The 144179-nt window shown below is 30.8% G+C and overlaps 7 protein-coding genes, 1 long non-coding RNA gene and 3 pseudogenes across 8 annotated transcripts; 5 read left to right on the forward strand and 6 right to left on the reverse strand.

Annotated features, from left to right (window-relative positions):
• Positions 1 to 16662: 16662 nt before the first annotated feature.
• Positions 16663 to 19999, reverse strand: LOC111302432 (protein NRT1/ PTR FAMILY 2.7-like). Its single transcript, XM_022898349.2, has 4 exons — positions 19843 to 19999; positions 19509 to 19726; positions 18746 to 19284; positions 16663 to 17631 (listed from the first exon to the last, which is right to left on the reverse strand). Exons 1-4 carry the CDS (start codon positions 19922 to 19924, stop codon positions 16800 to 16802), a joined length of 1671 nt encoding a protein of 556 aa, XP_022754084.2. The 5' UTR covers positions 19925 to 19999; the 3' UTR covers positions 16663 to 16799.
• A 31404-nt stretch (positions 20000 to 51403) lies between these two features.
• LOC149514747 (short-chain dehydrogenase/reductase 1-like) lies at positions 51404 to 52347 on the reverse strand (annotated as a pseudogene).
• A 2264-nt stretch (positions 52348 to 54611) lies between these two features.
• On the forward strand, positions 54612 to 59593 carry LOC111302045 (non-specific lipid transfer protein GPI-anchored 2-like). Its single transcript, XM_022897982.2, has 3 exons — positions 54612 to 55213; positions 58133 to 58180; positions 59231 to 59593. The coding sequence occupies exons 1-3, from the start codon at positions 54826 to 54828 to the stop codon at positions 59362 to 59364; spliced, it is 570 nt and encodes a 189-aa protein (XP_022753717.1). The 5' UTR covers positions 54612 to 54825; the 3' UTR covers positions 59365 to 59593.
• A 335-nt stretch (positions 59594 to 59928) lies between these two features.
• On the reverse strand, positions 59929 to 61304 carry LOC111302435 (hyccin). The gene has a single exon (XM_022898350.2). It carries the CDS (start codon positions 61174 to 61176, stop codon positions 59992 to 59994), a length of 1185 nt encoding a protein of 394 aa, XP_022754085.2. The 5' UTR covers positions 61177 to 61304; the 3' UTR covers positions 59929 to 59991.
• Positions 61305 to 63975: 2671 nt separating this feature from the next.
• On the forward strand, positions 63976 to 66702 carry LOC111302046 (F-box/WD-40 repeat-containing protein At5g21040 pseudogene; annotated as a pseudogene).
• A 266-nt stretch (positions 66703 to 66968) lies between these two features.
• On the reverse strand, positions 66969 to 68537 carry LOC111302436 (uncharacterized). Its single transcript, XM_089744711.1, has 4 exons — positions 68396 to 68537; positions 68235 to 68295; positions 67865 to 68069; positions 66969 to 67711 (listed from the first exon to the last, which is right to left on the reverse strand). The coding sequence occupies exons 1-3, from the start codon at positions 68420 to 68422 to the stop codon at positions 67882 to 67884; spliced, it is 276 nt and encodes a 91-aa protein (XP_089600837.1). The 5' UTR covers positions 68423 to 68537; the 3' UTR covers positions 66969 to 67711; positions 67865 to 67881.
• A 749-nt stretch (positions 68538 to 69286) lies between these two features.
• Positions 69287 to 70898, forward strand: LOC149514748 (uncharacterized). Its single transcript, XR_016328265.1, has 2 exons — positions 69287 to 70422; positions 70596 to 70898. It is a non-coding gene; the product is annotated as an uncharacterized LOC149514748 (long non-coding RNA).
• A 1936-nt stretch (positions 70899 to 72834) lies between these two features.
• LOC111302047 (xyloglucan endotransglucosylase/hydrolase protein 9-like) lies at positions 72835 to 74934 on the reverse strand. The gene is made up of 4 exons (XM_022897984.2): positions 74532 to 74934; positions 74305 to 74405; positions 73729 to 73922; positions 72835 to 73365 (listed from the first exon to the last, which is right to left on the reverse strand). Exons 1-4 carry the CDS (start codon positions 74803 to 74805, stop codon positions 72966 to 72968), a joined length of 969 nt encoding a protein of 322 aa, XP_022753719.2. The 5' UTR covers positions 74806 to 74934; the 3' UTR covers positions 72835 to 72965.
• Positions 74935 to 79966: 5032 nt separating this feature from the next.
• Positions 79967 to 82875, reverse strand: LOC149514749 (large ribosomal subunit protein uL30y-like; annotated as a pseudogene).
• A 28148-nt stretch (positions 82876 to 111023) lies between these two features.
• On the forward strand, positions 111024 to 112246 carry LOC149514750 (putative nucleobase-ascorbate transporter 9). The gene is made up of 4 exons (XM_089744712.1): positions 111024 to 111299; positions 111576 to 111673; positions 111789 to 111965; positions 112142 to 112246. Exons 1-4 carry the CDS (start codon positions 111110 to 111112, stop codon positions 112244 to 112246), a joined length of 570 nt encoding a protein of 189 aa, XP_089600838.1. The 5' UTR covers positions 111024 to 111109.
• Positions 112247 to 112283: 37 nt separating this feature from the next.
• LOC111302048 (putative nucleobase-ascorbate transporter 10) lies at positions 112284 to 114139 on the forward strand. The gene is made up of 4 exons (XM_089744713.1): positions 112284 to 113200; positions 113551 to 113640; positions 113742 to 113800; positions 113894 to 114139. Exons 1-4 carry the CDS (start codon positions 113063 to 113065, stop codon positions 113901 to 113903), a joined length of 297 nt encoding a protein of 98 aa, XP_089600839.1. The 5' UTR covers positions 112284 to 113062; the 3' UTR covers positions 113904 to 114139.
• Positions 114140 to 144179: the final 30040 nt, after the last annotated feature.

Here is a 144179-nt window from a genome sequence, read left to right on the forward strand (position 1 = left end):
TCGAAAGTTCACCAAAAAGTTAGTTGGTTTCTGGAAATGGTCGCTGGAAACTGGGTAGCTGATTGAAAAATTCAAACTTCGTCGAAAAATTCAACTGGAATGTGGAAATTTTTCAGAAATTTTTAGAAAAAAAATTCCCCAAAATTTTAAAAAAATTTATGAAATTGCTTCTTGCCCTTTTGAACGCCTTTTTCTTTCTGTTTTTGTTCTTTTTCTCAGTGGGTGTCTGTGTTTCTATGTTTTGGTCTTTGTGATTTGTGGATCTATTTATAAGGATTGATCAGAAGAGTTTCTGATCAATCCCAACTCCTCATTGGATTGGGATTCAATCCTTAAATCCAATATGGACTCTGATTGAATCCCAAATTCACGGTATAATTCCCAAATTTCCATCCTAATCCCATTCGAATAAGAAAAAAAAGAAAATAAAATCAAATAAAAAATGTTAATAGATAGTTAAAAGGAAATAATTAGATAAATAAAAATATTAATAGATAAATAATAATATATAAATAGATAAATAATAATAAATACATATATATAATAATATATAAATATATATTAACAGATAAATAATAAAAATAAATAAATAAATATTAATAAATAGTAATAGTAAATAAATAATAAATACATAAGATACACAAAACAAAAAAGAAAAAATATAAAATATAAAATACAAAATAAAAAATAAAATAGGCCTACCTATTTGGACCAAGCCTAATTGATCCGGGCCTGAACCAAATTGGATGTCTATAGCTGCCCTTCTTTGCACATTTCTATGAAATAGAAATTGTACAAAGACGTAGACATCCATTCAAGACTCCACTCGACCCTTTCCTTTTGTTTGCTTTTTTTTTTTCGTTAAAATTTTGATCAAAGCTCTTCTAAGTAGAGGCTCAATGACTTTAAAAAACATAAACAAAGCTCCTCTAATAAAATGTTCAACGACTTTGAAAAACATAAACAAAGCTCCTCTAATCAGAGGCTCAACGAATTTGAAAATAAATAAACAAAGCTCCTCTAATTAAAGGCTCAACGACTTTGAAAATAAACAAACAAAGCTCCTCTAATCAGAGGCTCAACGACTTTGAAAATAAACGATTCCTCTAATCAGAGGCTCAATGACTTTTAGGAAGTAAATTGCTCCTCTAATAAGAGGTTCTACGACTTTGAAAAATAAACAAAGCTCCTCTAATCAGAGGCTCAATGACTTTTGAAAATAAATTACTTCTCTAAACAAAGGTATCATGACTTTGAAAAATAGATTGCTCCTCTAATAAGAGGCATCACAACTTTAAAGAATAGATTGCTCTTCTAAACAGAGGCATCATAATTTTGAAAAATAAATTGCTCCTTGACAATCATGTCCAAAGGAGTTGAAAATTGTGTTTGAAGGAATTTTAGGAGATTATGCCCAAAGGTCTTACAAATCAACCCTAATACCGAGAGACATCTTATTTCAAGGATTAGAAACTTACTTGACAAGCTTTTTCTCAAATTTGAAAATGTCTTCACATCCGTTTTCTCTATGTGGGATGTTGGAATACCCCTGCTTCTTGAATTTATGCACTATATTTTCTTGAATGTAGTATATGCTATGCAATGCATGTGAAATTCAATGCATGCTATGCAAATGTTGGCTAATTAATTCCTATTCAATTGTGGTACTCAAGTTTTTCAAGCTCTTTTCTTGGACATCACCCTTTATTCTTCAAAGACCAAATTATGCTACTCTTTTAAGATTGAGCCAGTATAGCTCTCAATCATCTCTTCCACTCACATTCTTCTTGTAAAAAATCTCTTTCCAAATTCAATGTCTTTATCCGAAACTGAACATCTCGATTCTACCTGTTTCACTATTGATTTCTTTAATGTAATGTAAAAATCTTTCATGCCATTATTCATTTATCAATCATTATTTCAAACTCAACAAGTAAAAATGTATTTACACATTTCTTCGATTGTAGAGTATTAATAAGAAAAGAATAAGAATGATTGAGAAACCGTCAATAGAAGAAGGACACAAAGAGTGAAATAGAATGCCTTTTATTAACAAAATGTTGGCAAACTTTGGCAAAAAAAAAATACAAGGATAAGTATGGGGAGATAATGCACAAAAATGAACAATCGGATAATCATGATAACACATTTTAAAGTTTTTCTGAAAGCCCAATCATCTGATGCATTTAACAACTTAGAGCTTTTTCAAATTTGCTAGTCTTCGTACCGATGAATTTTTAAATTTGATGCTGTATTCTTCTTATCTAAGCTACCTTTTCAGGTTTTCAACTTAGATAAACCCCCTAGACTCAAACCGCCCTTTTTGAGTTTTCGCATTGAGTCATCCTTTTTCATTTACTTTTTTTCTTTTTTTTGTCTTTTCATTTTTTCATTTTATTTTTCTTTTTTTTTCAAGCATAATATTTCTTCACAGCATTAGAATTTATAGGATGGGGTAAATCATTTCCATTAATCTCAGTCAGCATTAGCGCTTCACCCGAGAAAGCCTGTTTCACCACATACAGTCCTTCCCAATTCGGAGTCTATTTTTCTCTATTATCGTGCTGAATTAGGAGGGTTCTCTTCAAGACTAATTCTTCTTCTCGAAAGCGATGGGGTCGAATCTTTTTATCATGAGCCCTCATCATTTTTTTTTGCTATAGCTGACCATGGCACAATGCAGTCAATATCTTTTCTTCTATGAAATTTAATTATTCATAGCGTTCTCGAATCCATTTAGCTTTTTTCAACTCAACTTTTTTTAGAACCCTCAAGGATGGAATCTCTACTTCCACTGGTAGTACAACTTCCATCTCATAAATCAAAGAAAATGAGGTTACGCACTGATGTTTGATACGCAAGTAGTGCAAATGGTAACTTTTCATGCCAATCTTTATAAGTCTCGATCATCTTATCAAGAATCTTTTTTATGTTCTTGTTGGCTGCCTCAACTGTCTCATTCATTTTCGGATGATATGGTGTCGAGTTATGATGCTTGATCTTGTATTAAGCACATATTTATTGCATCATCTTACTATTTAAATTTTTGGCATTATCTGAAATAATTCATTCTGAAAGTCCATATTTACAGATGATCTCTTTCTTTATGAACTTACAAACCACAGATCGTGTTACATTTACATATGATGCTGCCTCCACCAATTTTATGAAGTAATCTATCATCACAAAAATAAATCTATGCCCATTAGAAGCCTTTGAGGTGATAAGACCAATGACATCTATGCCCCATATTGAAAATGACCAAGGTGGTGCCATAACATGTAAAGCAGATGGCAAAGCATGGATTTTATCAGCATATATCTGACATTTATGGTATTTATAAGCATAGTCAATGTAATCACTCTCCATTGTCAACTAGTAGTATCTTGCTCTCATGATCTGTTTCACCATCATATGTTCACTGGCATGTGCCTCACATATTCCATTATGTACCTCTTCAATGATTTTTTTTACTTCAGCCTTACTTACGCATCTTAGTAATACTTGATCATATTTTTTTTGTATAGAACATCCCCATCTAGGAAAAAACTCATAGCCAATATTCGGATGATCCTTTTATCATTTTTTATTGTTTGAACTTGGTATTACTGATCGTTAATATACTGTAAGATCTCATAATACCAAGGTTTCCCATCTTTTTCCTCTTCTACATTGGAGCAATGAGCTGGCATATCCGTAACATCTAGCCTGATGGGCTAAAAGTTAGTATTGTCATTAATTTGAATCATTACGACCAAAGTAGCCAAGGCATCGATAATAAGATTCTCTTTTCGAGGTAAATGATCAAACTGGATATCTTCAAATTGCTTTATCAGCTCTAAAATAGACTTATGATATGGAACGAGTTTTGAATCTCTCGTCTTCTATTCTCCTTTCAACTGATATATAACTAGAGCTGAGTCTCCAAACACTTTTAATGCTTTCACTATTCTATCTATAATAGCTTGTAAACCCATGATACATACCTCATATTTAGTGATGTTATTTGTGTAATTGAAATTTAACTTCACTGTTACAAGACAGTATTGTTCTTCTGGAGATATCAGAATTGCCCTAATTCCATACCCCAAGGCATTGGCAGCTCTATCAAAATACATTCTCCAACATTTTTCTTCATGCTTCCCCTTCTCTGGTTGGAAAATAGTCATTAGATCTTCATCAAGGAATTTCAACCTCATTGGTTCATATTTTTTAGTAGCACGATTTGCAAAGAATTTCGCTATAGCACCCATTTTATTACCTTTTGGCTTACATATATAATATCATATTTCGAGAGCATTACTTGTCATCTAGCAATTCTTTTAGACAAAGAAGGCTTCTCGAAGATGTATTTAATTGGATCTAGTTTTGCTATGAGCCATGTGATATGATAGAACATATACTGTCAAAGTTTTTTGGCAGTCCATGCTAATGCACAACATATTTTCTCCAATGAGGTTTATTTGGATTCATACTCTATGAACTTTTACTCAAATAGTAAATAACTCTCTTCTTTTGGCTAGACTCATCTTGTTTCCTTAGTACACATCCTATTGAATTTTCACACACTGTCAAGTATAGAATTAAAGGTTTCCCTGAAACAAGTGGCACCGATATTGAAGGGTTTGACAAGTATTGTTTAATTTTATCAAAAGCCATTTGACATTTCTTATTCTATTTTTCAAGATTATTCTTGCAGAGAAGCTTAAATGTGGGATCACATTTGTGGGTAAACTGAGAGATAAATCGAGAAATGTAGTTTAATCTTTCCAGAAAACTTCAAACTTCTTTTGGTGTACTCGAAGGTGACAAATTTTGAATAGCCCGTATCTTGTCTGGATCGACTTCAATTCCTCTTTCACTGACCATAAAGCCTAGTAGCTTCCCTGACTTTACCCCAAAGGTGTACTTGGCTAGGTTTAACTTGATCTGAAACTTTCTCAATCTCTTAAATAACTTTTTAAGGCTGATAACATGATCTTTATTCTCACAAGATTTTGCAATCATATCATCTACATACACTTCAATCTCTTTGTGCATCATATCATGGAAAAGTGTTACCATGGCCCTATGATATGTTGCCTCAGCATTCTTTAACCCAAAAGGCATAACGTTATAATAAAAAATTTTCCACATAGTCACGAAAGTGGTCTTTTTCATATCATCTGCAACTATTTTTATCTGATTATACCCTGAGAAACCATCCATAAAAGAAAAAATTGAATGTCTAGCCATGTTATCTACTAGTGTGTCAATATAAGGTAAATGAAAGTTATCCTTTGGACTAGCCCTATTCAAATCATGATAGTCTACACACATTCATACCTTTTCATCTTTTTTAAGAACTGGTACTATATTGACCACCCACTCTGGATAATTAGCCATTTGTAGAAAACCTACATCAAACTATTTTTTTACCTCTTTTTTGATCTTTAGTAACATTTCAGGATTCATTCGCCTTAGTTTCTGTTAGACTAGCTTACATTTTGATTTTAGGGGCAATCTATGCTTTACTATCTCCATGCTCAACCTTGACATATCTTGATAAGACCAAGCAAATACATCTATGAATTCTCAAAGCAAATCTGTCAAACGTTGCCTATCTCCAGATGAAAGTGAAGTACCAATTCTGACATCTTTCTTATTCTCTTCATCTCTCAAATTCACTAAGTCAACTATCTTCTGATGAGGCTCAATTGACTTATTTTTTTGTTCAATCAATCTCATTAGGTCTGGAGGCATAACATATTCCTCAAAATTCTTTTCATTATCGAGTTCATCTTCAAAACTAACCTCTTGATTGTTATCATAATTATCTTTATGTTCATTTAAGGGCCTGAAATTAGATGAAATGGGATATGTTGGCAAGATGTGTTTGTAAAAATGACGATAATGAAGACACAAGAAAAAATGAATAAAAATGCATCATTCTTAATTTTTATTAAAATAATAAAAGATAAATGGCTCAAACAAGAAAGGTCACCCCAATGCCTTGGGCAATAGCTATTGGGATGTTACAATTACATTGTATTAGTTTCAAAAGTCGCAGGCACTTCAATGACACTTCAATTGCTCAGCTCATAATTTGGCGGACAAAAGCAGACCCACCCCTCTTCGTTAAGTCCCACTTTATCTTCAATAGCATTAATGGTTAACTGAGTAAATACTTTTTTCATGCTTTTTCCTGTATCTGGGTACATGAATCCTCCAAGTCTGAAAGTCTCATACAGGTGTGAGATAACCATTAGTCTTGCTGTTTTTCCTGTTGGCCTTTTCTTGATCTCCTATTCTGTTACCTCATAGTCTAGGCCTAACCTTTCATTATTGTCTATCACTTTAGGGAGTTCTTTTATTCCCTGTAAGTTTTTGCCCAACCCTAATCCTGGATACCAATCCTTATTGATGACTTGGCTTATCACTATCCTTGAAAAAGATTGATTTTTAAATCTTTCACCTACAAAATTAACCAATTTAAAAGATCGATAAGAGTATTCTACTGCTACTTCGGTAGCCTCTACATACGAAACATTCAACGGTTGGGTCACTAGCATGTCTTTCTTTCCAATTACCACTACCAATTGACCTTCTACATTAAACTTGATATTTTAGTGCAAGGTAGAGGGCACAGCACTTGCCATATGAATCCATGACCTTTTTAGTAGACAGATGTAGGAGGAAGAGATATTCATCACTTGAAACTTTATTTTAAAAGTGCACGGCCTAATTTGTAAGGGCATCTTGATATCCCCTAAGACTTCTCTTTTGGTCCCATCAAAAGCTCTCACAATGATTTGACTGTCTTTCATATGAGGGTAGTCAATGGGTAAGCTTGTCAAAGTTGACATAGGCATGACGTTGATAGCAGAGCCGTTATCAATAAAATTTTTGGCTATGATATGGCTCTTGCACTTGATCATGATATGTAAAGTCTTGGCATTTTCCTTTATCTTCGAAGGAATCTCATCATCGCTAAATGAAATGTAATTCAACATGACTAGATTTCCTACCAGGTGGTTTACATATTCGACAGATACATTATGTGCCACATATGCCTGGTTCAATACTTTCAGTAAGGCATTTTAGTGTGGCTCTGAATTTAATAGCAGTGATAGTAATGAGATTCACGTTGGTATTTTGTTCAACTATTCAACAACTGAATACTCACTATGTTTTACCAATTTTAAGAATTCACAAGCCTCTTTTTTTAACACTGACTTCGAGTGATCTTCTTCAGGTTCTACTTCAGGGTTATTTCATCCTTCTCTTTTCTTGGCTTTCTCTATTCTAGCCTTCTTAAATATTTTTGGAGTGTAGCACCTTCTACTTCGGGTAATGTCTCTTACACCAGTTATATTGGAGGTGTCAGCTTTAGAGACATCTCCTTCTTACCTCTGAACTACTGTATTGCAGTCATATTTCTAGGGTATAGCTTTATCATCCTTATATGGAAAGGGAGTCAAAAACTCTAAAAGTAATCAGCTTGGGAATGAGTTTGTCTATGATTGACTTTGGCTTGTTCCCACAATGAATTGTCACTGACTTTGAAAATAGCTTTACAGGCTTATCAGTCATAAACATTTCAACACTTTTTAAGTCTTCTATTTTTTCATAGACTTTTATTTGGTATGAATCCAAAAGCTTTTACACCTCTTGGTGAAACTGCTCACAAGTTTCGATAAGGTGACCCATTGCCCCACTATGGTATTTACAACTAGTGCCTACTATATATACTTTATGATAGCTATGTGGACTCATTGGTTGTATCATGTCGACTTTCCATAGAACATCAAATAGTTGACTGAAAGGTGTTTTAATGTGTCACTTTTTTCTTCAAATGGCGCTCCTGTACTTCACTTAAAACATTCACATTATGGTTAGGCAAAGGATTGCCACTAACATTTGGTGTAGTCACACCTTGTATCAAAGTTAATCATTCCATCTTTGATCGACTGTTGTACTTTATGTTTCAAGGTGATGTAATTTTCAGTGGAGTGACCAGTGATCCCATAATGATAGTCACAATAGGCTGTGGGATCGTACCATTTAGGGTAAGGTGGCTTGAGAAGCTTTAACTTACTAAGAGCAATCAGATGATGTTGTAAAGCTCACGATATAATTTTGTACAGTTCATTGGGATTAGGTTAAATACAAGTTTTTCGTGAGTAGTTTGTTACTCTCGTGAACCATCCATAGGGCTAGCTGAACGAGTTTGGGGTCTTGGGATAGGTTGAGTGTTAAGACTATATGTGGTATTCGAAGACCTAAGAGGAGGTTGATATGTTTGAGGATAAAATGACTGTACAAATGGTTGGTATGGGTAACGGGAAGTGTTATTTATAGTAGGATAATATAGAAGGTATCATTGTGGTGAGTAAGGTTGATAACCCTCAAATTGCTGTCTATCAAAGCTCACAGCTTGAGCTTCAGTCTTTTTTTTCTTTGGGACTCTTTTGCTAGATGCTTCACTTCTTTTCAACTTGCCATTCTTGATGGCATTCTCGATAATTTCTTTCGAAATTACCATATCAGTAAAATTTTTGGTTGTATTTCCTATCATCTTTTCATAATAGGGAGGCTTCAAAGTGCTAACAAACAGCACTGTAATCTTTTTTTCAGTCAGAAGAGGTTGTACTTGAGAAGCTACATCCTTCATTTCTGGGCGTATTCTTTAAAAGACTCATTTGCCTTTTTCTTCAGGTTCTGTAAAGGTAAACGATCAGGAGCCAAATCGATAATATGTCGATATTGACTGATGAAGTCATGAGCCATATCACTCCAAGAATGAATACGAGTTCTGTCTAGCTAGACAAACTGCCTAGCAGTAGAGCCTGTAAGGCTATCTTGAAAAATATGCATTAATAGTTTTTCATTATGGGCATGGGCTATCATCTTTCGGTAATATATGGTGATATGAGTTTTAGGGCATTTTGTACTATCATATTTCTTAAATTCTGGTACTTTAAACTTTGATGGAATGACTACATCCGGGACTAAGCACAGCTTAGCAGCATCAATAGAACCATAAAATTCAATCCTTTCTACGGTCCGTAATCTTTGTTCAAGCATATTAATCTTTGAATCTTCCTGAAACTCTACCACTTTTACTTTCTCTTTATTTTTCAAGTCATCTAGATCAGAAATAAGTTCTACTGCCTTTTCAGTAAAGATAGGATTTACATAGCTATGATAATGCCCTGGATTGGAGGCTGATGGCATTCTAAGATATATAGGATATACGAAGTGTTGTGGTGGAACCTCTTGTGTAGACTGGGCTTAAGGTGGATCAAAACTTAAAGGATACAAAGGGTCAGCCACTTCTTGTAATGGGGGAACTTGTTGGCTTGTATTTTCTTTTACTTCTTTTCCCTTGTTTAGCTTATTGAGAGCATCTAGAATCTTGCTCAACTCATTTTCAATCTTTTCCTGTGCTTTTTCTAGCTTTTCAAATCTGTGAGAGTTTTCTTGCTCTATTTGTCTGGCTCTAGCTTTTATGTTGTATCGATGGATAAGGTTCTCACTAGATGGAGTTATCCTTGAACTTTGAGTACCATATCTTAGAATTAGTAAATTTGCATGACTATCTCATGGTTACTTTGTTAAGTGTAATGAGTGAGAATACAATGAATGAAAATACATGTATGCAAAGAACATTTGGCTTAAAACGGTATTTAACTAAAAGATTTCATTTATTCCAAAAAACTTTTATTTACATTGAGTTTATCATCCTAAAATTATAACCATAAAATTGCTTGATCTGTTTATGCTGGGCCTTGGCTTCTTCGATGAAGTTTAATAAACGCTACCCATGCTCTCCTACTAGGGTCACTACTTGTTTCAATGCCTCTGCCTCTTCCATCATCTCTCTTGCCTTGCTACCCCTTTACAAATTTTGGTCGTTAGGTGCTCAATGTATTTTTGTCTTCTTAAGTTCTCTCTTTTATCACACCAGACTTGGTATGATAACTCTCTATGCTTTCTAACCAATGCAGTAATATGGTCTCTTTGTTCATTCAACTTTTGTCTTAACATGCTTAGATAACTATTAACATGTTATTCTCTATCTGTACTTGGGTACTTTCTTCTTTCAATTCAGCATATTCTTGTTTTAATATTACATTTTGTTCAGTCAATTCAACAATTGTTATCTCTTTGGCCCTTTCTCTCACGGATAATCTCTTATGTTCTTGGTGTAGCTTTGCTAGGTCTTCAACAGCCGTATCACATTCTCTAACAATCTTACAAACTTGGCTTCATGTCTTTTAGCTCTATCTTTGCACTAGTCTTTTTTTTCTCAAAGCTTTTGGATTTCTTGCTTTAACTTATCCTTTTCAAACTTAAACTCTTTTGTTGTAAGCTCTAATTCTGATGGTGTCTCTTCAAGTTTTCCTCCTGTTGGCAGTTGAAAGCTTTCATAAGTGAATACCATTTCTTATCTTCGTTTTGCTCTCCAAACCAAATATCTTGGAGTGACTTTATTAGTAAACAGTCCATGACTCACTTCTCAAAGATTTTTTCATGCTTTAATCATCTCATTCATCTTCTAAAATACTTTCGGCTCACTGTAAGAGAAATCTAACTGATGAAGTCATGCGTCATAGGAATGAACTATTCTACCCCAAACTACCTTCTCACTAGGAGTGGTGCATAATTTGTCATTCCTTATAAACCTAAAAGTGGGACCACTGTATTATCCCCACACCGATACAACATAAGTTCACGATTCATCCACGAGGCCAACTATCTTACTTTGGCATTAGTCAATTTTTGTAGGAAAGTTATCTATTCCTTTTTAGACTTTTGTTCTGACTACCCATTTTCATAGAATTTCTTGATCGGAGCTCGATTACGAACATAAAGCTTCGAAAAAGCACCTTTTCTCCATTCGAAATGGCTTTTCATCCATAAGTATAATAACTGTATACAACCTATAAAGCGCCCTCCATTTCGACGACAGTAACTTAAATATTTGATAGTCTCTGATAATATTACCGTTGAAGGATTACAGCCATTGATCACACTCTTGAAAAAGTCAACCACCGCTATCTCAATATAACCCAAAACCTTTGGGAAGATCACTATTCCATATATAGCTAAGGTAAATACATCTAACTCCTGTTTTTCATTGGCATGTTACAATAGAAATTCATGAAAGAACTTTCACGGTAAGCTAACCTGTTCTTATTTCTTTTTTGTATGAGAATCCATAACTTTTTTGTCTATCCCCATGAGTTGAGCCAAACCCTTACGAAATCTTGGCTTGTGTTTTTTGACATATATCTTATTGGGAGCTTTGAGGTGCAAACCCAACAAAGTTGAATATTCTTCGATGGTTGGTGTCATATCAACTTCATTGAAGATGAAACACTTGTATGCAGAATCCCAAAATTATGCTGCAGCTCTGATTAGTTGATCGTTGATAATTACTGCTAGAAGGTGTGCTATATGCCCATGTCTCTGACAAAACTGTTCTTGTCTTAACGGACTCATCTTCTTTCATATATCAACCAAATCCTCTAGATTATTTTACTTGAGGAGGATAGATGTTTCTTGAGACAAGGTAGAATCATATCCAATTGGTAAGCAATCCCTCAGCTTCAGTTGAATCTTTTTCGACTGGGCCTTTACTTCGTTGGGTGACTCACAAGGTGTTAATACAGATGAAGAACAAACTAGTTGTTCTGTGAAGTTCATGAAAATTTTTTGTTGAAGACCGTTTTTCAAGCAAATGTTCTTTATGCAACTTTATGATATGAGCATAAACCAATGCAAAAGAATGAGAGAAAATGTTAGTATACAAAAAAAAAAAAAGGAATAAATAAACAACTAAGTAAATTAAAACATCACACAGAATAAGAGGAATGAACCTTATACTTTTGGTTAATTCTAAAAGGGAAGAATGATGGCTCTATCTATAGGTTAGGCACTCTTAAGGTTCACTATATGTGGTTTGTGGTTAAAGTCTAAAGGTTCTCAAATTGCTCATTACATCATTGTCCATCACAGACTAGTAAGGTACCTTAATCCTTGCTCATTACAGGCTACAAGCGAAAAAGGTTCAATTTGAGTGGGAGTATTTCGTTAGCCACTACGGAGGCATTAAACCTCACGAAAGCAATAGGTACTTTACTCCTTCCTAGAGGGACGGAGCTCGGGTATAGAGCTCATGTTATGTCTATGCATATGAATGACATAATTAATAAAGTAAATAAACATGAATGAATAAATAAAATATATACAAAAAGGTTCGATTTTATTAGGCTTTTGGATAGCACAAATTTATTTGTTGGCCTAACTCTCAGACGTCCTTAGTGGAGTCGCCAAGCTGTCATAACGTCTAGATCTAGGGATCTATTGCTAGATAGTGACTTAAAGAGTCGCCACCAATCTTTTTTATCTAAGTGCAATTGACCACCTAAGGAATATATCATTTCAAGGAACACCAAGCTTAAAGGTCCCTAAAAGAATATGTTTGGGTCTATTAACCAGAACAGAGTTCAAAAGTTTGGTTACGTGTGAGGAAGGTTATAGCACCCTCACAACGCCTATCGAAAGATGGTACCAGCTTAATTTTTTGTTATCCAATAAGCCTTAAAAATTTACCAAGTAATTAATTATTAGAAATTATTCTCAATTGACTCTAATACTTTTAGCAGAAAATTGAAAAAATTTTCTCACCTTAAGAGTATGCAAGAAAACTATTGTTTCATTTGCAGAGGCTCCATTGTCGGATTATTTAACATTAAAGAAAATTCAAGAAAATAAAAAAAAAGAAATAAAATGAAAAAGAAGAAAAAAATGATTTAGTTTTAGATACAAATCTTTTTCTCTTCAAAAATTCATTGTTTTTGTACAAGAAAAATTGATACTTTTAACTTTTTCTCAAAATATTTTTTAAAAACTTTAATTTCGAGAAAAATTGATACTTTCAACTTTTCCTCAAAAAACTTTTTTTTAGAAAGCTTTTTTTCAAAGAAAATTGATACTTTCAACTTTTCCTCAAAAATATTTTTTAGAAAAACTTAGTTTCAAGAAAAATTGATACTTTCAACTTTTCCTCAAAAATATTTTTTTAGAAAACTTATTTTTAAGGAAAATTGATACTTTCAACTTTTTCTTAAAAATATATATATTTAATTTTATTTAAAGAAATAATAAAAAAAGAATAAGAAAAAAAAATAAAAATAAACTAAAAATATATAAAAAAAGATAAAAAGTACTAAACAATTCTAATCTAATAAATAAATAATAATAAATAAATAAATAAAATAATAATAATAATAAATAAATAAATAAATAAAAACCTGGGAACGGCTCGACTTAGCGGCTCGACTCGGCTCGGCTTAAGGAAGAAATGGCGGCTCGAAGACGCAGCTCGGGGCGTCGGTTCTGCTCGACTCGACTCCAAGGGTCAGATAGCACTCAGGTCACACTTGGGTCAGCGCTCAGGTCGGGTCGCCCGATTTCAAAATGCACGGATCCTTTGGGAATAATAACACCAAAACGACGTCGTTTTCAGCGAGTATAAAAAGCTATCCCTTCTATTTTTTCAGCAGATTTTTCCTCCCCTCTCTTTCTCTTCCCTTCCTTTTCTCTTTCCTCTCTCTAAACCAACGAAGAACTGCAGTTGAATCTCGTCAGATTCTGAAAAATATCATCAAAATCTGGGTTTTTCATCAGAAGTTCATCGAAAAGTTGATTGGTCTCTGAAAATGGTCATTGGAACTGGGTAGCTGACCGAAAAATTCAAACTTAGCCGAAAAAGTTGTCGAAAAATTTAAAATTATTCAAAAAATTCAATCGAAATCTGAAAAATTTTCAGAAATGTTAAAAAAAAATCGCCAAAATTCTAAAAAAATTCTTGAAATTGCTTCTTGCCCTTCTGAATGCATTTTTCTTTCTCTTTTCACTCTTTTTCTTAGTTAGTGTCTGCGTTTTTGTGTTTTGATCTTTGTGATTTGTGGATCTATTTATAGTGATTGATTAGAAGAGTTTCTGATCAATCCCAACTTCTCTTTGGATTGAGATTCAATTCTTGAATCCAATATGGACTTTGATTGAATCCCAAATTCACGGTATAATTCCCAAATTTTCATCCCAATCCCATCCGAATAAGAAGAAAAAGAAAATAAAATCAAATAAAAAATGTTAATAGATAATTAAAATAAAATAATTAGATAAATAAAAATATTAATAGATAAATAATAATAAATACATATAAATAATAATATATAAATAGATAAATAATAATAAATATATATATTAACAGATAAATAAAAAAATAAAATATATATTAATAAATAGTAATAATAAATAAATAATAAATACATAAGATACACAAAACAAAAAAGAAAAAAATATAAAATATAAAATAAAAAATAAAAAATAAAAAATAAAATGGGCCTACCCATTTGGACCATGCCCAATTGATCCGGATCTGGACCAAATTGGGTGTCTACAATCCAATGATGAGAATCTTAGAAATTTCAAATGTTAAATTTTTAAAAAATCTCTAAGTAAGAAATTTCTTTAAATTCGTTCCAAATGAAGAAAGAATTTAAATGAAATTTCAATAGAAAAATAATTGTCATATTATTTTCTTTCCAAAAACAAAAAAAAAAAAAGAAAAAAGAAGAAAAAAATATTTCTAAATAGACCTAAATGGTGAAACTTTTAGAAATAAAAAAAATAATAAATAAAAAGAATTTTTAAATAGGCCTAAATGGTGAAAAATTTAAAAATTCAAAAGAGAATATTTTTAATTTGGTTAAAATTGTGGAATAATTAGATATATTTTCGTCAAACAAAAAAATAATAAATAAATCTTTTTTTGATGTTGGAGCCTCTTTAAGAAAAGAAATGAGATTCTTGAATACTCTTGAAGTGAGAAAATATTTTTAAAAATTTTACCAAATTGATGGAAGAATTTTATGAATTATTTCTAATATTTCAACATAAAAAATTGAAACTATTAGAATCAATACCCTAAAATAAATTTAAAACAAAATGATACCATCATTCGGATAGGTATGTGGAGGTGCTATAACTTTTTTTACATGTAACTAAACTCTCGAATCCTGTTTTGATTGGTAGACCCAAACTTATTCTTTTAGGGATCCTTAGTCAAGCTTAGGAGTTCCTTAAGAGAATAGATTCCTTACGTGGCCAATCACACCTAATATAAAAGATTGGTGGCGACTCCATTTGTTAAGTCTAGCTATAGATTTACGGATCTATATGTTATGACAAAGACTTTGACTGATTTCAGGCATAAAAAACACATCAAAAATAGGTTTTGTACCTGAGGAAGTCTCTACTGCAACAACACTTTTTCCCTTGACCACAACATATTTCCCATTACTAATCTTCACTTTTGAGATGTAAAAGTTGTTTGTTTAAAGATTCCAGAATCATGGGTCATATGATGGGTAGAACTACTGTTTGTTAACTAAGCTTCTTTGCTACTATTAGTTGTATAACATATAGCAACAAAAAGTCTTTCCTTATCTCATTCATGGTTTTCAGCAACTTAAGCTTGTGTTCCTTGTTGGTTTGCTTTGTTCTTGCAAACCTTCTCCATATGACTGAACTAGTTGCATGCTCTACATTTCACTCTAGGGCTAAACCAATTGTAGTTCCCAGTGTGGTTCTTCTTTTTGCAATAAGGATAAGGTGGGATACCTTCTCTCTTGTCTCCTCTTTTATGGCCATCTACTTCTTTTTTTTTTTTTTTTTTTACTCTAGATTGCTTTTTGCATTCACTGTGGAATGCATGTTTTCCTTAAGCATTGCTTAAAAGGCTCCCTTTAATGCTTCTTTATGTCTGACAAATCTTCTTTACTCCAAAGCTTGAAGAGCATTCACAACTTTTGTCAAGGTAAGCTTAGATAGATATTTTGAGTATTCCAAAGAGGAAATATTTGATTCAAACCTCTCAAGAACACTTACAAGTATCTTTTCAACAATCTTTTATTTTGATAACTCTTCTCAATATAGTCTTAGTTGGTTAACCACCTTCATAAGTCTATCAGAATACTCCTTGATAATCTTAGTGTCATTTATCTTTAAAACCTCAAACTCCCTCCAAAGTTAAGCGTTTGAATTTACCTTGTTCTGTCATTCACTTGAACTCCTTCTTAAGTTTGTCCCATATTTCTTTGGCTGTTTCACAAGTCTTTATTCTTGTGAAAATCACATTTTATACAGCTGAGTGGATGTAGGACAAAGCTTTATTTTTTGGAAACCTTTTCACTGTGTTGCTTAATTTGAGCAATTGTTGGATTTGCTCTTAAGGGTGGTGGATCTTTCCTTGTTTCCATTATTTCTCACAAGTCATGCTCTCAAATATGACTTCATCTTTACTGACCAAATAAGATAATTTTCTCTTGTAAATACGTTAGGTGATGGAATTGCAAAGTTGCTAGAAGCCATGCAACAGGTTCTAAAGGGCTTAAGGTTTTGAAGAAGGAAGTTTTGCCGGTTTGCACCTTAATTTACAGCCCTTAAGATCACTTCTAAAGCTTTGATACCATGTTGTAATATTGAGAAAGAAAATGAAAAACATAGTAGAAAGCATAAGGTAGAGGAGATTTGTGCTAGGAACACCAACTTCATTTCATTATATGATATAATTTATACAAAATGCATTAAGTGTAGTAGTTAAGACATATCTACCTATTTCAAGGAGTTTCACGTATTTTTAACTAAGTTCAACTAACATCACCAATAATACAAGTAATGGACAGATTACAAAAAGATATTATCTCTAGAGTACCATAGAAAAATCTCTATATCTAACATTCTCAACCAGAACTATCAGCCACTTCCTTTCCAACATTCTGATACGTATACAACATGGCACAAGCAAGGTAATAACCAAAGTTAACCAATGCTACCACAGTTGAGGCCCAATAAACATGATCTAACCTCCCATTATTTATGTTATCAGGTAACCAGCTGGTAACCCTCCTAAGAAAATCAATTATAGCAGTGCTCAAGTAGAAACCTATCCCAATAATCATGGCAATCATAGCAGTTGCTGTGCTTCTTAGAGATGCAGGAAATTCTTGATAATAGAGTGCAACTTGTCCAGGGAAATGAAAGGCTTCTCCAATTCCAACCAAAACAAGTTGGGGAAACAGCCATAAAGCCGACATGGGCAATACGGACGTTGGTTGAGACTGGAGATGGTAGGCATGGACCATTTTGAGCCGTTTTGATTCCACCAATGCTGACGCTGCCATTCCTAGCATGTTCAACACATGGCCTATGCCTATTCGCTGGAGGGCCGATGGAGAGTTCCCAATCAGCTTCTGCCACATAGGGCAAAAGAATCGATCAATCAGGGTGAGAAAAATGGATGTGGAAATTAACACTATGACTATCATAGAGCCAGCAGGGATTTTGAAATGTTGTCCAAGGTGACGATCCATGCTCAGAGCTTGGAGTATTGTCAGGCTGAGCTGGATTCCTATTGGGGTGCTTAAAAATATACTTGAAGACCATAATGGAAAAATTCTGATCAAGGTTTTCAGATCTTCTACAAGTTGCACTGTGCAAAGACTCCACGGCTTTGCTATTGAGCCATCTGATCCAATGTCTCCTTCAGCTTTCAATGACGCACGGTTGAGGAACCTACAACAAAAGAGTGCAACTTGGCATTTAGTAACTAAATTAAAATTGATTAATCCTGATTTTGGTTCTGCTTTGCTATGATCATTTTTCCCATGTCAAACCCACATTTTTTTGCGATGTTAACCACTACGGTACGGAGTTGATGAATCTGATGTGGGGTCACTCATGAAATGGTGATCTTCCTTGTAAAATGTTTCCCTCAAATATGACTTTATCTGAGACCATGGGTCCGAAAACACTACTGTTATAAGCACACTTGGCTGATATTTATTTAGCAATCATACGCAAGTACATCACGTGCAATCAATATTTATGCGCACATTCTATGAAATCATGGATCAATGACATTGCCCACCCAAAAATATACGAAATAAAATTAGACACGAAAGCTCTCTGCCAAAGAAATCTGAAGGACCAGGAAACCCATTACATGTGCCCATTACATGTGATGGATTTGAAGTACATGGTGGGGCTCTCCACTCAGTAAATAGTAAATACCCATTTTTTTGAATGAAGAGATTGATGGAATCGTTCTAAGTTGACTATACAATGTGCAAAGTGAACATTTGGTACCTATGAAATAACGAGAGCGTGCACGATTTCCTCCCAAAACTATTACGAGAAATAGGGAAGCTGGGCATGTTAGATTGCTAATTTTAACTAATAAATTCGCATTACCGACATCAAATACGTTTCATAGAGGGAAAGAATATACATAGGGAGAGTATTTATTTATTATTAGTTTCCTGGAGCTACGAGGGAAGGAAAATCTAAAGCAAAAATGTGACATAAAGGAGAGAAAAGGACTAACAATGTATTGTTGGATCAAGTGATAAAAAGAGTAATTTTCTTTTATTGTTTCGGTTTAAATCCCACGGGAGGCAGTGAAAAAAAAATTCCCATGATTTTATTAAATTAGATGTAAATAAGTTTATGTGGATTGATTTGAAAAAGGATATACCAGTAAAATCCAAAAACTCTTTACCATAAAATAAAAAAAAAAATAAAAACCTAAGATTAGGAGCCCACATCCAAATTTTTTATGCATGAAAGTAGAGTTCGTTTATAATTATAACAGAAACTCTAAGTTTAGAGCTAGTAACATGGGTCATACCTGAAACTATTTGTAGGGCCTGCAGCCTCCAAAGTCATTGCTTGATTATGTTCATCGTAATAATCCTCGCTCAGGGGAGAGAGTAGGAGGTTTCTTTTCTTAAAAGCAGCCACCATTACACGAGCAATATTCATGAATGGACTCCCTAGAGGCTTGTCATGTAAATAGAACCAGTTTCCCAGCAAGAAAATGGCTAAGCCAATGAAATTAACAGCAACGCATATTCCGAAACCCAACCCCCAACTCAGGTTGTCCTCAATATAGACTATAGCTGTGGAACTTACAACAGAGGCAGTGTATAGAGTGAAAAAGTACCAATTGAAGAAAATCCCTTGCTGTTGGGGCTTACGGAATTGGTTTGCTCCCATTGTTGCTAAAGTAAAACGCGTGCCTCCCTGACCAATAGATGCCAGAGCTATTCCTGCATAAAGGACGAGGAATTGAACCTTTGATGGGGCTTTGCAAAAGCTGGATCCATCAATACAGAGTTGAGGCCTCAATGAATTTACTGTAGCGGTTAAGGCAAGAAAACCTGTGCCCTGCAAAGTTGAATTAACAAAAATAAAACTGATCAAAGCTTTAATGCTACTGCATGTTGTTGTTTGAGTTTAATTCACATTGTTGAGCATGATAATTAACTCGGAAATGATATAAATAGATCATTTTTCTCTTCGAAAATTCACCCTGAGGTCCTGTGTATGATCATTGAAAGTACATGCATCCAGGTAAAATTGGATATTATAAATGGAATTAAAATCATTACCAGTAAACAGATGCTGGAAAATATTGAGATCACGGAGAAACAGCCCAAGCAAGAGTCAGCTATAATAGCTCCAACAATAGGAAACAGACTTGATCCTCCATTCACTATGTTAGAAACCTGAGCAGCATCAATGCTCTTTAAATTGAATACCTGAATCAAATACACAATGAGGTTCGACATCCATCCTCCAGCAGCCAGTGTCAACCCTGCCAACGCCCCTGGATTGACATCATAGGAAAATAAGCATTATGAGCCAACATCACGCATTAGACAAAAAAATTACACAATGATCTATTGGTGCAACAGAGTTAAGGACAGGAGGTGAGAAAGAGACCGATAATGAAGGGGAAGGTGATCCAGCCGCCTTGTTTACGACCTGAATTTAGGGTTTGGATTTCTCTATCAAGGGTATCCATTTTAGCAGCTCAAGTCTTGGACTTTGCAGGGTCAGGTAAAGGAGCTTAAAACAAGGCGTTTAAGTTTTTTTTTTTTTATATGAAAAGATAATAAAGGAAGAGATTATAGACCACAATCATACTAGATATTACTTTTTAAAAGTGATTACATAAATCAACTGATCTAATCTCTAAGTCATTCCAGTCATTCTTGTAGATAATGTTGAGTGCTGTTTGCTTTGAAGTCCAAGTTTCACTCACTAGTTAAATTCGATCCCCACTTAGAGAGAGACTGAAAGCTAATAATAGTCTTCGCAAGAATCATACTTAGCTCACTATAAAATCTCAGAAACAATATTTACTTTTGCTCGATTCTTTTCCCCCCTTTTAAAAAAGGTTCAAATGCATTGTAAAGCTCCTATATTACTCTGAAAGAAAAGATATTTAGTTTTGGTAAATGAATTAAAATAGTATTTCAAAAAAGAAGAACATTGCAAAACTCAGAATTTAACACGGTTGATTGATAAAATCATTCTTAACGAATGACATCAAATAAATTTGATTTTTAAATTTTAATATCTATAATTTATTTTTTTAGTATCAAATTACAACGACTTTAATTTGTAAAAGAAAAAAAAAAGAACAATGTAGACAAAAGAATATCAACCGCACAAACCTGCCAGCGCAAGGAAACAGTATTGTTAACAAACAGAAGAAAAGTTAGCAACCGTTGCTCTTAAAAAATAATTAAAAGGCGACTTCAAGTTGCTGGTAATTGAAGAAAGATGTTGAAGTCCATGGTTGATCTTGCTGTCAAATGTCTTGGATACGATTTTGGCTAAACTTTTTGGTTATATTTTGTATTTTAAAGGATGATATTAGTTGGAACTTTAAGAGTTTATGTGATTTTTTATTTTTCAAAGGAAATTAATGGAAGAAAATCCACTTAGGAGTTGTCGGATTGGGTAATATATGTACTTTGAGTGAAAATAGCATGTGAGATTTTCAGAAAACTCTCTCCCTCTTCACATGGCACACTTATATTTTTGCTATATGAAATATTTCATTTTCATTAGTTTTGATTCAAAATTACCAAAATAAAAATATAATAGCAAAATTCAATGAAACTAAAGCACAATAAAAAAAATATTCAATCCATCCATACAATAAATTTTATTCATTTCAACCTTAACTTCTCATGAAAGCACCACATGGCATGCTGTTTCTTTTCTTGCCTCAGCCTTTTTTTTTTTTTTAATAATTTTGTACTTAAAAATGAAAAAAGATAAATGATGGGATGTGATGGAAATTTGATGAAAAAAATATAAAGGAATCATATAAATATACATATAATATTATATTGCAACATACATAATTACCAAATAAAATTTACAGATATTATATTTTACGAAAGAAAATTTCTAAAATTTTTCTTTATAATGACACATCAGATATTTACTATTTTAAATTATTTACAAAAAATATTTTAAAAATTATTGAATTATCTAAAATTTTTTGATTTATCTGTAGTTGAAAATTTTAAAATAATTTATCTTTTTTAGTTTATCTATAATTGAAAACTATAAAGTTTATCTCCACTGATTTTTTCAGTGTGACGTTTTATCCAAGGTTGAAATCTTTTGAAAAAAAAAGTTTTATAAATTTCATCTTCTTTGACAATTTGCATTTTAGAAATCTCATCTTTTATTAGGTTATGAATTCTCCTATTAGATCTCTTAAAGAAGTTATCTGTTGTGTTTCAACAAAAGGTGTTTCAGAAGATATTTCTAATACTTCTTATTGATTCGAAGTAGTATTCATCATAAAAATATATTATGTTTCACAATAAGAAGTATTTGATTCAGATTCAGAAATTAATTCATAAAAAATTTCTTCGTCAGATATGTCTTTTGTAAAATAGATTGACAAATCTTGTTTTTCAAGAGTTTTAATAACCTTTTTAGCACTTTTCCCTTTTTTAGGGCAATTGGGTGCTATATGACATTTTTCTTCACAAATAAAATATTTGCAATTTTGTTTATTAGAAGTTTTTCTTCTAATATCAAAATTTTTTGCCTCTGGTAGCCTTGTTTTTAGGTTTTCGTTTTTTTCATAATATATCTTCTTTGTTTTTTGTTTTTCGATAAAAATGATTGGTCTATTTTTTACAGCCAAATTCAAACTCATTTTCTAAAATCTTAGTGCATTTTTTATCACTAAATTTGCTTTTGACTTGCTTTGTTGCCTTTTGTTTAAAACAATATTCAATAACCTGCTTTTGAATATAATTAATTCTATTTCCTAAAATATCATAAAGAGAAATATTATTAGTACTGCTATTACTAGAAGTAGATTTTTTTATACATAATTCTAAATAAGTAGAATAATTTTGTGAAGATAGCTCATCCCATGGTGATGGAAGTTTATGAAAATATTGTTCTTTCCAAAATGTTGAATGTTCTTTATCTAGTTTTTGATATTTACTCATATTTTTTAGAGTAATCATCAAGATTTCTAATATTACAAAGTTTGAATTTTGACAGGCTATATTGAGCTTCATTGTTTGGATTAGCTTCATCCATTCTACCATAAATTTCATTTTTTAAGATTTGGATTAGACCTTTGAGTAAATATGGGATATAGTAATCTGATTTAAGAGATTCCTCTTTTAGGTTTTTCCTAGTTTAGAATTTCTCATTTTTTCAAAAATTGTAAAACATCACCATGCTAAGTGCTACAAAAATAATTAATTTTTTTTTTGTTTAATTATCTTTGTACTATGTTACTACAATAGTCATTGATTATGCCCAATCGTCTATAATTTCTTTATATTAAGTTATAAGAGATTTTGATAAATCTAGATATGTACCTCCTGTTGCTACATTTCTCTTGTTTAGAGAATCTATAGATGTAGAACTTTGGGATGTTTACCATGGTTTTGTTTGTTTTATCTCATTTTTATTTAAGAGAGATGGTTGATTTTGTTCCATTATATCTAGATTAGATATATCGAGAAATCTAAGTAAATCATCAATTTTTGGGTTAGAAACTTCACCAACTTTTCTTTTACCTCGATCCATTATTTATGGATTAGGTTTTTTTTCTTCTATTTGTTTAGAAGTTTTTGATTTTGTATCTATGTTAGATACAATAACTTCATCTTTTACTACTGGGTTAGTAGTTATGATGTTATCTTGATCATCATCATTGCTTTCATCAGTTGTATCATAATTTAGCATGTAATGATGACCAAATTTTTTGAAGATTTCTATATGTGCTAATTTTGCAATGGCAAGCGAAATACTTTCATTCAAATTGAATCTTTTTCATTTGTAGCTTGTAATAGATGAGAATTGAGGTACCTTACTAGTACAATATGGACAATAGTGAGAAACAATTTAGGAACCTCTAAACGTGTGTCAAGCTGAACTAAGCATGTAATAAGCCATAGAAAGCCAACCTTAGATAAAGCCTCACCCACCCTCTTGTAGAAAATACCTAATTTCAAAATGTGCAAAAATAAAAATCATGTGTTTAAAAAATACAAAATAAATATTTCAAACCACATGCTCACATTAACTTAATTTTGTTTTCCTTTCTTTTTCTTTTACATATATCATATCATATAGTTCTACATTAAGGTATTTGTTCTAGGACATTTTTCTTTCGAGAAATCCTTCATGGATCTCATAAAATTATAAATTTACTCATCAACCGTGAATATCCCATGCGAGTCATATAATGAAGTACATGTCTGGTCGAAGGGAGCCTAACAAAAGAATAAATATTGCTTGCCTACTGATTATATGTTTGAGTTGCCCGAAAATGTACATTTGGATATTACATAAAATAATTTAGAAGACTTAGCCATCATCTAGGGTTAGTTAAGTAAAGAAAGAAAAAAGAAGATTTTACAAAAAGTATGAGTAAATTACATTTCTTATTTTGATGGTGATCGAAGAACAGTTGATCAAGGGAGCTATAAAGTTTTGAGACCCATTCTATAGATGCTTCACTTTTAATCAAAAATATTTAGTGCCAACCATTGAAGAGTACATGATTTTGCTCGAGATAAAACTACAATGTTCAGATAAAGTTTCACCTAAAAGTCAAAATCAGGTTATCACAAAAAGTTGGCCAAGCTTACAGGAGTTAAAGTGGAAACCATAGATTTTTTTATGAAGCCTAAAAGTGAACATCTCAGTATCTACTGGGACTTTCTTTATAATTTTGTTCAAGAGCACTTAGATGACGATTAAGGCATGGCTATGTTTGCCTTGGCATTATATGGCATGGTCTCGAAGATTTTGGGCTACATCGAGATAACCGTAATGAAAATTTTCAAGCAAATTAATACCCAAACAATTAATCCCATACTAGCAATCCTAGTCGAAACCATCAAGTCATTGAATTTCTATCTATAAAATGGAAAAAAAATGCTTCAGAAGGTGTACACAGTTATTGTATGTATGGGTTAGAAGTAATTTCAAGTATGAAAATAGTGCATTCTCAAAGCCATATTTTCGAAACAAGGTACCAATCAAAGAATTTTGTAAAAACCAATAGCCAACATTGAAAACTAAAGAAGAATGTGTTTTATTCTTGCGAGAGCTTATCGAGGATGAAATAGAATGGATGACGCCATGAATGCCACATGTGCTTATGTTGTATGAAGGAGTAAATGAATCGTGCATACCACTGTTAGGACTATGGGGGTGATAAGTTATGTTTCGTTGATGGTGATTAGATAATTTAGTGCAAAGCAGTTTATTCCTAATACTTACGGCCTAACTCATGTAGAATTCACTTATAGGGAACTCAATCCACCAAAAACGTTGAAGCAATTAATCTAAGCATAGAAGAAAAGATGGAGGATAAGATTAGGGCCTCTTCTTGATAAAGTCACTCATGATTACCGGATTGAACAAGTGAAGTGACTTAGAGACATGATATTTTCTCTTGACAATGGCTCACATCAATCAACTAATCTTTTAGTAGAAGTCCAATTATCAAAAGTTAAACTTGTTAGGAAAGAATTAGAAGCTAAAAAAGAAGAAATAAGAAGAAAAAATTTGAAACTTTGTAAAAAGATGATACAATTAAGATACGAAACAAATGTATAAGAGAGTAGATTGAAAAAGGTCATAAAAGAACGAGATGTGACCAATGATGATTTAAAAGATCTGTACAAAAAAAAAGATTGCAAGTCCAATTCAAGACTGAAAAAGTTACCAAATCTTACTTTAGTTAGCAATGTGAAATGGATAAACTTCGAGAGAAAATAAACCAATGGAAGGCAAAGCTCAAGAAAAGCAAGAATAGGCCATTAAAATTTCTCAAGAATGCTAGAATTGGAAGGGATTATACTTTACAACTTTAGCAAGATTCGTGAAATGCCAGAAAGAAAAGAAAAGGTTGAAGACTAAGCTCGCAAAGAAGAGAAAAAAGCACTTTAAAGTACTGAATGAAAAAAATCACTTCACTAAGTGATCCAAGCATTTGAGCAGCAACTACAAGATCATAAGAATCATATTTCAGTAACTGTAGATGAATGATATAATAGGAAAAAAGATTAGATCTTCAAATGTGATTCAGATAGAGATGCCCTCATGAAATGAAGAACATAAAGCTTAGGGAGGCAACAATACATAAAGCACCTGATCAGTTAAGTTTGCAAGGTAGTGAAACAAGCATGGGAGATGGTTAAAAAATAAAAGGCATTAAGACTAGAAGTCAATCTTGTATGAGAATATGAACAATGCCTAGTGAACTATCTAGATGAGGCTAAGGATGAACAAGTCAAATGTTTCTATGGATATAATTCTAGAATGATAAACTTTATGTAACGAAAGTTGTTTAGAATCAATGAAAATTTTTAGTGTTGAAATTTGTCTAAGAGCAAATATCTCTCACTTGTATTCATACATCATGTGCACCATTTTTGTTTTAATAATCATATTTAAAAAAACCATAAAAAAAAGTTAAAAATAAATTTTCCAACACATGATATTCTAATTTTTTTTAAAAATTATGATAAAAAAGGTTCAAGAATAACTTGTCCATAAAAAAATTTGACTTAACTTACTCATCATTCATATAACACTAAGACTTAAACAAGAATCATAGAACAAGAATAGACTAATCGATTTGAAAAGACTGAGAAAATGCAATAAAAACTAAAAAAAGGATCTTAATAAGATAATAGACATGGTTAAAAATCTCAATAAAGAAAAAGCAATGGAAGAAAATTCTAGCATTCAAGAGCAATCACCGGATATAGTGGATCCTATATACTCTTCAGGGTTTGAGCCTTGGCAACCCCAAGTTTTTTAAGGAGTTAGAGTATAAATTTTTATTTCCGGAAGATATCTATATCCTTATCTAGGAATGACATTCACACCTATTCCAAGACAATTTCAAAATTTTACTAATCCTATCATGGTAGGAAACCACTGAGCCAATCTTGATTCCTAACTTGGATGATCCCAAAGACTGAGAAAAACTAGGGATAAAAACATATGATATATTGTAAGATACACTTGTCCCACAAAAGATGAAATTATTAGAAGAAATATCTAAGACCGTAGAAAGAATGGATTTTTATGGCTCCATGGACACAACTGAGCTCTATTTGATCCCAAATATGGTTATTTGACCTAAATTTAAAGTCTTAAAGTTTGAAAAACATAATGGCATGAAATGCCCAATGACTCATGTCACTATATATTATCATAAGATGGTGGTAGATGCTAGTGATGAAAAGTTATCGATACACATATTTTAGGATAACCTTACTAGTTTTGTAGCTAAGTGGTATATTCAATTAGACGAGACTTGTATCCATTCCCAAAAAGAGCTTACAAGAGCATTTTTTATGCAATACTAGCATGTAATAGTTCTAGCTTTAAATTATTTATCTTTATAGAGCATGAAAAAGAAAGCAATTAAAAACTTCAAGCGATATGTGCAGAGGTGGAAAGATATGGTTACACAAGTACAGCCTCTCCTCACTGAAAAAAATAACTATTTTATTTTTTAACACCTTGAAAGTACCATATTATAAAAGATTGATTGGCAATGCGACCAAGAATTTTATAGATATAGTGATCTCAAGTGAAATTATTAAAAATGCCATAAAGAATGACAAACTCGATGCAAGAGAGACAAGTGGAGCAAAAAAAGATAAAACTCTTAAAAAGAAAAAAAGTGAAGCCTAAGTAGTAAACTATGTAGGGCAATAGATCAAAGGTTTCACTCTATACCGTACACCCAGGTACCAAACCTATTACCTTCATATAAATAATGTTACATCCATCCTTCATCCATATTAATCTGTACAACAACCAACTTATCCATCCCATTTTCAACCATTTTTTAGGACATTCACCTATACATACAATTATTTTGTTGCTCCCACCAGACTAGAATGGAGACCAAACCCAACTAGTGTTCCTACTAGACTAGAATGAGCCCTAAGAAATACCTAAGAAAAAACTTCTTGCAACCTTATCCTCATGACATATATTGACTTATTCCCTCGACTTGTTGAGAAACATTTACTAGCCCTTGCTATTGTTGAACTATTGAAACTTTTGTTTTTCAAATGGTAATTCTAATGCACATTATGATTATCATTATGAAAATCTAGGCCATTCTATAGAGAACTATATTACTTTAAAGCATAAGGTGTAGGGTTAATTAATGAAAGAGTGTTAAACTTTGATACCAGCTAGTGAAGGACCACAAATATAAATGAAAACCCTCTACCAAATCATACTAGACGCACAATAAATGCTTAGGTGAGAAGATTTTTTTACAATGATATTTTACAAAATCTTAGGTGAGAAGATTTTTTTAAATGCTACAAATGTAAAAGAGTATTTATAAAAAAATTTCAATATAATAAAAATTTCTCTTTTCTTGAAAATGATAATAATAAAATTAAATAATAAAAAATTTTTTTTAAAGGAAAATAAAATGTGAGCATCAATATATTGTCATTCGCATTGCATACATGATATTGTTTTTATAAAAATAAATATGAGCCTTCAAGTATGAGATTTTAAAGTATTTTGAGAAGCGATATCTAAAAAATCTCTAGATAAAAAAAATATTCTTTTAATGTTACCAGCGTATTGTGATATTTTAAGAATTATTTTAATGAAAAGGTTCTAATTTATATTTTCCCTAACAAAAAAATAAAAGAAAAAACCAAAACTACAATAAAAAATTAGGTCAAGGAAATTATTTTTTAAAATACCGAAATTAAGATCGTTTTTGTCAAAGTTAAAGGATAATATGTAATTAATTGATATCATTTTAAACGGATGTTGTAGGGTACTAATCATTCCTCACGCTTAATCGACTCCTGAACCTAAACTGTTTTGCAGACTTTAAAATTATTTTAAATAAAGTTTAATTAATTTTAAGATTTTATTAAAATGATATGTTTTAATAGATGACCAATCATATTTAACCAAAAATTGGTGTCATTTTTTATTATTTTTTAAATTCATGAGACGATTCCAAAATTATTACGATAGTAAGTAGTTAAATGTAATATAATGTGGGGAATTTTTTAGGTAAAAGATGGATACGAGAGAGATAGGAAAAAAAAGAAATGAGATTTTGATTTGTAATGATGTAAAAATAAATATGACTGAAAAGTGGCAGGTGGAAGAAAAAAAGAGAGAAAAAGAAGATGAATAGTTAAAAAGTAAAAGTGTTTTAAATTAAAAGAAAAACAAAGTTAAAAAAAGAAAGTGGCATTTCTAATAAAGAGTGCTGTGATTTGTGCATGAGTAAAATTTAATTAATAACTAGTTTTAAAATCATGCGATGTACAGAAAATATATTCATATATCAATAAATCTTTCATAAATATAATTTTTTTTAAATGATAATATAAGCTATGAAGTTTATGAACAACTTATAAGTTATATAATCATTTTTATTTAAATTTATATATTTTAATATAATAAAATAAATTAATTTCATATTGAATACAATTATGCAATTATCATCGATTCTAAAGAAAACACAAACTATAATTTATTAAATCCAAATAATCTCTAAATAAAAGAAAATAATATTTTTTATTTCAAAAAATTAAAAATTTCATCCTTAAAATCAATCTCGTATATACAAACCTTTTTTTATGAGAGATTCTTCCATAAGTTATTGTTAAAACGAAGTGCAGTAATTGATTCTCCAGTATTTTTTGCTATCTTTGAAATATGTGTCATTTTACTTGATGAGTCACTATATTTCACAGATGGGGGCGAAAAGATAGATACAATATGTAATGTGACAACAATTGAGTTATATTTAGACTATATAACTTTATAACAAACATAGTCATTATAATAAACTTATACATACATCTTTCAATAATTTTTGACATTCAAGCTTAGGATCAAAATCATATACTTTATTCATTGTAAGTTTGATAACTTGTCTCAAGATTATACTTGGTTGCCCCCGTTTCGAACACACAAATTTTACCTTTGAGATCTTCAAATATATCTTAGATTTTATAATATCCATTTTCTTAAATCATAAGTATAAATATATCATTCAATTAATTTGAATATTAAATAATATTAAAATAATTTTGAACTAAATACCTTAATAGATGTAGACACCCAATTTGGTCTAGGCCCGGATCAATTGGGCCTAGCCCAAACAGGTAAGTATATGTTTTTTTATTTTTATTTTATTTTTGTTTTTATTTTTATTTTTATTTTATTATTATTTTTATTTTTTTATTATTATTATTATATTTTTTTCTTTTATTTTTATTTTAGCTATTTACTTATTTATTAATATGTATATATCTTTATTATTATTATTATTATTATTTTGTAATATATTTTTGGGTTTATCTTATTTTATTTTTTATTATTTTTTTAAATTATTTGTTAATTTTATCTGATTTTTTCCCAATTATCTGATTAGTATTATTATTTTTTGTTTTTTTTTTTATGGCTGTGATTGAAAGTTGAAGAATCCCATTGTGAATGAGAATTCAATCAGAAGAGTCCAGATTGGATTCAAAGATTGAATTCCCGTCCAATGAGGAATTGGGATTGATCAGAACTCCTGATCAATCCCTATAAGAGGGACTTCTGGAACAGAATGAAGAACACAGAAGAAAATAGTAAGCAAAAGCTACTGATTTAAGGGAAAAGAGGCATATAGAAGGCTAAGAAAAGGTGTAGAAGGGTTCTGGGAATTAAAAGATATTTTTTGAAGATTTTTGGTGTTTTTTTTTTTCTGGGAATTTTTGGAAAATTCTAGATTTTGGTGAAGTTTTCAGCAAAGTTTGAATTTTTTGACGAAAATTCCAGCCAACCTTGAAGTTTTCGACGACCTGCCCAGTTTCCAACAAAGAATCCCAGAAACCGGTGACCTTTCGGTGAACTTTCGGTGAAAAAACCCAGATTTCGACGATAAAACCCAGAATCTGATGAATCTTCAATCGGAGTTCTTCGACCTTTTAGAGAGAAGGGAGAGGAAAAAGAAAGAAGAGAGAGAGAGGGGAGGAGCGTTCTACCGAAAAACAGAGGGAAGTGCCTTTTATACCTTATCAAAACGACGTCGTTTTAGCCTTAAGTGACCCAGAGAATTCGCGCGTTTTGTCGTGACTCGACCCGACTCGAACGTCGACCCACTTCCTGACCTGCACGTGCCAGTCCCCCTCCGAGCTGCCCCCCGAGCCGTTTCTCTTCCTTGAGCCGAGCCGAGCTTTCCAAGCTGCCCCCCGAGCCGTTTCTCTTCCTTGAGCCGAGCCGAGCCAAGCCGCGATCCGAGCCACTCCAGGTTTTTTTTTATTTTCATTTATTTGTTTATTTGTTTTTATTTTATTTTATTAGATTAGGTTTATTTAATATTCTTTTTATCTTAATTTTATTTTTATTTTTGTTTTACTTTTCTTTATTTTTCTATTTTTATTATTCTATTTTCTTTAAATAAAAATCAAAATTTTCAAAAAAAATATTTTTAGGGAAAAGTTAAAAGTATCAATTTTTCTTAAAAATAAATTTTCAAAAAAGGGTTTTTGAGGAAAAGTTAAAAGTAACAATTTTCCTTGAAAATCAAAGTTTTAAAAAAAATATTTTTGAGGAAAAGTTGAAAGTATCAATTTTCCTTAAAAATAAATTTTCAAAAAAATATTTTTTGGAAAAAGTTGAAAGTATCAATTTTTCCTACACAAGAATAATCATTATTTCCTTCCTTTCTATTTTGATTTTGATTTTTCTTTAACTAATTCGACGATGGAGCCTCTGCAAGTAAAACAGTAGTTTTTCTTGGATACTCTTGAGGTGAGGGAATTTTTTCAATTTGTTGCTAAAAGTATTAGAGTCAATTGAGAATAATTTCCAATAATTAATTACTTGGTAAAATTTTAAGGCTTTTTAGATAACACAAATTTTAGCTGGTACCATCTTTTAATGGGCGTTGTGAGGGTGCTATAACCTTCCTCACACGTAACCGAACTCCCGAACCCTGTTCTGGTTTGTAGACCTGAACTTATTCTTTTAGGGACCCTTAAACTTAGGTGTTCCCTAAAATGACAGATTCTTTAGGTGACCAATCGCACCTAGATAAAAAAGATTGGTGGCGATTCCTTGAAAGTCAATGTCTAGCGATAGATCCCCGGATCTAGACGTTATGACAATAGATATTTCAAAAAGATTATCAATATCTCTATTAATTAAATCTTTAGCTTTTGTATTGAACTATACGAATATCGCCCTTCTAGAATTATCATATGCCTCAATATTCAACTTGTACTTATAAAAAATGTAAAATTCTAATTATTATAAATATAATATAATAATTTAAATTACTTTTATTATTATCGTGGAATAATAATTTTTTTATGTATCAAATATAAAAAATATAAATACCAATTACCTTGGAGTTAGGTTAAGGACATCAAAATTGTAAAAATAGCATTGAAATTTCTAATCAATCACAGATAGTTTCTTGTTACACTCATATGACATATAGCACCAACCAAAAGTGGTATCAACTTTTATGATGGTGACCCTGATGAAAGACTTTCCTTGTATATACCCATTCATCTTTAAATCAATTATCAACAAAAAAAAAAAAAAAAAAAGCTAATATCATAGTTAAAGAAATATAAAATATAAGTATAAAAAAAGAAAAACCTGAGTAGTATAGACCAAGAAATGGTGCAAAAGAAAAATTAGAGAGAAATTGATATAGAGTTGAGTAGTAATCAAAAGATATAAAATTAGTGAAAAGTGGTTAAAGATGCATTATGCTTAACGTAGAGCTACTTATACAAAATGTGTGCTGTAGGTTAATTAATAAGATAATTTTAAATTATGAAAGTTAATATTGAAATAATAAAAATTGTGAGTGAATAATGATCTAACAATAGCAAGTTGATTGATATTGAAATATTTTATTTCGCCATTAACATTTAGAGATCCTTTAATTTAGAACAATAAAACAAATTAAATTTAGAACAATAAAACAAATTAAATTTATTGTATTTAATAATGGCAATAAAACAAATTAAATTTTAATTAAATCAACATGCATTAATATCTAGATTTTAAAATTATAAAACGTTACAAATGAAATCCAATACATTAATATTTTACCATATGAAATCAAATTTAATGAAATATAAATCTATCAATCAAATATAAATTAATAAAATATTTTATTCCATTACTTTAATTATGGAGAATTAATTTGATATATTTGATTTCTATATTTACACATAAAATACATCAATTACTCAAATGGATAGTATATTTAATCAAATATAAATGTATCAAATAATTAATTAGAGAATCAATTATTTTGTAATTGTAATTGTAGTATTTATTAAATTATTAATTATATATTGGTTGATTTAATTTGTCAAATTAAGAAAATTTTAAAATTTTAATACTTTTAATATGAATTGAATTGAGAATGATTTAAAGTCAATAATAAAAACATAAATATAGTCAATTAATAAGATAATTTTAAATTCTAAAAGTTAATATTGAAATAATAAAAATTATGATTGAATAATGATCTAATAATAACAAATTGATTGATATTGAAATATTTTATTCTACCATTAACATTTAGAGATCCTTTAATTTATAAAATTAAAACAAATTAAATAAATTGTATTTAATAATGGCAATAAAACAAATTAAACTTTAAATAAATTAACGTGCATTAATATCAAATTATAAAATTATAAAATGTTGCAAATGAAAATAAATGAAATCAATGTGTATTAATATTTTATCAAATGAGATAAAATGAAATCAAATTTAATGAAATATAAATCTATTAATCAAATATAAATTAATAAAATATTTTATTCCATTAATTTAATTATGGAGAATTAATTTGATATATTTACTTGATATATTTAGACATGAAATACATTAGTTACTCAAATGGATAATATATTTAATCAAATATAAATATATCAAATAATTAATTAGAGAATCAACTATTTTATAATTATAGTGTTTATTAATTTATTAATTATATATTGATTGATTTAATTTGTCAAATTAAGAAATTTTTAAAATTTTAAAATCTATAATATGAATTAAATTAAGAGTGATTTAAAATCAATAATAAAAATATAAATATAATCAATTAAGTTTTTTGAATTATTTTATATATTTATACATGAAATACATCAATTACTGGATATTATATTTTATCAAATATAAATGTATCAAATGATTAATTAGAGTTTATAATTGTAGTATTTAGTTATTTATTAATTATATATTGATTGATTTAATTTGTCAAATTAAAAAAATTAAATTTTAATACTTTTAATATGAATTGAATTGAAAATAATTTAAAATTAATAATAGAAACATAAATATAATTAATTTAATTTTTTTAATTATTTTTAAATTAAAAATATATTAATAAAATAAAATATATTTATTAAATATCACGTGATGATTTTTAAAATCATCAATTTATCAATATTTAAAATAATTCACATAAGTTTTTTTTTCATCTTTATCAAAAGTTTTAACTTTTATATATTTATATAATATAACAATTAATAATATTAATTAATTATAGATTAGGTTTATTTTATTTTATTTTATTTTATGTACTTTGTAAAAAGGAAATAACATAACTTAATATAACTGATGATGAAATAGAGAAAGACATAGGAAAAGAAATGAAAAGACTTTTGCCTCCTCCTGACATTTCTTTCTTAAATATGATTTTTTTAATGAAAAGTCATCAATGATAAAAAATTTTTATTTATTAAAAAAAAAGTTGAAGTGTCACTTGGGTTATTTTGGGGGAGGTCCTGCTTACTTTTATAAAACAAAACTCCCGTTTTTTATATTAAAAATATGATTTGTTTTTTCAAATATTACGTTTTAAAAGTTAAAAAGAATGATTTTTGTTAGTTTTTTAATAATATTTTTTATGTCAAAAATTTTTATTTATTAAAAAAACAGTTGAAGTGTCACTTGGGTTATCTTTGGGGAAGGTCCTGCTTACTTTTATAAAACAAAACTCTCGTTTTTTATATTAAAAATTTGATTTTTCTTTCAAATATTACGTTTTAAAAGTTAAAAAGAATGATTTTTGTTAGTTTTTTAATAATATTTTTTATGTCAAAAATATTTTTAATATTAAAAAAATAACTAACATAATTTTTCAAACTTAATTTTTTTATTTATTATTAATTACATTTTAAAATAAAAAATATGTCAATTGTGTTTTTAAATTAATAAATGCAATCTTTATTAGTAAATATTATATTTTTAAATATCATAAATATATTTTTTAATATTGTTATAACATTTAGATCTGGGGATCTATTGTTAGATATTGACTTGAAGAGTCGTCACTAATCTTTTTTGTTTATGTGCGATTAACCACCAAGGAATCTATCATTTCGAGAAATACCTAAGCTTGACTAAAGTTTCCTAAAAGAATAGATTCTGATCAATTAATCAGAATAGGGTTCGATAGTTCGATTACGTGTGAAAAAAGTTATAGTACCCTCATAACGCCCATTGAAAGATGGTACCAGCTTGATTTGATGTTATCCGATAAGCCTTAAAAATTTTACAAAGCAATTAATTATTAGAAATTATTCTTAATTAACTCCAATACTTTTGGCAAAAAAATTAAGAAAATTTTTTTACCTCAAGAGTATGTAAGAAAACTATTATTTTACTTGCAGAAATTTTATCGTCGGATTATTTAATATTAAAAAAATTTAAGAAAAGAAAGAAAAAAAAGAATAAAATAAAAAACGAATAATGATTCAACTCTTGATATAAATCCTTTTCTTTTCATAAAAAAAAAAAACTTATTGCTTTTGTACAAAAAAAATTGATACTTTTAACTTTTCCTTAAAATATTTTTCTTGATAATTTTTATTTTTAAGGAAAATAGGTACTTCCAACTTTTCCTCAAAATGTTTTTTTTATTTTAATTTTAAGAAAATTGATACTTTTAACTTTTCCTCAAAATACTTTTTGAAAAATTTATTTTAGAAATTTTACTTCCAATAAAAATTGATACTTTCAACTTTTCCCTAAAAATATATATATTTTAAACTTTATTTTTTAAAAAATAAAAAAATATAAATAAAAATAAAATAAGAAATTCCAAATAATTATAATTTAAAAATAATAATAAATAAATAAATAAATAAAATCTTAACGCAGCTCGACTCTGCGACTGGAATCAGCTCGACTCGAGGCACAAAAGAAGGCTGGAACAGAGTGGCTCAGGGTATGGCTTGGCTCGACTCGGTGGCTCAATATAGAATGGGTGATTCGAGTCAAACACGAGTTGTGTTACGAGTCGGATCAACCCAAGTAGAAACGCGTGGATCCTTTGGATTTACTAACACCAAAACGACATCATTTTAGTAGAGTATTTAAGGCTAAAAGCTCAACCTTTCAGCAGAGACGTCTTTCTTCTTTTCTCTCTTCCCTTCTTTTTCTCCCCATTCTCTCTAAACAAAACCCAGTTTCCAGTTGAATATTTATTCGACAACTAAAAAGGTACATCAAAAACTGGAAAAGTACATCAAAATCTGGGTTTTGGCCAAAAAAATCATCGAAAAACTTAAATTTGATCGAAAAATTTCATTAGATTCTCAAAAATTTTCAGAAAAAAAACTCCAAAAAATTCAAAAAAAAATTTTAAAAATTCTAAACTAGCCCTAAACACTTTTTTGCTTCTGTTTCACCTCTCTCTTATGCTTTTTTCATGTCCTTGGGTTCTGTTTTAATATCTATTTATAGGGATTAATCAAAAGAGTTCTTGATCAATCCCAATTTCAATTCAAACTTTGAATCCAATCCAAACTCTGCTAGCCCCCAAATTCACATCCAAATTCACTTTCACCATTTTTTTATTATTTTTAATTAACATAATCATTATCTCCTAATTAATCAAGAAAAGATAAAATCAATCAAAAAAATAATAATATAATAGCAAATAATAAAAATAAACGAAAAAATAATAAATAATAATAAAATAAAAAACAAAATAATAATAAAAAAGGGCCCATCTTGCCCATTTGAACCAATCTTGCCCATTTAAACCAGGCCCAATTGATCCGGGCCTGGACTAAATTAGGTATCTACAGCTGTCCCTCTTTGCACATTTTCTATGAAACAGGAATTGTGCAAAGACGTAGACACCTATTTAAGACTTAAGTCGCCACTTTTTGTTATTTTTTTTTAAATCTTGATCAAAGCTCCTCTAATCAGAGGCTCAACGACCTTTTAAAAAAATAAATAAGGCTCCTCTAAGCAGGGGCTCAACAACTTTAGACAAATAAACAAAGCTCTTCTAAACAGAGGCTCAACGACTTTGAAAAATAAACAAAGCTCCTCTAAATAAGGCTCAACCACTTTGGAAAATAAACAAAGCTCCTTTAAACAGAAGCTCAACGACTTTGAAAAATAAACAAAGCTCTTCTAAACAGAGGCTCAACGACTTTGGACAAGTAAACAAAGCTTCTGTTCAACGACTTTGGAAAATAAACAAAGCTTTTCTAAGCCGAGGCTCAATGACTTTGAAAAATAAACAAAGCTGCTCTAGACAGAGGGTCAATGACTTTGAAAAATAAACACAGCTCCTCTAAGCAGAGGCTCAATGACTTTAGACAAATAAACAAATCTCCTCTAAGTAGAGGCTCAACGACTTTAAAAAATAAACAAAACTCCTCTAAACAGAGGTACCACAACTTTTAAAAGTAAATTGCTCATTGACAATCATGTCTAGAGGAGTCAAAGATTGTGTTTAAAGGAATTTCAGGAGATTATGCTCAAAGGTCTTGCAAATTGATCATGATACCAAGAGATATCATTTTTCAAGGATTAGAATCTTACCTCACAAGCTTTTTCTCAAATTTGAAACTTTTACATTAGAAGGTCTTCATATCTATCTTCTTCACATAGGATCTTATAATACCCTTGCTTTTTGAATTTATGCACTATGCTTTCTTAAATGCAATATATGCTATGCAAAATGCAATGCATGCAAAATTTAATGCATGCTATGCTGGCTAATTAATTCTCATTCAGTTGTGGTACTCAAGTTTTTCAAGCTCTTTTCTTGGGCCTCGAACCCTTTATTCTTCAAAAACCAAATCAGCATAGCTCTCAATCATTTTTCATTTAAATCTCACATACTTTTTGCTAAAAATCCCTTTTCAAATTTAATGTTCTTATCAGAAACTGAACATCTCAAATTTGCCCTTACCACTTTCGACCTTTTCAATGTAATGTAGAAATTTTTATGTTATTATTCATTTATCAATCATTATTTCAATCTCAAAAAGTAAGAATGCATTCACTTATTTCTTTCATTGCAAGGTATGAAGGAGAAAAGAATAAGAATGATTAGGAAATAGTCAATAGAAGAAACACACAAAAAATGAAGTAGAATGTCTTTTATTGGCAAAAATGCTGGCAGACTTTGGCCAAGAAAGAATTACAAAAATAGGTATAGGGAGACAATGCCCAAAAATAAACAATCAGACAATCATGATAATACATTTCAAAATCTTTTTTAAAAACTCAACCACCCGATGCCCTTGACAACTTAGAGCTCCTTAGAATTAGCTAGCCTTTATACCAATGAATTTTCAAATTTGATGCTGTATTTTCCTTATCTAAATTATCTTTTTAAGTTTTAACTTAGATAAACCTTTTATGACTGAAATCGCCCTCTTTTCATCTTGAATCCTCATTTTTCTTTGTTTTTCTTATTTTTTTCATTTTTTCTCTTTTTTTTTTATTTTTTCAAGTATAGTACTTTTTTACAGCATCAGAATTTATAGGATGGGGTAAATCATTTCCATCCATCTCAGCCAATATCAATGCTCCACCCGAGAAAGTCCATTTCATCACATATGGCCTTTTCCAATTCGGAGTCCATTTTCTTCTATTATCGTATTGGGTTTGGAGAATTCTTTTCAAGACCAACTCTCATTCCTAAAAACAACGAGGTCAAACTTTTTTATCATGAACCCTCATTATTCTTTTCTGATATAGCTGACCATGGCACAATGCAGTCAACCTCTTTTTCTCAATGAACTTTAATCATTTATAGCCCTCTCGAACCCATACAGCCTCTTCCAGTTCAACTTCCTTCAGAACCCTTAAGGATGGGATCTCTACTTCTACTGGCAATACAGCTTCTATCTCATAAATAAAAAAAATAGAGTTACCCCAGTAGAGGTGCGCACTAACGTTCGATATGCATGCAGTGCAAATGGTAACTTTTCATGCCAATCTTTATAGGTTTCGATCATCTTTTCAAGAATTCTTTTTATATTTTTGTTAGCTGCCTCAACTGCCTTATTCATTTTTAGACGGTATGACTCTGAGTTATGATGTTTGATCTTGAATTAGGCACATATTTCTTGCATCATATTGCTATTCAGATTCTTAACATTGTCTGAAATGATTCTTTTTAAAAGTTTATATCTATAAATGATCTATCTTTTTATGAACTTGTAAATCACAAATTGTGTTACATTTGCATATGATGATGCCTCCACCCATTTTGTGAAGTAATCTATTATCACAAAAATAAATCTATGCCCATTAGAAGCCTTTGGGGTAATAAGATCAATGACATTTATGCCCCACATTGAGAGTGGCTAGGGTGATACCAAAACATGTAAAGTAAATGGCGGAGCATGGATCTTATCAGCATAGATCTGGCATTTATGACATTTATAAGTATAGTCAATGCAATCACTTTTCATTGTCAACCAATAGTACCCTGCTTTCATGATCTGTCTCGCCATCATATGTTTATTGGCATGTGCCCCACATATTCTATCATGCACCTCTTCAATGATTTTTTTTATCTCAGCTTTACTTACGCATCTCAATAATACTTGATCATGGCTTTTTTTGTACTGAACATCCCCATATAGGAAAAAACTTATAGCTAATCTTTGGATAACCCTTTATCATTCTCCGTTGCTTAGATTGGGTATTGCTAGTTCTTAATGTACTGTAAGATATCATAATACCAGGGCTTCTTATTTTTTTTCTCTTTTACATTAGAGTAGTGAGTTGACATATTTTTGACATCTAACTTGATAGGCTAAATGTCAGTATTATTATTAATTCAGATCATTACAACTGAGTAGTCAAGACATCAGCTATCAGATTCTCTTATCGAGGTAAATGATCAAATTAGACATCTTCAAACTGTTTTATCAACTCTAAAATATACTTGTGATATGGAATGAGTTTTGAATCTCTTATCTCTCATTCTCCTTTCAATTGATATATAACTAGAGTTGAGTCCTCAAACACTTTTAATGCTTTAACTTTTCTATCTATAGCAGCTTGTAAACCCATGACACATGCCTCATATTCAGTGACATTATTTGTGCAATTGAAATTCAACTTTGCTATTATATGGTAGTATTGTTCTTCTGGAAAGATCAGAATTACCTCAATTCCATGTCTCAAGGCATTGGCGGCCCCATCGAAATACATCTTCCAACACTTTCCTTCATACACCTCTTTCTTTAATTGGAAAACAATCATCAGATCTTCATCAAGAAACTCTAATCTAATTGGTTCAAATTCTTTAACAGCATGATCTGTAAGAAATTCAACTATAACACTCCATTTTATTACCTTTTGACTTACATATATGATATCATATTTCGAGAGCATTACTGGCCACTTAGCAATTCTCCCAGATAAAGAAGGCTTCTTAAAGATGTATTTAATTGGATTCAGTTTTGCTATAAGCTAGGTGATGTGATAGAGCATGTATTGTCTGAATCTTTTGGCAGTCTAAGCTAATACACAACACATTTTTTTCAAAGAAGAATACTTTGACTCATATTCAATGAATTTTTTACTCAGATAATAAATAGCTCTCTCTTTTTGATCATATTCATCTTACTGCTTTAGCACACATCCCATTGAATTCTCATACACTGTCAGATATAAAATTATGGGTTTTTTTGGAACAGATGGCATCAATATTGGAGAATTTGACAAGTATTGCTTAATTTTATCAAAAGCCACTTGGTATTCCTCATTCCATTCTCTAAGGTTATTCTTGTGAAGAAGCTTAAAACTGGGATCACATTTATAAGTAAGTTGAGATATAAATTGTGAAATATAGTTTAACCTTCCTAGAAAACCTTAAACTTTTTTTGGTGTACTCGAAGGTTATAAACTTTGAATGGCTCGTATTTTGTCTGGATCAACTTTGATTCTTCTTTCACTAACCACAAACCCTAGTAACTTCCCTGACTTTGCCTCGAAGGTGTAGTTGGCTGGGTTTAACTTGAGTTGGAATTTCTCAACCTCTCAAATAACTTTTTGAGTTTGGTGACATGATCTTCATCTTCACGAGATTTTGTAATCATATCGTTCATATACACCTCAATCTCTTTATGCATCATGTCATGAAAGAGTGTCACCATGGCTCTTTGGTATGTTGCCCTAGTATTTTTTAACCCAAAAGTTATGATTTTGTAACAAAAAATCCCCTATATGGTCACAAAATAGTTTTTTTCATATCATCTGCAGTCATTTTTATCTGATTATACCTTAAAAACCCATCCATAAAAGAGAACATTAAATGCTTAGCTGTGTTATCTATCAGAGTATTGATATGAGGCAAAAAAAAAATTATCCTTTGGGCTAGCCCTATTTAAATTATGATAGTCTACGCATATTCATAACTTTTCATCTTTCTTAAAATTGGTACTATATTGGCTAACTATTCTGGATACTTAGCCATTTGTAAGAAACCTACATCAAATTGCTTCTTTACCTCTTTTTTGATTTTTAGTAGCATTTTAGGTTTCATTCACCTCAGTTTCTATTGGACTGGTTTAAATTTTGGCTTTAGGGGCAGTCTATGCTCTACTATCTCTGTACTTAGCTCTGGCATATTCTGGTAAGACTAAGCAAACATATCTATAAATTCTTAAAGTAAATCTTTCAAGTGTTGCCTATCCTTAATGAAAGTGAAGTGCCAATTTTGACCTCTTTTTTATTCTCTCAATCTCTTAGATTCACCAAGTCAATTACCTTTTGATGAGGCTCCATTGGCTTACTTTCTTGTTCAATCAATCTCATTAGGTCCGGAGATATAACATACTCTTCAGAATCATCTTCATTGTCAAGTTCATCAGTGTTAATTAAATTTTCAAAATGAACCTCTTGATTGTTATCATAATTATTTTCTTATTCATTTAAAGACCTGAAATTGAATGAAATGGGATATGTTGGCAAGATGTGTTTAGAAAATTAACAAAAATGGTAATAATGAAGGCATAAGAAGAAATGAATGAAAATGCATCCTTTCTAATATTTATTAAAATAATAAAAGATAAATGGCTCAAACAAGAAATATCACTATAATGCCTTGGGCAATAGCTATTAGGATGTACAATTACATTGAATTAGTCTCAAGGGTAAAAGGCATTTTAATGGTACTCCAATTGTTCAGCTCATAATCTGGCAGACAAAGGTGGACCCACCCTTCTTGTTCAAGCCTTATTTCATCTTCAATAGCATGGATGGTCAACTAGACGAATGCATCTTCCATACTTTCTTCTGTATTTAGGTACATAAATCCTTCAAGCCTGAAGTCTCGTACAAGTACTGGATGATCATTAGTCTTGTTGTTTTACCTGTTGGTCTTATTTTGATCTTTCATTCTTCTACTTTATAACCTAGATCTAGCCTTTCACTATTGTCTACCACTGTTAGGGGCTTTCTTATTCCCTGTAAGTTCTTGTCCAATCTGACTCCTAGATACCAACCTTTATTAATGACTTGGCATATCACTATCTTTGAACAAGGTTAGCTTTTAAATCCTTCACCCATAGAGTTGACTAACTCATAAGATTGATAAGAGCATTCCATTGCTTCTTCAGCAGCTTCCATATATGGGACATTTAAAGGTTGGGTCACTAGCATGTCTTCCTCTCTAAATACCACTACCAAACGACCTTTTACATTAAACTTGATCTTTTGGTGTAGGGTTAAAGAAACAGCCCCTACCATGTGAATCCATGTTTTTCCAGTAGATAGCTGTAAGATGGAGAGATATCCATGACTTGAAACTTTACATTAAAAGTGCACGACCTAATTTACAAGGGCATCTCGATATCTCTTAAGACTTCTCGTCTGATCTCATCAAAAGCTCACATGACCATTTGACTATCTTTCATATGAGAGTAGTCGATAGGTAGCCTTGCCAAAGTTGACATAGGCATGACATTAATAGCAGAGCCATTATCAATAAGGACCTTGGCTATGATATGGCTTTTGCACTTGATCGTGATATACAGAGCCTTGGCACTTCTCCTTCCCTTTGAGGGAATCTCATCATCACTGAATGATATATAATTTGGCATGATCAAGTTTTTGACTAAATGGTTCACATACTCAACAGACACATTATGCACCACATATGCTTGGTTTAACACCTTCAACAGAGCATTTCGATATGGTTCTGAGTTAATAGTAATGATAATAATGAGATCCGTGCTGGTATTTTGTTTAACTATTCAACAACTAAATATTCACTATATTTTACCAGCTTTAAAAATTCATAAGCCTTTTTTTTTACATCGACTTTAGACGATTTTTCTTAGGTTCTACTTTGAGGTTATTTTGCTCTTCTCCCACCTTAGCTGTCTCTCTTTTAGCCTTCTCTAATATTTCTAGAGTGTAGTATCTTTCACTTTAGGTAATGCCTCTTACACCAGTTATATTGGAGGTGTCAGTTTTAGAAGTATTCTCCTCTTGCCCCTAAGCTATTGTATCGCAATCATATTTTTAAGGTACAACTTTATCATCTTTATATGAGAATAAAGTCAAAACTTTAAAAGTTATCGACATGAGAATGAGTTTGTCTATGACTAACTTTGGCTTATTCCCACAGTGAATTATTACTAACTTTAAAAATAGTTTTACAGGCTTATCAGTCATGGATACTTCAATACTCTTTGAGTTTTCTCCCTCTTCATAGACTTTCATCTGGTATGAATCCAAGAGTTTTTATACCTCTTGGTGAAACTGCTCACAAGCTTCGATAGAGTGACCAATTACCCCACTATGATGTTTACAACTAGTGCTTGCTATATATGCCTCATGATAATAGTGCAAACTTATTGGTTGTATCATGTCAGCTTTTCATAAAGCATCAAATAGATGACTAAGAGGTATCTTAATATCTACCACTTTTCTCTTCAAATGACACATTTGTTTCTCACTCAGGGCATTCACATTGTGATTAGACAAAGGATTACCACTAACATTTGGTGCAGTTATCCCTTTTGTATTGAAGTTAATCATCTCATCCTTGATCAATCGTTGCACTTTGTGTTTCAAGGCAGTGTAATTTTTGGTAAAATGACCAACAATCTCATAGTGATAGTCACAATGGGCTGTGGGATCATACCACTAAGGAAAAGGTAACTTGAGTGGCTCTAATTTGCTAGAAGCAATCAGATAACTATTATAAAGTTCATGATATAACTTTGTATAAGTTATAAGAATTAGGTCAAATAAAGGCTTTTCGCAAGCATTTCGTTGTTCTTGTAATCCATCCATTGGGTTAGCTAGACAAGTTAGAGGTCTAGAGGTAGGTTGGGTATTAAAATTGTATGTGATATTTTGAGGCCTAAAAGAGGGTTGATATGTTTGAGGATAAGATGATTGTGGGGATGGTTGTTATGGGTAAGGGAAAATGTTATTCACGGTAGGATTATATAGAGAGTATCCTTGTGATTGGTATGGTTGATAACCTTTGAATTATTGCCTATCAAAGCTTACAGGTTGAGCTTCCATCTCCTTTTTCTTTGGGGCTCTTTTACTTGATGCCTCCCCTCTTTTTAACTTGCCATTCTTGATGACACTCTCAATAATTTCTCTTGAAATCATCATGTCGGTTAATTGTTGGTTGCATTCTCTATCATCTTTTTATAATAGGGAGATTTCAGAATGCTAACAAACATCACTATAGTTTTTTTTTGTTAAAGGAGGTTGCACTTGAGAAGCTACATCCCTCTATCTCTGAGCATATTCCTTAAATGACTCATTTATTTTTTTTTCCAAGTTCTGTAAGGACAAACGATCAGGAGCTAAATCCATAGTATGCTTATATTGACTCATAAAATCATGGGCCATATCGCTCTAAGAACGGATGCAGGTTCTGTCTAACTCGTTATATCACTTAATAGCAAAGCTTGTAAGGTTATCTTAAAAAATATGCATTAATAGTTTTTCATTATGTGCATGGGCTGCCATCTTCTGACAGTACATGGTGATATGAATCTTTGGACACTTTGTACCATTATATTTCTCAAATTTTGGTACTTTAAACTTTGGTGGAATGACCACATCTGGGACTAAGCATAGCCCATCAGTATCGATAGAACCATAATACCTAATTCTTTCTACAGCCGTAGCTTTTGTTTAAGCATACTAATCTTTGAATCTTTCTGAGATTTCACCACCTTTATCTTTTCTTTCTCCTTATCTTTCAAGTCATCTAGATTAAAGACCTGGATTACTTCTACTATCTTTTCAGTAAAGATCAAATTCACATAGCTATGGTAATCCCCAGAGTTTGAAGCTGATGGTATTCCAGGTATACAGGATATACGAACTATTATAGTGGTATATCTTGTATGGACTGAGCTTGCTACGGACTAAAACTTAAAGGATATAGAGGGTCAGTCACTTCTTGTGATGAAGGGCCATGTTGGCTTGTATTATCTTTTATCTCTTTTTCTTTGTTCAACTTGTTCAAAGCATCCTGAATCTTACTCAACTCATTCTCAATCTTTTCTTATGCTTTTTCTAATTTTTCAAATCGGTAAGAGTTTTTCTGTTCCATTTGTCTAGCTTTAGCTCTTGTGTTATATCAGTGGGTGGGGTTCTTGCTGGATGAAGCTATCCTTGAACCTTGAATACCATATCTTAGAATTAGCAAGTTTATATGACTATCTCATGGTTACTTTGTTAAATGTATCAAATGAAAATGCAATGAATAAAAATACATGTATGAAGAGAACATTTACCTTAAGACAGTGTTCAACTAAAAGATTTCATTTATTCCAAAGAACTTTCATTTACATAGAATCTATCATCCTAGAATTATAACCATAAAATCGTTTGATCTGCTCATACTGGGCTTTGGCTTCCTGGATAAAATTTAAGAGACGCTGTCCATGTTCTCTTATTGGGGCCACCACTTGTTTCAATGCCTTTGCCTCTTCTACCATCTCTCTTGCCTTACATACCTCTTTGCTAATTTGGGTCGTTAAGTGCTCAATGTAATTCTGTCTTCCTAGGTTTTCCCTTTTATCATATCAAACTTAGTATGATAACTCTATATGCTATCCAACCAATACAGCAATGTAGTCTTCTTATTCATTCAACTTCTGTCTCAACCTGCTTATGTAGCTATTCAACATGTTATTCTCTGTTTGTACTTGGGTATTTTCTTCTTTCAATTCAGCATATTCTTGTTTCAATCATGTATTTTCTTTAGTCAGTTTAACAATTATTATCTCTTTGGCTTGTACCCTTACATATAACCTTTTATGTTTATAGTGTAACTCTGATAAGTCTTGAACGGCTATATCACGTTCTCTAGCAATCTTGCAAACTTTGACTTCATGCTTTTTAGCTTTATCTTTTCATTGATCATTTTCTTATCGAAGCTTCTGAATCTCTTAGTTTAACCTATCCTTTTCGACCTCAAATTCTTTCCTTGCAAGTTCTTATTCTAATGGTGTTTCTTCGGGCATTTTCTCTGTTGACGGTTGAAAGCTTTCATAAGTGAATACCATTTTCAGTCTCTGTCTTGTTCTCCAAACCAAATACCCCTAAGTGACTTTATTAGTGAATGGTTCAGGACTTACTCTACGAGGGTTTTTCCATGCCTTAATCATCTCATTCATATTTTGAAATGCTTTTGACTCACTATAAGAGAAATCTGACTGATGAAGCTTATATATCATAGAGATGAACTATTCTGCCCCAAATTGTATTTTCACTAAAAGTGGTGCATAACTTGTTGCTCCTCATAAACCTAAAAATGAGACCATAATGTTATCTCCACACTAATATAGCATAAGTTCACGGTTCATCCATAGGACCAACTATCTTACTTCAGCACTTGTCAATTTTTGTAAAAAAGCTATCCACTCTTTTTTAAACTTTTGTTTTGACCAGCCACTTTTGTAGAATTCTTTGATCGGAGCTTGATTACAGACATAAAGCTTTGAGAAAGCACCTTTTTTCCACTCGAAATGGCTTTTCATCTATAAGTACAATAACTATATGCAACCTATAAAACATTTTTCATTTCCACGATAGTAAGTCAAAGATCTGATAGTCTCTGCTAATATTACCATTAAAAGGTTATAGCCATTAATCACACTTTTGAAGAAGTCAATCACTGCTATTTCAATATAACCCAGAGCCTTTAGAAATATTACCATTCCGTATATGGCTAAAGCAAATATGTCTAACCTTCGTTTTTCGTCGGCATGTTGCACTAAGAAATCATGAAAAAACTTTCAAGGTAGGCAAACCTGTTTTTGTTTCTTCTTTATATGAGAATCCACAATCTCTTTGTCTATCCCCATGAGATGAGCCAAATCCTTATGAAATCCTGACTTATATTTTTTGACATATATCTTATCAGGAGCCTTGAGGTGCAGGCCCAATAAAGTCAAATATTCTTCAATGATGGGTGTTATATCAACTTCATTGAAGATGAAACACTTATATGCAGGATCTCAGAATTGCATTACAGCTATAATTAGTTGATTATTGACATCCATTGCAAGGAGGTGTGCTATATGTCCATGCCTCTGGCAAAACTCCTATTACCTTAATGCACTCATTTTCTTCCATATATCAACTAAATTTTCTAGATTGTTTTGTTTGAGAAGGATAGATGTCTCTTAAGACAAGTTATAACTATATCCGATTGGTAAACAGTCACCCATTTTTAATTAAATTTTTTCTAACTGGACCTTTATTTCATTGGGTGACTCACAAGGAGTTAATACAGACGAAGAGCAAACTAGTTGTTCTGTGGAGTCCATGATAAACTTGTTGTTGAATACCATCTTTTAGGCAAATGTTCTTTATGTAACTTTATGATATGAGTATAAATCATGCAAACATGAATAAGAGAAGAGGTTAGTATATCAAATAAAGAGAAATAAACAAATAAATACTTAAAAAAATTAAAATGTCACACACAATAAGATGAATGAATCATATGCTTCTGGTCAATTCTAAAGGGAAGGAAATGGCTCTATCTATAGGTTAGGCACTTCTAAGGTTCACTATATGTGGCTTAAGGTTAAAATCTAAAGGTTTCCAAATTGCTCCTTACATCATTATCCATTACAGACTAGTAAGACACATCAATCCTCACCCCTTACAGGCTACAAGCGAAAAAGGTTCAATTTGAGTGGGAGTATTTCGCTAGCCACTGCGAAGGCATTAAAACTTTACAAAAGCAATATGTACTTTACTCCCTTCTAGAAGGACGGAGTTCGGGTATAGAGCTCATGTTATGCACATGCATATGAATGACAGAATTAATAAAGTAAATAAATATAAATGAATAAAAAAATCTATATAAAAAGTTCAATTTTATTAGGCTTTTAGATAACACAAATTTATTTGCTGGCTTGACTATCGGTTTTCCCAACGAAGTCACCAAACTATCATAACATTTAGATCCAAGGATCTATTGTTAGACATTGACTTCAGGAGTCACCACCAATATTTTTTGTTTGGGTGCGATTGATCACCTAAGGAATTTATCATTTCAAGGAACACCTAAGCTTGACTAAGGATCCCTAAAAGAATAGGTTCAGGTCTATTAACCATAACAGGGTTCGAGAGTTCGGTTATGTGTGAGGACGGTTATAGTACCCTCACAACATCCATCGAAAGATGGTAGCAGCTTGATTTTGTGTTGTCCGATAAGCCTTAAAAATTTTACCAAGTAATTAATTATTAGAAATTATTCTTAATTAACTCCAATACTTTTGACAAAAAATTAAAAAAATTCTCTTACTTCAAGAGTATGTAAAAAAACTACTGTTTTACTTACAGAGACTCCATCGTTGGATTATTTAACATTAAAAAAAATTCAAGAAAAGAATAAAATAAAGAATAAAATAAAAAGGAATAATGATTCAACTTTCGATATAAATCTTTTTCTTTTCATAAAAAAAAAACTCATTGTTTTTATACAAGGAAAATTGATCTTTCAACTTTTCCTTAAAGCATTCGAAAATTTTTATTTTAAGAAAAATTTATACTTTCAACTTTTCCTTAAAATATTTTTTTTGATAATTTTTATTTTTAAGAAAAATTTGTACTTCCAACTTTTCCTCAAAATATTTTTTTTAATTTTAATTTTAAAAAAAAATTGATACTTTTAACTTTTCTTCAAAATACTTTTTGAAAAATTTATTTTAAAAATTTTACTTTCAAGAAAAATTGATACTTTTCAACTTTTCCTTAAATATATATATATTTTTAAATTTTAATTTTAAGGAAAATAAAAAAAATAAAATAAAATAAGGAATACAAAATAATTCTAATTTAAAAAATAATAATAATAATAAAAAAAATAAATAAAACCTTAACGCGGTTCGGCTCTGTGGCTGAAATTGGCTCGGCTCGAGGCATAAAAGAAGGTTGGAACGAAACGGCTCGGGGTAAGCTCAGCTCGGCTCGACTGCTCAATAGGGAATGGGTGATTCGGGTCAGATATGGATTACGCTACGGGTCGGGTCAGCCCAAGCAGAAACGTGCGGATCCTCTAGGTTTACTAACGTTAAAACGATGCCGTTTTAACAAGGTATTTGAGGCTAAAAGCTCAGTCTTTCAGCGGAGGCATCTTTCTTCTTATCTCTCTTCCCTTCTTTTTCTCTTATTTTTCTCTAAGCAGAACCTAATTTTCGATTAAATATTTAACCGAAAACTGAAAAAGTATGTCGAAAACTGAAAAAGTACGTCGAAATCTGGGTTTTGGCAAAAAAAGTCACAAAAAAACTTAAATTTGGTCGAAAAATTTCGTCGGATTCTGAAAAAATTTTAAAAATTTTTTAGAAAAGAAACTCCAAAAAATTCAAAAAAATTTTCTAAAAATTCTAAATTGGCCCTTAACACTTTTTTGCTTCTATTTCACCTCTCCCTTGTGTTTTTTTCGTGTCCTTAGGTTCTGTTTCAACATCTATTTATAGGGATTGATCAAAAGAGTTTCTAATCAATCTCAATTTTATTTGTGATTAAGATTCAAACTTTGAATCCAATATCAATTCTGTCAGCCTCCAAATTCACATCTACCACTTTCTTTTAATTATTTTTAATTAACCTAATCATTATCTCTTAATTAATCAAGAAAAAATAAAATCAATCAAAATAATAATAATAATAATAATATAATAATAAATAATAAAATAATAATAAATAATAAATAATAATAAAATGAGCCCATTCTATCCATTTGGATTAGGTCCAATTAATTTGGATTTGGATCAAATTGAGTGTCTACAAATATTATATTAATTATTATATTTTTCACATAAAAAACATTATCTATATGAAAATATTTATTTTATTTTGTTGTTATTATAATTAATTTATTATGTTTTAAATATAAAAAATATAATATTTTTTAAAATTAAAAAAATAAAAAACATAAAATTATAATTATCAATAGGTTTGTTCTTTTAATAGCTGTCGTCAAAATACAAATTCTCCGTCATTCTCACTTTGTTGAAATCGAGGAACAACTACTATTTATTTTTCTCACATATTTTTGTAAAGAAAATAAGAAAAAAACAAAAGCAAAAAGAAAAAACACATGAAGTTGCCACGTGAAAATCGAAAGGCAAAGTCTTGTTTACCGTACACTAACAAAATTTATCGTGTGGACTGTATTAGTAGGTTTTTTTGCTTTTTTAAAATAGATTTGTTGAGTATTATTAATTTTTAAATATATAATATTTATGTTGATTTTATGATAAATTTGAGTTTAATGTGTATTAAAATTTATATTTATATTAAAAAATTTTTATATTTGATATTTTTAAAAATTAAATACTAATTATTAAAATAAAAAATTATTATATTGATGAAATGATGGTAAATTTTATAATATTCAATATCATTATGTGTTAATGTACCTTGAATTAAAAAAAAAAGTATTGAATCAAAAGATATTATGAAGGTTAAATAGTAAAAAAATTAAATTAAATATTATTATGATTTATGAGTTAATATATAATAGTTGTTGGGTTTTTTTTTTTCAATAACTGTGAATATGAAAGATTAATCAAATTTAATTTAAATAAATTAAATTTGATAGTTTCATAATTATTTTATTGTTACTATAATAAACAATTTTTTTCTACATATTAAAATATAAAATTCATTTAGATCTCAAATATTGATTTTTAATTTTATATTTTTTATAATTTATTAATGTAAAAAATCGACTCTATGAAGGGTCCGAACAGCAGTATAAATAATATCTCACCTTAATTTTCATACAAGAAAAAACTATTATTTTTGCGTTCAAATGCATAATCTCCACTCTCAATTATAGTTTCAATCAATTTGACAAGAGGCTTGGTCATAACTCAGCAACCTCAGTCTGATAAAAATAGCAGCCAGGTATGAGAGCACATTTAACAGGGCCTTTGGCACCCTCTTCGGAAGTTATTTGCCCTTTGTGCCAATTGAAGTCGGTTTTAACAAAGCCAGGATGAACACAATTTATGTGCATTTTAGGATACTTCCTGGCAAGAATTCTTGTGTAAACATTGAGGAAAGCCTTTGAAATGCTATAGGCTGGCGACACTATCGACCATCCCTTGGCTTCAACTTCAATTGTATATTTTTTTAAATCCTTCAAGAGTCTTTGCAATATTGCATTCAGTCAAAATTCCGCCACTTGGGTCCAATAACTTCCTGTTGAGCCTGCATCAGGTATTAAAGCACACCTAACTTCAGCCCCTTCTTCCACACTCATTGCCCTGTGCGCAAATTCAGGTCGGTCTGAACATAACCAGGATGAACACAATTTATGCACATTTTAGGGTACTTTCTGGACAGTATTCTTGTGTAGCCACTGGGCGGCCTTGGAAATGGTAGAAGTTGGCAGCATTAAGGGCCATCCGTTGGCTTCGATTTCATTGTCTTTAAAATCGTTAAAAAAATTTTGCAATAAGGCATCCAATTTCTCTTCATTAGGATTCTCTATACCACCAAGTTTATTTCTAATGCACTCGCTAGGAATCCTACGCATTAAGTGAAATTTAATTTCTGTTAGACAAGTATTTCGTCAATAAAAAACATTGAACGATGCCACTAATATTCTATGCAGTGTTAATGTATAGCTATCGTTTGGTATTTATGAAATAATGATAATTGAAGAAAGGAGAGGGTGTAATTGCCTTTACTTCGCCTATGAGAGAGGAGATATTTTGCACCCGAAGGGGAAAGCTGCAAGAAGGAAAGGAGAGCTTCTGATACTTCCTTTGCACCATAGTAATTAGTTTTTTAAGCAGTGTTCAGCCCCCTCATAAGTTTGGTTAAGCACACCTTGAACCATCTTGGCCGCCTGACAAGAGGGCTGCTTCTACAATTAGCTGGTTAAGGATTCCTCTACCTGCCTTAGGGCTAATTGATTTTAAGGCTTTTAGGCCATCTAGATGAGCTGCCACCCCACTAGCACTGGCATTATTAACCTGTGAAGAAATTGCATGGTCCCAATGATTAGTGAGTTTAGAAAGTCTTGGATTTGAGCCTCGAGGTCTTGAGCTAGGATAAAGGATTAGGCAGGGCTAGAGGAGAACAAGTTACTGTGGAATAAATTGACATCTTGATCAACTCACGTCGGAATTATTTTCTGTTCTGTACTTGATACGAAATCAGAAATCTTAAGTGGTTGGCTGTTGGCTGGTTTCCTTTCTTTGTTTGAGCTACTGGCCTAATGATTAGTTAATAACTTTTGAAAATTATGTGTAATTACTAGCTAAAACTCAAATTATAAGGCAGGACAAAGAAACAGGGAAAAGGATAAAAATAGATTGGGAAAGAAGGGGAGGGAGGGCAATCTAAACGTCTAGAAACGATTATCAAAGCCTTAATTTGATCTCAAAGAAGAAAAACAACCAACCATAAAAGGAGGAAACATTAGATTAGACGAAATCATTTTCTCACCAAGATATCTAGCCTTCCAACCTCGAAAAAATTACATTATCTGTTCACATAGATAAAAAATTGCGGCCCCACAAATTTAATCGTGGTTTTGTAATTCTGTTGAATCTTGATCTAATATTTTACGTCTCAAGAAATATAAAGATTAAATTTGTTTAAATTATTGTATTTGGATTAAATTCTAATTTTCGTCTAAATACAAAGACTGATATCATAATTTGACCTAAATTTTATTAATTCATGCACTTATACATAGTAAACTAAAAAGAAAAGCCTTTCATGCTTACATAGTTCTCCTCTGAAAAATTATTAGTTTTATAAATTGACTATAAAATTTTTATTACTTCATAATGAGATTTACAAAATTGTTACATATCTTTTAATTTGTAATTAAAAAATTAATAAATTTGAATAATTACTAAATAAGCATATGTACATAATATAAACTGACATGTGAAACTTAAAATTTCTATTATCAATGTGTAAAATAATAATCATTCCCTTGTTTTTTTTTTTTTTTTTCTTTTATGTGACTACTTTTGTTAAAGCTATAATAGAGTTGCTCTTTTATCGTACACAATTTCCAACTGCTAATATTAATACCAACGAAACTAAAACAAAGAAAAATAAAATGAAATGGAGAGAAAATATGAGCAAGCACCACATTGACAATATATAATATGATCTGAAAGAGGACAAAAAGGATGCAATAACAGCTAGCTCAACATTTGTTTGATGTTATGAATGTTATAGGGATGCATATGCATACGGCTTATAATTAACAAAGTTAGGTAACACTTTCCTAATCTGATATAACTCATCATAAATGCTTTTTGCCTTAATTGTATCCAAAAAAAAAAAAAAATTCAAATATCCATAAACTTAAGAAAAATTTCAATTATATAATCCGAACGTAGACAAATATATCATTCCTTAGGGACTCCTAACACGTTATAGTACTTATAGATCTACCTTTGATTTGGGTTGGAAAAAGGAGAAAAGACTGAATTTTCTTTAAGTTTTCTCATTGCAAAATGAATATAGGATGCCAACCATTTATGTAGATCTATTGTTAAAATATTATATTTTTAATTTTATTTTATATAAAAAGTTGTATTTTAAAAAAAAATTATTAAGTGTTAAGATTTAAATCTCATATATATTATATATCATTTATATGTAAAGAATTGAAATAAATTTTAAATTCAAAATGCTGAATTTTTAATTTCAATGGCTATGATTTAATCTTTATTAAACTCAAATATTAAAAAATAAAAATAAAATATTAGATACGTATAGAAGGATCCTTTCTTGTGATGTTTCATTATTGATATATATGGTCATAACAAGTAACCAATTTTGGTGGTGATTGCCTGCCAGGTTGGAAGGCTTAATTTTCACAAACATTTTGCCTTTTTCCATGTAAAGTCCACTATTAAGTTTTCCCACACGTTATGATTAGGAAAAGTGCGTTTAACCTTACTCTATTATTTTAATTGCTCCTCATGGTATTCTTTAATCGAAATGTTCCAATATCTCGATCTTGTCATTGAGACAAAAATTTCATTGACGATGAACAGTAAAGATTTTCGGATTAATTTGCAAGGACATATATACTTCTTTGCTTCCATCCTAGATGAAAATCATAATACAGGAAATTTGAAAACCTTTTTTTTTTTTTTTTGAAAAAGGAAACTTGGAAACTTAAAAGAAAAGTAAACAACAAAATTAATTAATTTGGACAACAAAATGGCTTTCCCATGATCTCTGGGGCGGTGAGAGAAAAATATTGAGCAAAGTTCCAAGAAAAACTTTGTTGATAGTCACAATAAAGTTATTAATTTCATTTCATGTATTAGTAGAGTATTAAATTTATAATTTAATGATTAAAATTTAAATTAATTTGTTAGTAAAATTCTAAATTTATAATTGTAATTATCAAAATTTTAATCCTACTTGAAATATAAAAATTTAAATTTATTATTTTGGCTTGGCATTACTTGGGGTTTCTAATTTGATAATTTCTCTGCCTTTCCCACTACCAACACCCACCGCTCTTTCTTTCAGTATTAACAATCTTTTTCTATAAATCTCACTTGTTTCCATTTCCCACAGTACTCTTAGCCTTCACCCACAAAAATGGCAGCTAAGCAGACCATAATTATTGTTGCCTCCATCTTTGTACTAGCACTCTGCAGCGGCACGACAGCACAGGCACCGTCATCTGCACCTGGGCCAGCTGTGGCCTTCGGGCCGTCTGCTGAGGCACCGACGCCGGACTGTTTGACGAACTTGTTGAACTTGTCGGATTGCTTGACGTTCGTGGAGGTTGGGAGCAACCTAACGAAGCCTGAGAAGCCTTGCTGTCCAGAGCTGGCGGGGCTTGTGGAAAGCAGTCCTCAATGTTTGTGTGATTTGTTGGATAAGAATACAACCGCAAGCTACGGGCTCGACATTGATATGAACAGGGCTCTTAATCTTCCCACTGTTTGTCATGTTTCTACTCCTCCTGTTAGCCTCTGCTCAAGTAATTTCTTGCTCTTTAGCTCCCCTTTCTTTTGCTGTTTAATTGCTTTTTCTTTGGGAAAATCTCATGAATCATGTTAGAAAATAACAAGTTGGTCCTGGTAAAGAAAGGGGCTTAGCTTTATGCATAGGCTAAAAAACAATGGTTTGAATAATTAAATATCCAACAAATTAACAAAAAAAATGACATCCATAAAAATTTTATTTTCAAGGTAATAGAATGACACATAATAAAAAATAAAATATAATAATATAATAATCGTTTGTAAAATTAAAAAATTTATTATTAATATAAAAGATGAATTAAAAATCCAAAAAAAATTGAATTGAGATTCTTGTTAATCTCTTTGGTGAAGATATACAAGTTAATTATATATATATATATATTTTTTTTTTTTTTTGTGAAATATATAAGGTCTATGTTGTTTTGCTAATAGTTTAGATTTTGATCTTCAATATTCTCTTGTCACACCGAGAGCTTTAAGATCTTAATTTTTTTCTTTTCCTGCCAATTCTATTGTCTTTTTCTTTTTCCTTTTTTTTATCAATTCTAAGTAAAATAATATTTTAAAATTTTAAAATTTAATTCAATTAATTAATTAAATCACGTTTAACTTTTAGACATTCAATAAATTTTAAATTCAAATTTAAATATTTATAATTTTTTTTATAAATTTAAATTTAAATATTTATAATTTCTTTTCATATTTTTATATTGCGTCATTCTTTATAAAAAAAAAATATATTTTAGACATAATTAAGGATATTACATATTTTGAGCATGCATGTTGTAGTCATTATTTGGCAAAACTACCGTATCGAAGTTTTAGATACGAATTTTCAAATGTGGACAGAAGAATAAATTTTCGAATATTGTTTGGGAATAGTATAAAAAAAATTACCAAAAGAAAATTAAAACAGGAAGGAACTACAGTATTTTTATAAGGGAATTTAATATCTATCTGTCTGAATTAGTGCCCCACCGGTTACAATTGCCCATGCCAATTGTCATAACTGTTTTACAACCAACCCTAACGTTGACAGCAAAAGAACTTCGTTTCTGGTTATGCCACTTTCATTATTCAATTGGGTCCACATTGGAACCAATGTTATCAGGTTTGTTCACTTTGATTTTGCCTCTGATTTCCTTCATTATAAATGCATTTTTACCAGAATTTTCAAACTTGCTATCCTTTTTTTAAATTATTTTAAGTACAAAAACGTTAAGACTTAACTTTGTGAATATGGTACGTACGCATTTATTATTCACGCAATTAGGTGTACTGAAATCTTTATGTTTTTAATGAAAAAAAAAAAAAAGAAAATTGATGTTTAATTATTTGAAAGATAAATGAATATGATTTCAGGGGAGAAATGAAGAAGGAAGCTTGAAAGAAACATTAATGGTGTGAACATAATTTTTTTTAATAAAACACTTACATGGAATCTAGTTGTTCCAAATTACATGCTTTTAAGAATATAAAGTTTTAAAAGTATCTTTGTTTGGGAAATATGATTACAAATCATCTTGATTTAAGAAAAAACTCAATAATAAAGATATAATGTTAAATTTTTAATTTTAGTGATTAAAATTTAATTTTTGATAATTTTAAATACAAAAAAAAAAACTTTTTGAAGTTTTGAACAAACTTGAGTTCTTGTTTTCGAATGGATTCATCATGCATTTACCATAAAAGTAGAAAAAAAAAAAAGAAAATTAAGAAAACACATATTTGTAAACCTTAATGCATTCAAAATGCAAGACTACAAGTTTCATAATTAACAATTTCTGGTTGGTGATTGATAATTTATTAAGTTGATGGCCTAGTTTTCACACCCTTTACTTAATTATTAAGAAAAATAAAAGAAAATAACAATATAATTGATGATAACTTAAATCTCCTTTTTTTATAAAGTATATATTTTTTTAATATAAGGAAAAATTATAAATATTGTAATTTCAGTTTTTAAGCTTACAAAATATTATTTTATAATAATCATAATTATATGAATTAATTAAATTAAATTAAAATTTAAAATTTAAATATGATATTTTAATTGTGTTTTTTTTTTTTTAGCCATTGTATGATTTTTGTGGCTAATTGGCTATTCCTTAAAATACCTACAACTTTATAGATATAGGCAGTTTAATTGAAAACTCATCAATTTAAATCCACAAAGTGGAAGCCCGTTGGCATTAATGAATGAAAAAAAAAAAAAAAAAAAAAAAAGGAGAAAATGCCAGCTTTGTGTGAATGGGATTTGGGGCTGCGAGCCGACTTTGCCTCTCATTTATCATGGCCATTTAAGATTCTGGGCTAATGGGTTTGCTCTTAACTAATTTCACGCGTTCTGTCTTTTTTTTTTTTATTAAATAGAAAATTATCTAAATGATTCACGTGCTCAGTCCGTGGCCTTCCCCTTTCAGGTTCCGTCACATCACTCCTTGAAAAAAAAAAAAAAAACAAATGTATTTTTTAAAAAATTTTAATCACCTCTAACTTCTAAAAATTTTGTTTAGTCATTAAGATTATAAAATTTATATAATTTTTTAATAAAAAATTCATAATTTTAAAATAAAAAAATTATAAATGTTAAGATTTAATATTTAAATTTATTAATATTATTTAAAAAAATAATTATATAAATTAATTAAATTAAGTCTTGAATTATAATTTATAAAATTTTAATCAATTGCTAATACCATTAATTAGACTTACACAAAACCCATTTGGATTTCAAACTTTTGTATAATTTTTAATTTTGATAAAAAAGCGTCATGACTCGTAAGGAGGATATTTGGGCAACTTTTAAATTAGCATTTTTTTTTTTAACATTCAATTTTGTTATATACTATACTATTTACTGTTTAGTAGCTCATATATGATCAACTAACATTTCTTTCATTTCATTTCTTCAGTAATCAATGGCGCCCCAGTCGGAGGTCCAACCCCAAGTACGACACCAGGTAATTAATTTTTCTTACTTTGAATTCCGGGGTACTTTAGAACATGGTTTAACAATAGGCATGCCAGTCTATGCAATGATTTTGAAATCGGATCGAAAGTTAAATCATTAGAAATTTTTATTTTTGATTCAATTGATTTAATTTGCTGATCCAATTCAAAAGGGATATTAACACTAAGTGTATGATTTTAATATTAAATGAGTGTTAAATATAATAAATATTTAATAAAAACATATTTGGTTTAATTATATGATTTTTAATATAAAAGTAAAAAAGTTAAACATTTAAATCTCATCATTTACCGGTAATTTTTAAGCAATAAAATAATTAAGTTAATATTAAAATTAATTTAATTATTAATTCAATTTGGTTTAATTAATCTAATCGAGCGTTTGACCAATCTAAAAAATTTAATTTATTACCTCTTATCAGATTTAGGGATACAAATAATATATTAATATTTGTAAGTTATTTGAATTCAATTTGAATAAAATTAAATTCAGTTCGATTATTATCGAGTCGAGTTCGAAGAATTTGACTTATTAATTGAATCGAATTTAAATATTTTTATATCTGATTTGAGTTGTTCACAAACCTAATCGAATTTTTATATTTTAATATATTTTAATTAATAAAATATTTCAATTCAAGTTCGAGTACAAATAATCAAATTTTTGTTAAATATAAGAATTAAATTTATTTTTATATGTTAATTGAATTTAATCAAACGAGTTTTAGTAGTTTGATTTCTCTCTTGAATCAAACTCGAATTAAAAAAATAAAATTTAATTAAATTTGAAGTGAATTTTAAGAATAAAATTTAAAATTAAATTTAAAAATCAAATTTAAAATTAAATTCAAACTCAAATTTAATAATATATCGATTTGAATTGGAACTATTACATTACTGATTGGACTGAATAAGCCACAGGTTCTTAATTCAACCGCTTTGGGTTAATTGTAGGAAATATTTCTACTTTTTTAATCTGTTTTGGACTTTTGAAAATTAATATAAGCATTTTCTGAAAATCAATTGAAAATATTGGTCAGGTCTTGGCCCAGTAGGATTAGCTCCCAGCCCTTCAAGTGGAAATGGCAACGGAGCTTCAAACATTGCAGTCTCTGGTCTAGCTTCCTTCATTGCCTTGGCAATTGCGTTTCTGCCCACACTTTTGGGGATTTAAAATTCTTTTGCCATAGTCGAACTTGATTTTCTCCAGTAATCATATGCTGCATTATTGAATATTCTGTGTCTACTATTTTTTTTTTTTTGAGAGACAAGAGACTGTTTAGTACTTAACACCAAGAATTTATAGGAGTTTGTTCTGAGATTTGTTTCATTATTAAGGTTGTACCATTGTTATATGTTAATTTCAATTAATAGACTTCATGGCTTTGGCCTTTGTCTAGCTCTATTATTTTTTTCAATATTATTTTAAAATCCAATGTTTCCTTCATCACATAACCAATGCTGATGAAAATTATAATCACACTAAAAGGTAATAGAAAAAATAGGGACGAAATGCTTTCTTTTATTAAAAAGATAAAGGAGATGCTCACTACTTCATTCTAAGATGATTAATTGCAAAAATTTTAAAATCCAGCCTTTACTAAATATTGTAATAATTAGATTAATGTCTATTTGGGTACGATTCTACTAATTGAACCATTACAACTTTTTTTGTTTGTTTTTGCAAAACAATCAATAAGAGAAACAATATTTGAGAAATTAAAAAGAAAGGGACAGATTGAGAATAAACTTACTGAAATAAATGAATTTGAAAATAAAGGAACAATGCAAAATTTTGATATTACAAAGATATAACATTTGTCATTTCAATTTCAGTATAATCAATATTATTCTTGGGATCCAAAGCCATCTTTCCAAGTCGAAGAAGACTACCAGTAGCCAAAATTGCCTTAGCATCAATGTCATGCAAAGACCTCTCATACAAACTCTTTGTTACTGAAGAAGCCGCATCAAACAGCTCCTTACTACTATGAGCACCCAAAAGGCAATGGCCCAAGATCCTCAAACTTGGCTGCAAAAGCTCCCATGGCAAAGGAATCCTCCCTTCTTTCTTCTTTACCTTCTCGATCTGATCATTGCTACCGTTGTTCTCGCCATGATCTTCACCATCTTTGCACTTATCTCTGTTTTGACCTGCCCAAATCTCGCAAAACTCGCAAAACTCAATCTTGGAAGTCACTGGCATTTGAGATATCTTACTGTAATACAACTCTAAGGCAACCCCAACAATCCTTGCCCTTCTTGTCGATCGCATAGTTCCATGAGGCTCCAAACTGGGAGATATCACCGCTAGGTTTAGCTCGGTTGCGTTGTTTTTGTTAGACGGTTTGGCTTCATGATAAATACTAGGATGCGACAAATCTGGTACGTGAACGGTTATTGGTTGACCTTCACGAGCAGTGGTTTCATGTGCGTAAAGGGCTAATAAAATAGCCTCAAAACCAGCCAGGGATTTACGCAGAGCGATGCGGGAGATGTAGACTCCAGCGATGATGGGAATGAAACGAAGGACAACGAGTTGGAGCTCCGAGTCCGTTGAATGGAAGGTGTCATAGAGCCAGCGACAAAGGTTGTTGTCGCCTGAGCCTGAGTCAGGGTGGCGAAGGAGGGAGGAGATTTGGGAGGATATGGTAGGGTCGTGGAGAAGAGAAAAGGAAGGGTTTGGGGAGGAAGAGATAGAGGAAGGGATGGAGGAAAGGATGGAGGAAAGAGATTGGATGGATGATTGTGCTTTGGAAGAGGAAAATGATGATGAAGATGATGATGGTGTTTCTGAGGCGGTGACAATGGTGGGGTTGATGGCGACAGAGGAGATGGTAGAGGAAAGAGCTTCGATGGAGGATTGTGCTTCGGAAGTTGATGATGATGCTGTTTCTGAGGTGGTGACGACGGTGGGGGTGATGTCTCGGCCACCGGTGGCTGTGGGGGATGCTGGGTTGGAGGAGGAAGAAGAGGAGTCAGACATTGGTAAAGAAGAAAGGGGACAAGAGAGTGAGCAGACTTGGCGAAGGGAAGAAGGGAAAATAGTTAAGCTGTTAATGGGTTCTTCATAGTGCAAATGAGAGATAAATTAGGAGGAAAATTAGGATCATCTTTTACTTGCTCAATAAGATCCATTCGTCCTTTCTTTTTTTCATAGTTTGGTTTGATCCGATTTCTATAGAAAAAAAAAATAAAATCAAATCATAAAATTCAATTTTTAACTTTTGTAGTTTAATAAAAAGATTAAATAAACCAAATAAAAATAATTCAGTCGCATTTCTTATTCAAATTGACTTATTTTAAATAATCAAAATATAATTATCAATTTATATATACATACCGTATTTATTTCATGTAAAATATATATAAAATACAAAAATTATCATATCATAATATATAAACACATTAAACACGAAACACATTTTTAATTTTTAATAAATTTATATATATAATTTTTATTAAAATTTTAAATCGTATTATTTTTATTTTTTATATTTTATTATTGTATTATATTTAAAATTTTTAAATCTAACCAAAAACATTAGACCAGACGAAAATATTATTATTTCATACACTAGCTAAGTGGGTATATGTACGTCAACCCTATAATCTCGGTAGAGTTTTAGCTAAAGATATATTAAATAAATTTTCAAAAAGAAACTAGCCAAAAACAAATTTCACTTTTAACATTCAAATTATTTTGATTAGTTAGCTTCTAATAATAATAATAGATAAATAGCTCTTTAAATATTATATTAATTAATAAATTTATAAATTAAATATCATATTAAAAATTTAAAATTTTAGATTTTACATTGAAAATTTTATTATAATTCAATTACCATTAAAAAAAATTCCATGGGCTTAATGTCGTCAATCAAATAGCTATTTGTGGGTGTGTTTTCTCTAAACTAGTATTTTGTTGCTAGTTTGGGTATTTAAGTAATCTTCAATTAAAAAAAAAAAAAGTAAATATCCTCAATCTGAAAATCTATGCATTGGGAGATGATCCGAAAAGAATAAGCGTTTATATTTTAAGAATACAATATGATTATTTTATTAAAATAAAAATTAGAAGCAAAGTCTTATCAAAATTAATGATTTATATTTTAAGTGAATGAATTATAATCAAGCTACCAATCGATAAGTGGACTTAATTGATAAGTTTATATAAACTCGAGGTTGTTTTAGGCATAAATCTAAGTTAAATGCATTATCGTGTCAAGTATGACAAGTCTAGCTTCTCTTCTCTTAGGAAATTGACTGCGTTACCAAATAGGTTTTAAGCTAATTGATGGAGAAAAAAACAGAGCAGCTTAGAGGCTAGTATTGCTCATCAACAGTCACTTCAATGTTTGAATTCATCAACCTGACAACTTCTAAATGAAGCCTTATTATTCTTTTTTTTTTTCTTTCTTCTTTTTCTTCCGGTTTTCATAAGCATGAGGTGGTGGATTCTTAATTTTTTCCTCCTTTTGTGTACGAAGAGAGGCGTTCGGAGGGTGGCTAAATAATTGAACAGGCTTGTCAGAACCAATCTTGTTTCTATATATACATATCATTTAGGTAAGAACCAGGAACCCATTATTAGTGATTTATTCTTCAATTTGATGAATTGGATGGACATATCAATCGTCTCGTATATGTTCATACACTTTCATTTTGATATATGTAGTTGGTTAATTATTTTCAGCAGCAAGAAAATGGTCCCAAGAGGCCAACTAGATCTGATAATTGATTATAAAATTACCATTAGTATAAAAATAATTGGTTATTAGCTCTGGGTTATTAGTCAAGCACCCTTCACTGCTTCCTATCAAAATTTCAACGCCCAAGCTTGCATTTCTTCTTCAGCTTCCAATTCCTCATTTTGCTTCTCAAAATCCATCCAACAACTCTTGGTTAACACAGTCTTTGGACAGCTCGGGGCAGGCAAGAATAAAATGGGTTCCAAACAACTACACGATTAACAACCATTTCACTGATTCAAAGCGATTGCCGCAAGGATATTCCCTCCGGAATTCTCACTCTAGCATTGTTCAAACATATATGAACCATAATCTTCCTGATATAAGTAGGGGCTTTCATCGTTAAAATTTAGGTTGTAATATACAAAGTAGATTTCATGCAATAAAGCCAACAAGTTGAATGTAATACATTAAATATTTGGTGTAGAAAAAAAATGATCAAGGAAAATTTGTAGAATCTAAATTTAAAACTTAACTTTTGTTCATACAATCATCTTTAATAAATAATATTTAGTAAATTTGAAATTCAAATTTTAGTATTTTTTTTATATTCTCAAAATGTGATTTTCTTTGTATATATATTTAAAAAAAGTAGTAAAAGCCATCGGCTAACTCCCAAATTATAACAAGAAATTAAAAACAGAAAAAAACACAGCACCATACAGAAATGTTATAAGAGAAATTCAAATTGTTAATTTAGTTTGGAAAATTATCTTATTATATATCCTTGGGAAAATTTTCCGTTAATTTAGTATTTTAAAATTAATTTTTTATTACCATTAAATTATCAATGATGATTTTACTTTCATAAACTAGTTATTAATGATTTTGGGAAGAATTTACTAAAAACACTATAAATAAAAAAAAATGTCTTGATAAAATAATGTTTGATTGTGCTGTCCTCCGCTCCTGGCCCATTTCTAAGCCGTTGGCATGTTCTTCTACATGTTGGCCCGAAGAGTTAAAGGCCCTTAGCCCAACCAACCCAGAATTTTAGCTTGCAGTCCAAGTGGAATCACCCTGTTCGGTGTAGGGCTAAACCAAACCGATTTCAATTGAATTTAAAGAAAAAAAAAATTGATGGAGAAATAAAAGTACCAGCGTGTTTGTGCGTGGCACATCTTAAACCACAAATTCAATGACTCCTGCTCTCATCATCTCTACTGTCCGATCCTTCCCTGAAATGAACGGTGAATCGGTGATAAGAAACCCCTTCTCCGCAGCTTTCCACCGCTTTGGACCCAAAATTCCAAAATTTTTCTAATTTCTTTATAATCCTCGTTTTCCCTTAATTTATTAAAAAAAAATCCCATCCTAACAGCTTCTCTGCTCCAAAGAACGAATTATTAATCTTCGAGATATCTTTTTTATTTCAAGTTTTTATTTCTTTATTTTTTTCCTTTGACTTTCTGGGTTTTGATTGGATCCTGCACTCCTTAAATTAATCATTGACATTTATAATTTCTTCAATTAATTGGATATTTTCTGACCTTTTTTTTTATTTAAACTGCTGTAGTTGTGTTTTGAATTTCTAGGGAGGGTTTGGGCATCTGATTTTAAGGGTAAGTTGAGGTTCTGGTTTTGATTTTTTTTTTTATTTGAGCTTTTGAATCAAGTGATTTTGGTTTAAACCATTGAATTAACAGTTTTAGGTTAAAATTCATTCATTTTATGGCATTTGAATGCCAAGAAAGTACCTAGGTTATTAGGAATTTAGCAAATTGTTCTGAAACAAATCGTTTTAGTTCCAACTCCATAACTGAGAGTTTCGAACTTTCAAAACGGTAATTCTAAGAAGGGCATTTCAAGTTCTTGTAGTTCAGAACAGTTACCACCTAATGATGTTGTCGATCACTGATCTCCCACCATCCTTAATATCAGAAATTTTGAATTGTCTTGACCCTAAAGAGCTTGGTACAGTGTCCTGTGTGTCAACAACTCTCCATAATATAGCGTCTGAGCATCAGGTTTGGAAGGAATTTTATTGTGAGAGGTAGGGGCTACTGATTGCTTCGGCACCTTAGGTGCAAGGTTTTCGGATGAGAAGTCATGAAAGGAATTGTTTCTGGAGAGGAAGTATAGAGGCAAGACTTTATTAGGAAGTTATAGCATTGATGTTTTATATGGTCACACTGATGCTATTCGAACTGTGTTTTTATTGGCTTCTGCCAAGCTTATTTTTACTTCTGGATATGACTCGTTTCTACAAATGTGGGATATGGAAGAGGGGTTGTCAATTGCATTATCACGGCCCCTTGGTTGTACTATTAGGTCAGTTGCAGCAGAGACTAAACTATTGATTGCTGGGGGTTCTGATGGCTTTATCCATTGTTGGAAGCCAGTTGAGGGTCTTCAACACTTGTTCGACCTTTAGGGTGTTGAGAAACAGAGCACTGAGTTTCGACTTTGGGGACATGAGGGGCCTATAACTTCTCTTGCTTTGGATCTTACTAGGATATATGGTGGTTCTTGGGATATGACTGTTAGCGTCTGGGATCGGTCATCATTGAAGTGCACACAGACCTTGAGGCATGGTGATTTGGTTTGGGGGCATCGTTCCTCATGGCACAACTGTTGTCAGCACATCGGGTTCAGATGTGCTTGGTTGGGAGACTAATAGTGGAACTCTGTTAAATGTTATTTACAATGCTAATGTTGCTAATACTTATGCCTTGGCACGGAGCCGTACTGGAGACTTCCTTTTTACTGGTGGAGAAGATGGGCCGGTAAACGTGTTTGAGATCGTAAGTGAGTCTGAACAACCTAGTGTTGTGCAGGTTGCAACATGGATTCCTCAGTCAGGTGCGGTTTATGCCCTAGCATTTGAGTTTCCTTGGCTTGTTTTAGCTTCTAGTAATGGGAAACTTTCACTAATTGATGTTCGAAAGTTGTTGTGGGCCGGTAGGCGCTCCTTGGGTGAAAAGGGTTTTAAGGGTTAAAGACATTGACCAATATAATACAGAGCAACCCCAGAGAATGCTGTATGGATTTGGTGCAATTTATTCTCAGTCGATATTGGAGCAGATCGAATTGGTTGTGGTGGTGAGGAAGGTGTTGTTCGTATTTGGAACTTCTCACAAGCTTTAGAAATTGAGCAGAGGGTCCGTGCTCTAAGAGGAATACGTTTGGAGAATAGGATGAGGCGGCGCAGAGCCGCAGACTTCAAATTGAGATGAATGGTAAGGGTGGAAGAAACTGATCAATGTTCTGTTGCTGCCAAGAAGAATCCTGTGAATGGTGATAGGAACCGTGTCTAGCATAGTAAACGCAGCATAAGCTCAAAGGTGAAGACATAACAGCTGATAATACATACTTTATGTCTCCAGGCTTCCAGCATATGACAAATCACATCGTATTTCTTAATGTATTGCAACTATAGTCTTCTCTTTTTGTTAACCTTGGATTTTAAACACTGTTCTTCTGATGTTTTTGACATCTGGGTCTTGTTCCTATGGTTGCTTTGATAGGGAAGCTGGAGTTCGTTGTTGTTTACATTTTATTACAACCGTAGCTTCAGTTTCATGCCTACAAAGTTTTTATGATCGAATTTTCTCAAGTATCAGGCAGCGGCGCATATTTCATGCATGACACAATTAGATGTATATGCAAAAATGAATTCTTCTTTCATCTTCCTCTCCCTCGTGCTCAAAAACAGCAGCTCTGATCTTTTCTTTTACTATGAGAAGTCTTTTCTTTTACTATGGGTCAAAGGGATATCGTATTACCATGATATGATATGTCAATCACGACTTACTTTTCAATTAAGGGTTGGTGATGGCTTCAACTGCTGTAGGCTGCAGCCTGTTCTTGGCATGCTATAAAAGTTGCATTTATTAATGCTCGAGTTGATTTATATCTTTTTTAAATTCAAGCGAATTTTGCTACTGGAAGTCAAGTACCAAACTGGAAAAAAAAAAAAAGACACAGTTCAATCATTAGATTAAGATTTTTTTTTTTTCACTCTTACCAAACAGAGTGTTGTAGCTACTGGTAAGAACTTTTCGAGTATTTTTCAATATAACTGAGTTTTTGGAAAACAATTAAAAAAAGACAACAATTCTTAAACAAGTAACTGCTATAAATTGAGTCTGGGAACGTCGAGAATTTTCCAATACAATGAGCTTTCGGAAAACAATGAAAAAGACTACAATTCTTAAACCAAAGTAACCTGCTATAGATTTGAGTCTGTCGCAATCGCAACGACGAATACATTGTCTCGACATCTCAATTGCCCTTTACGTCTTGACAAAGCCTACACAAATAAGTTGGTATTGGAGTGTAATTAGTATGCAATACTTAAAAGAGTTACCTATTTATAGTAGGTGCAAAAGACATAGAAATAAATATAATTAATGAGGACAATAGTTATCTTTTGAAAGAGTTTTGGGAAAAGAAACATTGAATTAAGGTAATAAACCAATTAAAATATATAGTTTATTTTTAAACGTATTTAAATACGAAAGGATATTTAATATTTTAAAATTTTAAATCACATCATGAAAAATCTGCTTATCATTTAAGAAAACAGTCCCAAAACTACTGAATCGGACTGAGTTAAGTTTCATGTTCATAAGTAAAAAAAAAATCTCATAGAATTGAATTTATTCAGGCACCATATATCTCAACAACAAAATCCTGCAAATTTTATTGTTAAAGGACCCTTTATAGCAGTATTAGCCTCTAAGTTATCAACAGATTCCTCTGGTTTGCTTTCAGCACTGTCAACATTCTCAAGCTTTGAGGCACGAAACATTGCCAAATGAAAATCCCCTACAAGAAGAGAGAACAATTTAGTAGGCCATTAAACATTACCAATAATGCAGAATATGAGTAAATTCTAATTCCAAGCTGGTACGGGTTGGCTAAAGCAACCAATTTCCTCAATTTGATAATAGTTTCTAGACATTTTGATAGAGACCAAACCTTCTTGTAGTAATGTTCTATAACATGTTGTGTTCTTGCTTTTTTTTCTTTTGCTGAATATATATAAGAAAACTTCCCGGTGGCACTTTCAATACAACTGCTGGTCTTAGCCTCTGGTCATTTATGAACGTTCCATTGGTACTATCCAAATCTGTGAACAGAAGATTCCCTTCTTTCTTCTGAATCCAGGCATGAATTCCCAACACTGTAAAAGTCAGATACATGCATGATTTGATATCAGATAAATTAGTATGATAAAAATAATCTGTTCTTAAATCCTTTAGGTTTAAGAACGTGAGAAAATGGTTTTTTTTTTTTTTTTTTTCCGTTTTCTTTTGAGTTTTACCCTGTTTTTGAAAGTTCCAAATACCTGTTGCGACTGGAATCACCACATCTGCCTTATCAGGAAGACAGCCAACAGTCAAATCACTCTACAAATGTCCAACACAGTTGACAATTTATGTTATTTAAGTTCATAGCTTGAAGATCAATAGAATAGGATATTGATATGGCAACAGAATTTTTACTTACTGAAGCAATTTCAAAGGCATCCGGCATTGGAGCCTTAAAACCAATCTGCCTTGAATCTCCACCACCTAGTTCATGAATGCATCTAGATGTTTCTCATTTCTCAGTGTTTTCAAATAAATGAAAAGAGTTAATATTCATAATATAAATTTTGCAAATGTACGAAAAACATAATTTTTGATTGAGAATAATTTTTTTTTTTTTATAGTTGATGTTTATAAAAAGAAGTATTTAGATAAATTACGTTTCAAAAAGAGTAAACGTAGCCATTAATTAAAAAATAAAAAAATTATGTTTTTTAAATTAAAAATGTAATATTTAGTTGACAAACACTAAAAATACATTTTTAAAATTATAAATGTAGTTTTTAGTTTTGCATGATGTGTTTACGGAAAGGAGAGACCACTTTTAGTGGGTCAAGATACCCATGAAAATGAGGAAGCACATGTGAATAACATCCAATGAAATGATTTGGATATGATTAATACGAGTAAGTGAACTATACACTATTCCATTTTTAAAACTTTTTTGTGTCATTTAGGTTATATAAATTTTACAAATATTTATATAAATTTTTGTCTCAATTTTTTAAAATTTATATTTATTTATAATTAAGTTATAATTTTTATTAAAAATTAAATATGTTTATAATTATTTATATATTATCATTTATTAAAACTTGATATAAAAATTTTATTTGTTTATATTTAAAGTATAATTTAAAAATAAATAAAAAATACTCATAGCAAAGTATAGATATAATTTTAGTCCATTCATTCATACATATATATATTTTTTGTTTCAAAATGTAATTGATAATAAATAAAAAATTAAATTAAAAAATTATTTAAACTAAAATTTTTATGTCAGAAAGTAGCGTTTCAACTACAAAAATTGCTTTTCTTATATAAAAAACATGGCCTTTATAGAAACCATCGGTTGTAAAAAAAAGAAGATTTGATGCACAAAGATCACGATCTTTTCATAAGAAACGTAATTTTTTAAGAAATAAAGGTTGTTAATTGAAAAATAAATAAATAAAAGTTCTTGACAAAATAAAAATAAAAATAAAAATAAAAAATTTGGTGCGATTCGTTACTTACTTTCAGCTTGATGCCAGTGTCTCTTTTTCTTCACTCCATTTCCTACTCCCTCCTTTTTTTTATTATTACTCTCTTTTTTCTTCTCTTGCCCATTGTCTAATCTTTCAACCCTCGACTGGCATACTCACTACCTCCAACAGTCCCTCCATTTCACTCACCAACAACATCACAAACCGCCTCTACCCTCATTTTACTCCCCCAACCGAAAACCCCCTTTGAACCACCAGTCACCAGCTCAGATAACTGAAACCATCACACGACTTCTCCCACGGCTTGCTGTTCGTACCAGCCCCAGCATCCCTTGCCAACCTCCACCACGTTCATCATTCACCGTTGAAGCACCAGCCTTGATTTAGACCCCTAAATGAAAATAAAAAAAAATGCTCTGCTTCCTTTTTTACAACAATTGAAACAAGAAAATACAAAAAATAAGGTAATAGCTACACTCTTCACTGTTGGTGAGGAAACCACAGCCAGAACAATATAATAAAAAGAAACAGTGACAAAAAATGGGAGAGAATGAGGTTTTTCCCGTAGGATTCTTTTTAGTTTTTCAGAGAGAAGGAAAGGGGAGGAGTTCACGGTGGACGGGGTTGGATAAACAGTGGACAGAGGGCGACGGCGCTAGTGGCAGTAAACGGTCATTCATGGCAGCGAATGGGCTTGTGGAAATCCAAACCAATGCAAAGGAAGAGCATAACGAGGGGAACAACATACTAAAATTTGGGGTTATTTGGAGTGGTGGAGAATGGTGAAAAAAGGGTTATTTGGGTAGGGTTTTTATACTTCCTCTTTTTTCCTTCCGAAATCCATTAGTTTCGTTTGATTTATCTTTCTTTTCTGTTTTGTTTGTTTTTTCAAATTCTGGAAACTGCATTTCAGAAGGAAACTGTTTGTTTGGTTACAAGAGAGCAATATGTCAACAAGGTAATTTACTCTCTTAATTGTTTATTTCATTGTGTTTATACTTACTAAAATAAAATGCCTAAAGCGAATGTAAATGGAAATGATTGTCTGTTGCAAATGGCAATGATTGCTTACTGTAAATGAAAATGATTGCTTGAATCTTTTCTCCTTGCCCTTTCGTGACTATTTCACAGATGGGATATTCAGTCCGTAATCATGGAGGACCTGGGTTTTTCTCTTGCAGATGTAACACCGTATGCTAAGTACATAGATTCTGGATTGTCCATTTTTCTTACTTACGTGGGTTCATTTTTCTTACCTATTTTGAATTTTTAACAACTAACTTTTCTGTGCGGTATTTACTTTTTGGTTCAATGTTAAATATTAGATCGATTCTAGGTGTATTAGCAAGTGGAAAGACAACAGATCTCCTCGGTCGTAAATGTGTAAACTTCTACATGACTATTGAACTGAACAAAAACCTCTAAGCCATTTATTGAATTTTGGTTGGAAAATCATGTCCAATTCCTCAATGTCTTGAATCATACTATGTGGGTTTTGAACTTATTCTACATTGTGGGATGGCTTGCAATAGCATTTGCAAAGGTCTCTCATGTCTTCGTTCTCTGTCTACTTTTCCTTTATGTCGTGTGCTCTTTTCCTTTGCCAAGAAGATAACATCTTGCAGATCTTAACTGAACTAGAACCTGTGGTTTTCTATAGTTGACTCAATTGATTTTTATTGCTTAATGTTGAATTTTCATGTGTTGAAAAGGTTCTGTGGGTGCTTGATGTAGGAAGGTTATTGCTGTACCTGTATATGTTGCAGACATAACACCTATTATTTCTTTTGCTACATTTAATTGTATCTGTGTATGTTGAATTGTTAATCATTTAACATTGTATTAGTTTTGAGGTTAATAAATTTGTGATTAACGAAATTTGTTATGAATACTTGAGTAGAATTTGCTGATTTAGTTTGAAGTAATTTCGAAATCAAAATAAAGTTAGTCAAATGCTGTCAAATTCTCAAGGAAACTAATCTAGCGCAAATGTCGCACCTTATGCTATTGAAGATGGAAATGGAAAGATCAATGAGGAAAGATAGTTTTAATTTCTTTAACTCCTTTTGAGATTTTTGCTTTTATTATTAAAACTTATACTAATATGTAATTTTCTTATTTGTGCCTTTATATCATTTTATAGGTGATATGGGATACAATTGAATCCTTAATTTATGGGTATTGATCTGTGAATTTTCTCTGCATTTTTTTTGCTTTATAGGACTACAACTTTTGTCATTTTTTGCAAAAATAAATTGATTATTTGCATGATGTGGTCTCAGTTGTTTGGTCTCTTTATGACTAATCAATAACAGAAAAATTTTTTGTTTGAATCTCCAAACTCTTAGCATTATAAATTCATAACATTATTATTATTTCAAAATAATTATGTGTAAATTATATTTTTATTATTTCTCTTGCAGCGAAGCGCCGGCATTTAACTAGTAATTATATAATTGAAGGAAGAAAAAACACTGATCCGCGGGTTCAAGAACCCATCTATCAGAAAAATCTGTTGAATTACTTTCACTCTAAGAAGCATTAATAACCTCAAAACTTCTTTGTTTCCTTGATTTGGTTCTATCAAACTTTAGCTTAGTAACATAGTTCTTAGAGGACTGAAAAGGGATTACAAATTTGATGCTGCAAGAGAGGCCTTTGAATGAAGGGAGGGAGGTGAAAGAGAGGTAGAGCAGCTTTGGAGCTTTGCTTGGGACAAAGATTGTGTAGTCACCTCCATTTCTGCGAGAGAATTACTTGGAGTTATCCGATTCTGATTACATACAAGTTTAAAGTCGAGTAGAGTTTAGTTCTATTGGATCGTGTGGATGCTAGTAAAAGGGCGTTTTGCGATAGATGTCATATAATTGTGTCCTCCATTTAATGCCTTGAACTTGAAAGAGATATGGATAACAAAATTATGTGCAGTGCAAGGCTTGTTGTTTGTACAGGGTGGAAGAATTTGTTACCATTTCAATAAAAAAAAAAAAAAAAACAATACGAAAGAAGCTCTATGCCTTGTTTTCATTTTCTTTTCTTTACAGCAATCAATTAATTCAATAATTGGGAGAGCTTGAGGCTGATGATTCTTCAACTTATTTATCATTTGAAAAATATTTTGGTGTATAAAATAAAGTTGTTTTTGCCAATGAAGCCGAAGTTTGCTTGTAAGAAGAGGAGTTGTAGATGTTAAAATTTATTCTTTAAATTTATTAAATATCATATTTTAAGGATAATTGCATGAAAATTAAATTTTAATCCAAAATTTCTCAAGAACGTTTTACTTTATTAGGTAAACCAAATGAAAAATTATACTCGATAGATCAAAATGTCCAATTTATCAATATTCAACAGTTAACTAAAACTTGGTTGTTGACTTGTGGTAGATCAAAGTTGTTGTAGTTTAATTTACTGGCTTGCCCACAATCATTGAGAACAAGGGAATAATTCAAGAATAAATTTTAGCAAGAATTTGTAAAATGCTTTTCATGCATTGCAGTTTTAACTGATACACTCCCTTGGTAACTCAGTGAATCTTGCTGTGTCTTTGCAATAGTCATATACCAAATGTTTTCGACGAACCCATTCAAGTTGGTGGCTCCCGTGCCTGTTTAGCCCACTGAAAGATGGCTTGTCCCACCAGAACTGTCCTAATTTGCCACATTTGCCCGTAGAATCGTCTGTTTCTGGCGACAATTCACATGCATCAATAATGAAAGACCGAAAGGTTGAGACGAAGGGAGCATAGCTCCAGTTGGTCTTCACCCTCCCTCCTTGCGTAGCCCAATCATCGGCATTCCACACTGACCCTCGGATGCTCATAGGTTGACTTTTTGGAAAGAGCACCCCATTTTCTTCTTTGTTGGTGAAAACCCGTATGGGAATTCCATCAACAAGAAACCTGTTGAGATTGCAAAAGAATTACAAAAAGGATGAAATTTGAGAGATTAAGAATTGTGTTAGAACTTAAACGTAATAGTCGGTCATTTCTAAGATAATTGGTTACTCAAATTAACATGGTATCATGGCGGATCTAGATTTTTTTTGGATATCCACTTATTAATTCCGTCAATAAAAAAGGTGTCCAAGAGAAATTTATGAGAAATTTTCTTCAAATTTTTTGATTTTTTTAATCTTTGAAGTGTCCATAATCCTACTAGTAAGATACATAGATCCGCCTCTGGCTATCATTTTTTTTGAGTTTGAATCCAGAAAAACCTTGTCTCTTTGAAAAAAGGTATGCAATTTTTTATTGTTTACTTACACGATAGTGCGGCGATTCCAGAAAAAAGAGTATGTATGGAAATCAAGTGTGGGATCAAACCAAAGAGAATGCCTCTGCTCTCGATTGCCAGTGCCATTGACATAAACATTAGTTTGAACAAGGTAAGGCTCTCCGGATACATTGCCAAGAAATTCAAAGTCCAGTTCGTCATGACTAGGCCCCTCTGATGCCATCTGCCATTTCCCATTGTCAAATTTCTCAAACCATTTTTCAGACCAAATTAATGATACAAGTTCTAAACTATTAATGATTGCGATCTATTTATAACAGTGCAGGACAGTATTTAAATGGTCGTTTAGATGTCTTTGACCATAAATTATTACGCACTTAAAATTTGATTAGTTGCATGTTTTCTGGTAGCTAGTTTATCTTGTTCCTAAAACATGAAAAATCAAGAGTTCGGAGCTTAACTCGGTTAATTTACGTAGTTATCTCAAAAGATTTACCAGATTATCAGATTTGGGGTTTAAATCTTAATACCTGTAACCATGGTCCTTATTTTTAGGTTGCAGCTCCTTCATAAAAAAAAATGCAAATTAAAAAAAATTATCTTACATAGAAAGCAGTCACAGTTCCAGCCGAGTCTCCTTCAATTAGTTTGATTTGCACACTAGCTTGTCCAAACAAATACTTCTTCCTAGACTCAAATCCACAACCTGTATTCAATATTCCAAATCATTGGCCACACTCGATGAGAACAAAAGAGAAAATGGTCACCAGCCAAAGCAGGAAAAATACCAGTACTAAAGAGAGACAGAGAAGTTGAGAAAGCTTGGCATTACCAGAAATATTGTCCAGAGTTAACTTGGTCTGATCTCCTTCAGAGATAATGTGATCAGGAGCCCAGTTGTACTGGAAGACTTCACTGAAGTTAGCACACATGGCCAAGTCTAGATTCACAGCCAGAAATCCCAGTAGGAATGTTGCTATTGCAAGCATAGAATTTGAAGGCATATTTAGCCAAGGATTTTGACGACAACTCGCAATCCAAAAGCTCAACTCCAAGGAATGAGACAAAGGCATATTATATAGCCCACAGTTGCTCATTGGACCCATGTGAGTCTGACCAATTGGCAAGGATTAATTATTTCATCAGAAAGTGAATGATTGTGGGGAACGATTTCATGGCCACATCGGTGGTCACTTTGGAGCGGCGCCACTAACCGGAGTGGGAGAATCCATAAGCTGTTCGCTTAGTAAATGAGAGAATAAAATGAGTTGTCATCAACTTTCTTACTGGTAACCGCACTATAATGGTGTAAATTTAGCATTCCAAAAAAGCCAAATATCATGTTGATTTGCAAAAGTACTTAGCCAAGAAAAGAAAACGAATATCTCCCTAATTGTACAATAATCATTCTTAAATCGAAAAGTGTTTTCCCTCTTCAGTTTTTTGTTTTTGTCCACATCAAGGCCCATCGTGCTATATTATTATCGGAGGTGGGTAAGAAAAGAAAAATATTCAAAGCCGATCCATGGTCAGTTTGGGTCATATATTGGCCTAGTGTTGAAAACAGCCCCTGCATCACGATTAATGGCTCTTTTTCCAAATTAGTTCTGCAGTGTACATAGAGGCCCATAATCTCATAACGAGTGATAGGCAGGATCCCTTAGGCCGTGAGACAGGAGGGACTTCGGTCGCGTCATAATTATGTTTTTTAACTGGATCTTTAAGGGTCTACATGCATGACGTGATGAGAGTTCTCTCATCACGCATCAGTGAAGCTTAAAAGAATGAGGTATTTGTTTATAGATCGTAGTGTGTGTTTGAACATTAAAGAATTGTCCCACCCTGGAGATCCAGCTAGATTCATCGGGTCTCCTTGTTTCTGGAAGGGAATTCAACTTTGTGTTGTTCCTTTATTGATATGACACTTAGTTTATAATTGTACCTCTTAGTTTGTAATTTCACCTTAGTTGTAGGATCACATAGACCAGCCTGATTAATTATATTCCCTTCTTATTCCGAAATTCCTAATTAGTAATGAGAAATGGAAAGAGAATTCTTGGAATGGGGATGGAAGAAGAGATGAATGCCTGATGCCTAGAATGGCTAACATAAATAGAGAGAAGAGCCCGCAAAGTTAGCCAAGAAGTCCGCATTTGCATGGAAATTAAACAGACAAACAAGAAATTTACTAGGGTCATGCAAAATGTTTCAAGTGAGTAGGTAAAGTGTTTCAATCACACGCAAGAAAGAACAAGTGGGTATATAAGTTTTTGCGCTGCGTACTTAGTAAGCTGATTTTTGCAGGAAGATGATAATGGTCAGGTGACATTAGCCTTTTGTTACCTCTCGGTTTGATGCTGTTATAGGATCCCATCCAAATGTCACTTTGACACCAAATACAATATACAGATAGTAAAGAGGCCTAGCATGTAAAAGAAGAGCCTGTCAAGAAAGCCAAGAAGACTGCCTGCGAACCAGGTTCTCAAACCTTGGAGGAAGCAGGCAAGTCATTCTTGGCTTTCAAGCAAGACTCTGATCTTCATGTTAGGCCTTTCTTCCTCTCAAATTAATTTTTCATGTATTGTCAATGGCTATACACGGCCTTGAAGTCTCTACTTATTTATAGGTTTTTCACCCGGTGCCAATGATATAGATTAATTAGATTATTCGATGAATTTGTCTTTTTCCTAAATTATTTTATTCCACCCCTTCTAAAATTAATGCATCAATTGCTGCATTTTTAATTCGAGCTATAGGTGTATGTATTCTTGTTTAAAAGCAGAATTCGATTTTTTTTTAATAAAGAAATATGAATCCCCATTGCCTAAAAACGATACTTTTATAGGCAGATTTTGTTCTCAATTATTTTACACTAGAAAGGATTTTGTTCCCAAATGACTTTTTTTTTCTTTTATTGATTGTGACATACCAATGTCATGTAAGGAGATCGTGAGAATCTCTTACGTTATATATAGTAGAAATTTAAATTTATATTTATATGATATTTTTTATAAGATAAAATCGTAAAATTTTTAAATTAAAACAAATAATATTTTATAAGTTAAATGTAAATTTGGTTTTGTAGTTTTATATGTATTTTTTGTTAAGTTTGATGAAAGTGTTAAATTTAATCGTAAAAATTTATAACACTTCATTCTTACATTAAGAGATTTTGAAGATCTAATATTCTATATATGTAAAAATTTAAATTTAAATTTATAAAATATTTTTTATAAGATAAAATGATAAAATTTTCAAATCAAAATAATTAATACCTATTTTTATAAGTATGTGTCTCCCCACTGATATCATGCCATCCCATTCATCTTTAAAGCCAGTCAGTATTGGTCTTTACTCTTTAGGTATGTGTTGCAATTCCATGCCTACTTTTTAAAAGAAAAAGTAAGGAATGTATTGATTTTTCTTTTTTTTTTTCTTCATTTTTTCAATTTTCGTTTTGGCCCTGTAATGACGGAGGGCAGGTGGAATGCACCAATTGCGTAAGGAAATTTGAACCTTTTTCCATGCCCATTCTCATTAGGTATATTCCCCTTTAAGGGTGTGGGTTGTACATTGGAATAAAGGTTATCTTTCTGACATAGTTGAGGGATTCAAACAAGTTGGTTGGACAATATTGTCGGCTATTTCAGCTTGAAGCCTTCGAGATCTTTCCTCTTTCATAAAGGTGATCTCCACTTAAACATTTTGGGAAAGATCAGGAGAAAGCTTGTGCATGCACTGAAGAGATGCGTAGAATATATACCAACGTGGGCTGTTTCAGGGTTGTAAATAGCAACGGCGAAATTAAAGTTCTGTGGGCGATAATGAACAATTTTAATTCATCAGCATTCTTTCCATTTGTCTTTACAATTTGAGAATATATGGAAATTCTTTCAAGGACTGATCTATAAATACGGACATGATCGAGAATATAAAATTAGCATATCAGAGAGAATTTTTTTATACATGAAAATGATGAGAAGAAGAAAGGCCTTACATGAAGAAAAGAGTCTTTGTTTGGTAGCCAAGAATGACTTGCCTACTGCTTTAATTTCAAGAGGTTATTGTAAAACCCCTGGTCTGGGTCTGCAGGCAGTCACCTTGGCTAAGCTAACAGGTTCTTTTCTCTTATGTTAGGCTTTCTTTTCTTCCTCCATAATGAAAGGTTAATGCTGTTTTTATTTTATTTTATTTTATTTTTACAAGAAAGGCCGCAGTGGTAAAGAAAATTATAAGCGCCGGCGATCGAATCCCAGTTTTGCAAAAATAACGAGTGAACCATTTAAATTAAATCCCAAATTCACTAACGCTGATTTTACTTATGCAATCAACATTCCAAGGTTCGGATTGTGCAATTCTTTTATATCTGTTTCGAGGACGTACAGGGTTTATAGCTAGCATAGCAGAAGCTATATATAAAAAACTAAAAGTATAAATGATATATTAATACTCGTAAGATATTCAAGTTCGATTCGAATAAAACTCGAATTCGATTTGATTATTATCAAGTCGAGCTCGAGTAGCTCGACTCATCGATCGAATCGAGTTTGAGTATTTTTATACCCGACTTGAATAGCTCGCAAGCTTAATCGAGCTTTTATATTTAAATATATTTTTATTATTTTAATTAATAAAATATCTCAAATTCGAGTTCGAACTCAAGCACAAAGAATCGAATTCTTGTCGAGTATACGAATCGAACTTATTTTTATATATTAATTGAGCTTAATCGAACGAGCTCAAGTAACTCGATTTCGATCACGAATCGAGCTTGAATTAAAAAAATAAAACTTAATCGAGTTTGAATCGAATATCGAACAACAAATTAAGAATCAAGCTTGAGCTCGAATTTCTCACTATATCGACTTGACTCGACTCGATTACATCCCTACCAAAAACTAAATGAAGCAACAAGTTCCCATTGTCAGGGTAACACATGAAAGCATGTCAGATGTTAGAATTTCACTTGGGTTGGGCTCCTGTCCTTTACTTTTAATTACGTTTAAGCATAGTTGTGATTAAACCGAATTAGATACTATCATTTTTCATTTGAATCCATCACTATTAGATAGAAAGTATATAAAACTCAATTAAATGGCATATTTATGGTTAAATAGAAAACTTTTACCGGTAAGTTTTAATTAAAATATATAGCTTTATTATCTCAAAATATATATAGCTTTATATTTATATATATTTTTTAATTTTAATAATTGACCAGCAATTAAGTTCTCATTCAAATTGCACACAAATTAAAAACCAGTAAAACACAATGGTGAGCTAATGCCTAATCAATTGTTTTAACCCATGGCAAAGATGGTACTATATTTCTTGTTTAATATATATATATATATATATATATATATTTATCTTTATATAACCTTTGAACTTTATATGTATATTAGATTTCAAGCTTGCGCTTTACTTGCATAAGTAAAATACAATTATGTATTAATTTAAACATTAAAAAATGTATAATAAAAAAATAATGTATCCATGTTTCTTCATGGGTTTCATTAGCTTAAACTCTAGGTTATCATAAGGTTGAAGTAATAATGCAACCACAACAAGCATAAATTATGTCTAAGATAAGCCATACATCCAAATTGACATATCCAATAGACGACTTAGATTTAATTTAGACATGCAATAATAGATATTAGAGAATTGAAGGAGTTCAAAACTGTCTATAGCTAATAATATCTCCACAAAGATAAATGCTACAGGTTTTTCCATTATTATGATCTAGACATACTCAAACTTTTCTCCTTTTAATACATGCCTATAGTTTGGTTCAGTGTATCTAGAATTTATGTCTTACTGAGATTGATCAAATTAAGCTTTTCAAGTTGAGAATGTTCCAATAGGTATTAGAGAATTAAGTAAGATTATGTTACCATAGTTGAGTTAGATAAGCCATTTATAGAATGTAGCATTCAACAATCTTATTTTTATGTTCAGTTTCTCTCCAAAGATGATTGCATATTGTTTGGAATATTAACCATCAAGTGCTTTACATAATAGCAATTTTAGGTCTTATGATCAGTTTTGGAATATTGACAATCAAATACCTCACATAACACCAATTTCAAGTCTTATGATCTATTTTTCTTTCTTTGATATATAAATGGTATAAGTCATTTGAACAAAAGTAATATATGTTACACATGTAATAATATAGGGTATTGCAAGTGCTTTTTTTTTTTTTTTTTCTTAAGGCATAATAAAGCAGAACCATGAATCCATGATCCATGGATTACCTTTTATCTAGATTGAAACCTAGAGTATTACATAAGAATTAAAGCAATCTACTAATACCCAGAAGACAAACAATAAAAGTAAAAAAAAAAAAAATAACTTTCTTACTCTCTTTAATTGACTGAGATTGTTGTTGGTAATTGCTATGGTTTGATTGAAATCCATTGTTGCTTTGAATATTGGCAATCTCAAGGTAAAAGTTTTGCATATAAGTGTATTCGGGTTTTACCATGCTGAGGGAAAATCATCTTGTTTTGTATACTCTTAAAAACTTCAAGCTTGTTGTTGTGCATGAAAATTAATATGTCAAAAAAATCTTTAAAAGATTGAAGAGAAAATTTTTAGTTAAATTAATTGAAAATGATTACATACTATTGGCATTGTGTTGGTTGATGATAGAAATATGCTTGACAAAGAGATGGGCAAGTCATGGTTAGGTTTGGAAAAAGAAATTAGAGTAGTTATTGTTTTCTTTAAAAGATGTTTTGTTGGTTGTTTCCAGAATTGGATTTAAGGTCTATAAATGTTTAGCATAAAAAAAAAAGTGTGCTTAATAAATGTTCAACACCAACATGAAACTTTGTAAATGCAAAAGATGCAGACCTGCTTGACGATTGTATTGTCAGTTAAAGCAACTCTTTGCTTGTTCAATTCCCATAACCTCTTTTGTAAATAAACTCCCTCACACTCTTGAGATTATGGTATCTAGAAACATACATTACTGAAAAATAAGATATTGCAAGTATATAAAATATTAAAAAGGAAAGCAAGAAAGCAAAAGATCCCCATAAGTCACATAATGTTCAATCAAGTGAAGCATGTTCATCGTTGTCTTATTCACTTTAAGAAAAACACCATTGAAAATATGCATTTGTTAAGAGCAAACACAACAATTTAGATTCAGATTTTAATTATTTATTAAAAAAAATTAAATAATTCCTAATACTTTCACAACCACCATTTGCTTACAATGTTAGGAAGAAAGACCCAGAGTTGCCATGACAATGAAACATCATACCAAAACGTGCAAGTTTGACAATAAGTTCACAATAGTTAAAAAGTTACTACATTAACTTTCAATTTTGAGCTACATTATCACAATGACAAATTGCCCAAAGTTTCAATAACTTCAAATTGTACAAACAATACATTATAATTGAATTTTAAACAAAATATCTCAAACACCAACACATGAATACCGACATTAAAATATCCAAAGAGCAAGGTTATTTCAACTAGATATCTTAACATACATCTAACTCTCAAAGCGAAACTCATTTCATGCACACACACTATATACATACAGGGAAAAGTTGGTAATTGATTCTTATAACCCATATTCTTCTTAATTTTAGAAAAAAAAAATCAATAAGCTACCAGTCTCAATCGCAAGAGTTACAAGATCTTTCTCATCATTAGATGTATGGCATTGATACTGAAAACAAAGATTCACAACATGTTATTATTTAGAATTTAGATTCATGGACCAATAAAATGTCACAATAAACACATACCCACGGATTCAAATGATAAAATAAAAGCTTAGCTTTTGGATTGACTTAAAACCTTCCTTTCAATTTTGCTTTTCGCTTCAAATGAATCAACTCCTTTTCTTGATGCTTACATACCACATAATACAACTCAGACGCTTTTAGGATTTTGATAAAAACAAATTTATATAAACACAAATAGAAAAGCACATTTACTTGAGCCTCGTACTTTGTTTGAATTTTCCAAGCCATAGTTGTCTAGCAGTGAAACATTCTTGAGAAAAGGCTTCTGAGAAAACTATAGATCTAGATTGAAAGAAAATATTTAGATAATACCAATGCAAGCATTCAATTCAAAATTTATTACCAAGTAAAATATATTAGGGATTTAACAATTTAAATGAAGCTACTTACCACAAAACCCTATGGGGATATTCAACTATCTTTCAAGGCAACTCCTATAGTTCAAAACTTCAAATTCACATGAATATGTAGTAGAAAAATCAGTTTTCTATACAAAACAAAGTCTTTCCTTTCTTTAAAAGAAGCAGTCAAGCATTTCCTTGAACAGTTGTTTACCTTTAAGTTTTAGCTTTAAATTTCTAGCTTCAATAACTTTTAGAACTAATAATCAGGTAGTGACTGTAAATTTTCCTCCATAGGACTCTATCATAATACACAAAGGACTTTTCTATAGGCTTTCATTTGTATTAAACAATTTCATCAGCAAAATAGTTAAATCAGTTATTGATTCATCATTAGTTTTCCCTAATAACTTTGTATCCTCTACATAGTTATATCCTGTTCCAACTGGGTTGTCCTATATTATATCAAAATCATTAAAAATGACTAAACATTAATAAAAGATTTGCAATTTGTAACCAAGTGAAATTCCTTGGCTTCAAGTTGGTGTCTAATGGCTCAATCTCTTCAAAGTTTCTAATTCCAACGCTTGAGGCACCCTATATTAAGAAGAAAACAAACATGAAAGCAATTTCAAAGTTGAAATAGAACTGAAAGTCAATCAAAATTTAGAAACTTGAGCCTTGGCTTTTCAAAATGAAACATCTAATAAAAAATTTAAACAATATTTGTCTCACATTTTAAGTAATGCCGAAATGATGAAGAAAACTTACAGGTCCACGTTATAGCCATAAAATTATTTGCCATGGCTTGGAAAGCTATTCAACTATGTAAGAACTTTAATAAAGCCACCAAAACATGTGTGCTTCAATATAATACAACTCAAGAAAAATAAACTAAGATTAGAATCATTCACATTAAAACTTTTGGATCCAATAAAATAACAAAATGAATGAAAATTTTATAAATTATGAAACTGCTTACTTGGTTCTCGACTTTCTTCTTCCTTGCAACTTCAAGCTCTTGCATTTTGGCAAGCTCCCATTTTTCATTTCTCTTTTGTTTTTTCAAAAGTTAAGAAAAAAAATATTTTTAGCTTGTCTATTTTTACTTTTTATCACAATCCAGGTAGCTATGACTATGAAACTTAACAAATGAAAGTGATCAAAATAAAGTAAAGTTTTACATAAGAGTATTAAATTATGTAAAGATATACAAAGATATATGACCTGTAACTTTGAGGCCATTAAGTTTTGTAAGAATTGAGTTTATTATGCCACTGGTTTTTAGCTGAATAATCAGAAGCATCAGATTTGTTTCCATCATCTTCACCTTCATTGTCTGTTAAATACTTTGTTAGTCTTGAATGGATCTTTATTTTGAAATGACAAAACATTAAGCTAAATAAGCTTGATCAAGATTTTGAAAAATATTTATTTAGTACATGTTCTTAAGTTTTATTATTTTTTGTACTAAATAAATAATATGATTTTCAAAGTTTGAACAAACCTTCTTTATGTTTTCTTATTTCTCAAATCAAAACTATCTTTAAACATTATTTATTTAAGCTCAAATGAAAATCCAATTGTTGTTTGTAAAGTGAACTTATTCATTTTGGACTCAATACAAATTTTATAAAATTGGTTTTGAGAAATAGATTAATTTAAGAAAGTTGTTTTACAATAACAAAGTTTTCCAACATTGAACTTGTTTTAATTTTTTGTATTAATTCATAAAGTTTTAATATTTGAATTTTATATGGTTGGAAATCTCTTTGAGTCTACATCCTAATGGATTAAACAAAATCAAAATCTAGATTTTCTAAGAAAAGATTTTGAATTTTTACTAGACACTTTGCAATTGTCTAAAAACTGCATAAAAGGTAGATTTGAAAATTCACTATAATTCATATACAATAAATTAGATGATGAATTTTATATGATATAAAGCCCTTTAAGTCTAATTTCTATATCTTTAAACATTTTTTGATTTGGATTTATATAACTCAAGATATGATCAAATTAGTAAGTAGAATGCAAAATAGGAGACAACCACCTAGCTCTGACATGATTGATCCCCTCAAAAAGATATCGATTGATTTTTTACTCAGAATAAAGTTTTTGCTCCAGGATTGAAAAAGGGATCAATCACTCTATGTAGGGGATCGATCACCCCCTTCACAGGATCGATTCCCTACATAAAGGGATCGATCAGGTTGTGTTTTATAAGGCATAAAATGGCATCAAAATATGAACCAATTGATCCATTTAGAAAAGAGATCGATTAGGTATGCCTAGAAGCACTCCAACGGCTAGTTTATCAAGCTTCAACAGCTATTTTCTTCTTCCAAACCATTCTCAATGGCTAGTTCTTCAATTTTTTTATATATTGGGCATTCCAACACATCAAGAAGATTGGTGAATTAAGAGAACAAAAGCCAACAAGTTATATTTTTATTTTCTCAAAGAATCAAGACTTGTTAAAGCTTAAAATCCATATCTTTTGTATTTGTTGTATCCAAGCTGTATTTATTGTTCATTCATCATTTTCTTGTACCTAAACTTGACAAACACTCAGCTTTTGAGAGGCATTTTAAGTTTGTATTTCTATTAAGTGATTTTATAATCAAGAGGTAAGGTATCCTCTTGAATTTGTGTGATTGAGAGGTTGTTACTTAGCATAAAAAGTAGAGAGCGTTAGGTTGCTATCTAAGCCTTAAAGAAAAGATAGAGTTGTAATTTCAATTCAAAAATAGTGGATTGAAACCTTGGTGTGGACAACCAAAAAGAGAGGATGTAGGTGCCTTGTGGAGAAGGACTGAACTTTTATAAATCCTTATATTTGATTTCTCTATCCCTATCTCTTTACTTTACATTTGGTTTAAGATATATTAATTGTTGTCATTTGCATATACTTTTCATTTAATTATTTTGAAATCATTGTTTGGGAAGAACTTGAAAAAAATTCAATTCACCCCCTCTTAGATCACTATCTCACCTAAAAAGCTAACACATTTTCTCCTCATATTCCTTGTTTTTACTCTAAATGTAGAAGCTCTAATATGAGACTGAGTTTTTCATTCTTTTCAAACCTTAATCTCTTGGTGCAAAAATCTTAAAAACTCAGTACATATTCAATAGTTAAACCAAGTTTAATTCAAAGAAGGAATCAGATTAAAAAGGCTATGAAATAAGAGGAAAAATCATATATTGGAAACCTTAAATAGAAGAATTCAATTAGTGGCTTGTTTTGGCAGGTTGTTTTCACTTTTAAAATGTACAATAAATTGCATGAGATTATGAAAGGGAGCTAGAATTTATTTTTATGTTTGAAATTAAATGAAGAAAAACTAAAAATAAAAATGAATTAATCTTAACAAAAAGAAAAAAATTAGTTAAGTTGTTTAAATATGGCAGATTGGTTACACGAGTGAAATGACTACAAAAATGGTTGATAATTGTAAAGAATGTTAAGAATTGGAATTCAATAATAATAAGATCACACACTCAAAATTTGAAAATTTCATATTTCTAGGAATTGAGTTTGAAGCTTTCAAATCGAACTATTTGAGTCTTGAACTTTTATGTTCTATTTGGTTTCTAAGAAAAAAAAATTGGAGAAGGCAAAAATTTTTCTTTGTTTGTCAAATTAGAATATTGAAAACTTAGCAAAAGCAAGAATGTTTGAATTCCTCAACACATTCCTTTTTTTTTAACCTTAGTTTTCTCAACAACCAAATAGAAACTTTTAGAATATAAAACCAAAAAAAAAAAAAAAAACCAACTCTAAAAATAGCAAAAAAAAATCCAAAATCTAAAATCTTTCTCTGAATTTTCTCAACTGAATCAAGTCAAAACAATATTTACTACACTACAAATTACAGAACCTGTCTTCCTATAAAGACACTGCAATGGCTTCTTTGTTTATAAGAAACAAAGAGTAAAATAAAAAAAAAGTAAACCTTTTCCTTAACACTTGATATAAAAAGTGACTAGGGTTTTTTCTTGAGAATCTATATCAAGAAATAAAAGAAAAAAAATAATTACATAGAAAGAAAATGCTTGAAACAAAAAAAAAAAGTTATCTGTTGAGACTCACTTGTTTGAGTTGTTATTGTCAACTAAACAATAATAATCTCTAATTTTTTAGCTGAATATTAAATCATGCATACGACCAAAAAGCAATACTTTACTTTACACAATCTCTCTCTACCTGTACTTTTGATATTGTTATGAAAAAATCTTTTTTTGGGTAATGATTAGAAAATTCATCGTTTATGAATATACACTGTTTACAATTAAATATAAATATGATCAAATCAAAACCATATTTTCTCACCCATTTCTTCTCAAAATTATATCAAACTAAAACCAATGTGAAACAAATTCTACATATCTAATAGTCCTGGAATAGAAAACCTTCAAAACATAAACACAAAATAGAAACAATGAAATAGGCTGTCTTAATAAAGCTTATCACTAAATTAAACCTACAAAATCTTAGTATAAAAAAAAACTCATTTATTCTAATAAGCAATTATTGGTAAAAAAAATGGAAATTGAACCAGTACCATGTCATTTCAAGGACTGATAAAATATAATCAATGTAGATATGAACAAATAGTAAAAAAAATTCAAGCAAAATAGAAAAATAACCAACTAAAATATAGATTTTTGCAAAAAAAAAAAAAGTCATACTTGAGAACCATGGCTGCTATGCACTGTTGTTACTTTGTTCTTTTATTGTGAAAACCCTAATGATGTTATGTTGAAAAATGGTACCAAAAAAAAAAAAAAAAGCTATTCAAAGCCAACAAAATCCTTCTAAACAATACAAAAAACCCATGCATGCATAAAAATGCAAAAAATATATTAAAAAGAAAAATATTCAATGATTGATCATCATTATAATTCACCATCATCAACATCTTTCATCATCACTAAATGATTTACATGTTGAGGCTTAATTTCATTGCCATCAAAATATTTTAGATGTAGATGTTTGGTTTTTTCAAAGGTTGTCTTAAAATGAAATTTTAAGTAGAAAAAAAAATCTTGGAAGGTGCCGACATAAATGTTTTAGATTAATTGCTTAGAAATATGGCAATCATATCAATGAGTAAAAAGGGAAAAATCCAAAATCCAATAAAAATTAGTTACTTTTTTACATGTAAGTCCTTAGAAGATGATATGAACACTTTCTTCACCATTTAGAGCCATCCAATCCTTTTTCTTCCCATCTTTTCTCAAATTAAGAGCTCCAACAATTATAAAATAAAGACATAAATTTAGCAGTATATTAGATTTGATAGACCATTTTTTAAAGTAATGCTTATTGCATTCATGAAAAAGTTTAAACTTAACAAAAAATCAAAACCTAAATCAAAGAAATAGTAAAAAAAATCAAACCATAAACTTTATCAATCAATAATCAAAACTCATTTAAAAAAATTATCAAAAAAACAAAAAAGAATAATGAAAACCAAAAGTTTATGACTTAATAATAAAAAAATTCTATATTAGAAAAGTAATAAAAAAAATTGAAGAAAACAATAAAATTAAGTTAGAAACATAGAGATAAACTTAAAACCAAGTCGAAAAATGAGTTACCCAAAAAAAACCCAAATTTTGGCATATTCCTTAAAGGTCAATTCGTTATCAAATGAGCCTTGTGGTTTAAAAGGGTGTATGAGAAAACTCATGTATAAGAATTGAAAAGGGATGAGAAGAGTTTGAAAGGGTACGAGAGAACCTTCTAGATTTATTTTATTCCAAAATTACCCATTGATTTCTTTTTTAAGACATTGTTGAGGTATGTTGGCAATATGAAATTTGGTATAGTTTTTATTTATATATATATATATATAAGATCTTTATACTTTTATTAGACCCAAATAAGCTATTGATCTTTAATTTACATCGAAATAAATTCTTAATTTTTATTTGTATTAAATTAAGCCCTTAACCTTTAATTTGTACTTAAAATAAGTCTTTAACATAAATCAATATTTTATTTGAAATAAGAATTTATTTGGATAAAAATCCAAGACTAAGTAGGGGTGAGCATAAGTCAGTTTTAACCGAATAAAAGAAAGAAAAACTAAAATTTAATTAAATTGGGTTTGATTTTTTTGGATTTGATGATTTTGTCGGTTAAGAGGTTAGTTTACGGTTTTGCACGCCAAAGATCGAACCGACCAAAAAAATAAAAAATTAACCCACCCAATTGTCAAAAACATAGCCTACAAAAGATAAAACTCACTTAAGACTTTTCTCAAAGACTTGGTGGGCTTGATAAAAAATTTAGATTAATTGCTCAAATTAAAGAAGATTATATGTTAATATATGAAAATTAAGTAGATAAATGGAAGAGGAAATTTGCCATATATATTATTCATTGAACATGCCTTAAATAGGCAAAGTACACAACTTAAATAAGCCAAAAAATAGCAACTACTTGTAATCCAAAAAATCAGGAATAGAACTTCTATGTCAATTAACAAATTTATTAAGTGGCTAAAGAATAGGCTAAAAATAAGACATAAAGATAACAAACTAACAGAATATATGTGACTCAACAAGGATAGCTCAACAAATCTCTTAAGAATTATTCAACAAACCCTTTCTTAAATTGAGCATTGTTAAATGATCAGTTTAAACATTATCCAAAGTGCATAATCCAAGCAACTTTCTTTGTTTCTCAAATGCTGACAACTTGAAAGGTTTGGTAAAAATGTTAGCAATTTGATCTTCACTCCTGCAATAGATAAGATTAACAACTCATTCTCTTATGAGATCCTTCAAGAAATATTTTTTTTACATCTATATGCTTGCATCTTCCACTGAGAACAGGATTATTAGACAACTTTATTGTTGAGATGTTGTTGTAAAAAATAGCAATATGTCATTATTTAAATTGACACTCCTCAAGAATTCTTCTCAACCAAATTGTTTAACGAGCACAAGCTATTGCTATAATAAACTCAACTTTTATAGTTGATAAAGTTACAATTGGTTATTTTTTTATGACCATAAAACTATTGTTGTCCTCATCATAAAGACATAACCTGATGTACTCTTTATATCATCCAAGTCCCTAGCATAATCATTATCTATGAACCAAAATAAGTATGATTTTTCTCCTTTCTTATAGAATAATCCATACTCAACAATACCTCGCAAGTATTTGATAATTTTTTTTACTGTCAAGAGATGAATTTTTTTCGGGCACTCCATGAATATGCTAATGAGATTGATAACACGCATAATGTCTAGTCATGTTGTAGTTAAATACATCAAGCTTCCCACAATTTGCTATAAACTATGCTATTAACTATTTTCCCTTCAAGATTTCTAATAAACTTCATATCTGCTTCAATTGGTGTGCCAACAGGATTGCATTCCTTTATTCTAAACCTGTCTAAAATATGTTACTCATCCAAGTCTCCATGCAAGAAGGTTGATTTAATGTCAAGTTGGAAAACTGACCATGAATTTTGTGTTGCCAAGGAAATCACCAATCTGATTGTGTCATGTTTTACCACTAGAGCAAAAACTTCTAGTAATATACACCAAACTTTTATTTATAGCCTTTAGCAACTAATCGCCCCTTATAGTTATCAACTTCACCATTCTTTTTCAACTTTGTTTTGTAAACCCATTTCACACCTATGGTCTTCTTCCTCATTGGAAGCTTAGTTAGCTCCTAAGTATTATTTTTTTCAATGGCTGCAATTTCTTAATCCTTTGCCTTCTTCCATTTTGATTATAACACAACACAATCTAAAAATAAAGCAAAATATGTAAGTTATTCCATACTAAATTGGTCAATTCCAGGTACCTCATAATCAATCATCCATGTAGTATTTTTTGGATACATTGAGGACATTGTTCATCATCTGATTTAGCTGCTGGAATAATGCTTTAACCAATTAGAACAATATTTTGATTGATTGGTGTTTATTGCTCATTCTTCATGATTTGTTATTGTTTTTTCTCTCCCATTTCTTTATTAAATTAGTTGGTAACTTGGTATTTGCCATTTGACATTGCCTTAATTCCATTCCTAGAACCTTTTTTCATCGAAAATCACATTTCAACTGATAATAATTTTTTTGGTATTTGGATTGTACAACTTGTATGCCTTGAAAAAATTACAAATACCAAGAAAAATAGACTTTTCTCATTCGTCATCTAACTTCTTTGTTTTTTCTTGTGGAATGTGAGCATAAGCAATACAACTAAAAATTCTAAAATGATCCATACTTGGTTTTCTTCAACTCCATACCTTTTCAGGTGTCATGTTATGTATAGTGAAAGTTGGACTTCTATTTAGAATATGAATGCTCCAATTGATTGCCTCCAGCCAAAATTTTTTTGAAACTCTGCTTTTTACTAACATGCTTCTGACTATGTTCAGGATTGTATGATTATTTCTTTTGCATACATGATTTTGTTGTGAGGTGTATGCTATTGTTAATTATCATTTGATGCCACATTCTTTGCAAAAGTTTACAAAATCACGTGAATTGTACTCTCCTCTTTGATCTAGGTGGAACACTTGAATTGGACTTTCTGCTTCTTTTTCTAAAATTGCTTTGAAGCTTTTGAAAGTCATAAAAGCTTTGGACTTCTCTTATAAGAAGTAAACCTAAATTTTTTGACTAAAAACATCAATAAAAGTGATAAAATATCATTTAACTCCATTAGAAATAAGATTGATTGGTCCACAAATGTTAGAGTGTACAATCTCTAATAGCTTTCTTGTTCTCACTTATTTTCCTGTTAGAAATGGATCACAATGTTGTTTTCCAAAAACACATTCTTCACAAACACTTGAAATGTTTGTAAAACTTGAAAGACTAGTTATTATGCTCTTTTGTTAAAGTGTCTTGAAAACACCAAAATTTATCGTAGTGAAAATGCCATAACCAGGCCACATCATTCAACCTTACTGAGAAATATAACTTATTAATGCTATTGAGATGAATAGAAAACATCTTATTATGAGTCATTTTAACTTGAGCAAGTAAGCCCAACTTGGCATTTTGAATTGAGCATACCCCACCTTTAATGACAATCTCATAACTCTTCTTTTGTAATTAACCAATACTTAGAAGATTGGTCTTCAATTCTGGAACATAAAGGACGTTGAAAATTGTTTGAGTGGAATTTTCTCTAGTTTGAATGGTTACCTGTCCTTTTCCCATAACCAAGACTTTTGAATTATCTCCAAACTTCATATTATCCCATAATGATTAATCTAATTTGGAGAAAGTTGACTTGTTTTAGCACATATGATTACTGCTATCGATGTCCAAATACCACAAGTTCCTCTTATTGGTTTCTTATTTTGCATGGCAAACCATCAATAGAGAAATTTCCTTATGTTTCATTTCTACAAATTTTGATTTTTCTCCATCTTTCTTTTATAGATTAGTTTGACATTCATATTTGTAATAATTATACCTGTGGGACCTATAGCACTCGATGTTGGACTTATCTTCTATCTTTGATCTATAAGTAGTCGAGTGAGATCTTCTACGTCCCCTTCTTCTTTCTTAAGCATCATAGGACTAAACTTCTTGATGCTAATGTTATTGGTATTTCTTCTCTATATTTTCTCTGCTTTGACCTTTTTCTCTACTTACTCTATTTGGTGCTACAGAATAATTATAAATTGATGCCTTTAAAGCTTGCTCACCTTGATTTTACTGATTTAACTTTCTTTCATAAACCAGCAAAGAACTTTAAAGTTGATCAAATGATAATTCATCAAGATCATTAGACTCCTTAATAGCACAAACAACAAAATTAAAATTTGGTCCTATGGATTGGAGTATCTTCTCAACAATGGTAATATTTTATGTCTTGTCACCATGGGTCCTCATTTTTTTGACAATTGCCATTGTCTTTGAAATATAGTCTGTAGTTAACTTTCTCTTTTTCATTCAAAGTGTTTGGAACTCCAAACGGAGTGCTTAAGTTGTTGCCTTTTTACCTTTGTAAATCTCTAGTACTTTTTTCATTGAGTTTCAAATATGATTGGAGTTGTCTTTGCAAAAAATAATCTCCACGATTGTCTAATCAATTGCTTGGAAAAGATAATTTTTTACCTTAAGATCTTTTCGCTTTAATGTTTCCAACTCTACCTTTTGTGTATCATTCATACCAACTGATGGTTTTGCTACTATGGACTCAACTACATCTTAATACTTCTTGGACTTTAGAAAGTTTTCCATCAACATGCTTCAATAATTATAGTGACCATCCAAATGAGGAATAACAAGTTGCACAAATGTTCAAAGGTTATTTTTGTTACTGCTGCTACCTTTTGTTCATTTAATGTACCAAGCTCTGATACCAAATTTCAGAAATAGAGCCTACAAAAGATAAAACTCATTTAAAACTTTTCTTAAACAATTGGTGGGCTTGATAAAGAATTAGATTAATTGCTCAAAAGAAAAAAAACTATATGCTAATATATGAAAATTAAGCATATATATGAAAAAGAAAATCCATACATATTATTCATTGAACATGTCTTAAATAGGCAAAGCACTTAACATAAATAAGCTAAAAAATAGCAACTATTTATAAACCTAATGACCAAGAATAAAACTCCCACATCAATCAACAAAATTGTTAAGTGGCTAAAGACTAAGCTAAAAATAAGACACGTTAGGATAACAAACTAACAGAATGTGGCAACTCAACAAAGATAACTCAACAAATATCTTAAGAATTATTCAACACCAATATGAAAATACCCATTTACCCTTATTTATGTTATGAAACCCTAACTTTTTTTCTCTGGCTTTTTCTTTATCACACACGCTTATCAACTTATGCCTCCCCTCTGACTCTTAACCATTCTTTCACACCTCTCAACATTCTCAACCTTTTCTCGACTCTTATGTCTTTGGTCTCTCAGCCTTCGAGCCTCACAGCCCCTTCTGCCTTTATGCCTTTCAACCTCCTTCCAACTATTAACCCTTACGCCTCTCATCCTTTGCTTGACTCTTAGCTTGGTATGTCTAGTTTGATAGTAATGTCTAGTTTTTAATGTTATTCTTTTTGGATTTGTAATTTTTGGTGTGATTGTTTGATTTTGAGTTCTAATTAGGTGAAATTTTTGGATTTGTCCAGTAATGCTGAAAACAAAATATAAATAGAAAATATAAAAATTTATATATTTTTCTCATTCTTTTCTCTTCTGAATTTTGTTTTACTGTTGTGTCTTTAAATGTGGGAGGATCTCTAGTAATTGTCTTAGTTTTCTATATTTTACTACAGCTAGTTTTAAAATACATGCATCTTTATATGTGTGAACTTCTTGTTTCAACATTTTATTTTTAATTTCATTTGAAAAACGAAAAAATTCAATGATATTGATCTAGTTAAGTCAGTTCAGTTAATTTTGGTTTTCTTCGCCAAAATCGATCGATTTGATTTTTTAAGAGATTAAATTGGTTTAATCGATTTTCAAAATTTTACAACTGAATTGACTGAATGCACAACCTTAAGAATAAGAGTTTATTTGGATAAAATAAAAGTATAAAAGTTTATTTAAGAAAAGTGAAATAGTTTATAAGCTTTTTAAGTATTTTAGTTTATATTATTTTATATTAAGGTCTAATTTAGTATTGTTGTTGAAAGCATTTTTTTCATTCAAAATCTACTTTTAATCTAACCTCAACGCTAAATAACCAAAAATGTGGTTTTTCATTTTAAAAGCCCTACTTTACAACCTAAAAAAAAAAAAACTAAAAATGTGTTTTTGTGGTGAAAAAATACATTTGGAATTAAAAAATACTATATTACCTATCACAACATATAGATCTATAGATATATCACTAGACATGACTTAAGGAGTCACCACCAATGTTTTTTGTTTAGGTGTAATTGGTCACTTAGTTGAATTTGTCTCATTTTAAAGAGATGCCCTAAGCTTGATTTAGGTATCTTTCAAAGATAGATTCAGATTTACGAAACCAAGACTAGGTCCAATAGTACAATTACGTTTGAGGAAGGTTATAGCACCCTTACAATACCCATTGAAAGATGGTACTATTTGATTTCGTGTTATCCAGTCCTTAAAAAATCTTACCATGTAATTAATTATTGAAAATTTTCTTAAAATTATTTCAATTTGTTGGTAATAATTTTAGGACATTCTCTCATCTCAGGAGTATTTAATGAGATTATTTGTTATGCTTTGAAGAAGCTCCATTGTCAGATTCATTTAATTTTTGTAAAAACTTTTATTAGTGATAGTGGGATTTTGGGGAATCTTAGTATTGAAAATTTTTTCTAAATTCTCCAATATGTTGGTAAAATTTAGATAGAATTTCTCATCTAGGAATTTACATAAAAGTTACTATTTGCAACACTTTTAGTAATTCCATTATTGGAAATTCAAAATTGATTTTCATAAAAACACTTTATTTTCAAAAATATCTTTCAATATGTTGTTAAGATTTTTTGTTAAAGATTATTCTCCAATATGTTAGTAGGATCTTATGTAAAATATTTCTTGTTTTCTTTTAAATCTTAATTAAAAATCATAAGATTCTCCAATCTGTTGGTAAATCTTTATTTTTTAAAAAAATCACAAGCCCTTCTACATGTTGGTAAAGCTTTTTGAAAACTTTTTTTTTGTTTATCTTGAAATTTAATTTTTATGAAAAATTTATAAGATTTTCAAATCTATTAGTAAAATCTTATTTTTAAAATCACAAGCCCTCTAATATGTTGGTATGGTTTTATTTTATTGAAAAATTAATTTCTTGGAAACTTGAACCCTTCAATATGTTGGTAAAGTTCATTTTTATTCAAAAATTCATTTTTAGAAATTTTAACCCTCAAATATGTTAGTAAGGTTCATTTTTATTTGAAATGATATTTTTTTTTACTTTTTATAAAAAAATTTACAAATAAATAAATACATAAATAGTCAAATAAAGAAAATAAATAAATAAATAAAAATTAATTAATTAACGAATTAACGAATTAATAAAGAAAATATAAAAATAAATGAACAAATGAATAAATAAAAAATGATAAAAAAATAAAAATGAAAATATACCAAAAAGATCGATTTAGCTTGGCGGCTGAAGGAATACAGCTGCATAAAATTTAGCTTGATAGACTAACTTAGCAATTCAGATGGCTAGACTTAATCGATTAAACAGGGAATCAACCTTCAGCAAATGGTTTGGGTGCACTACAAGTCAGATCCAAAAAATGGGAAAACACGTGTGTCATGGGTTAGTCAAAATGATGTCGTTTCTATGATGCATAAAATGTAATGAATGCACTTATAATTGTGGTAGAAAAATGTTAGTAAAACTCTTTTTTTTCATCTTCAAGACTAGTTATCTTTATAACTTTTATCAACCACTATATGAATTAAAATATCTTGAACTTTTCTCAAAATGCCTCTTTTTTCTTTTGAAAGTCTAATGGATCAATATTTTCATAAATTTCTTTCATCACATTATTTTCATTTTGCCATTGTCTCTATTGATTTTCTTTTTAAAGTAATGTAAGGATCTTTTATGTATTTTTCCATTTATTTCTCATCATTCTAATTTCATGAAAAATGCAATTCATCACATATTTGCTTATTATGAGGAAACAACAATGGTGAGAAATAAAATGGTTCAAAGAAAAGGGATATTCAATGCAAAAAAAAGTCTAGTAAAGGGTCATAGAAAAATGGACAATGTCAAAGCATAATGTTAGGATAAGTGTTTGGATGGGATTTGAACATCCAAGATAATTAATATTTAGATAATTTTTGACACTAATCCAGAATTCTTTCTTAAAAACTCATTTTATTGTCACCTTTGATCTTTTTAAGCTTAAGACCCAAATTTTGCCCAATAGCATATTGGACTCCTAAATACTCATAAGTTGTCTAATTCATGCTTTTAACCAATACATCTTATTCCTGTCTAATTCATGTTTTCGATTTAAGTTTTCCTTTTCCTTCATTTTCATTTTTTCTTTTCTTATTTTTTAATTTTTAATTTTTCATTCTTTTTTTTTTTGCTTCATTCCCCATAGGCAATCGTGTTAAATTCTATATGAACCCCTAAAACTTAAGACTTCATTGCCCTAATTGTTATTTAATCATACCCTAAGTATGCCTAGTTTAATATATGATTCTTCAATTTCAGCATTCATGTTTAATCGAAATGGACTTTTAAGGCACATAACTTAGGTTATAATGAAGGGTTATAAAAAAAAGATAACATAAGCTTAAAAATATAGGTTTGAAAGGGTATAAACCAAATGATCATCTCTCATTATTTAAAGCACATTGGCTTTTTGCCTCATTCTTTATCAAGTGCCTTCATTTTTTTTTATTTTTCTTCCATCTCACTTTTTCCTTTCAATTTTCCTTTTTCAAGAAAGATTCACGCACAACAGTTTTTTTTCCTTTTTTTTTTTTTTTTGCCCCAATAATCATTTGTGACTCACATTTTTTTTACAAATAGATTTTTGCTCAACTTTGTCTTCCAATGTGGAGGGTGAATCTTGGTGGGTCTCTTTCAAAGAAATCATAATATGCTTAAAATTGGTAACAATTGGATAGTTTTACTTCTTGTGAAAGGTAAAAGAAAATACAACCATTTCTCATTTCAAACGTGAATACTTTTTTTGAAAAACTTATATTGAATGAAAGCATGCTTTTGGATATAAGGGACCACATTCTCTTAAAATGGCTTTATTCATACCTTTTAGCATGTCAACTTTAATTCACTCCAATAGATTAAAAGTCCAAATCGTCAATCTCATTAGTATGAATAGAATTATCAAGATTGAACCCCAAATTATTATCATAATTGTTTGAACATTCACTACGTGAAATGTAAGAATGAGTGAAATATGAAGGGTTATACATAAAAATAAGGATAAAAAGAATAATATATAATGAAACACACTTCTCATTTTATTAAAATGCGAGGTAAATACAAGATAAACACATAAAAGACTACCCTATAGTTCATTACTTAAAAAAAAAATTTCAAAAACATCTCCTCAAAATCATGCCTTTGTATCATTAGGCAAAAAAATTTCAATAACGCTCGATTTTTCTTTATTGTCAAACTTGGTCAACCCCTTATTGATAAGACCTTGTACCTTGTGTTTCAATGCAACACAATTCTTTGTTGAGTGACCTATGATTCCATAATGGTAGTCACATTGTGCATTAGTGTCATACCATTTACCATTTTGGGTAGGGAGGTTTCATTGGCTTAACACGAATAAGAGCCAATAACTAATTCTCCACTAGATGTGGTAACAAATTTATGTATGTCATGGGAATAAGATCAAATGGGCCTTCTCTTTATTATTTTGTAACACCCTCTAATTGTTGGTATGATTATGAAGTTTTAAGGCAGACTTTACAATAAATGCATTGGTGGGGTTATATATATGTGTTAGTGGAAAAGTATATGGATAAGCAAATGATGAGACAGGTTGATAATGATAAGATGCTACATTATTCACGGATGGATAATGGATTAGATACATTGGTGGCAAGTATTGAGAGAAACCTTTGAAATGTTGATTATTATAGCTTATAGCTTGAGCTTCATTCTCTTTCTTCTTCAATGTTTCACTTTTTTTCATGCTAGATAACTCTTCTCGTCCTAGCGTGCCATTCTTGATGGCATTTTCAATTATCTCACTAGAGATTACCATGTCAGCAAAGTTTTTTATAGCATTTCCTATCATTTTTCTCGTAATAAAGAGCTTTAAGGGTATTGATACATATGAAGGTAGTTTTCTTTTTAGTAAGAGGTGGTTAGACTTGAACATCTATATCTCACAACCTCTAGACATATTCTTTGAAAGATTCTATGGTTTTTTTTCATGCTTTGCAAAAAAAGATAGTTTGAAGCCAAGTTTATGATGTGCCAGTATTGGGTGATGAATGCCTTTGCCAATTTCTTTCATAAAGTAATGTGAGTTCTATCCAAATGAATGTACCATCTAACAGTAAAACTAGTAGGACTATCTTGAAATACATCTATCAACAATTTATCATCACTTATAAAAGCGACCATCTTTCGATAATACATAGTAACATGAGTCGCTTGACACTTAGTACCATCATATTTCTCAAATTCTGGGCTTTGAACTTTGATGGGATAATTACGTCAAGAACCAATAAAAGTTTGACCACATCCATAAAGTCATAAAAGTCAATTCCCTCCATAGCTCGTAACTTCTTTTCAAATAGATTTATCTTTTATTAAGACTTTGAGCCCTCTAAAAACTTAACTACCTTTAGCTTTAGTTTTTCTTTTTCCTTCCGATCATCTAAGTTAGGGACTTAGATTGACTTCATTACCATTTTCATAAAAACAGGGTTACCATAACTTTGAGAAAGCCCTAGAGTTGATGTAGAAGGCATTTCAAGGTAAGTATATCATGCCAGGAATGAGAATTGCTACGAAAGAATGCCTTAAATAGATTGAGCCTGATATGGGCTATAACTAGAAAGATAAAGAAGATCAACAACATCTTATAACAAATGATATTACAGGCTAACATCTTTTTCTATAACCTTTCTTTTGTTGAACTTGTTTAGGGCTTATAAAATTTTACTCAACTCTCTATCGAGTTTTTTTTAGGTATTTACTATTTTTTTAAGATTATTGGTATTTTTTTTATTCCATTTGTTTGGTTTAGGCTCTAGTGTTGTATTGATTGTGGGTTGTTTGAGTAGAGTTCTTCAATGGTCAAGCTATTCTTGAATCTTATGTACCATAATTTAAGATTATAATAATGTCTAACTACAAATTTATGCAAAGAGAAATTATGAAAAAATGAATGGAAGGATGTTCACATAATAAGAAAGAGAAAAATCGTTAATTAAAAAATTAAAAATTATTATGACAAGAATATAAAAAAACATTCCTAAAAAAAGTCTTAAAATCTATTATCTAGTCCTATACTTCAACTTCAAGATTCTGGTATTGCTGTAGATAAATTTTTCAGTCATTATGATTGGGCAATGATCTCTTAACAATTTTAGGCTTTTCATCTTTCTCAAAACTCAACAGGCTAATTTTGATCAAACTTTGCATCTTATGTTTGAATGCGAGACAATTTTCTACTAAATGGCATGTATTCCCAAAATGATAATCACACTGAACCTCAGCATCATACCATTTAGGATATGAAGGTTTTAGCAGTTTTAAAGGAACTAGTGCAATCAAATGATTTTGGAGAAGTAATGGGAATGGCTTATTATAGTTCATAAGGATTAGATTAATAATGGCTCTTTCTTTCTTTTTATTCAACGATTTCTTATATTGAGCCATGGGTAGACTTAAATGTGCAAGTCTTAGAGTAGGATTGGGTATATAAGGCCAAAGGTTCATTGGAAAATTCAATTGTTGGGTGGGCTAATAAGCATAAGGATTCTGGAAAGCATTATTTATAATTGGGAAGTTGTATAGGTGCGGGCCAATTTGTGGGGGTTGCATAGGAGTAGGTCTTGTTTGAGATGCCAAAAAGGTTATTGAGGAATAAACAGGTAGGGATACAGATTTGGGTATGAGCCAATCTATGAAGTCAAGGCAAAGTTAGAAGATCCTATCTTTTCTGTTTCTTTTTTGACTTGATCTTTTCTTAGGTCATCAAATGCATTAGCATGACTTAAAAAAATATTATTATTATTATAAAAGGCTTTTTGGTTTTGATAAAGTGGTTGCAAATGAGTTGATAAAGACTCTTGAGAAGTGGTTATTTTAAGCTTTTCCAATAGCTTGGCAAGTTGCATTCTTACCTCTCGTTGCTCTTGCACCATTTCTTCTTAAATGAGTTCCAAGGTTTGGATTCGTACTTTTATTTGGTTTCCCATGTCTTCTAAATTGCTACCCTAAATAAATCAAAATATTTTTATATTGTGCAATGATATGATGGATGAATTACATGAATGAGGATGCTTTGAGAATGAGTGAGATGCATGAAATGAATAAAGTAGATAATCAAACAAATGAGCAAATAAGTAAATAAATAAATAAATACAAACCTAAATATGATTCTCTTAAACATGATGTAACAAACAAAAATAGAGTTAACATCTAATAAAGAAAAAAAAAAACAAGTTAATGCATAACTCATGTAAAACATATGACTTAATTTAGGATCTTTTTTACAAAAGGGAAAGACATGGCTCTACTTATAGGTTAAGTCCATAAGGTTAACCATATGCGATTTGGGTTAACTTTAAAAGTTCCCTAAATTGTTCCTTACATTGTTATCCATCACAGACTAGTAAGGTAATCCTTACCCATCACAAGCTCTAAACAAAAAAGGTTCAATTTAAGTGTGAATGTTTAGCTAGGATGGGTGGAGACAAAATCTCAAGAGAGCATAGGTACTTAACTTTCTCCTAAAGGACGAAACTTGAGTATAGAGCTTATGTTATACAGATGCAAGTGAATGATAGAATATGGTATAATTAGAAACACATAAAACATTCAAAGAAAATTTCTTAATTTGAACTTAAGCTTTTGATAACACAAGTTCACTAGCTTGACTCCTGGTTATCCTCAATAGAGTCACTAAACTATCATAACTTATAAATCTGTAGACCTATTGCTAAATATGGCTTAAAGAGTTGCCACTAATTTTTTTTTAGTTTAAGTGTGATTAACCACCTAATTGAATCTGTTTTATTTTAAAGAGATATCCTAAGTTTGACTTAGGTATCTTGCAAAGATAGATTTAGATCTACGAAACCAAAACTAAGTGTTTAAGAGTATGATTAAGGTGAAAAATGTTATAGCATTCTCACAACGCCCATCAAATGATGGTACTAGTTTGATTTCGTGTTATCTAAACCTTAAAAAAATTTTATCATATAATTAATTATTGAAAATTATCTTAAAATTACTCCAATATGTTGGTAATAATTTTAGGATATTTTTTCACCTCAAAAATATTTAACAAGACTATTTGTCATGTTTTGAACAGATTCTATCATCGGATTCATTTAATTTTTGTAAAAACTTTTATTTGTGATAGTGGGATTTTTGGTAATCTTGGTATTGAAAATCTTTTTTAAATTTTTCAATATGTTGGTAAATTTTAGAAAAAATTTATCACCTAGGAATTTATATAGAAGTTATTATTTGCAATGATCTTAGTATTTTTATCATTGGAGATTCAAAATTCATTTTCATAAAAACATTTTATTTTCAGAAATATCTTTCAATATATTAGTAATATTTTATGTTAAAGATTATCCTTCAATATGTTAGTAGGATCTTATGAAAACTATTTTTTTTAATCTTAATTAAAAATAATAAAATTCTTCAATCTGTTGGCAAAATCTTATTTTTTTAAAAAAAATCATAAGCTCTCTAATATGTTAGTAAGACTTTTTGAAAACTATTTTTTTTGTTTATCTTGAAATTTAATTTTTATGAAAAATTCATAAGATTTTTCAATTTGTTGGAAAACCTTATTTTTAAAATCACAAACCCTCCAATATATTGATAAGGCTTTATACTATTAAAAAATTCATTTCTTGGAAACTTGAACCCTCTAATATGTTTGTAAGGTTCATTTTTATTCAAAAATTTATTTTTAAAAATTTGAACCCTCAAAAAATGCTGGTAAGGTTCATTTTTATTTGAAATGATCTTTTTTTACTTTTTATAAAAAAAATTTACAAATAAATACATAAATAATCAAATAAAGAAAATAAAATAAATAAGAAAAAAAACCAAATAAATAAAAATGAATAAATAAACAAATAAACGAATTAATAAAGAAAATGTACAAATAAATGAACAAATGAATAAATAAAAACTGATAAAAGAACGAAAATGAAAATTTACCAAAATGATCAGCTCAGCTTGGCGGCTAAAGGAATGTGATTGCAGGTATAAAATTCGGCTTGACTAATCGGCTCGGCAACTCAAATGGCTTAGCTTAGTCGGCTAGGTAAGGAATCAACCTTCAGCAACTGGGTCGGGTGCATTGCGGGTCGGATCAGAAAATGGGAAAACACGTGAGTCGTGGATTAGTCAAAATGGCATCGTTTCTACGATGGTATAAAAGGTCAAATTCTTTTCTTTTCCCCTCAGAACACTTCTGCACTCTTTCTCTCTACCTTTTCTTTTCTCTATTTCTCTCTCTAACCAGGAAGAACATCGATTGAATGTCCACCGCTCCCAAAAAAAAAAAGTCAATATTTGGGATTATAGCTGGAATTTCGTTAGAAAATGCAAGAACTACTGGGAAATTTAAGCCGAAATTGGAAATTTCCAGAAAAAAAGTAAAAAAATCCAAAAAATTCACCAAAACCTCAAATCAACACCTGGACCTTCTAGAATCCTCCAAAAACACCAAGTCAAATTCTCCCAACTCCAAAACTCCAAAAAAATCCTTCTGCCAAAATTTTGTATACTTTTCTTCCCATAAAAATTCTCTTGCTCTGACTACTTTTTTTAATTGCTGCTATGTTTGCTTATGTTCTATCTTTCTCTAATTTTCTATTTGTGTTTTTCTCTCTAAATTGATGTACATACTCATTCGGTTGTATTTCAACTTATTTATAGAACCAAAAGTTTTTCAAATGTAGGAGTTTAAGATTGGATCAAACTTCTAAATTCATGAATTATATTCCAAGAATTTTATCTTCAAATCATGAAATTATCAAGACCCCAGCCAATAAAATTTTAAGTTCGGCTTTCCTTTCTTCTTTTTTTTTTTTTTTTAATTTATAATCGGATAATTTAACAATAAAAAAAACAAGATAACAAAACTTAAATGATTAGATTGACCTAAAAAGATAAACAACAATAAAATTATAAATATATATACAAATAACAATAAAACCAAAATAATAAAAAATAAAGTAAAAATTAAATATAAATATAAAAAACAAAATTTAACAACTGGACTTGGATCGAATTCAAACTTAATTGATTTCGGATCCAGATTAAATAGGTATCTGCGTTACCTTATATTTTTAATATTTTTATGTATATTTTTTTAGAAATTTTAATTACTCATAATACTTTTTTACATAAATAATAAACAATAAAATTTTTAACAATATTTTTCTTACCACACATTTGAAATGCATTTTTTTAATCTAAATTTTGGATGTTTTAAATGCAGAAATCTGAATTTAGAAAGGATTTTTTTTTCTATCATGCAACATTTGTTTCCAATTTCGTTTTTAACAATTCTAGATCATTTATAAAAATTCGGAAAAAAAAAAAAAAGAAGCAAAACCCAAAATATCTCATCAAGTCTGTGTAGAATTGTTCTAGTTACAATTTCAAAGTTCCTGATTGTCAATTAAAAACCAAAAATAATCAACCAAACAAATTAATATTCTCAAAAAAAAAAAAAAATTATAAACCCGAAGTACGTAATCTTTCTTCAAACTCTTCAACTGAAGCTGATCCAATTATGGGAGCATTAGGTCTGATTTTCATGGCTTTTCTGGTTTTTTTAAATCTTGCGTTCTTCCTCAACCTTGAAGTTTTTCTTACCCGGACCTCGCTTAACAATTTTCCGCAAGTTGAACATGATCTACAATCAGATCACACATTCAATAACGTCATCAAATTCATAAAAGAATTAAAATATTCTCACAATTATATCAAATTAAACTTTCCAGGAAGATTGGTGATCAGATCAATCTGGATATAGATAAAAAAAAGCACCTATAGCTAGAAAACTCATAAAGAGAACCCAATGACCGTGAAAGAGCTACTTACATGAAGTTAGCTTCAAGGGCTGCCCTGGAAACTTTGAGACAGTGAGAGCACCAAACTTGCGTCATCATCGTCCTAATAATAAAGAATCGTTGCTTTTTAATTTATACTGTGTTTGGGATGGGTTCTTGATAATATTGATTAATACAATCAGTCTTTTGCAGTGACTTTATCTGTTAATGTAAAGGTAGTGAGTTTGAATTCCTTGGGGAAGAATTTGACTCATGGTGACCTATCTCAGATAGGTTAAGTAGGTTGATCACCAATATTTTCCTATTTATAATTTGTTAAATATACTTCCCTTTTCTTGATCTTATATCTTATATAAATATATAAAAATCAAAATTTTTTATAAAAAAAAGTCCTATGTAGATGACTTAAAATGTTGATATGTGCACGATCTTAAAAATTGTTATGCGAGATTTAATAAATATGTTTTTATTTTATTTAATACATTTTTAATTTAAAAATAATTGAAAAAATAATTAATTATATTTTTATTTTTATTACTGATCTTAAATCATCTTCAATTAAAATTTTAATTGTCATTATTAATAGTTTTAAAATCTTTTTCTTTTCATTTGATTCTCATTTGATTCTAATTAATTTGATTATACTTAATTTGATTGTAATCAAATATGATATCAAATATAAATTTATCAATCAAATATAAATTAATAAAATATTTTATTCCATTAATTTAACTATAGAGAATTAATTTGATATATTTGCTTTCAATATTTACACATGAAATACATCAATTACTCAAATGATGCTATATTTAATCAAATATAAATGTATCAAATAATTGATTAAAAAATCAACTATTTTATAATTATAATTGTAGTATTTATTAATTTATTAATTATATTTCTTTAGAAATTATTAAGTCATTAAACAAAATCTTTTATGACCATAATTATAATGTTTATTAATCCTTTGAATCATTTGGCTATGATATTAATAATGGAGTTATTAATAAACTCTTTATCAAATTAAAAATTTTTATATTTTTATATTTAAATTAAATATAGATTGATAATTAATTTTAAATGGGATCGAAATATAAATACCCTATATTTATATGTATAATTATATATATTTTTGTGTATAATTATTAAAATTTATCAAATTTGATTATATTGTTTAAGGTGCATTGCTACATGTATGGGGAATAATAGCTATGACCACATATAGAATCAAATTAATCACAATTTATGTATTGTCCCTTACTATTCAATTAATTTTTTAGTTTGTATGCATAGCACAGGTATAATTAAACTTTTATACATACATGTATTGTGTTGGGGAGATACACCACACTTAAAGCCCATTAAGTACACCAGAGAGCCCATACATGCATGTTAAACATAACTTAAACTTAAAAGTTTAAGTTATTAGATTCTTGGACCCTCCATACATATATAAGACATCTCACTCACTTTTCTTAATGATGTGAGATTTTTTACTCATATATAAATCTATCCCAACACACTGTACCATATATTGATTGATTTAATTTGTCAAATTAAGAAAAGATTTATTTTGATCGGTTGGTTGAAATTGAAATATTAACAACGGAGAATTAATTAGAATCAAATGAAAATCAAATGAAAAAGTAAAGATTTTTTCTTTTTATTAAATTAATGCTTATGTATTTATTTATTTTTATTTTTTTAAAAGACAATAAAATTTAAAATTTTCTCCACCAAAAAATTTAAAATCTTCAATATAATTTTTTTAAAAATCTATATAAATATAACGGTTCAAATCACATGTGACGCATGTGATATAAAGTCTAATGCATGTAAATTGGTAAAGTGGGGTTGGACAAAAGTTGTGATTAGGAAATAAGAAACTATAATCACATTCCAAATTAAGGGATCTCTAAATGTTAATGATAGAATAAAATATTTTAATGTCAATCAATTTGCCATTGTTAGATCATCATTCACTCATAATTTTTATTATTTCAATAATTAACCTACAACACACCTTTTTCATAAATAGCTCTAGGTTTTTAATTTTGACTAGCAATGCATCTTTAAGCACCTTTTATTAATTTTATATCTTTTGATCATCACTCAACTTCACTTTAATTTTCTCTTTAATTTTCACTTTGTATCATTTTTTGGTCTGTGTTGCTCAAAGGTTATTCTCTCTTTATATTTATATTTTATATTTCTTTAATTATGATATTAGCTTTCTTTTTTGTCTTTTTTTTTGTTGTTTTTTAAGCATCATTTTGCCTTTATTGCAAAATCATAATTGGTTTTATTTGATCTATTTCAAATATATATAAATATTATTATTTTTTGTTGGATTTGTATAGTTTATTTAATAAATTATTTGTAGTTTACTGATACTAAATAAGGTTTATATATGTAGTATGAACATAAGATTAAATAGAAAAAAGATAAAGGAATTTTAACACAAAAGCAACATTCGCAATATATTACGCCGCGTACACCAATTGAAATATATTTTCAAGGCCACATTCTACCATGGATGTTGAAAGTTGCTCTAAATATCAATCAAGAAATACTCAAGCAACACAAAGTACCAAAAACATTTTAGGCAACAATTATATCCTCTTGATAGAGAACATTCACCCAAATTATAATCCTTAGCCACAAAGCAATATAATCAATACAAGTGGCCATTCTTAATATCGAGCCCGACTCAGCAAATCTCCATTTGCACATATTATTCATGTGGCAATGACAAATATTTTTTCTTGGATAAGTGCAAATAGAAATGGTTCTATTAGCACATGGACAAATTCTAATAGGGTTCTTCTACAATATGTATCCAACCTTGCAAATAATATGACTTTATATTCATTAATGTCCCCTCAAGAGATAAGAAGCCAAACAATTAACAATAATTTTATGATTAAGCATTTATTCTATGGTCATACTTCTGAAGGTATATTTTATATTATTAGTATATTATTATTCTTTTATTACATACATATATATAGTAACCATATTAACATTTAAAATTTCATTTCAATGGATAGAAGATACCGAAGAATTATATGGGACAGAAACTATTGAATCAATTGTTAAAGAATATGCCAACAACAGTAAGTTATATTTTTTGAATTACTATTTAATTAAAAGTTATATTAATACATTAATTTTGATGCCAATTTTGTTTTATTTTGAAGGAACTATTTTTGAAGTATGGGATATTGAAAATCCAACTGAAGTGTGCACTTGTTGTGGTGCACTACTTTGATAGGAAAAACGTACAATGAAATCAAAAAAGCCATGACAACCTAAGTTCTCATTATGTTGTTCTCAAGAAAGGTTAAATTACCACTTTTAAAAGAGACTCCTCCCTTTTTAAATTAATTGTTGGACTACAATGGAGGTCAATGTTCAAAGCAATTTAGAGAGAATATTCGAACATATAGCTCTATATTTGCTTTTACTTCAACTGGAGGCATTGTAGACAATGAAGTTAATGATGAAAATGGACCTTATATCTATCGCATCAATGGCCAAAATCACCATAACATTTTCTTTTTTGCCTATAGAAGAACAAGCACCTAAAATAGCATAGGCTTTAGATTTTTTTTTTAAAGGAGGCCAAACATACATACACACATATATATATATATATATATATATATGTTGATAAATTAATTGTTATTTCAAGTTCAAAATTAAAAAATAAATAGAAAGCCAAACATACATATATGAATGTGATGTTACTAAAAAATTCTTTTTTTTTTTTTTGCGAGGTAGTAATTATCATAGGCTCAATAATTTTGGTTTATTTTAGAAGGTTACTCGACAAGATTATGTTGATTAGCAAAGTTTTACAATTAGATAGCAAGGATGATTGATTAATTTGGAAACTTATGCTAGGCGGTTATGCATTGGTTGGGAGCCAAATCATAAGAATTCTCAAATTTTGTATTGTAAACTAAATCGATCTAAAATGATATAGTTGATTATAACTTGACTAAATATGTCTCGGTATCAATTGAAAATGAAAAAATTATTTTTTAAGTTCTTAGTGAATGAAACTTTAGATGATGTAAAGGGTATTAGTTTCTAATTTTTAAAAATTTTATAAACAAATGGAACAAATTCCTCAATTTTGTGAAATTTACCACTTATTTCATTTAATAAGTCCTAAAATTTAGAAATACTAAAACTATAATTGAAACTCTTATACTAAATTTCTTATATTCTTCTATATTTCTTTTTAGATAAATATTCTTGATTCAATTTTTTTTAAATAGATAAATATTTTAAGATATCTTATTGATATGTCACCAATTCATAACAAAAACACATACAATATTGAAATAAAAATGCCAATGATTTGATTTTAATTTAAGTTCAACTCTTTCATAATATAAGATATGTACATATAAATATATATTAATACAACTCCTTCATCCATTTGAAGAAAACACACATACAATTAAATTAAATTTAATTTATTAATATTACAAAAAAATTTCCTACAATTAATATCAAATTTTATTTTTCATTGATTTTTTTAAACATGAAACTTTATCCAATTAATTATTTCTATGTACCCTTAAAATTAGGTGAATATTTATGATATTAGATTTAAAGTGGCAATTATATCTTACAGATTTACAACCTTGGAATGAGCAATAATTTTTTAATTGTTATAAGCAAAATTAAATTTATTGATTTTGCCCATACCTTTAGAAAAGCAAAGTAGCAATCTATATTGTGTATTCTTTAACAACGATAGGAGTGGAAAAAAAACAAAATTATTTTATGCCTATTGATAATAGACTCTAAAGAGATTAGGTTGTGTGTATTATTTTTTTGAGAAATTAGATTGTGTGTATTATTAAATATTGTTAAAATTATTTTTCTATTTATGCATTGAAGCATTTTCTGGTGAGAATCTTAAATTTTGTAATTTTTTTATTTTATGAATGAAATTATCTTTTTGAATAAGAAAAAAAATCTATATCACTTTTTTTTTTGTTTTGTACTTCTATAGCTTTATTTTTAATAATCAAATCAAGGTTATTTATTAAATTGTAAAGAAAAAGATGATAAAAAATTATTTAGGTGACTTAAGTTTTTATCCCAACCATTATCAATATTTTTGTGATTATGAAAATAAATTTTAAATTGTTCTCTAAATTTGTAATTATATTAAATTTTGAAATAATATTATATTACAAAAATTATTATAGATATACCTGTGCATAACACAAATATAAAATTTGACAATTAATTTTTTAAATTGAAAATAATAGTAATTTTTTTACCTTAAATTTTTGAAATTACATAATATTCTTAAATATTTGATAGAAATCAAAACTTGACTTTCCAATCTAAAAAAAAAAATGTATATGTTAAATATAGTCATATATTTATTATGCCAATATAAACCTTCTAATATTTTACTCATTCAATTCTTTTAAAACTAATAATATTATATATAATGAAAATTATAATCGTTGGCTTATCTCTGCATAGCATGGGTTTAAAACTAAGTTAAATAGTTTTTAAGGTTATTTTTTAGACAAATATATCTACTTCCAGTTGACAAGAGGATGGTTTTTTTAATCAAAACTTAATTTTGTATAAAACATCTAAAATAAAATTTTAAATGTATCAAATTAATATGCGAAAAATACGTACCTCTTTAAAATTTACGAAGAGGAAAAAAAATTGTACACAAGCCAGCAACTTTTTTAATGGAATATTGTTTTAATCCAAGAACAAAAACTATATATCAATACAAAAATCCCAGAGAAAAAGAAGTTTTCATTCAATCCATGGTCACGGTCCTTCTCTAAAAATGAAATTGATTTTCTCTTCCTACGCTCGTTAACGCAGGGAGTTCCATATATGGCGAACATCAGTTGGTTCACTTTTGAAGGAGTAATTGGAATTAAATTCCATCAATATTATTGTGGATTAGTCATAATTCAACATTTTGCTAATTTCAGCAGCAAATCACACTGGGATATGATTGTCATGAATACAAATTGAATTGGTATTACACTTGGGTAAATGTATACATTTTCCACCAACAACTCAAGTTTGGTTTAGTAATTCTTTATCTCATCCTTTTTTATTTTTGTTTTGTGCAAAAGAATAAGATCAAAGTTGGAGAAATTTGAGTTTTCAGATCTTTTTCTTTTAGATGGAAAAGTCAAAGTTCCAAAGTAACTGTCAGAATTGAAGCTTGATCACAGACAATTATGCTATTGACTTGAATGCTACATGCACTAGAAAAAAGAAAAAGTAAAAAGAAATCATCCGAATCTTCTCTTTCATATTAGTGGTCACAAATATTCAGTTGGCCAAACATTTTTTATTTTCTGAAACCCACTTGTTAAAAATAAGCCATCCCAAGTGCTCATCGAATCATTTCCCAATTGAGATTTGCATATGTAAATGTTAAGTTGTTCAGAGTTATTCATATCCTTTGAAAGAGCTGAAAGGTCAGCTAAATTGATTCACTCAACATTGACATTCCTTTTGAAGCAATTTGAAGCAATTATATTTTCTTTCCAGGAATTCTATCACCATTATTAAGCTCCAATACCAGAACTAGATACATGGAACAGAATCTATTCATGGATAAGGAAAATGGTGTCAATCCTGGTCTCATGAACTCCATGTCATAATTCATAAAGCTATAAATGGAGACTTGAAACCAAAAGCATTTGCATTCCACTAGAGCTTGAATTTGTAAGGAAGAGAGCTCTAATATGAGGATCAGAGTCTTGTTTCATAGCCAAGAATGACTTGCCTACTCATCTCATGAATTGGGTATTCTGACACAAGATTACCTTAAAGGTCTCGCGCTGACTTCTCTTAAAGCAGGCAAGCCACTCTTGGCTAACTTGACAAGCTCTTTTCTCTCATGCTAGGCCTTCTCTTCTTTTGTATATGTGCCATATCCAAAGCTCATCACTTTGTGTCAGATAAATGTAGAAGAATGCAAGATAGTATGCTTCAAATTTGTAGATACAAGTTAGGAGAATCCATTCATTTCCGTCTCATGGTTTATTGTTTAATCTGGAGGACTAAACTATGGAACCCTGGATCATGAGGCTGTGTGTTTCTTCACCAACAAGGATCTGGCCAATTTTTTTGAATCTACCATCCCTTTCATTTCAATTCAGAGGAAGAAATTTTGGCATTGCTGAAATTTCAAGCAGAAAGCCTACAAAATTTTTGGAATTTATATACTCAGACAGATGCATAATTTGCCATGTGATCAAAATTTTTCTAACTTTGGATATGATGGCATTTATGATTAATTGACAATGTACATATAGGAATGCTCTTTAAAATTTATCAATTGATATTCCCCATTGATGCTCTATTTACATAAAATTCTTAGGAATACTCTTTAAAATTTGTTATTTTCCTGACACTAATATCCAGATTCTTAGTTCTGCTACGTATATTCTCCTCATAAACGAAATTTATTCATAATATCTCCAATAAATATTTAATTATTAGAAACTATGTAACTGTTAATCTTTCCATTCCTTTTTAAGCAATGTCCGACTTCTTGTTCCTCTGCTCCATTGTAAGCATATCCCTCAGATCAATATGGCTCAAAATGGTGGTGATAGTAACAATGGTGGTGGAGCTGCTACCAATAACAACAAGGTTGAGGCGCTACAACCACACTCTCAAGGAGCAACTGCCCGGAGTTCAGTACTGCATTAACAGCCCACCTCCATGGCGTCTGTAAAATATTTTATGTTTAATTATTTTCCATATGCACTTCATTTTAGCGATCCATTTTCTTTGTGATTTCACTGATCAGTAATTTGAAATCATTATTTTAACTTTTTTATGTTAGCGTTTCTTCACTTTCTAAGGCTTGTTGTCTTTTAGCTTCCCCTCATTTTCTTTGAGAAACCAAACATAAAATTTAGTCATCAGACCTTTGAATCATTGACTCTTTTCTTTACTTATATTTTCAGTACTTTGTTGAAATGTGGAAGTTATGTATGCAGCTGAAGCAATTGTATTGGGATTCCAGCGTTATGTACTGAGTCTTGGAATAACTGTTCTGATTCCAAGCATAATTGTTCCTCAAATGGGCGGTGGAAATGTGAGGATTTAACTGGTTACTTGTCTTGATGTTTTCTCTTTTTCTTTCTTTGATGCATTATTCAAGTAGTTAAATCTAGCTAAACCTCTTTCTTTTTTCTGCTGTTTTAACACAGGCTGATAAGGCAACAGTGATCCAGAACTTACTTTTTGTTTCAGGATTAAGCACACTTTTCCAGTCCTCATTAGGGACCCGACTCCCTGCAGTGGTAGTGGGTTCATATGCTTATTTGATTCCTGTAACTTCTATTATCCAAGCAAGCAGATACAATTCTTATTCAGATCCTTATAAGGTTGGCTGCCTGTATTATGCTTGTAAAAAATTTCTTTTCAGCTGTATCATCTTAAAGTGCAGCTAGTTCTTTACCTCACTTTAGGAGCCTTGTCAAATTTCTTTTCAATTGTATCACTCAATAAATGTTCCTGTCATAATGTGCTTGTCTGAAAATTTGACCATATCATTTTACAGAGGTTTGTACGGACAATGAGAGGGATACAAGGTGCACTCATTGTTGCTGAATGTTTCCAAAGTGTAATGGGATTTTTAGGATTGTGGAGAAATGCTGTGAGGTGAGTTCCTGGAAGTATTTAGAATTATAGTATGGTTTTGCTATCCTAACTACTTTATCTCTTCTTCAGGTTCCTTAGCCCTCTGTCTGTTGTTCCATATGTGACTTTTACTGGGATTGGACTTTATCATCTTGGCTTCCCAATAGTGAATTTTTCTATATCCTTCATTATTTGCTCTCACTTATTGTTGGTAATTGCAGTGCACCTGCCATCTTTTGCCAAACAATTAGCTGATTCCTTTATTTTCCCCTTTTAAGCTAGCAAAATGTGTTGAAGTTGGCCTTCCAGGGATTATTCTCATGGTTTTCATTTCACAGGAAAGTTACATGTTAGTTCTTCGTAAAACAGTTTGTCAATAATAAAATGAAAAAAGAGTTTACCCCATGTTAATGGAACTGAAAGCTTTAGAAATACCCTCTTCTCAAGCACCATTTTTTCTGTGTAGAGCAAACATGGTTAACTTTTTTTACTTATTTGAGAGTTGTGTGCCTTGAGCTTCATAGTTGGCCCAGGAACTCCTTTCTCTTAATTTGTCATGTGGTTCATGCTTTTCGAGTATCTTCCTTGTTATATAGAATCAAAGCAGCCCATCTGTGACAGCTTTGCAGACCTGTTATCAGTTGCAGTTACATGGTTATTTGCTCAACTTCTAACCTCAACTTCTGTGTACAAACACAAACCTGAGAACTCTCAGATTAGCTGTCGCACCGTTCGTGCTGGACTCATTAGCACAGCTCCTTGGTGAGACTAAGAGAGTTAGTACAAGTTTTAACCTGTTTAAGATTAAAGATGCTTTTTTCTAAATTTTGTTTTTCTATATATGATGGATATCCTATTATCAAATTATGTCCTTAACTGCAGGACATATATTCCTTATCCCTTTCAATGGGAAAGCCCCACGCTTAATGCTGGAGAAGCCTTTCTCATGATGGCACCTGCTTTTGTATCTCTCTTCGAGGTTTGATCCTTGACAAAACTAAGTCTCACTTGGATTTTAGCCATTATGGAATCAAATTCCTCTTACTTTTGAAGCCAAAATAGTGTAAGGACACAATTAAACCGTAAAGGGGAATGGCCTTTGATGTTATATCATCTAATTACGCATATAACTTCATTTGGCAAAATTCTAATTAGGAACTTGCTAAAAACGGTTCACTTATTTTGAATCAGATAAGGACTTTTGGATAGATAGTTTTATTTAAAATTTGTATAGAATTTAGAAAACATAAAGCTGTGGAAAAGAAAACAAATAGCAGTAGAATTATTGAAGTTTTTCGGTTTTATTAATCATCCTCTTGTTATTTGTAGTCAACTGGTACGTTCTTTGCAACTTCGAGATATGGAAGTGCTGCTACACCTATGCCACCTTCTGTTATTAGCCGTGATAGTGGTTTGCTGGTAGGATATTTTAGAATTCTAAATGAATATTAGTTCGACACTAGTCTTAATTCTAGACTTTCCTCTCCTGTACAGCTAATGCACTTTCCTCTCATTTTCAGGGATTTGGGGTTTTGCTTAATGGTTTGCTTGGTTCTGTTACTGGCACTACTGCATCAGTGTAACAAACTTGAAACTTAGTTAAAAAAAAATCATTAAGTTTTGGATCATTACAAGGAAATCTGTCAGCCTGACCTCTACTTGCTCTTCACAGTGAAATGTAGGCCTGCTGGCATTGACAAGAGTTGGAAGCCGCAGAGTGATTCAAATATCAGCTGGGTTTATGATTTTCTTCTCTGTATTTGGTAGGCTAGTAATTCAACACCCAGTAAGTCTGGATTTCAAATCCCAGCACTTGCAATCCCCTCCCTTATCCCTAGACTGCGCTCTTTTTGTAGCAAAAAAATCTTACATTTCCTGTTTCTTCCATTGATACTGCACTATGATTTCTTTGTTTTAATGATTACTCATGTGGGGCTATCTTATGTCCTTTACCATCAAATTTGGAGCTTTTTTCGCTTCTATACCACTACCAATTGTAGCAGCTTTATACTGTGCTCTCTTTGGCTTTGTCTCTTCTGCTGGTCTTAGCTTTCTCCAATTCTGCAACCTCAACAGTTTCAAAACAAAATTCATATTAGGCTTCTCTTTCTTCATGGGTTTATCAGTTCCACAGTACTTTAGAGAATATTATCGCGGCGGTTGGAGATCAGCTCACCCTACCGGTTGGGTAAGATTCCTGAACAAATCTCATTCAAGCCTCAATTTACTTTTCAACTTCTCTACTTCTGGATAAATCAATTCACTTTCAGTTTATTAGCTACTTAATATTTTTCTTTTCCTTTTCTAATGAATTGCAGTTCAATGGGATAGTGCTTGTGATATTCATGTCTCATATAACCGTTGCTGCTATGGTTGCTTTGTTCTTTGATTTAACACTTTCTCGAGAAAATTACGAAACTAAAAAGGACAGAGGCTTAAAGTGGTGGGAGAAGTCTAGCCTATATAAATCAGATGTTAGGAATGATGAATTCTATGCACTAACCTGCAACCTCAACATGCTTTTCCCTGCCCTTTAACCCTTGAAACTAACTAAATATTTACAAAATGCTCTTAATTTCATTAGAGAAAAGAGTAAACTGCTCTAAGTTTTGCAGTAATTGTTCTTTGCTTTCCACTTCCTTTTCACATTATTAAAGTTGATTTATTTTCCGGATTTTCATTTTCCTCCTGCCCCAGCATTCAAATTCTGGGTCCAAAATTTATTAAACCAAATATAATTCAAATCCAAAAGAATAAGAAGAATCAACAGTGAGCTTGATTTTAATCACCATCCTTGCCATACATTAGTCATTTAATCATAGCTAACCTTTTAAAGAATCCACATCTAGCTGGAATACAAAACTTTGTTTCCTTTATATTTAACCATAACAAACTAATATATTAAAGATTGACATTTGTCGAACCCAAAGTTTACTTCAATTGATTAATGCAGACCAATATGGAAAGGCAGAGATATTGCATTGGAATGTGATTTGTAAAGCGAGGTGATGATTTCTCAACTTGTGCACTATAACCATAAGCCCTTTCTCTGTCAACTCCGTAACCGTCCAATTGAACTGTCATGTCTTGAAAATATAAAATAGTCAATGTTCTGGACAAAAGATGCTGCTTTTCATTTGACTTTATAGATGTTTGGTCATATTTCTATTAGTAGGTTTTATCATCAACATTTTCCATCGATAAGAATTCTCCATTCAGGATTGAGCAGAATATATTCCATTCTATGGACGACTACATGATCTAAAATTAGTTGATAATTAACATTGTCGACTTGGATCACTACTGTTCTTAAAAAATTTATAAATACCAAGAATTGTCTTCCCCTTGGTGCATAAAACTGAGAAGGAGAGAGGTCTTACATGAAGAAAAGAGTCATGTTTGGTAGCCAAGGATGACTTGCCTGCATCTTTCCAAGAGGCTCAGATTTTTATGACTATGAACCAGAAACTCTTTTCGGGGTGCCAGGCAGTCACCTTGGCTAATCTAACAGGTTCTTTTCCCTCAAGTTAGACTTTTTCTTCTTTGTCAATTATATCTATCTGAATCTGTGCTATAACATAAAAAGGCATATATTTGAGTTTTTGCTCGATGCAGAAAAACAATATATTGGTTTGATTTAGATTGAAATGTCAAGTTTTTGTGTGTCTATGGCTGTATCAAAAAGTTCAGACCATGAGGCCCTTGGCTTTGGATCATAAGAAAGAGCTAGGTAACACAAGAATGATACTAGCTTTACTACTTCGGAATCTGAATTTGGATTTGTTTTACTATCCAAATTATTGCGAGGATAGATGCAAATGCTATTAAATATTCATTGATTAGTTTTTTTTTAGGTAAAATTTTCAAATGAATTTTAGTATTTGAAAAGGTTCAAATTTACTATTTAATATAACAGTTGGTCATTGAACAATTTCATACTAGAGAGTAAGACCTTATGGCTAATTCAACCATCTCAGAATCGTAACTTAGGCTGGAGGAAGTTGCTTTAAACCGATCAACATTGCCCCTCCATTCGTCCAGAAGCAGAGTGGAGAGACTACTTGGTTAAATTCTGCTCATAAGTATCATGCAGCTAGAACATGAGATGCAATCACGCATAAGCTGGAGAAAGTAGATTGGCATAAGGTTTTATGGTTTAAGTATCATATCGCGATGCATGCCATCATTGCTTGGATGGTTATTCTTCAGCTATGTGGAATCCCAAAAGCAGGCTGGAGATTGGTCAAATGATTTCAGATGGGTACGGAAGAGACTCAAGGGGAAGGGAAAAGCATTGGTTGCAGTTGGTATGCTCAAACTGGCTTGGTGTGCCTACCTCCATTTTGTTTGGATGGAGAGAAACACTAGATTTCATAGTAAAAGAGCCGATGCTTCTCCAGTTATTCTTAATCAAGTCAAGCAGCTTGCAGGAGATGATATTAACAAGATGTTCATCAATAACTGGGGATTGGAGGAAGATATGCTGAACTTAAAAAAATTAGAATTGTTTTTTTATTTGACCTCTCATTCCTGAGAATAAAAATACAGCACTCTATCAACAGTTGGTAAGAATTAGAATTGATCCCAGACCAAATTTATTGACAGATTTGACTGTTTCTTTAAGTAAAAATAATTAGATTGTACACAATAATAATAAAAAAAATTAGGGAAATTGGGGGTCAGATTCTTTAATTCATGTGGTGTTTGATTGAGTTTCATCCAAACTCCAACCAAAGCCTATGTCTTCTTTTTTATCACCCTTTTGGTTCTTTTAAGTACTCTTGTCTTTATGTTGGAAGCTGTCTTTACACTTACTTGACCTAATACTTTTCCGCAAGTTGAACATGATCTGCACCAAATTTTAAGTAAAAATTTCTTTAAAAAGATGATAGATGTATAAGAATTTATGGAAAGATTACTTACATGAAGCCATGGTCGAGAGCCATCCTGCAAATTTTGAGGCAGTGAGAGCACCAAGCGGAAGCCATGCTGTTAAAATTTTTTGCTTTTAATCTGATCAAATCCAGGAAAATGGAGACCTAGAAAATTTTGTTACAAAATCAGTATAAAGTGTAAAACAGAAGAAAATAAATATACTTTTCTTTTCCTTTTAAACGTGGGTTTTTATGCAGGTGATTTCCTTGGGAAGCAAGAATTCCAGGGATATTGTTGACCAACGGTTTCTAATAGAGTTGTAAGTATGATGAAAAAGCAGGGTATATATGACTTCTGGCACAAGTTTGATTGTTCATTCCTATATCAAGTTAAGGGTCAAACTTTCATGACAAAGTAATTTACGGTGTGATGGAGATTGAAAGTCAAAGCAAAAATTTTGCATTGAAATTCCATGAATTTGTTTAAGGTTCCATGGTAAATAAACCACAATATGAAATTTAAACATATATTTTTTAATTATATCACTTTAGTGAGAAAGTTTAACTAATTGAGTCAAATAGTACTTCTTTACTTAACCCAATCCAACCATAGAACTCCTAATCAAATAGCACTTCTTCAAAATTCTTTTAAAAAAAAAAAACAACCTTAAAGGATTAAGGAAGAGAGGAAATCTTCTTTAGAAGTTTCAATTATGGCATTTTTTTTTACAAAAAAGGCCACAACCTTAAAGGATTAAAGATGAAAAATTCTTTTCTTCATGTAAGACCTCATGACTAATCTAACAGGTTCTTTTCCCTCATGTTAGACCTTTTCTTCTTTGTCAATTATATCTATCTGAATCTGTGCTATAGCATAAAATGGTTTATATTTGAGTTTTTGCACGATGCAAAATAATAATATATTGGTTTGATTTTGATTGAACTGTCAAGTTTTTATGTGTCTACGGCTTTATCAAAAAGTTCAGATAATGAGGCATTTGGCTTTAGATCATAAGAAAAAGCTAGAAAACAAAAGGATGGTACTAGTTTTAGTACTTTATTTGGAAATGTGAATTTGGATTTGCTTTACTATCCGAATTATTGCAAGGATAAAGGTAAATGCTATTAAATATTCATTGATTTGTTTTTTTTTTTAGCTAAAATTTCAAATGAATTTAGTATTTGAAAAGGTTCAAATTTGCTATTTAATTTAGATCTAACAGATTCATGCAGTTGAATGTACCCGAAAATTTATAACAGTCATTGAACTATTTCATATTAGAGAGTAAGACCTTATGGCAAATTCAACCATCTCTGTATCATACTTGATCAATCATTCTTGACATGTTCTTTAATCAATTATTTGAAATATTCATATTGTATTAAATATGATATCCAATTGAGTAATGGATGTTATTCATGTATAAATATATATAAAAATAAGATAATGATTTATATATTTATATAAGATTAATGATATATTATAATGTTAGATTTTTTTTTTTGTTATAAAATCAATCATATATTATAATATTAGATTTTATATACAAGGATTGTGATTAAATCAATGATACAATATAATTAAATATACAACTCAATAAATATATATAATTAATTCTCCATTATTAATATTTCAATCTCAATCTACGGTCAAAATAAATCTTTTTTTAATTTGATAAATTAAATCAATCAATATATAAGTATGATAGCTAAATAAAATTTTTACTTAATTAATAAACACTATAATTATGGTCATAAAAGATTTCATTTAATGATTTAAGAATTTATGAAGAAATATAATTAATAAATACTATAATTCCAATCATAAAAAAGATTATTCTCTAATTAATTATTTGATACATTTATATTTGATTAAATATAGTAGCCAATTGAGTAATTGATATATTTCATATCATATATATATATATATAATTCAAATATTTTGTAATAAATGCCAAGTCATTTTACATAAATTTTAAACTTATATCTCCTAATTTTATTACACTAAATACAATAGACTTTTGGCTAAAATTCCTAATTTTAAAACCGTTATATGTTAAAATTTATTGAAGTTTTAAATTTTCTAATATTAATGTTTTTAACTATTGATTTTCTTATGCTTGATGATTTTTTCATCACAATAGACTTGTGATTTTGTTGCCTAGCTTTTTAATGGATTTCTACATTTGATTTTCTTATATTATTATTTTTTAAAACTATTATTTATTAAAATTTATTATAACTCTTTTGGTTAAATTTTCTAATTTTAAAACTGTTATTTGTTAAAATTTATTAACACATTAAGTTTTCTATAATATTAATGGTTTTATTATTGACTTTTCTTATTATTTATGTTTTTTTATCATAATAGACTGTTGATTTTGTTATCAACTTTCTAATGGATTTTTGACTCTTGATTTTCTTCTATTTATGTACTTTAAAACTATTATTTATTAAAATTTATAGTAACTTTTAGTATTCTAAAAATAATATTTTTTTACTATTGATTTGTTAAAATTTATTCAAATTTTTGTAGCAAATGCCAAGTCATTTTACACAAATTTTAAACCTATATCTCCTAATTTTATTACATTAAACACAATAGATTTTTAGTTACCTATTTTTTTAATAAATTTTTGACTTTTGGTTTTCTTTTATTTATGTTCTTTAAAATAGTTATTATAATAACGTCTAGATCCGGGGATTTATCGCTAGACATTGATTTTAGGAAGTCGCCACCAATCTTTTTTATCTAGGTGCGATTGGCCACCTAAATAATCTGTCCTTTTAGGGAACACCTAAGTTTAAAGGTCCTTAAAAGAATAGGTTCAGGTCTACTAACCAGAACAGAGTTTAGGAGTTCGGTTACGTGTGAGAAAGGTTATAGCACCCTCACAACGCCCATCAAAAGATGGTACCCGCTTAAATTTGTGTTATCCAAAAGCCTTAAAATTTTATCAAGTAATTAATTATTGAAAATTTTTCTCAATTGACTCTAATACTTTTAGCAGAAAATTGAGAAAATTCCCTCACCTCAAGACTATGCAAGAAAAAACTACTGTTTCACTTGCAGAGGCTCCGTCGTCGGATTATTTAAAGAAAAATCAAAATCAAAATAAAAAGGAAGGAAAGAATGATTGTTCTCGTGTAGGAAAAATTGATACTTTCAACTTTTCCTCAAAAATATTTTTTTTGAAATTTTGATTTTCAAGAAAAATTGATACTTTCAACTTTTCCTCAAAAACCTTTTTTTTGAAAATTTATTTTTAAGAAAAATTGATACTTTCAACTTTTCCCCAAAAATATTTTTTGAAAATTTATTTTTAAAGAAAATTGATACTTTCAACTTTTCCCTAAAAATATTTTTTTGAAAATTTTGATTTTCAAGGAAAATTGATACTTTCAACTTTTTTCTAAAAATATTTTTTTTGGAAATTTTGATTTTTATTTAAAGAAAATAGAATAATAAAAAAAGTAAAAATAAAAAATAAAGAAAAGTAAAACAAAAATAAAAATAAAATAAAGATAAAAAGAATATTAAATAAACCTTAATCTAATAAATAAAAATAAAAAACAAATAAACAAATAAATGAAAATAAAAAAATTCAAAAAAAAAAAAAACCTGGAGCGGCTCGGATCGGGGCTCGGCTCAAGGAAGAGAAAATGGCTCGGAGAAGCGGCTTTGGAGCTCAGCTCGGCTTGGAGGGAGCAGACACGCGCGGGTCAGGAAGCGGGTCGACGCTCGGGTCGGGTCGGATCTCGACAAAACGTGCGGATCCTCTAGGTTACTTAAGGTCGAAACGACGTCGTTTTGAGAGGGTATAAAAGCCACTTCCCTCTGTTTTTCGGCAGAACGCTCCTCCCCTCTCTCTCTCTTATTCTCTTTTTCTCTTCCTTCTCTCTAAAGGCTGAAGAACTCCGGTTGAATTTCGCCGGACTCTGAAAAATATCACCGGAATCTGAAAAATTTCGTCGAAAGTTCGTCGGAAGTTGGCCGAAAGATCACCGATTTCTGGGATTCTTCACCGAAAACTGGGCAGATCGTCGAAAACTTCAAGGTTGGTCGAAATTTTCATCGTAAAATTCAAACTTCACCGAAAAATTCACCGGAATCTAAAATTTTCCAGAAATTCCCAGAAAAAAAATCGCCAAAAATTCTCAAAAAATTTTTGCTAACTCCCCGAACACTCCTAAACCTTTTCTCAGCTTCCTATACGCCTCCTTTTCTCTCAAATTAGTAGCTTTGCTCACTGCTTATTCTCTAGCATCTGTTCTAGGAGGTCCCTTTTATAGGGATTGATCAGGAGTTCCTGATCAATTCCAATTTCTCCTTGGACGGAGATTCAATCTTTGAATCCAATCTGGACTCTCTTGATTGAATTCCCATCCACAGTGGGATTCTTTAACTTTCAATCATAGCCCTCAAAAAAGAAGAAAAAAAAATAATAATGATAACAATCAGATAATCAGAAAAATCAAATAAATGAATAAAAATAAAATTAACAGATAATGAAAATAAGATAAACCCAAAAAATATTACAAGATAAAAAATAATAAAAAATAAATTATAATATAATAATAAATATATAACTATATAAAAATACATATAAATATTAACAAACAAAAAAAAAGATAAATAAATAAAAATATACATATAATAATAATAAATAATAAAATACATAAAATACATAAAATACAAAAGAAAGAAGAAAGAAGAAAAAAAATAACACAAGATAAAAATTGGATTGGGCTTACCCATTTGGGTCAGGCCCAATTGATCTAGGCCTGGACCCAATTGGGTGTCTACAGCTGCCCCTCTTTGCACATTTTCTGTGAAACAAAAATTGCGCAAAGACGTAGACACCCAATCAAGACTCAACTCAACATTGTCATTTTTTATTTTTTTTATGTTTTCTTTTTTTTATTTTTTTTGTTTTTGACCAAAGCTCCTCTAAACAGAGGCTCAACGACTTTGAGAAATATAAATTGCTCCTCTAAACAGAGGCACCACGACTTTGGAAAAGTAAATTGCTCCTCTAAACTTCTCAACTGCCCCATTCATTTTCGGACGGTATGGTGTCGAGTTATGATGCTTGATCTTGTATTGAGCACATATTTCTTGCATCATCTTACTATTTAGATTCTTGGCATTGTCCGAAATAATTCTCTCCAGAAGTCCATATCTACAGATGATCTCTTTTTTTATAAACTTGCAAACCACAGAGCGTGTCACATTTGCATACGATGCTACCTCTACCCATTTTGTGAAGTAATATATCATCACAAAAATGAATCTATGCTTGTTAGAAGCCTTTGGGGTGATCGGACCAATGACATCCATGCCCCACATTGAAAATGGCCATGGTGGTGCCATAACATGTAAAGCAGATGGTGGAGCATGAATCTTATCAGCATATATCTGGCATTTATGGCATTTACAAACATAATCAATGCAATCATTCTCCATCATCAACCAGTAATATCCTACTCTCATGATCTATCTTTTTATCATATGTCCACTAGTATGTGCCCCACATATTTCATCATGCACCTCTTTAATGATTTTTTTCGCTTCAATCTCATTTACGCACCTCAATAATACTGGATCGTTGCTTCTTTTGTAAAGGACATCCCCATCCAAGAAAAAGCTAATAGCCAATCTTCGGATGACCCTTTTATCATTTTCTGTTGCTTGAACTGGATACTGCTGATCCTTGACATACTATAAGATGTCATAATACCAGGCCTTTCCATCTTCTTCTCCCTCTACATTAGAATAATAAGCCGGTATATCTTTAACATCTAACTTGATGGGCTGAATGTCGATATTATCATTAATTTGAACCATTGTAGTCAGAGTAGCCAATGCATCAGCAATCACATTCTCTTCTCGGGGTAAGTGATCAAACTGGACATCTTCAAATCGTTTCGTCAGCTCTAGAATATACTTATGATATGAAACGAGTTTTGAATCTCTCGTTTCCCATTCTTCTTTCAACTGATATATAACTAGAGCCGAGTCTCTAAATACTTTTAGTACATTTACTCTTCTATCTATAGTAGCTTGTAAGCTCATGAGACATGCCTCATATTCAGCGATGTTATTTGTGTAATTAAAATTTAACCTCGCTGTTATGGGACAGTATTATTCTTCTAGAGAAATCAGAATTACCCCAATTCCATGCCTCAAGGCATTAACAGCTCCATCAAAGTACATTTTCCAACATTTTTCTACATGCTCCCCTTCCTCTAGTTGGAAAATAGTCATTAAGTCTTCATCAGAGAATTCTAGCTTCATCGGCTCATACTCTTCAATAGCACGATCTGCAAGAAATTCTGCTATAGTGCCTCTTTTATTGCTTTTTGGCTCACATATATAATATCGTATTCCGAGAGCATTACTTGCCATCTAGCGATTCTCCCAGACAAAGAAAACTTTTCGAAGATATACTTAATGGGATCCAGTTTCGCTATGAGCCACGTAGTATAGTAGAGCATGTACTATCTAAGTCTTTTGGCAGTCCACGCTAATGCACAACACATTTTCTCTAATGAAGAATACTTGGATTCATATTCCATGAACTTTTTACTCAGATAGTAAATAGCTCTCTCCTTTCGATTAGCCTCGTCTTGCTGCTCCAGCACACATCCCATTGAATTTTCATATACAGTTAGGTACAAAATTAAAGGTTTCCCTAGAATAGGTGGCACCAATACTGGAGGGTTCGATAAATATTGCTTAATTTTATCAAACGCCTCTTGACATTTTTCATTCCATTTCCCAGGATTATCTTTACGGAGAAGCTTAAAGATGGGTTCACATTTGTAAGTAAGCTGAGAGATGAATCGAGAAATGTAGTTCAATCTCCTCAGAAAACCTCAAACTTTTTTTGGCGTGCTGGGAGGTGACAAATTTTGGATGGTCCGTATCTTATCGGGATCGACTTCAATTCCTCTTTCACTGACCACAAAGCCTAGCAACTTCTCTGACTTTACCCCAAAGATGCACTTAGCTGGGTTTAACTTGAGCTGAAATTTTCTCGGTCTCTCAAATAACTTTCTGAGGCTAGTGACATGATCTTCATCCTTACAAGACTTTACAATCATATCGTCTACATACACCTCAATCTCTTTGTGTATCATGTCATGAAAGAGTGTTACCATGGCTCTTTGATAGGTTACCCCAGCATTTTTTAACCCAAAAGGCATGACTTTGTAATAGAAGGTTCCCCACATGATCACAAAAGTAGTCTTTTCCATATCATTTACAGCCATCTTTATCTGATTATACCTTGAAAAACCATCCATAAAAGAGAAAATTGAATGCTTAGCCGTGTTATCTACCAATGTATCGATATGAGGTAAAGAAAAGTTATCCTTTGGGCTAGCCTTATTAAAGTCTCGATAGTCCACACACATTCATACTCTTTCACCTTTCTTAGGAACCGAGACTATATTGGCTACCCATTCTGGATACTTAGCCACTTGTAGAAAACCTGCATCAAATTGTTTCTTCACCTCTTCTTTAATCTTTAGCAGCATTTCAGGCTTCATCCGTCTTAGTTTCTGCTGAACTGGCTTACATTCTGGCTTTAGGGGCAATCTGTGCTCCACTATCTCTGTGCTCAATCCTGGTATATCCTGGTAAGACCAAGCAAATATATCTACAAATTTTCAAAGTAGTTCTACCAATCGTTGCCTATCTTCATATGAAAGTGAAGTGCCCATTCTAACCTCTTTCTTATTTTTTTCATCTTTCAGATTCACTAAGTCCACTACCTCTTGATGAGGCTCAATTGGCTTATTTTCTTGTTCAATCATCCTCATTAGGTCCGGAGGCATAACATATTCTTCAAAATTCTCTTCGTTATCAAGTTCATCAGTATTAATTGAATTCTCAAAGCTAACCTCTTGATTGTTATCATGATTATCTTCATGTTCATTTAAAGACCTGCAATTGAATGAAATGGGATATGTTGGCAAGATGTGCTTGGAGAGATGGAAAAAATGAAGACACAAAAAAAAATGAATGAAAATGCATACTTCCTAATTTTTATTAAAAATAATAAATGATGAATGGCCCGAAAAAAAAGATCACCCCAATGCCTTGGGCAATAGCTATTGGGATGTTACAATTACATTGCATCTAAATCAAAAGTCAAAGGCATCTCGATGGCACTCCAATTGTTCAACTCATAATCTGGTGGACAAAGGCAAACCCACTCCTCTTGATTAACCCTCACTTCATCTTCAATAGCATTAATGGCTAACCGGGCAAAATCGTCTTCCACATTTTTTTTTACATTTGGGTACATGAATCTTCCAAGTTTAAAGGTTTCATACAAGTGTAGGATAAACATCAGTCTTGCTGTCTTTCTTGATGGCCTTCTTTTGACTTCCCACTCTGCCATCTCATAGCCTAGGCCTGCCCTGTCGCTATTGTCCACTATTGTTGGAGGTTATTTAATTCCTTATAAATTTTTGCCTAGCCCAAGTCCTGGACACCAGCCTTTGTTGATGACTTGGCTCACCACTATCTTTGAAAAAAGCTGACTTTGAAATCCTTCACCTATAGTATTGACCAATTCAAAAGACCGATAGGAGCATTCCAATGCTTCTTCGACAGCCTCTACATATGGAGTGTTCAATGGTTGGGTCACTAGCATATCTTCTTCCCCAACTACCACTACTAATTGACCTTCCATATTGAACTTGATCTTCTGATGTAAAGTAGAGGGCACAGCTCCTGCCATGTGAATCCATGGTCTTCCTAACAGACAGCTATAGGATGGAGAGATATCCATCACTTGAAATTTTATATTAAAGGTGCATGGCCCAATTGTAAGGGCATCTCAATATCCCTTAGGACTTTTTTTTTAGTTTCATCAAAGGCTCTCACAATCATCTGACTATCCCTCATATGAGAATAATCAATGGGTAGCCTTGCCAAAGTTGACATAGGCATGACGTTGATGGCAGAACCATTATCGATAAGGACTTTAGCTATGATATGACTCTTGCACTTGACTGTGATATGCAGAGCCTTGATATTTCTTTTTTCCTCCAAAAGAATCTCATCATCGCTAAATGAAATGTGATTTGGTATGACTAGGTTTCCAGCCAGGTGGTTCACATATTCAACAGATACGTTATGTGCCACATATGCCCGATTCAACACTTTCAGCAGGGCATTTCGGTGTGGCTCTGAGTTCAGCAGTAATGATAATAATAAGATTCGAGCTGGCATTTTATTCAACTGTTCCACAATAGAATACTCGCTATGTTTTACCAGCTTCAAGAATTCACAAACCTCTCTTTTTGATACTGGCTTCGATTGATCTTCTTCAGATTCTATCTCAGGATTATTCCGTCTTTCTTTTTTTTTAGCCTTCTCCTTTCTAGCCTTCTCTAGTATTTCTGGGGTGTAACATCTCCCTCTTCGAGTAATGCCTCTTACACCAGTAATATTAGAAGTATCGACTTTGAAGACCTCTTTTTTTTTCCTGAACTACAGTGTCACAGCCGTATCTCCAGGGTACAGCTTTATCATCTTTATATGAAAAAGGAGTTAGGACTTTAAAAGTTACTGGCCTGGGGAAGAGTTTATCTATGACTGACTTTGGTTTGTTCCCACACTGAATTGTCACTGATTTGGGAAACAGCTTTTCAGGCCTATCAATCATGCACACCTCAACATTTTTCAAGTCTTCTTTTTCTTCATAGACCTCCATCTGATATGAATCTAAGAGTTTTTGTACCTCTTGGTAAAACTGCTCACAAGTCTCAATGGAATGGCACATTGCCCCACTATGATACTTACAACTAGTACCAGCTATATATGTTCCATGATAGCTGTGTGGACTTACCAGTTGTATCATGTCTACTTTTCGTAAAACATCAAATAGCTGACTGAGAGATGTCTTAATATCTGTTACACTTTTTTCTTCATATGGCGCTCCTATTCTTCACCTATATCATTCACATTATGATTCGGTAAAGGATTACCACTAACATTTGGCGCAGCCATCCCTTCAGTATCAAAACAGATCATTTCATCCTTGATCAACCGTTGCACTTTATGTTTTAGGGTAGTGTAATTTTTTATTGAGTGACCAGCAATCCCATAATGGTAGTCACAGTGGGTGGTGGGATCATACCACTTGGGGTAAGGTGGCTTGAGGGGTTTCAATTTACTTGAAGTGATCAAGTGACTGTTGTAGAGCTCCTTATATAATTCTGTATAAGTCATTGGAATTGGGTCAAAAACAGGTTTCTCACGAGTGGTTCGTTGCTCCCACGAGCCACCAGTGGGGTTAGTTGAGCGATTTTGAGGTCTGAGGTAGGTTGAATGTTAGGATTGTACATGGTATTTTGGGGTCTATGAGAGGTTTGATAGGTTTGGGGGTATGGCGGTTGTGTAAATGGTTGGTATGCGTGAAAGAAAGTGTTATTTACAACAGGGTGATATGACTGGTATTCTAGTGGCGGGTAGGGTGAATAACTCCTTAGTTGCTGTCTATCAAAGCTCACAGCCTGAGCTTCAGTTTCTTTTTTCTTCGGAACTCTTTTGCTAGATGCTTCATTTCCTTCTAGCTTGTCATTCTTGATGACGCTTTCAATGATTTCTCTCGAGATTATCATATCGATAAAATTTTTTATTGCATTCCCTATCATCTTTTCATAATAAGGAGATTTTAAAATGTTAACAAATAGCACTGTAGTTTCTTTCTCAGTCAGAGGGGGCTGTACTTGAGAAGCAATATCTCTCCATCTCTAGGCATACTCTTTAAAGGACTCGTTTGCCTTTTTTTTCAAATTCTGTAAAGACAAACGATCTGGGGCTAAATCGATGATATGTCGATATTGACTGATAAAGTTATGTGCCATATCGCTCTAAGAGCGAATGTGAGTCCTGTCCAGCTGAACATACCATCTGGCCGCAGAGTCAGTAAGACTGTCTTGAAAAACATGCATCAAGAGTTTTTCATCATGTGCATGAGCTGCCATCTTTCTGCAATACATGGTGATATGGGTTTTGGGGCATTTTGTACCGTCATATTTTTCAAATTTTGGTACTTTGAACTTATGGGGGATAACCACATCAGGAACTAGGCAGAGCCCAGCAGCATCAACTGACCCATAAAAATTAAATCCTTCCACAGTCCTTAGCCTTTGCTCTAGCATGCTAATCTTAGAACTTTCTTCAGCTTCTACCCTTATCTTTTCCTTCTCTTTCTCTTTTAAATCATCTAGATCATAAATTGGTTCTGCTGTCTTTTCAGTGAAGATAGGATTTATATAGTTATTATACTGCTCTGGGTTAAAAGCTAATGGCATTCCAGGATATGTTGGATATGCGAAGTGTTGTGGCGAGACCTCTTGAGCAGACTGGGCTTGAGATGGCCAAAACCTAGAGGGTACAAAGGGTCAGCCACTTCTTGTAATGGGGGAACTTGCTGGCTTGTATTTTCTATAACTTTTTTTCCTTTATTCATATTATTAAGAGCCTCCAGAATCTTGCTTAGCTCACTTTCATTCTTCTCTTGTACTTTTTCTAGCTTTTCAAATCTATGGAAACTTTTTTCTTCCATTTGTCTTGCTCTGGATCTTATGTTGTATGGATGAGCAGGGTTTTTACTAGATGGAGCTATCCTAGGACCTTGAATACCATATCTCAAAATTAGTAAATTTGCATGATCATCATATGGTTACTTTGTTAAATGTAATGAATGAGAATGCAATGAATGAAAAATGCATGTATGCAAAGAACATTTACCTTAAAACGGTATTCAACTAAAAAATTTCATTTATTCCAAAAAACTTTAATCTACATTGAGTTTATTATCCTAGAATTATAACCATAAAATTGTTTAATCTGTTCATACTGAGCCTTGGCTTCTTCTATAAAGTTCAAAAGACGCTGTCCATGTTCTCCTACTGGGGCCACCACTTGTCTTAATGCCTCTGCCTCTTCCACCATCTCTTTTGCCTTACGCACCCCTTTATGAATTTGGGTTGTTAAGTGCTCAATGTATTTCTGCCTTTCTAGGTTCTCTCTTTTACCACACCAGACTTGGTATGATAATTCTCTATGTTCTCTAACCAATGCAGCGATGTGGTCTCCTTCTTCTTCCAACCTTTGACTTAGCCCGCTCAAATAACTGTTTAGCATGTTAATTTCTGCCTGTGCTTCAGTACTTTCTTCTTTCAACTCGGCATACTCTTGTTTTAGTCTTGTATTTTCCTCAGTTAGCTCGACAATGGTTATCTCTTTGGCCCTTTCTCTCACACATAGCCTCTTATGCTCTTGGTGTAACCTTGCTAGATCTTCAGTAGTTGTATCTCGTTCTCTAGCAATCTTGTGAACTTTAACTTCATAATTTTTGGCTCTACCTTTCCACTGGGCTTTTTCTTCTTGAAGTTCTTGAATCTTTTTCTTTAACTTGATCTTTTTAAATTTAAATTCTTTTATTGCCAGCTCTAACTCTGATAGTGTCTCTTCAAGTTTTTTTTCTGTTGGTGGTTGAGAGATTTCATAAGTGAATACCATTTCTTATCTTCTCTTTGTTCTCCAAACCAAGTAACCTGGGGTGACTTTTTCAGTGAATAGTCCAGGACTCACTCTTTGGGGATTTTTCCATGCTTTGATCATTTCATTCATCCTCTGAAATGCTTTAGGCTCACTGTAAGAGAAATTTAACTGATGAAGCCCATAAGTCATAGGAATAAACTGTTCTCCCCCCAATTGCCTCCTCACTAGGAGTGGTGCATAATTCGTTACTCCTCATAAACCCAGAAGTGGAACCACTGTACTATCCCCACATTGGTATAACATAGGCTCACGATTCATCCATGGGACTAACCATCTCACCCTGGCACTTTCTAATTTTTGTAAGAAAGTTATCCATTCTTGTTTAGACTTTCGCTTTGACCATCCACTTTCGTAGAATTCTTTGATCGAAAAATGATTACGGATGTAAATCTTCAAGAAAACACCATTTTCTTGTTCAAAATGGCTTTTCATCCACATGTACAATAACTGTATGCATCTTATGAATCGTCCTTCATTTCGACGATAATAACTCAAAGATCTGATAGTCTCTGCTAATATTACCGTTGAAGGATTACAGCCATTAATCACACTTTTAAAGAAATCAACCACCGCTATCTCAATATGTCTCAAAACTTTTGGAAAGATCACCAGTCCATATATAGCCAAGGCAAATATGTCTAACCCTCGTTCTTCATTGGCATGTTGCATCAGAAACTCATAAAAGAACTTTCAAGGTAGGCAAACCTGTTCTTGTTTCTTCTTTGTATGAGAATCCATAACTTCTTTGTCTATCCCCATGAGTTGAGCCAGACTTTTACGAAATCTTGACTTATGCTTTTTGACATATATCTTGTCAGGAGTCTTGAGATGCAAACTTACCAAGATCGAATATTCTTCTATGATGGGAGTCATATTAGCTTCGTTAAACCAGAATTATGTTGCAGCTCTAATTAGTTGATCATCAACAGCCACTGCTAAAAGGTGTGCTATATGCCTATGTTTCTGACAAAACTGCTCTTGTCTTGACGGACTCATCTTTTTCCAGATATCAACTAAATCTTCTAAATTATTCTGTTTGAGGAGGATAGATGTTTCTTGAGACAGAGTAGACTCATACCCAATTGGCAAGCAATCTTCCATCTTCAGTTGAGTCTTTTCTGACTGGGCCCTTACTTCATTGGGTGTCCCACAAGGTGTTAATACTGATGAAGAACAGACTAAGCGTTCATTGGTGTCCATGAAAAAAATTTGTTGAAGACCGTTTTTCAGGCAAATGTTCTTTATTTATGATATGCACATGAACCAATGCAAAAAAAAAATGTTAGTATACCCAGAAAAAGAATAAATGACTAAGTAAATTTAAACATCACACAAAGTAAAAGGGATGAATCCTATGCTTTTGGTTAATTCTAAAGGGGAAAAGTGATGGCTTTATCTATAGGTTAGGCACTCTTAAAGTTCACTATATGCGGTTTTAGGGTCAAAGTCTAAAGGTCCTCAAATTGTTCCTTACATCCTTGTCCATCACAGACTAGTAAGGCACCCTAATCATCACCCATTACATGTTACAAGCGAAAAAGATTCAATTTGAGTGGGAGTATTTCGCTAGCCACTGCGGAGGCATTAGACCTCACAAAAGCAATAGGTACTTTACTCCCTCCTAGAGGGACGGAGCTCGGGTACAGAGCTCATGTTATGCACATGCATATGAATGATATAATTAACAAAGTAAATAAACATGAATGAATAATAACACATATATACAAAAAGGTTCAATTTTGTTGGGCTTTTGGATAACACAAATTATTTGCTGGCCTGACTCTCAAAGTCTCCAGTGGAGTCGCCAAGCTGTCATAACGTCTAGATCTGGGGATTTATCACTAGACATTGACTTTAGGGAGTCGCCACCAATCTTTTTTATCTAGGTGTGATTGACCACCTAAATAATCTGTTTTTTTAGGGAACACCTAAGTTTAAGGGTCCTTAAAAGAATAGGTTCAGGTCTACTAACCAGAACAGAGTTTGAGAGCTCGGTTACGTGTGAGGAAGGTTATAGCACCCTCACAACGCCCATCAAAAAATGGTACCAGCTTAAATTTGTGTTATCCAAAAGCCTTAAAATTTTACCAAGTAATTAATTATTAGAAATTTTTCTCAATTGACTCTAATACTTTTAGCAAAAAATTGAGAAAATTCTCTCGCCTCAAAAGTATGCAAGAAAAAATTACTGTTTCACTTGCAGAGGCTCCGTCGTCAGATTATTTAAAGAAAAATCAAAATCAAAATCAAAACAAAAAGGAAGGAAAGAATGATTGTTCTCGTGTAGTAAAAATTGATACTTTCAACTTTTCTCCAAAAATATTTTTTGCAAATTTATTTTTAAGGAAAATTGATACTTTCAACTTTTCCTCAAAAATATTTTTTTTGAAATTTTGATTTTCAAGAAAAATTGATACTTTCAACTTTTCCTTAAAAACCCTTTTTTTTGAAAATTTATTTTTAAGGAAAATTGATACTTTCAACTTTTCTCCAAAAATATTTTTTGGAAATTTATTTTTAAGGAAAATTAATACTTTCAACTTTTCCCTAAAAATATTTTTTTAGAAATTTTGATTTTCAAGGAAAATTGATACTTTCAACTTTTCCCTAAAAATATTTTTTTGGAAATTTTGATTTTCAAGGAAAATTGATACTTTCAACTTTTCCCTAAAAATATTTTTTTGGAAATTTTGATTTTTATTTAAAGAAAATAGAATAATAAAAAAATAAATAAATATAAAAAATAAAGAAAAGTAAAACAAAAATAAAAATAAAATAAAGATAAAAAGAATATTAAATAAACCTTAATCTAATAAATAAACAAATAAATGAAAATTAAAAAATTCAAAAAAAAAAAACCTGGAGCTGCTCGGATCGCGGCTCGGCTCGACTCGGCTCAAGGAAGAGAAAATGGCTCGGAGAAGCAGCTTTGGAGCTCGGCTCGGCTCAGCTCGGCTTGGAGGGGGCAGACACGTGTGGGTCAGGAAGCGGGTCGACGCTCGGGTCGGTCAGATCTCGGTAAAACACGCGGATCCTCTAGGTTACTTAAGGCCGAAACGACGTCGTTTTGAGAGGGTATAAAAGGTACTTCCCTCTATTTTTCGATAGAACGCTCCTCCCCTCTCTCTCTCTTCTTTCTTTTTTCTCTCCTTTCTCTCTAAAGGTTGAAGAACTCCGGTTGAATTTCGTCGGATTCTGGAAAATATCATCGGAATATAGAAAATTTCGTCAGAAGTTCGCCGGAAGTTGGTCGGAAGATCACCGGTTTCTGAGATTCTTCACCGGAAACTGGGCAGGTCACCGAAAACTTCAAGGTTGGCCAAAATTTTCACTGTAAAATTCAAACTTCGTCAGAAAATTCACCAAAATCTGGAATTTTTCATAAATTCCCAGAAAAAAAAATCGCTAAAAATTCTCAAAAAATTTCTGCTAACTCCCCAAACACTCTTAAACCTTTTCTCAGCTTTCTATACGCCTCTTTTTCTCTCAAATTAGTAGCTTTGCTCACTGTTTGTTCTCTGGCATCTGTTCCAGGAGGTCCCTTTTATAGGGATTGATCAGGAGTTCCTGATCAATTTCAATTCTTCCTTGGACGGGGATTCAATCTTTGAATCCAATGTGGACTCTCTTGATTGAATTCTCATCCACAGTGGGATTCTTTAACTTTCAATCACAGCCCTCAAAAAAGAAAAAAAAATAATAATAATGATAACAATCAGATAATCGAAAAAATCAAATAAATGAATAAAAATAAAATTAACAGATAATGAAAATAAGATAAACCCAAAAAATATTACAAGATAAAAAATAATAATAAATAAATTATAATATAATAATAAATATATAACTATATAAAAATACATATAAATATTAACAGAGAAAAAAAAAGATAAATAAATAAAAATATACATATAATAATAATAAATAATAAAATACATAAAATACAAAAGAAAAAGAAAGAAGAAAAAAATAACATAAGATAAAAATTGGATTGGGCTTACCCATTTGGGTCAGGCCCAATTGATCTGAGCCTAGACCCAATTGGGTGTCTACAGTTATTTGTTAAAATTTATAGAAATTTTTATTTTTCTAATATTAATATTTTTTATTATTAATTTTCTTATGATTTATAATTTTTCATCACAATAGACTTTTTGTTATCTAACTTTTTAATGGATTTCTGGTTTTTGATTTTCTTCTATTTATGTTTCTTAAAGTTTATTATTTGTTAAAATTTATTGTAACTTTTTGTTTTCTAATATTAATGTTTTTTACTATTGATTTGTTAAAATTTATTGAAATATTTAGTTTTTATGGATTTATAACTTTTGATTTTCTTCTATTTATATTCTTTAAAATCGTTATTTGTTAAAACAATTATATAAATGTATTTCATATTTGTATTTCATTTTCTTTTCCAATACGTGTTGATATAATACTAATCATGAAGTTTTTTTTTTAATGTGTTTATATTTTGTAATTTTATAATTTTTAATCCTATTTTACATTTTTTTTGTTTGGCATTTCAATTCTATTTTGTAGCCAAATTGATGTATTTTTTAGTGTTTGCATTATTAATTTTTCATAATCCATGATTTTTTTTTATTTCATTTCAAATTTGCTTTTTAATCAATTGAATGTTAGAGATTTTCACAATAAAATATGAGAAATAATCTCACAATGAAAAAGAAAAAATAAAAACAGATAGTTAAGTCTGTTAAAAATAGAGAGATAAGTCTGTTCAAAATAAATAGTTTCAACTGTTCAAAAATAGATAGTTTTTGTCTATTCAAAATAGACAGTCATATTTGTAAAAAAAAGACACTTATCTATTTATAAAAGACTGCTCTGGTTTTTTGAAAATACACAAAAATAATTCTTGAAACTTTTTCACTTTCTTCAAACTCAAGATTTTTTTTTTATAAAAGTTTTGCTGCAGAATACCTTTATAAAAGTTCGGTGATCTTTTGATATGTCGATGAATGCTCGATGTATTGATTTTGTCGATGCAAAACACAATCAATCACTGAGCTTCATTGTATCATCAAGGTTTATTGCCTCCAACCCCTTTGCACACCTACTAATTAAATAATACGTTGGAGGCAAATAAAATTTTAAGGAAAGTGGCACCATTACACGCCTTGAAACTTTTTTTCAAAATTTCAGATTTACTAGAAGCAGTAATTCCAAAGTTTAAATGTTTGCTCTAACAATTTTAAGATTTTATTTGGTTCAACAATGGCTACTGAAGTAACATTCAGGGAATTGGCTTATAATTTTGTCAAATTGGATCATTTGATGGTGATAATTTTTGAAGATGGCAGAAGAATATGCATTTTCTATTTTCAATCTTGAAAGTTGTATATGTTTTGACTACCATAGGCCAAAAGAAAATGAAATGGAAAAATCTGTTACTGCAACAAGAAAAAAGATAGAAATGGATAATGCAGATTACATGTGTAAAGGTTTTATTTTGAACGGTCTTTCTAACAGCCTGTTTGATACATACCAAAATAAGGCTACTACAAAAGAGTAATGGGACAAATTAAAGACTAGGTATATGACCGAGGATGCGACAAGTAAGAAAATTTTCATTAGTCATTTCAATAATTATCATATGGTTGATGGACTTTCTATGATTAAACAACTGTATGAAATTAAAAAAATGCTTAATCAGTTTAAACAATATAATATGAATATATAAAAAATCGTAATTATTTTTTATGACAGAAAAGAGAATAGATTGGGATTGGTAGCAGAAAGCAACAAAAATATAGCCACACAAATGGATCAAAAAGTTTTGCAAAAAAGCAAAAAGAAATCGTAAGTTTATGATAAATAACTTATTCCAATGAATGAACTTTTTCTGTCGTTAAAAGGTATATATGAAAATTAACATTTATTATTCTGTTTTAATAGATCTGATTGTTTCAATAAATGATATTAAACTTATCGAAAGTTTTAAACTTAGTTACACAGATGATATGTATGAAAAGTTATTGTTTACGTATATTTACGTCTTTATTATCTGGTTGTTGTTATTGTTGTAATTTAACACTTTCGATAGCTTCAATACTTGATATTAAGCTTGTCATTTATTGAACTTTGTTTTTATGGTTGATATGAAAGAAAAAGTTGTCAGTTATGTCTGTTTAGGAATATTTTTGCATATAAAAGGCAAATATACAAATAAATTTTGGATGCCTTTCAACATATTGAATGGCTTCAATCCTTCATATTAAACCCAAAAAAAAAAAATTAATTGAATTTGGTTTTCATGATCGATATGTGTGAAAGCCTAAAATGCTTTTATTCTTTATGTATATTTAAGACTATTATGTTGTTACAGGGCCAAAATATAAATAAAGGAGATTAAAGTTATTCAAAATTTTAATACTTGATTAACAGGATTGATATGCATAAATAAGTTACGGTTGATATGTATCCTATCAAATAACATATGTTTTTGTACAGGAGAATGAGATGGGCAGTACAATTGCACGTGCAAAATTTTTTTGCATAATACACACAAAAAAAGATGGATCTTATATGAATGTCGAAACACAAGAAATTATGATAATTTGTATCATCTATTTTATCATAAAGTAAATATTAACTCTTTTTAACATATAATCAATTAATCATTAAACTTGATAGTTGTATATGACAAATTCACAAGAGAAAGCAAAAGAGAAAATGGCTGCTGAGATTGAAGTAGCATCTGAAGGTTCTCTCAACATACAAGAAAAAAAAAATTGGATATTCATAGAAGTTGCTGGGAAAGAAAGGCATAGACGGGTCTGAGGCCTTGGATTGCGTCTAACATCATCTACCTACGTAGACATAACTCTTCGTAATTTATACTCTCAGCAACTCAGTCTTCGCGAGACATTTCAATATTGAGAGAGGAGTTACAAACTATACAACAATGTTTTTAGCAAATAAAAGCAGAAAGAGAACTGGAGCATGCCAAAATTGAATAATAATGTGCTAGAATAGAGCTAAAACGTGCAAAATTTTAGCAATTGCATGATTATTCGATCATCTTATGAATTTTGTGCAACAATAATTTTCAGGAAGTGATCTTGGTGCTCCATCAACTCAAATATTATATTTAGTAAATATTAAAATTTTTAAATAAAAAATAAGCATACAATGAAGTGTTAAAAATTGTATGGTATTATTCAGTGGTTGTTAAGCATGCTAGTGATCAATGTGGAAAATTTTCTTCATCAATTGGCAGCCAGTAAATGTATTTAGTCATCCATTTCATACATTTTAATTTTTTATTTGGTTAATGTATTTACAATATTTAAATGTTATTATATTAATTATTAAATTTTGTATTAATTAGATGGATATTTAAATGTGAATGAAGTTAATATTAAATTCAGTTTCTAAATTTAAGCTCTTTACTAAAAATAAAATTTATTATAAGAAATTTAAAAAATATATATTTTTACATAATAGCAGCATTTGCGTTGGGCAATGCCGCTAAATGAATAATTTAGTGGCATTTGTAGCACAAAATGCCACTATAAGTAGCGGTGTTATTTTCAGCAAACGCTGCTAGTTAGGTCGCGTTTTTTTATAGAAACGTCACTAAAGCAATGGTGTTTTTGTCATAACAACGTCACTAAATTAGCGGCGCCTAAAAGATACAAACGCTGTAAATATTAAGGCGTTTTTATATTCAAACATCTCTAAAGTAACGATGTTTTCTATTACAAACGTTGTCAATGCAACGATATTTTTCTCATAAAAACGTCATTGAAATAGCAGCAACTAAAAGATACAAACACTGCTAATATTGCCATTTTCATATTCAAACGCCTTTAAAGTAGCAGCGTCTCAAAGATATAAACGTCGTTAATATTAAGGCATTTTTTTTAAAATGCCGTTATTTACTATGACGCGTATATAGGCGGCACTCTACGTGACATTTTTTCACAAATGTCGTAACCTTATAGTGGCATTAATAAATGCCGTTAAACGGTAAAAAAAATGTTGCTAAAAACCAAAACCCTTGTAGTGATTAAACCTTTCTTTTAATAGCTATTTAAGATGATTGGAAATATTCAATGCCAATGTCTCTTTTATCTCACACATTAAGTGTATTTCTTAATTCAAACTGTATAAATAACCAAACTTTGAAATGGAAAAAAGTATATGATTTGAGTGGAGTATGTTTCTAAAGTCCATAACTTCAATTTCTAAATTTTTTAATTTTTTTTTAACTTTATTTAAATGTGTTTAACACATTTCTTACATTTTCTTTGTAGGTTTGGTTTATTTGTTATTTCATCATTCTTATAGGAACCTTTATACAAATAGACTTCAAAGAAGCACTTCAGAGGATGAGCTATGACCTACAACTAAGTATATGCCTATTTACACCATTAAAAAGGACTTGATTGGAAATTTTCGAGCAAAGGTAGAGATGCATTTAGAAAATACAAAAAATTATATTAATTTGGTTTATTTTGTCATGCCAGCTGCAAATGAAGAGGAGGCAAAGCAACTAGCAACCAAGCAAGCCATGTTGGAATTAGAAGCAACCCATCGATGTATAATTCATGATATGTAAGTTTTGAGAAATTGCAACATGCTCAAATTGCACTTGAAGAAGAAAATATGATGTGTGAAATAGAGAGGGAACAAAATATCAACTTTAGAATGGTCCTTGAGTCAAATATTAGCAAAATGAAAATTTTTGTCAACAGGATCAAGTTATCTAACTATAGCAAAAAAAAAATTTTTTGACTCGTGGAAAAAAGCGCAATGTGAAAACCTTTAAATTATTATAGTGAAAAATCTAAAATTTTTTCAAGTATTTTCTTCTCTTTTGTGTACTAATTGCACTTTTTTTTGGTAAAAAAATTTGCAGGCTAATAACGATAAAGATGCATCATTTGACACAACAGGCGAAAATAATGATTATAAGTAAATTATGATTTATCATGATTAATTCCATTACTTTTTAATTAATTTATTGATTATCTAATAAACACTCTTATTAAGACTAATTGTCACATTCTTTTAGGAATTCTTTAGATTCACATGGTGTTGTTGTTCTTTTCTCTTCCACAGCTATAAAGAAGTTATCGTCCAAAAAATAATTATGATTCAAACATTTAAAATACAAAATTCATGAGAATTTTTGCTGTGTTATTATATTATTTTGGTTTGTTGTTTTGTTTCTTAAAAAATTGTTACCATAGATTAAGTGGAATGCTACTTTAAATGTCTACTTTCTATAGTTGATAAATAATTAATTTTTTTTATATTTTGTGAATTTCTATAATATTTTAATATTATTTTGTTATTTTGGTTTCTTTATTTTATTTATTTTAATTATAATTTGATCTTTTATTTTCTATATTTTAGCATGAAATATTCATTTTCTCATGTTTTTAATTTGAAAGAATTTTTTTGAACATATATAAAATTTTATGATACAAGAGATTTCTAATAAATGAGAAAAAAAAAAGTAAGCTCAATTAACAATAAGCCATGAAATAACTATTAATAACGACTTAAACCTATTGATAATGTGATACTTAATTATTATGATCTCTCTATATGAATATTCACTATATTTTTTAAAAATTTTGTTATTAATATGTTTGGTTTTTTTTACTTAAAAAAACAATGGTAATGGTGAAAATAGTAATATACATGTATGCATTATGTCTTATTAAAGTTAAATTATGTTATTAAAAAATTTGGCAATTAGAAGTTTGGAAATTTTTCATACTTAAATTATTATCATTCAAAATTAAAGTTTTTAACTTCAATTTATTTTGAATATTACAAACTATATATAAACATAAAAATTAAAATGATGTACAGAAAATCTTAATATTTATAAAATCCTATAAATAAACATAAAATTCAGTTATCATCTTGTCCTTTGTCAATAACTCATACATGACAAGGCCACATCAAAAAGAATTCTCCATACAATTAAATGTATGAGTTATTATTGAATTGATTCAATATGGTTAGAATTCTTTTTATTATCATGATTCAAGAAGCCGCATCCAATAAATTTGTGGTTCAAATTTTAGTACTTGCAATCTTTTGTTATCTCAAAAAAAAATATTGGCATATTTCTACTAGTTCTTTTGTTGTATAGCCAAAATAAAGTGTTGCTCGCTCATAAGATTTGAATTCTGTAACATCCATCAAAATTTTCAAAAAAAAAAAAAAGAAGACATTAGACCAGAAAAGGAAAAGAGACGACAATTGAACATATATGATCTGCATTTTCTTTTTTGCTTCTATTCTTGTCTTTGCAAGATTTTTGGCTTCACTTAAAAGGAAAGAAGAATATATTACAATAAGGATCCAATTGAGGGTAGACTAATATGGAAAGGCAGAGATATTGCATTGGAATGTGATTTGTAAAGCTAGGTGATGATTTTTCAACTTGTGCACTATAACTATAAGCCTTTTCTCTGTCAACCCCATAACCATCCAATTGAACTGTCATGTCTTAAAAATAAAAAATAGTCAATGTTCTGGACAAAAGGATGTTGCTTTTCATTCGACTTTATAGATGATTTGTCATATTTCTATTGGTAGATTTTATCATCAACATTTTCCTTCAATAAGAATTCTCCATTCAAGATTGAGCAGAATATATTCATTCTATGGACAGCTACATGATCTAAAATTAGCTGATAATTAACATTGTCGACTTGGATCACTACTGTTATTCAAAAATTTATAAATACCAAGAATTGTCTTCCCCTTGGTGCATAAAACTGAGAAGGAGAGAGGTCTTACATGAAGAAAAGAGTCATGTTTGGTAGCCAAGGATGACTTGCCTGCATCTTTCCAAGAGGCTCAGATTTTTATGACTATGAACCAGAAACTCTTTTCGGGGTGCCAGGCAGTCACCTTGGCTAATCTAACAGGTTCTTTTCCCTCATGTTAGACTTTTTCTTCTTCGTCAATTATATCTATCTGAATCTGTGCTATAACATAAAAAGGCATATATTTGAGTTTTTGCTCGATGCAGAAAAACAATATATTGGTTTGATTTAGATTGAAATGTCAAGTTTTTGTGTGTCTATGGCTGTATCAAAAAGTTCAGATCATGAGGCCTTTGGCTTTGGATCATAAGAAAGAGCTAGGTAACACAAGAATGATACTAGCTTTACCACTTCGGAATCTGAATTTGGATTTGTTATACTATCCAAACTATTGCGAGGATAGATGCAAATGCTATTAAATATTCATTGATTAGTTTTTTTTTAGGCAAAATTTTCAAATGAATTTTAGTATTTGAAAAGGTTCAAATTTACTATTTAATATAACAGTTGGTCATTGAACAATTTCATACTAGAGAGTAAGACCTTATGGCTAATTCAACCATCTCAGAATCATAACTTAGGTTGGAGGAAGTTGCTTTAAACCGATCAACATTGCCCCTCCATTCGTCCAGAAGCAGAGTGGAGAGACTACTTGGTTAAATTCTGCTCATAAGTATCATGCAGCTAGAACATGAGATGCAATCACGCATAAGCTGGAGAAAGTAGATTGGCCTAAGGTTTTATGGTTTAAGTATCATATCGCGAGGCATGCCATCATTGCTTGGATGGTTATTCTTCAGCTATGTGGAATCCCAAAAGCAGGCTGGAGATTGGTCAAATGATTTCAGATGGGTACGGAAGAGACTCAAGGGGAAGGGAAAAGCATTGGTTGCAGTTGGTATGCTCAAACTGGCTTGGTGTGCCTACCTCCATTTTGTTTGGATGGAGAGAAACACTAGATTTCATAGTAAAAGAGCCGATGCTTCTCCAGTTATTCTTAATCAAGTCAAGCAGCTTGCAGGAGATGATATTAACAAGATGTTCATCAATAACTGGGGATTGGAGGAAGATATGCTGAACTTAAAAAAAATTAGAATTGTTTTTTTATTTGACCTCTCATTCCTCAGAATAAAAATACAGCACTCTATCAACAGTTGGTAAGAATTAGAATTGATCCCAGACCAAATTTATTGACAGATTTGACTGTTTCTTTAAGTAAAAATAATTAGATTGTACACAATAATAATAAAAAAAAATTAGGGAAATTGGGGGTCAGATTCTTTAATTCATGTGGTGTTTGATTGAGTTTCATCCAAACTCCAACCAAAGCCTATGTCTTCTTTTTTATCACCCTTTTGGTTCTTTTAAGTACTCTTGTCTTTATGTTGGAAGCTGTCTTTACACTTACTTGACCTAATACTTTTCCGCAAGTTGAACATGATCTGCAGCAAATTTTAAGTAAAAATTTCTTTAAAAAGATGATAGATGTAAAAGAATTTATGGAAAGATTACTTACATGAAGCCATGGTCGAGAGCCATCCTGCAAATTTTGAGGCAGTGAGAGCACCAAGCAGAAGCCATGCTGTTAAAATTTTTTACTTTTAATCTGATCAAATCCAGGAAAATGGAGACCTAGAAAATTTTGTTACAAAATCAGTATAAAGTGTAAAACAGAAGAAAATAAATATACTTTTCTTTTCCTTTTAAACGTTGCAGGTGATTTCCTTGGGAAGCAAGAATTCCAGGGATATTGTTGACCAACGGTTTCTAATAGAGTTGTAAGTATGATGAAAAAGCAGGGTATATATGACTTCTGGCACAAGTTTGATTGTTCATTCCTATATCAAGTTAAGGGTCAAACTTTCATGACAAAGTAATTGACCGGAAATGTGATGGAGATTGAAAGTCAAAGCAAAAATCTTGCATTGAAATTCCATGAATTTGTATAAGGTTCCATGGTAAATAAACCACAATATGAAATTTAAACATATATTTTTTAATTATATCACTTTAGTGAGAAAGTTTAACTAATTTAATCAAATAGCACTTCTTTACTTAACCCAATCCAAACATAGAACTCCTAATCAAATAGCACTTCTTCAAAATTCTTTAAAAAAAAAAAAAAAAAAGAAAAAACCCACAACCTTAAAGGATTAAGGAAGAGAGGAAATCTTCTTTAGAAGTTTCAACTATGGCATTTTTTTTTTACAAAAAAGGCCACAACCTTAAAGGATTAAAGATGAAAAATTCAATACTTACCTTGCAGGAATCCACCTCTTAAAAATGTAGATTAACTTTTGGTGTTAAGTCTTATGTTTATGTGACAGAGTTCTTTTATTAAAAAGAAAAATATGGAGAATTGACAAAGGTATTCGTTTATATTCACTATTGACCAAATCAGAACATTGCAAACAGATCATATGTTTGTGGGCAACCTTCCCGACTGTTGAAACCCAGGCTCTGACAGAATATGTAAAAGCTGGGTGGCCTGATTGTAGTGAAAAATTACTCTTGCCATAACCACGTTTTGCCTCTAGGATCCGCCACTTTTCTGAAGAATCCAATTCAACCAGAAGAACCAACAGGACCACTCGTATTTCTGGGAGGAACATTGTCCTTACCATCTACATAAAAGAAAGAGACCTCACCCAGCTAGAAAATAAAAATTTCTAGTCCGTCTTCATACTTGCCTGCTTAACTTAAGAACATCTGCCAACCTCCCTCGATACAAATTCAATGTTTGTTGCATAAAAATAAGATTAGATTTTACAATTCATGTGTAGTATTGTGCCCAATGCAAATAAAACATAAAAATTTTATGTATTAAATTCGTGTTTGACTTACTAAACACAATACATATTTTTTATTTTTAATAAACTTATATATAATTTTTTATTTTTGTTAAAATTTTGTCGTGTTTTCGTAATTTTTTTTTTATCATTTTCTATCATGCTTAAAATTATCAACTATATAAACAGCCCATCTTCTCAATCGAGATGGAGAGCAACAAAAGAAATTGGGAAAAAAAAAAGGAAAAGAACCAAAGAGCAAAAGAATTAGTCAGATTAAGGGCGTTCTATCTCCTTCTAGAAATAACAAAATTTGTTAGCAAAGCTGTACACAGAACAGCAGAGCCAAGTCTTTCACCTACTTCGAACAGTTAGAGAATGGTTAACACAGCTTAGTAGAGATTTACAATAATAAACTCACAAATCTATAAAATTCGATTCACTCTTACATGGTTGGCAGTGCTTTTGTTTCTGCCTCTGGCTTGGGTCTTTCTCGACGACATCACTTCTTTTTTAATTCCTTTTTATTTCTTTTTGGTGTTGGGGAAATCAACCAATCAGGTATTTTTTGTGGGGCATGGAACACGTACAAAATCGCATCCACGTACAAGACAAAGATCATCAGATCAGGTTCTGTGCCTGACCCTCCTGCCATTTGTATCAAAGTTTTGCTTGTGCCCACACTGTCCGAGATTTTCCGCCACTGCTACAATCCTCCTGGCAGCCTGCAACTGTTTTCATAACTAAAATTACAATTTTGACCAAACTTTTAAGAAGAATTTTTTTTTCACTTGCTAGTGTTAGGGTTTAATAATGAATTGTCATTTTACAAAGCGTTGATAAGTTCTTTAAATTCCACAAACGATTTTAATTTTTTCAAATA

The sequence above is a fragment of the Durio zibethinus genome, chromosome 15 (assembly GCF_047325235.1).
Source record: "Durio zibethinus cultivar Kanyao isolate XHJ-2024 chromosome 15, ASM4732523v1, whole genome shotgun sequence".
NCBI classification, from domain to species: Eukaryota; Viridiplantae; Streptophyta; class Magnoliopsida; order Malvales; family Malvaceae; genus Durio; species Durio zibethinus.

What these genes read in the sequence shown, in the direction of transcription:
- LOC111302047 (XM_022897984.2), bottom strand. Translation starts at nt 74,805, where the DNA reads ATGGGTCCAATGAGCAACTGTGGGCTATATAATATGCCTTTGTCTCAT. An exon ending in AACTCTGGACAATATTTCTG is followed by an intron (nt 74,406 to 74,531) that starts GTAATGCCAAGC and finishes TATTGAATACAG; the next exon opens with GTTGTGGATTTGAGTCTAGG. An exon ending in TGGAATCGCCGCACTATCGT is followed by an intron (nt 73,366 to 73,728) that starts GTAAGTAAACAA and finishes CAATCTCAACAG; the next exon opens with GTTTCTTGTTGATGGAATTC.
- LOC111302432 (XM_022898349.2), bottom strand. Translation starts at nt 19,924, where the DNA reads ATGGATACCCTTGATAGAGAAATCCAAACCCTAAATTCAGGTCGTAAA. An exon ending in CACCTTCCCCTTCATTATCG is followed by an intron (nt 19,727 to 19,842) that starts GTCTCTTTCTCA and finishes ATGTCAATCCAG; the next exon opens with GGGCGTTGGCAGGGTTGACA. An exon ending in TTTCCAGCATCTGTTTACTG is followed by an intron (nt 19,285 to 19,508) that starts GTAATGATTTTA and finishes TCAACTTTGCAG; the next exon opens with GGCACAGGTTTTCTTGCCTT.
- LOC111302436 (XM_089744711.1), bottom strand. Translation starts at nt 68,422, where the DNA reads ATGCCGGATGCCTTTGAAATTGCTTCA. An exon ending in ATGCCTTTGAAATTGCTTCA is followed by an intron (nt 68,296 to 68,395) that starts GTAAGTAAAAAT and finishes GGACATTTGTAG; the next exon opens with AGTGATTTGACTGTTGGCTG. An exon ending in GGTGATTCCAGTCGCAACAG is followed by an intron (nt 68,070 to 68,234) that starts GTATTTGGAACT and finishes TGACTTTTACAG; the next exon opens with TGTTGGGAATTCATGCCTGG.
- LOC149514750 (XM_089744712.1), top strand. Translation starts at nt 111,110, where the DNA reads ATGTCCGACTTCTTGTTCCTCTGCTCCATTGTAAGCATATCCCTCAGA. An exon ending in CTCAAATGGGCGGTGGAAAT is followed by an intron (nt 111,674 to 111,788) that starts GTGAGGATTTAA and finishes GTTTTAACACAG; the next exon opens with GCTGATAAGGCAACAGTGAT. An exon ending in CTTATTCAGATCCTTATAAG is followed by an intron (nt 111,966 to 112,141) that starts GTTGGCTGCCTG and finishes ATCATTTTACAG; the next exon opens with AGGTTTGTACGGACAATGAG.
- LOC111302435 (XM_022898350.2), bottom strand. Translation starts at nt 61,176, where the DNA reads ATGTCTGACTCCTCTTCTTCCTCCTCCAACCCAGCATCCCCCACAGCC.
- LOC111302048 (XM_089744713.1), top strand. Translation starts at nt 113,063, where the DNA reads ATGATGGATATCCTATTATCAAATTATGTCCTTAACTGCAGGACATAT. An exon ending in CTTTTGTATCTCTCTTCGAG is followed by an intron (nt 113,201 to 113,550) that starts GTTTGATCCTTG and finishes TGTTATTTGTAG; the next exon opens with TCAACTGGTACGTTCTTTGC. An exon ending in GCCGTGATAGTGGTTTGCTG is followed by an intron (nt 113,641 to 113,741) that starts GTAGGATATTTT and finishes TCTCATTTTCAG; the next exon opens with GGATTTGGGGTTTTGCTTAA.
- LOC111302045 (XM_022897982.2), top strand. Translation starts at nt 54,826, where the DNA reads ATGGCAGCTAAGCAGACCATAATTATTGTTGCCTCCATCTTTGTACTA. An exon ending in TCCTGTTAGCCTCTGCTCAA is followed by an intron (nt 55,214 to 58,132) that starts GTAATTTCTTGC and finishes TCATTTCTTCAG; the next exon opens with TAATCAATGGCGCCCCAGTC. An exon ending in AACCCCAAGTACGACACCAG is followed by an intron (nt 58,181 to 59,230) that starts GTAATTAATTTT and finishes AATATTGGTCAG; the next exon opens with GTCTTGGCCCAGTAGGATTA.